This window comes from Chiloscyllium punctatum, chromosome 37, assembly GCF_047496795.1.
Source record: "Chiloscyllium punctatum isolate Juve2018m chromosome 37, sChiPun1.3, whole genome shotgun sequence".
NCBI classification, from domain to species: Eukaryota; Metazoa; Chordata; class Chondrichthyes; order Orectolobiformes; family Hemiscylliidae; genus Chiloscyllium; species Chiloscyllium punctatum.
Window position 1 is genome coordinate 46520135 of NC_092775.1, and position 142168 is coordinate 46662302.

The 142168-nt window shown below is 41.5% G+C and overlaps 1 protein-coding gene across 1 annotated transcript; it reads left to right on the forward strand.

Moving 5' to 3' along the window:
- The first annotated feature begins 24548 nt into the window (after nt 1–24548).
- Nucleotides 24549–119372, forward strand: hck (HCK proto-oncogene, Src family tyrosine kinase). The gene is made up of 13 exons (XM_072556763.1): nt 24549–24767; nt 56760–56883; nt 60631–60670; nt 62175–62274; nt 62737–62835; nt 66698–66801; nt 68708–68857; nt 70675–70827; nt 78232–78414; nt 92821–92897; nt 111816–111969; nt 117196–117327; nt 117905–119372. Exons 2-13 carry the CDS (start codon nt 56764–56766, stop codon nt 118105–118107), a joined length of 1515 nt encoding a protein of 504 aa, XP_072412864.1. The 5' UTR covers nt 24549–24767; nt 56760–56763; the 3' UTR covers nt 118108–119372.
- Nucleotides 119373–142168: the final 22796 nt, after the last annotated feature.

A 142168-nucleotide genomic window follows, 5' to 3' on the forward strand; every position in this document is an offset into this window, starting at 1 on the left:
TTGCAATGATTTTTCTATGCTCCACCATTGGTAATTATGCCTTTAGGAGGAAAATCCTAAGTACTGGAGTTCCTTTCCCTAACCCTCTCCACTTGCCCATTTCTCTACCCCTCCCCCGCCCCCCTTTTAAAGCTCTTTAAAGATTATTTATTTGACCAAGTGCTTGTTATTTGCCTAAATGTACCATCAGTGAATTACCTTTGAGTGTTTCACAGTGTTAAAGACACTATATACGTGTGAGTTGTTATTTTTGTTAAAATCCTAAGAAAGGCCTTCAGATTTCTGAGTCTAGATTAGAATGTGCTGGAAACGCACAGCAGGTCAGGCAGCATCCGAGGAGCAGGTTGCTGTGCTTTTCCAGCACTAGTCTAATCCAGAATCTGGTTTACAGCATCTGCAGTCCTTGTTTTTACCTTTAGATTTCTGAGACCAGTCAATGTTCCGTCTCCAAGCAGACTCATAGATCCACCTGAAAAATCAGTGAGTGTCATGAACACAAACTATAGTCCGCAAGATTCACTCATCACTCTTTAAAGAGTCTGTAACACCGAAAATCCCCGACTACCTGGGTAAGGAATGGTTAGCCAAGTAGGTTAATCACTTTTTGAGAATGCAGTTGGGATATTGACTGAATAGACATGCAAGCATTGGGAGGTTGGCAGTGCATCAGGAACACGTTTGGATGTGAAGCTGGCTTTAACATGCCTCTTTAACAGAAACAGAGCATTAGTATCTAACTCTGAGTCTCCCAGGCAGAGAAGGTGGGTTGGATGACTTGCCTAATCTGTCAATGGAAGGATTTCTCCTTAATGGGAAAGTGCTGGGGTCTGGAGAGTTGAATTGTACTTTGGTCTCTACGGCTTCAGCAACCACAGGCATGGAATGCTGCTCACACCTGGAGGTTTGGCTGTCGGAGCCAAGAACTGGAGTCAGGCGCTGTTTCCCACAGGCTGGAGGAAGAGACCAGCCTCTCAAACCAGGCAAACTTGGATAGAAGTGGCTGAGGCAATCAACAGCTGGTTGTGGGTTTTTTTTATATATCAGGGCTCATTTTAGATCCCTAATTGTGGCTCCAAACAAACTAAAAAAAAATTTTTTTTCGTTTGTTCCCTTATATCATGGGTCTTTAAATAAAATATTTTTAAATAAAATGGCTTATAGGCAATCTTCTGCTGAGCTGTTTGAGCTGAAGGAGAAAGTGAGGACTGCAAATGCTGGAGATCAGAGCTGAAAATGTGTTGCTGGAAAAGCGCAGCAGGTCAGGCAGCATCCAAGGAGCAGGAGAATTGATGTTTCGGGCATGAGCCCTTCTTCAGGAATTGATGACCTGGGGTGTGGAGTGAGAGAGGGACTCACTGAAATCCTTGTAGAGGGAGGAAGAGAGCTTCTTCAAGGAAGGCATCCTTGTAAGAGGATTCGCAGTCGGTTAAAATCTTCTCGGAGAAAGTGAGGACTACAGATGCTGGAGATCAGAGCTGAAAATGTGTTGCTGGAAAAGCACAGCAGGTCAGGATTCCTGAAGAAGGGCTCATGCCCGAAATGTCGATTCTCCTGCTCCTTGGATGCTGCCTGACCTGCTGTGCTTTTCCAGCAACACATTTTCAGTGTGTTTGAGCTGAAGACAAGTTGAAGGTTTAGCTCCAAAAAGATCGTGGTGAACGAAGCCATTGGGCTGGCTATAATAGAAGCCATTGAAGATGCAACATGGCACATGGAGAAGTCAGGTTCATTACAAATCACAATATTTAGTAGTTTTGGAGAAGTTCTTGTGTTTTTATTATTCATTTGTGGGATGTGCTAGGCCAAGCACTTATTGCCCATCTCTAGTTGCCCTTGAGAAGGAGGCAGTGAACTGCAGTCCATTTGCTGTAGGTAGACCCACAAAGGCATTAGGGAGGATGTTCTAAGGTGCTTCTAGAGATAGTGGTTGTGGGTTTGGAAGCTGCTATCTAAGGAAGTTTGGTGAATTTCTGCATTGCGTCTTTTGGATGGTACACACTGCTGCTACTGAGCATTGCAGGTGGAGGGATGGATGGATTGAGTGTGGGTGTGATCCCAATCATATGGTGTCAAGCTTCTTGAGTTTTGTTGGAGCCGCACCATCACAATCCTGATGAATGTCCTGTAGGTGATGGACAGGCTTAGGGGAGTCAGGAGGTGAGTTACTCTCTGCAAGATTCCTAGCCCCTGACCTGCTCTTGTTATCACAGATTTTTTATTGCTAGTCCAGTTTAAGTCCTCTTCAATGATAACTCCCAGGATATTGAAATTGGGGGCTTCAGTGATTGTGATACTATGTCAAGGGATGATGGTTAAATTATCTCTTGTTGGAGACGGTCAGCTCCTGGCACATGTGCAGCAAGAACGTCACTTGACACTTGTCAGCCCAAATCTGGAGATTGTGCGGGTCTTGCTGCATTTGGGTAGGAACTGCTTCAGTATTTGAGGAATTCTGAATGGTGCTGAATACTGTGCAGTCATCAGCAAGCATCCCACTTCTGGCCTTATGATGGCAGGAAGGTCATTGATGAAGAAGCTGAAGATGGTTGAGCTGAGGACACTACCCTGAGGAAATCTTATAGAGATGCCCTAGAGCTGAAAAGGCTAACTTCCAACAATTTCAATTATCTTCCTATGTGGCAGGTGTGACTCCAACCCATGGAGAACTTCCCTCAATTACAGTTTTGCTCTAGCTGTTTGATGCCACATTTAGTCAAGTGTGGTTTTGATGTCACAGTCACTCTCACCACACCTCTGGATTTCAGTGCTTTTGACCACGTTTGAACCAATGCTGTAATGAGGTCAGGAGCTGAGTGGCCCTGGCAGAACCCACATTGGGCATCACTGAGCAGGTTATTGCTCAGCAGGTGCTGCTTGATAGAACTGTTGACAGTTTTCATCACTTTACTGATGATGAAAAGCAGACTGATGGGGTTGTAATTGGCCAGGTTGGATTTGTCCTTTTTTTGTGTACAAGACATACTTGGGGTCTTTACCACATTGGCCCCATTCCTGATGAAGGGCTTATGCCTGATTCTCCTGCTCCTCAGATGCTGCCTGACCTGTTGTGAGTTTCCAGCACCACACTCTCGACTCTGATACTCCAGCATCTGCAGTCCTCATGTTCTCCCAATCTTTACCACATTGTCAGGTGAATGCCAATGTTTTAGCTATATTGAAACAGCGTGACAAGCTCTGGAGCACTATTAGTCTTTAATACGATCCACAAAATGTTATAACAGCCCATAGCATTTGCAGTATCCAGTGCCTCCAACCATTTCTTGATATACGTGGGGTGAATCGAATTGGCTGAGGATTAGTATTTTTGAAGCTATGGACCTCTGAAGGAGATGAGATGGATCATCCACTTGGCACTACTAGCTGAAGACTGTTGCAAATGTTTCAGCCTTATGTTTTGCTCTGATGTGCTGACATGTTCCATGGTTCAGAATGGGAATATTTGAGGATCCTCCTCCTCCAATGAATTTTTAATTTTCTACCACTATTCACTATTAGATGTGGCAGGCCTGCACAGCTTAGATCTGACCTGTCAGTTGTGGAATTAGCTGTGACTATCAGTTGCTGCTTATGCTGTTTGGCATGCGAACAGTCCTGGTTTGTAGTTTCACCAGGTTGACATCTCATTTTTAGATCAGCCTGGTTTTGTGCCTGACATTCCATCTTGTGCTCTTCATTGGGCCACAGATGATCTCCTGACTTGATGGTAATAGTTGAGTGGGTGAAATGCTGATCCATGAGGTTGCAAATTATATTGGAGTATGATTCTGCTGCTGATGATGGTCCACAGCACCTCATGGCTGCCAGCCCTAAGTTACTAGATCTGTTCAATTTTTTTTCCATTTAGCACAGTGATTGTGTCACATAATACCTGTAAGGTATTATCAATGTGAAGACAGGACTTAATCTCCACAAGGACTGTGCAGTGGTCACTCTTATCAATACTATCATGAACAAATGCATCTGCAGCAAACTGATTGGTGAGGATGAGACCAAGTATGTTTATCCCTCTTGTTAGTTCCCTCACCATCACAGACCCAGTCTAGCAGCCATGTCCTTTAGGACTCAACCAGCTCAGTCAGGAGTGCTGCTGCCAAGCCACTGGTTGTTGATCATTGATGTTCCCCACTAGGAGTACATTCTACAACCTTACAACCTTTAGTACTTATTCAAAGCATTGTTCAATGTGGAGGAGTACTGAGCCATCAGCAGGGGCAGGGGCATATATGGTAATAATCAGAAGGTTTCCTTGCCCATGTTTGAACTGATGTTGTGAGACTTCATGGTATCTGGAGTCAATGTTGAGGACTCTGAGTGGAGCTCCTTCCTAACTGTATACCAGTGTGCCACTACCTCTGCTGGCTATGCCCTGGGACAGGATACCTGAAGCATTGTGATGATGTTATCTGGGACATTGTATGCAAAATATGATTCACTGAGTATGGCTATGCCAGGCTGTTGATTGACTAGTCTGTGAGACAGCTCTCCCAATTTTGGCATTAGTCAGTGAGAAGTCAGTAAGCCCTGTTTTACTCTTACATATTTCTACAAGTGCTGCCCCAGGCAGGTTGTGATGATGAAGATAAACTTGGGTTCCCATTCAAATCATAAGATCCAAACTTATTTATTTGACTCCCATTCTGAGTTTGGCTGCAGCATGCACAGTTCATCTATGAAATAATACTACTTGCCTCACTTCCTTTCTTTCATTCTCTTCTTCCTCTTCCAAACATAGATAAACTACCTGGAACTGTCCATTTATTCTGCTTTCTAATTGTAATAACCAAGAGTCCTAAAATAATGAGTCCACTCCCACATAATAAACAATTGAGCTATTGAGACCACGGAAATTATTGTCATGAGAAGAAACTATAGAAGCTGTATTCATTGTAGAGGGTTTAGACAAGCTCTCATGAAAACATTCAGACTTATGAAAGATTTTGTGTTTGTAAGAGAGTGAACATTGCATTACTTTTGTTGGCCAGGAGGTCATTGTGTCAGTGACTGAATGACACAAAATGATTAACAAGGGGAGATTTTAGCAAAATTTCTCTCCACTGAAAATCTTGAGTAGGAAGAATGTCTTCGTAGAAGCAATAGTGGAAGCAACATACATAAATGTTTGGTTGAAGAAAATGAGTATATTTTTGAAAAAGATTGTTTTAGAACAAAGTGCCAAGAGTACAGAAGTGGAACTAAGTAATGAACTCATTAAGAATACCGCTGTTAAACTTTATTTTCAGGAGCCCAGCAATTTCAGGTGGTTCTCATTAAGTTGTCATTTAAATTTATCCTGAACCACTGCCCATTTCATATGTTTGAACAACTTGCACAGCGTGTTCTCCAAGATAAAATCTTGACATTACATTTACAATATATTGGAATATGCTGCAAGTAATCTCATTTTGCATTGGCTGCCTTATGAAATAGATGTTATTACTCTTCAATCATGACACCACCATTTTTTCTTGTTTGCTTCTTGTCTTTTCAAACTTGTTGTCCAATCAACTATAATAAAAACAGAAAATGTTGGAAATTCTGAGCAGGTCAGTCAGCATCTGGAAAGAACGAAACAGAGTTAAATTTAAGTTGCGAACATTTCATCAGCTTTTTACATATTACAATGTTGCCCTAACATCAGAAATCTGTATATCTGTATACAAAAGGCTTACCAGAGCGGACTGTTAAAGTGAAACCTAGGATTAACTCGTTTTAAGAACTATGCTTTAACAGGAAATGGTTTATCATATATGCTGTAACACTCAGGCCTGAAGACATTAGTTTCTCACATTCTAACTAAACGTCTCAAGACAACATGTAACCAAGTTGAAAATTGTACAACTGGGTTTTAGTAACTAAACTTTCAAATAGTATATTGGCAGAAATAAGATAACAAGAAATAATCGAAGGCTCTTCTAAGAAGGTACATGGGATGGATAACCACACAATTCTAATCGACAAGTCTGAGCAAGAAGCAGAAGGTTTATTAAAAATTGTTTGGTTGGTTATTGAAATACATTGAGCAACTAAGTTAAACATTCTGTACACAAGCATAATCTTCAATTTTTACAATCCCTATAAAAACCATCTCCCTCTCCCAAACATTAGTTGGCTTTCTATGTCCCAGAATTTAACTTCATGTAATCACAACTTTCCCTCATAGACTCCCTACCTCTGCAGTCTATTCCAGTCTGATGTCCCTGGACCAACCTGCAACCTTACTAGGTTAGTCTACTTCTTTTCATCCATTAGCACGAGTCCACAATTAATGGCTGCATCTCCACCCTTGCTCTTTCCTCCAGAGCTTTTTTTTCCGCAACAACTCAGCTCTCCCCTGCAAAGCATCCTAAGGGATTGAATTCTTCAAACTAGTTTTGACTCCTCCTGTTATTGCTTTTTTGATTTTCATTTTGCATCTCCCTACAGGAGCTGGATATTTAGGGTTCCACCATGTGATGGGAATAGAGGTGGAGGGTGGAGGTCATGAAAATGCTTTGCCTCGTACCAGTAATCCAACTCACTTTGTCAAGTGGGGTGATTAAAGTTGTTAAGGAGCCTGTTCAGTGCTCATTAAGGTCCAATTTTCATGGAGATCACATGGACTGGACAATCTCTGCGGCGGGTTGCTGAAGACAGATGGTTACAAAGTGAGGAATTAATTATGGCCACCGCAGGGAAATAGCTGCACTCTATATATGGAAGAAAAGTGGAGAGGAGGGCTCAGCTATTGGTCAACCAATGTTAACAGCTTAGTGCAGGTAGCAAGGAGAGTAGCCAGAAAGTGCGAGGACTGTGCAGCAGTCACCTGTTTCTGGCATTGCTGGAGCATGAGAAGGGTTAGAGACAAAAAACTGCAGATGCTGGAATCCAAGGTAGACAAACAGGAGGCTGCAAGAACACAGCAACCAGGCAACACTGGAAGGCTCCACCTCCTGATGCTGCCTGGCTCAACATGAGAAGGGGCACCTCTGGGAACACCTCTGGGACACCTGGACCAACCAACCCAACCGCCCCAAGGCTGAACACTTTAACTCCCCCTCTCAATCCGCCAAGGACATGCAGGTCCTTGGCCTCCTCCATCGCCAGGCCATGGCAACACGATGCCTGGAGGAAGAGTACCTCATCTTCCACCTAGGAACCCTCCAACCACAAGGGATGAATGCAGATTTCTCCAGCTTCCTCATTTCCCCTCCCCCCACCTTATCTCAGTCCTAACCCTCAGACTCAGCACCGCCTTCTTGACCTGCAATCTTCTTCCCGACCTCTCTGCTCCCATCCCCTCTCCGGCCTATCACCCTCACCTTAACCTCCTTCCACCTATCGCATTCCCAAAGCCCGTCCCCCAAGTCTCTCCTTACCTTTTATCTTAGCCTGCTTGGCACACCCTCCTCATTCCTGAAGAAGGGCTTATGCCCGAAACGTCGATTCTCCTGCTCCTTGGATGCTGCCTGACCTGCTGCGCTTTTCCAGCAACACATTTTTCAACATGAGAAGGGGGCAAGACTGCTACTGGTTGGGTTTTATCCCAGTTGATTTACAAGCTGTTAGGCTCTCTGGCCCACACTCCCATCTCCAACGCAACTTTTCCAAGACCCCTTATGCCATCCATGGCTCTGAAGTCACATATCCCCAAGCCAGCTTAATGCCTTGCCTCTATCCCCATGCCTTCTAATACCCCCATGCCATCTTCATGGTCACTCACCCAGTATTCAACATAGGCAGTGTGAGGACTATAAAAAATATAATTTAACTTCTGTTCATACACTCTTGAGAATGAAAAATTTCTCAGTTTAGAGTAGAGAAAGTAGACTAGCTTTTATTTGTTATTTCTACCATATACAACAGATACAGTAGAAATGAGACAGTGTTCACTCCGGGACCGAGGGTACTACATGAACAGCACAAACTACACAATCGTACATGGCATAAAATGTGTAAGAAGTGCAAAATATGCAAGTTACAGTGAAACAGAAGAATGATGAATAATAGACATTTTTCTAGCAGCAATTTGAAGTTGTGCAAAGATGGGATTTCGGATTGGAAAGAGTCCGATCATACAGTGTTAAGGAGCTTGAGAGGTTGGGAGGGGGATGAAACTATTACATAGTCTAGCCATGAGAGACCGAATGCACCGGTACCTTCTGCCAGATGGCAGGAGGGAGAAGAGTTTGAGTGAGGGATGTGTGGGGTCTTCCACAATGCGCTCAGCCTTTCAGATTCAGCGTGTAATGTAAATGCCTGTAATGGAGGGAAGAGACCCCAAAGATGTCCTCACTATCCAATGTAGGGCCTTACAATCTGAGACAGTGCAAATCCCGAATCAGGCAGTGATGCAGCAGGTCAGAGTATTCTCAATGAATCCTCTGTACAATGTGGTGAGGATGCGGGGGTTGGGAGGTGGGCTTTCCTCAGCCTGCATAGGAAGTAGAGACACCGCTGGGTTTTCTTGGCTATCAAGCTGGTGTTGAGGGTCCAGACGAGATTCTCCACAAAGTGTATGCCAAGAAATTTGGTGCTCATCACGATCTCCACAGGGGAGCCATCGATGTCCAGTGGAGAGCAGTCATTCCGTGCCCTCCTGAAGTCAACAGCCATCTCTATTGTCTTGTCCATGTTCAGAGACAGGTTATCGGCTCTGCGCCAGTCCGTTAGTCGCTGCACCTCCTCTCTGCATGCTGGCCCATCGTTCATGCTGATGAGACCCACTACAGTTGTATGATTAGCAAACTTGATCTGATTCAACCTCTGCATTTCTGCACAGTCATGTGTCAGCAGTTTAGACCAGTTTAAACCTTTCAAATCTCAATGAGTGATTACCTTCTTCTAAAACAATCAAACTAATTTCTATTCAAAACCCACATCAAAAAAGCTAAACATCTCATAGCCTCTTTAAATTGTCAGTTAGACTGTGAACACAGAACTTCTCCTCAGATAATTATACCTTTGATACTCAGCTGAGTATTCCTACTGAGCTAATGCTTGCCTTGGGGAAATGTCAACAAAGATCTCTATTGAAACTATTTTATTTTCAAAGCTGCAGCAAATGGCCTGTCAATCAAAGATATCGAACAGTGAGTTTTTTTTAACTCTCAGTGACAGCAGCAACTTTTTGATTTGTATGTTTTTAGGTCTTAAGGAATAGAAGAATTACAGGTATTCCCCACTATTTGAAAGTAGAGCATTCCCAGGAAACCTTTCTTAAGCCGAAAATAGCGTAAAGCGAAGAAGCATTAATTTATATGGGAAAAATTTCGCCGTATCTTGTAACCGTGAAAATCCTCTTCGCGAAAACAGGTACTAATGTAGGTCTTTCATAAAAACGAATAAGTGTAAAATGAACATTCGAAAAGCAGAAGATACCCGTATGTCATTTAGTTGACAAACTTTCCTCTGCCATTCAATAAGATCATGGCTGTTCTGATTGTGGCCTTAATTCCCTTTACTATCTGTTCTTCATAACCTTTGACGCTATTTTCAATCATAAATTAAGGAGCAAGGGATTTTTTCAAACATTTTCCAATCACGACAGTTATACAACTATCATCCACACAGAGACCCAATAACCCTACTGAGTTATGGAATATTCCTTGCTATGTTTTAGACCAAACCGGGATATTTTCTAGGTCCTGCTGCATTTGGACATGGACTGCTTCAGTGTCTGAGGAGTCGAGAATGATATTAATGTATGCAATCAGCAGCAAACATCCTCTTTGCTGGGTATGACTCCAACCGGAGTTTTCCTCAAATTCACATTGAATCTAATTCTGCTAAGGTCTTTTCATGCCACACTTGATCAAATGATCCTTGATTTCACAGACACTTTGTCCTTACCTTCAGAATTCAGTTATTTTATCCATGAACATCAGTGAGCTGGAGTACTGATTCATCAGCCAAGAGGGAGAGTTGATACATGCTAATCGATAGAGTGTTTCCTTGCTCTTAGCCTGTTTGACCTAATGCCATGAGACCTCATAGGTCCCAGATGGTAGTAAGGCAGATTTTGCAGGCTAGACAGGGCTGGGTTTGCCATTGTCAATGCCTACATGAGTGCCAGGTGGTCCGCCTGGTCAAATTCTAGTTTTTGACTCTTCTTAGCAGTTTAATACGACTAAGTGCCTGTCTGGGCCATTTCAGAGGACAGTTAAATGTCAAACATGTTACTGTGCAACAAACAAAAGCAGAAAATGCTGGACAAACTCAGCAGGTCCAGCCTCATCTATGAAGAAAAAAGCAGAGTTAACATTTTGAAACCAATGACCCTTTGTTTGTTACATTACAGTGGGTCTGAAGTCACATGAAGGAAAGGTAAGGACAACAATTCTCCTTCTCTAAAGGGCATTAAAAAATCAGATGGATTTTTCCAATGATCAACAATAGTTACATAGTCATCATTAAATGATGACACTATCATTATACTTTACATTCCAGATTTATTTTTATTGAGTTCAACTTCCACCATACACCATGGAAGGCTTTAAACATTGTCTCCGGACAATCCTTTAAATCCCTTGGCACATAGCCCAGTAAGAATGGCACTATTCTCTCATCTCTCCCTTCACTATACTAAGGCAGTTAACCAATCTTCTAACATCAATTTTCATGTCCTCTGTTAAAATCTGGAACACCTTTCCTGACTTGGGCAGAAACTATCCAAGTTATAAATGCAGGCGGTTGTTATAGAGTCATAAGAGTCATAGAGATGTAGAGCATGGAAACAGACCCTTCAGTCCAAACCGTCCATGCCGATCAGATATTCCAACCCAATCTAGTCCCACTTCCCAGCACCTGGCCCTATATCTCTCCAAACCATTCCTATTCATATACCCATCCAAATGCCTCTTAAATGTTTCAATTTTCCAGCCTCCACCACTTCCTCCGGCAGCTCATTCATTACACACAGCACCCTCTGCATGAAAAAATTGCCCCTTAGGTCCCTTTTATATCTTTCCATTCTCACCCTAAACCTATATCCTCTAGTTCTGGACTCCCCCAACCCAGGAAAAAGACTTTGTCTATTTATCCTATCTATGCCCCTCATAATTTTATAAACCTGTAAAAGGTCACCCCTCAGCCTCCGACACTCCAGATAAAACAGCCCCAGCGTGTTCAGCCTCTCCCTATAGCTCAAATCCTCCAACCCTGGCAACATCCTTGTAAATCTTTTCTGAACCCTTTCAAGTTTCACAACACCTTTCCAATAAGAAGGAGACCAGCATTGCACGCAAAATTCCAAAAGTGGCCTAACCAATGTCCTGTACAGCCACAATATGACCTCCCAATTCCTGTACTCAATACTCTGACCAATAAAAGAAAGCATATCAAATGCCTTCTTCATTATCCTATCTATCTACGACTCCACTTTCAAGGAGCTTGAACCTGCACTCCAAGGTCTCTTTGTTCAGCAACACTCCCTAGGACCTTATCATTAAGTGTATAAGTCCTGCTAAGATTTGCTTTCCCAAACTGCAGCACCTTGCATTTAGCTGAATTAAACTCCAACTGCCACTTCTCAGCCCATTAGCCCATCTGATCATGATCCTGTTGTAATCTGAGGTAACTTTCTTCGCTGTTCACTACACATCCAATTTTGGTTTCATCTGCAAACTTACTAACTCTACCTCTTATGCTCGCATCTAAATCATTTATGAAAATGACAAAACATAGAGGGCACAGCACCGATTCTTGTGGCACTCCACTGATCACAGGCCTCCCAGTTTGAAAAACAACCCTCCACCACCACGACCCTTTGTCTTCTACCTTGGATTCAGTTCTGTATCCAAATGGCTAGTTCTCCCTTTATTCTGTGAGATCTAACCTTGCTAACCAGTCTCCCATGGGGAACCTTGTCAAAACCTTACTGAAGTCCATATAGATCACATCTACCGCTCTGCCCTCATCAATCCTCTTTGTTACTTCCTCAAAAAATTCAATCAAGTTTGTGAGACGTGATTTCCCATGCACAAAGTCATGTTGACTATTCCTGATCAGTCCTTGCCTTTCCAAATACATGTATAACCTGTCCCTCAGGATTCCCTTTAACAACTTGCCCACCACAGACATCAGCCTCACTGGTCTATCGTTCCCTGGCTTGTCCTTACCACCCTTCTTAAACAGTGGCACCACATTAGCCAACCTCCAGTCTTCCAGCACCTCACTTGTGACTATCGTTGATACAAATATCTCAATATCCCAGCAATCATTTCTCTAGCTTCCCACAGAATTCTAGGTAACACCTAATCAGATCCTAGGGATTTATCCACCTTTCTGCATTTCAAGACATCCAGCACATCCTCCTCTGTAACATGGACATTTTGCAAGGTGTCACCATCTATTTCCCTACTTTCTATATCTTCCATATCCTTTTCCACAGTAAAATACTCATTTAATATCTCCCCCATTTTCTGCGGCTCCACACAAAGGCCACCTTGCTGATCTCTGAGGAGCCCTATTCTCTCCTTAGTTACCCTTTTGTCCTTAATGTATTTGTAAAACCCCTTGGATTCTCCTTAACTGTATTTGCCAAAGCTATTTCATGTCCCATTTTTGCCCTCCTGATTTCTGTCTTAAATATATTCCTACTGCCTTTATACACTTCTAAGGATTCACTCAATCTATCCGTCTACACCTTACATATGCTTCCTTCTTTTTCTTAACCAAACTCTCAATTTCTTTAGTCATTCAGCATTCCCTATACCTACTAGCCTTCCCTTTCACCCTGACTGGAATATACTTTCTCTGGATTCTTGTTATCTTATTTCTGAAGGCTTCCCATTTTCCAACCGTCCCTTTACCTGCGAACATCTGCCCCCAATCAGCTTTTGAAAGTTCTTGCCTAATACTGTCAAAATTAGCCTTTCTCCAATTTAGAACCTCAACTTTTAGATCTAGTCTATCCTTTTCCATCGCTATTTTAAATCTAATAGAATTATGCTTTCTGGCCCCTCCCCCACTGACACCTCAGTCACCTGCCCTGCCTTATTTCCCAAGAGTAGGTCAAGTTTTGCACCTTCTCTAGTAGGTACATCTACATATTGAATCAGAAAAATTTCTTGTACACACTTAACAAATTCCTCTCCATCTAAACCCTTAACACCAAGGCAGTCCCAGTCTATGTTCGGAAAGTTAAAGTCCCCTCCCATAACTACCCTATTATTCTTACAGATCACTGAGATCTCCTTACATGTTTGTTTCTCAATTTCCCTCTGACCATTAGGGGATCTATAATACAATCCCAGTAAGGTGATCATCCCTTTCTTATTTCTCAGTTCCACCCAAATAACTTCCCTGGATGTATTTCCAGGAATATCCTTCCTCAGCACAGCTATAATACTATCCCTTATCAAAAGCGCCACTCCCCCACCCCCCCCTTGCCTCCCTTTCTATCCTTCCTGTAGCATTTGTATCCTAGAACATTAAGCTGCCAGTCCTGCCCATCCTTGAGCCATGTTTCTGTAATTGCTATGATATCCCAGTCCCATGTTCCTAACCATGCCCTGAGTTCATCTGCCTTCCCTGTTAGGCCCCTTTCAATGAAATAAATGCAGTTTAATTTATTAGTCCTACCTTGTCCTTAACTGCCCTGTTTCACTCGCTTCTGTTCTCAGCTGTACCAGTCTCAGATTGATCTCTTTCCTCACTATCTCCCTGGGTCCCACCCCTCACCTTACTAGTTTAAATCCTCCTGAGCAGCTCTAGCAAATCTCCCTACCAGTATATTAGTCCCCTTCCAATTTAGGTGAAATCCGTCCTTCTTGTACAGGTCACGTCTACCCCAGAAGAGCTTCCAATGATCCAAACATGTGAACCCTTCTCCCAAACACCAGCTCCTCAGCCATGCATTCATCTGCTCTATCCTCCTATTCCTGCCCTCACTAGCTCGTAGCAGCGGGAGTAATCCAGATATTACTACCCTCGAGGACCTCCTTTTTAAATTCCTGCCTAACTCTCTGTAATCTCCCTTTAGAATCTCAACCTTTTCCCTTCCTATGTTATTGGTTCCAATATGGACAATGACCTCTTGCTGGCCCTTCTCCCCCTTGAGAACATTCTGCACCCTCTCTGAGACATCCTTGATCCTGGCACCAAGGAAGCAACACACCATTCTGATTTCTCGCTGCTGGCCACGGAAACCTCTGTCTGTACCTCGGACTAGAGAGTCCCCTAACACAATTGATCTCTTGGAACCCGATGTACCCCTCACTGCATTATAGCCAGCCTCAATACCAGAAACTTGGCTGTCCATCACCCCCTCCATTTTCCAAAACAGCATATTTGTTTGAAATGGGTATAGCCACATAAAGCTCCTGCACTAGCTGCCTACCTCTTTTATCTTTCCAGGAGTTAACCCATCTATGTGGCTGTATCTGCGACTCCCCCCACCCCCTTCCTATTACTGCCATCCATCACATACTCTTGTTGTTGCAAATTCCTCATTGATTTTAATTGTCACTCCAATCGATCCATTCGATCTGATAAGATTTGCAACCAACAGCATTTATTACAGATATAATCCACAGTAACTCTTAAACTCTCTTTAAACTCCCACATCTGACAAGAAGCGCATATTACTCTACTAAAGGCCATTTTTGCTCCTTCACAATCTACAGACCCAGTAAATAACACCATCTTATTCCTCTACAAAAGACTGCCTCAGGTTAAATTAATAGTTACAGCTTATATTTTAAGTTTAATCAAGAGACATATCTCAAAAAACATACAATCAAGAAAGAACCCACTCTACTTACTATTGCAAATGTTCTGTAGGTCCCACTTAAAAACAATACACTTACCTGATTCTGTGCTGTGAACTGCGCCCAACAGTTCCTCCAAGATCAGTTGTGAATTTCACTGTTTGTTAATTTTCCCAGATGCCCTCAGGTGTCCAGCGATACATGAATTCAAACAGCAAAAGCAGTAACTGTGCAGGTTCACTGCTGTGTCAGTTTTTTTCTCTCTCTCTCCTGCACTGACCTCATCATGTGCTTCCTTTGTCTGTTCTTCCCCCTTTTAAAGCTGTTGTTGTTTTGACGTTTTTTTTCCAAAGTTCCAAAACAATGCAACAGCATATGAAATAATAATTGCTGCTCCTGGAATTCAAGGAAATCACCTCCAGCACCTAAATTACCTCAATAAAGGAGCAGCTGTTACGGCCAGAAATGTTTCCCGTTCTCCATCTTGGATTACTCGGAATCCTCTATACTCCGACTATGTTTACAGTGTCATTAGTGATGGCATGATGGCTCAGTGGTTAGCACTGCTGCCTCACAACGCCAGGGATTTGGGTTTAATTCCAGCTTTGGGCAACTGTGTGAAGATTACACATTCCCCCTGTGTCTGCACAGGTTTCCTGTGGGTGTTCTGGTTTCCTCCCACAGTCCAACGTTGTGCAAGTTAGGTGAATTGGCCATGCTAAATTGCCTATTGTGTTCAGGGATGTATAGGTTAGGTGCATTAGTCATGGGATATGTAGAGTAGTAAGGGAATGGATGTGGGAGGGATATTCTTCAGAGGGTCAGTGTGGACTTGTTGGGCTGAAGGGCCTGTTTTCACACTGAAGAGATTCTATGATGATTAATGCAATACAGCTATAAAAATCTTTGTCCCAATAAACATTTACCTCAGAGAGCTAAAATTATAATAATGTGAAATCAGAATGTAAAAATAATGATTTAAAAAGGTCAAGAATTTTAAGGCAGAATTTGGATTGTGATGTTGACTGTAAAAAGTAACAAGATTAGGTCAGTATGTCCATTAACAACACCAGCAACACAACAGCAAGGCTGTACTTAAACAAAACCAAGAACTGTGAATGTCGGAGACCTTAAACAATCAGTTCTGATGAAGAGTCACCAGACTTAAAACATTCACTCTGCTTTCTTCCCATAGATACTGCCAGACCTGCTGAGTTTCACCAGCAATTTCTTTTTTTGTTTGAGTGACTTATTACAGAAGAATTGTAATGAAATTTGTTTACTTTTAAAAAAATAGAGCTCCAAATTAGGTTATTACATTAATGCAAATTTTGCAGATGTAAACTATACTCAAATAAGACACTTTTACCCTGAGAGTGGTTTTGCATGTCAAAGTACTCTTTTTTTATCTATCTCCAAAAAAAAGGTTTCCCAATCCATTCTAGTGAAATGCTACATTCACAGTTGTGAAACAGGAAACCCAATGGAGGTTAGCGTGGATTACAGTAAGGCCATGAGTATGAACTTCCCTTCATTTACATGTTGCTACAGTGCACTGATGTTCATTGGAACTAGCATTGTAATCACTTTTGCAGATCATTACAGAAGGCAGTGAAATATGTTCTATTCTTAACATGTAAACTTCACCCAATCTTAGTATACATTGGCCCAATAGTAGCATTCTGAGCGAGAAGAGAGTCAAAACCCAGCCAAAACACGAGTTCAAAATATAAATTGATGTTTTAGTGCCATACCAAAGACATGTCATATTCTCAGAGGTGTTCCAAATGAGATAGTAAACTTAATCCCACTTACCTTTCACACATAAAAGAATCCATGGAACTGTTTGAAAAAGTTATAGGAAAGATATAGCAGTATTGGAGCGATTTACATGGAAGAGTGGAGGAATACTGGAGTAAACCTATCTAGGGAGAGTGAACAGGCTGGTTCTGTTTTCTCTTGAAAAGAGAATGCTGACGGGTGACCTCATGGAGAATTTTACAATTATGAAAGGTCTTGTTGTAGTAGGCACTGATAAATATTGAATATAAATAAGTAATATAAATCACTTTTGGGGGAAGAAGCAATCAATAAGTCATCAATATATTCACCAAAACATCAAATAGAAAACCCCGAGGAAACCAACTTTACCTAGAGAGTGAGGAAAATGTGGAACTCATTTCTGGAGGAAATGATTGGAGTGAATACTGAAGCATTTAAGGAGAGGCTACAGAGAAGGATATAGAGGATTTTGCTGCTAGGGTTAAACAAAGAGACAGGGAGGAGGCTTGAGTGAAGGATGAAGAATGGCAGGGACAGGCTGGGCATAATATTATATATTATAATAACAGAGTTTATTCTGACCAACATTTCCTCAATCAACACCTCCATAAACAAATCGATTGATCATTGATTTTGTTGGCATTTGTGGAATCTTGTTATACACAAATTGGCTAGAGACAAAAAAAAATGCAGATGCTGGAATCCAAAGTAGGCAAGCAGGAAGTTGGAAGAACACAGCAAGCCAGGCAGCAGCAGGCGGTGGAGAAGTTGATGTTTCAGGTATAATCCCACTTCGAGACTGGGGGTGGGTGAAAGGGGCACGGCAGATAAAGGGGGTGGCAGAGGCAGAGTGGTAAAGTGTTTGGTTAACCTGTTTGGTTAATAGGAGGAATGAAACTGGTAGGTGGCTGGGAGGACAGCACACCTCCCTGCAAAAGAACCATATCTACACTTTACAATGTTTTGCAGAAATATAAGATGATTTTTCTTCATACATACCTAAGTGCACTGTAATAAATTGAGGAAAAACTGCACATACACTTGTAAGTGTGTACTTTTGATCTTTGGTTTGGAAGCTAATTTATCTAATAAGGTTTTTATTTGTTAAAAGAAATGTTAGTCATTTTGAAAGTATCATTAGTTGGAAATAATTAGCATAATCATGGGATACATGAGGTTGCCATATCTCCTTAACTCTCAATAGGACATTTTAATGAAAACACATACTTTCCGCAATAAAGGTACTGTTTTCTTTTGGCTAGCCAAAAATCTCTAATTAGTCTTAAGTAAGTTATCATTTGGAATTGTGTCAATGTTTAAAGGAGTTATCTTCTCTCATATCCGTTCACCCTCACAGGAATAATTAAAATACCTCTGTTGTGAAAGGGTGTTCTGATCTTAATTCAGAATCTGGGCAATATGAATTGCTGAAAGTAGTAACACTGAAATGTGGCTGAGAATTAAGTACCACAATAACAGTGAGGATTTCCATATGCATAATTTACTTAGTTCATGTGAATCTGGTCAACAATATCTTTTTCTGCTGTATACAGCTGCCAAAAATATTTATATATGTAGTTACATATGAGAGTCTTGATAAAAATGTGATCTCATTAAATATATTCTGTTAAAAGCTCATATCATTTTCCTTAGCTTTGTAAATTGTCTTCCAGCATTGACTGTCTGGAATCTTGCCATCAGGCTGAATATTTCTGGTTCCAGGAAGTTGGCTTGGAGGGAGAAGACAGGAAAATAGGGGTGTCACTTCATTAGGATGTATATTTTATGGCATGGCCGTGCTGGGAACTTCCTTAGGAATGGATTGGGATCAGATTGGCTGCCCAAACCACTGAGCTGAACCATCAATTCATGTTTCTAAGGCTGCAATTAGAGTTGATGTTATATCCACACAAGCCCTTGGTTGGACAGAGGATGCCTAACCCCATCTATGAAAACTGTCAGCTCAAAGGAAGTCACTTTACTTAAGCAAGATAAGGGCCGTTGGGTCCATGTGAGAGCTGGGGGCAGCAAAAGCAATATCTGCAATTTCACTGATCAGTTTTTCCTTCTGTGCCAAGGATTCAAAAGGTTTAGGCCCTATTAAATTTTTATTATCCATGTCTCAATGGGTGTCTCTTGGTTGAACCACAGTTGTGATCTCCAAGCCACCTTGGCACTGTACACCTCTAAGCATAGGCTGCTGAGTCCCCAGAGCTTTGAACCCTCAGGGGAAGGAGAACCAAGAGCCTACTCACCTTCCTTGATAGAATAGTAATTAAGAAAGCTGCCAGCTAGGAGGCAGAGGGTGCAGAATTACAGGGAAAAGTAGGTTAATAGCACTCAGTCATATTGCTCATTCAGAGAACAAGTGCAGACATGATGAGCTGAAGGGCCTCCTTCTTCTAAACTGTAGAAATTTGGGGTGTTCCCATTTGGGCCTGAAGTCATGGGCGGCACGGTGGCACAGTGGTTAGCACTGCTGCCTCACAGCGCCTGAGACCCGGGTTCAATTCCCGCCTCAGGCGACTGACTGTGTGGAGTTTGCACGTTCTCCCCGTGTCTGCGTGGATTTCCTCCGGGTGCTCCGGTTTCCTCCCACAGTCACAAAGATGTGCAGGCCAGGTGAATTGGCTATGCTAAATTGCCCATAGTGTTAGGTAAGGGGTAGATGTAGATGTCGGGGTATGGGTGGGTTACGCTTCGGCGGGGCGGTGTGGACTTGTTGGGCCGAAGGGCCTGTTTCCACACTGTAAGTAATCTAATCTAATCTAATCAGAGTGCCAAAGCCCAGGATAATATCCAGCATATCATCTCCTCAGGATGCTAAAACATGTTTGATTAATACTATGTATAAAAGGAACATCAATCATTTGACACCCACAAAATATTATGCATGTCATCAAGTTCTATCTAGTGTACCTCAGTTTCTGGAGCTCTGCATAAGCTCACAAAAACAATGAAGATCAATGAAGAGAGGAAAGCATAATATATTGAAAAATGCACGGTCAACTAGCAAAACTGTTAATCAATTTGATTCTCTCCTTTCTCAATAAGAAGGAATTGTAGTCTTTTAAACTAGTGAAATAACAATGTCGAGGGAATAGGATAAGCATTTTCAGGGACCAAAGTGACAGACAGATCAAATGCCCTCATAGGTTATAAAATTAAATGATTCTATATAAGAAACAATATGAGCACAAGTATTTTCTTTGTACACAATTATTATTGAAGTTTTTAAAAATGTTTTAATATCCCAATTAGTCTTGACCTGACAAGTATGTAGCAATCAAAACAGCACAAAAATAGTTTTTCTGATCTTCTACACTTAGCTGTTTATGGGAGCTTGCTATGTACAAAGTGACTGTCACATTTCCTAGATGTGTGACTACATTTTGAAAGCATTAGATTGAGTGTAAAGCAGTTTATAAGAACCTTAAGGTTGTGAAAAGTGTTTTATAAAAGAAATTATTTCTTATCTAGTTAACATTTTGAGTGGTTCAAGTTTGGAGAGGACAGACAGGAAAATGGAGTACAGACGTCAACCATATTTTAATGAAAGCAGAATAGGCTTGAGGAACCAAATGGCCTACTCCTGCTGCTAAGATTTATGTTCCTAAGTGTTTCCTTTTTTTTACAATGGCCTGGACTGTTATGCTATCAAGTAATTACCAAGCTTGAAGTACATCTGTAAAACATTAGTTTTTATGGAGAACTGTTCGACCCATGCTAGTTACAGCCAGTGCTTGCTCCAAGGTACACATGTGTGTGGCCATGCAATAAACCCGAGGTTACTGCAAAGACTACTACAAGTTATTTACTTTATACCTTCTGCACCCAAGAAACTTTAACGATACTGCAAACCTAAATGAGATGGGACAACAGGAAAACAACGAGGGTGTGAATATTTTCAATCCTAATTGAACATGTTCATTTTCTGTCACATTCCTTTGTTTCTGATCCCTCTTCTCATTACCACCATTTATCTCTTGTCACCTGTTGTCTCATTTCTCAAAAGCTTTCCAAAATTCTCTATTGCTTCTCATTTTGGTTTTAGGTGACCTGTGAGCTAACTCTAGAATTCTTCTATTAAATAGACTCTCTCCTCCTTTAAGATTTTCCTAACACCCAACCTCTTTGACTCAACATTTAGTTACACCTCCCAATTTTTGTCTAGTTAAGCTGCTTATCAGAAGTATCTTTGGACATTTTTCTACATTAACAGCATTGTATTCAGGCAATTTGTTGTTGGTTTACTTGTTCTTATTGGAGTAGCTGTTGTATTTTGGAACTGTTAGTTAGTTAGTTTGTATGTTAGTTAGGACTCTGCCAGGGAGATAGAAGTCAAAATCCCCATTAGTCATCACATAAGTGTTCATCACAGTGAATCATTGTGTTCTGTAAGTATATTCCAATTTTCAGTATATATGTCTGTGTGTCAAAATAAAGCATTTTGTTCATGACGTATCATGGTAGTGGATCTCTTTCTTCATAATGTATATTTATGAGATTAAAACCAAGAGTAGTAAGAATCAGTCTAGCTTGTAGATGCAGAATATATGTTTGGCCTGTTTGATGAGGGAAAGTGCAAGAAGCAGCCCATTCAATTTGAGCACTCGCAACTTTTAATGATAAACAGCCTTTGACTTTCAGAGACTGATATTTCATCAATAACTTTGATGAATTTCATCAATAAATTTCATCAACACTGGGGTTGCATGCTGGAAACTGTGTTGCTGGAAAAGTGCAGCAGGTCAGGCAGCATCCAAGGAGCAGGAGAATCGATGTTTCGGGCATAAGCCCTTCTTCAGGAATTGCGCTTTTCCAGCAACACATTTTTCAGCTCTGATCCCCAGCATCTGCGGTCCTCACTTTCTCCTTGCATGCTGGAAATCAAGGCCTGCTCTTCCAAGTTGACACAAAAGTCAAAGATTTTAAAAAGTATGCAAACTTCCAAAATGTACCTGACTTAATTAAGTCCCAGATTAATAGAAAGCATGAACCAGGTTTCAGTACTTAACTAGAATGACTATTTATTACAAGTAAATAGACTCTAGCTTAAGATAAACAGTTATAAACATTGCCATAAAACATTGAGAATTAGAACTGCAATTCCCTTAAAATCACACAGACAAACAAATAGAATAAAATACATTGTGGACATAGGTCATACACCAAAAATGACAGTTCAGTAATCTTTGTTCTCAGGTTCTTTCAGTGAGGTGACTTTTACGACTTTTCTCATGGTCAGCTTGTTACTTCAATTATCTTTCTCTGGGTTCTTCCACTTGTTGATGAGAGACACAAGGTAGCTTGTGCACTTCTAAAAAAAAATCAGATTTATTAGTTAAAAGTCACAGTACATAATAACTATTCCAGGAAAAACAAAATGGTTTTCTTCAACTTTATAGTGCATTTTGACCAAACAGAACAGCAAAATTGCTCCTGAGCCTGGGGAAGAAGTGAACACTTTCCATTTGCTGTCTAGAACTTGTTACTAGTTTCAGGCTGTTCAGTTACCTAGGAAACAATTACACAGCTGTTGACAGTCAAAAGATTCTCTGTCATTGATAGCTGGTCACTAGTCCACAGACCAATCATCTTCTGCCCGGAAAAGCTGCATCTGAGCAACCCCTCAGGTCTAAATCACCTGCAACTCAAATTGCAATTACAGTTCATCATGCTTCACCCCACATATGAAAAAAGGAAGTTGAATGGTACTTATAGATATTTCTGTAAATGTTGCAAATATATCTGCAAAGTGAAGGTTTAGCAGACTACAAAGCTTTAGTCATTTAAATTTTAGGTTCAGATATGTGGATATAATTCTTGTTGATGAACCAGTTGCTTGGTCAAGAGTGCAAAATTCTTTGCAAACACGTAAATGTTTTATTCCCTCGATAAATCAAGGTAATAGTCAGGATATTCTGTTAAACAGTCTGAAATTGAATTCTTTTTCTCACCCCTGCAACTGTAGGTGTTGCAACATGGTTGTTAGCTGTACTATTCACTGATAGTATTAAGAATAAAACTGGGAGATTCGCTGATGTGAAGGCTTAAACAAACTTGTCAGAGGAATGGGAACCTGAAGGGTAGCTCAAATCAAAATGAAATAATGCTAGTAACAGAAATAAAAAAAGTGGCAAGTGAAAACTTACTCTTATATAGACTAGTCATGGCCTTGTGAGTAATACAGGGATTCCTGCTAGAGGTCCTGTTTGTTAATTATCTTCCAAATTCTCTAAAATCTGCTTTAGAACCTCATTATTCTTCCTACCAATTATATTGCTATCAATGAGAACCACAGCCTCTGGATGTTCACCCTATCTGAAAGCATGCCATTTAACTGCTCTGTGACACGTTTTGCCCTAGCACCAGGGAAATACACCATTCTGGGGTCATGTTTAATGCCACAAAAATGCTTGTCTGATCCCTTGACTACGGAATCCTCTATCACTGTTGTTCCTCCACTCTTTGTCCTCCTGTACAATATTGGTGGTGCTACAGGGTTGGTGACGATTCGACATGGCAGATTCACTGCCGATGATTAGCCACTGCCAGTTCTACACCAGCGTTTCTCCACTGGGGTCATTTGACCTCTGGAGACTATTCGCCACTGGAAATATATATATGTACTGATTGTTTTCCCTCGCACCTGTTCTTTCATACTTCTCAGTCCCCTTTATTTATACAACGACATACTACATTTGCGGTGGCGAATCATCCTCAGTGGCCAATGGGCAGTGGCTAATCGGCAGCGGTGAATTTGCTGTGGCTAATGGTCCCATCCTGAGTGCTACAAATATGGCTCTGGCTGCACTTGCCCTGAAGAACAATCATTCTCACCAGTTTCAAAAGTGGAAAATTGATTTTCAATCAGGATTAACTCAGGAGACTTCTGGAGAGTCTAACTGAATACAGGGGTCAGTTAGTGAGGTTGGTTGGACAGTTGGTTTGTAATGCAGGGTATGCCAACAGCATGGGTTCAATTTCTGTACAGGCTGGGGTCACCATGAAGGTCCCAACTTCTTGACCTTGCCCCTCACCTGACTTTCAGGTTAAACCACCACATCATCACTCTCTCAAATTACAGAGTTGCCCTATGGTTCTCTGGGACTTTGGTGATTTCACCTGGTTCTCATAGATTGCTTTGCAGTCATCCATTTCCTCTCTGCCTTAATCTGCATAGACTGCAGTGTGATTACTTCTTTAAACAGGTTGTTCTCTGTCTCAAGCACTCACACCAGTGATTCAAGCCGATGTTCAAGTTCTAAACCCCAGAGCTCAAGTTTTTGTAGTCAGTGATGCTTTTTGCAGATGTAGAATGCATATGTCCATAAACCTCCATATACCGCATGATTTACCCTCCACTTGGCTGGCTGACCTGCCATATCATAACTTTAAAAACAATTTCTTCCAATTAGAGGTAGAATAACACCAGTTACTTCTGGGTCAGCTTCTTCCTGCATCAAAGAGCCAATTACTGGAGGTTTTAAATGCCATCTGGAGATGGTGTCCTATCGACTAGTTTCGTGGTGTGTTTACAGCCGTCGGATGTGGGCAGATAGCCAGCAAACACGAACGTGGAGCGTCCTAAATTATCTAACACCTTAAGGTACTGCAGCAGACCCATATAACATTGGAGATAATTCCAACAACGCGAGGTGTAACTGGAAAAATTTTCCCCATTTATGTAAATGAAGTGAAGAAGTCTTAGAATCACTCTCACGAGAGGAGTCTTCTTAAAGATCATTGACCCACCAAATAACAATAGGAAAAAAAATTGATAATTAATTGAACAAGAAACATGTACCCACGGCGCAAAACGACCGTAAGAGTTTATTCAAAGTATCCCTACTGATCGTTTTAATCGCTCTGAGTAGATTTTCGTCACTTGCCTTAATGGGATATATTTCTGTTCCTAAGCATAGAGTTGGCAGTGCAGATTTAAACTGAAGCTCTGCAACTTGACTGTGTCCGAAACACCGCCTCCTGAATGAGTATTGCTTCCCTCAGCACCAATTAGCAACTCTAGGGGTGGGGTCACTAGTCAAGCCGAGTAAACTGCTTCACAAGCTCAACCACATACCAGGAAATAGGTCACGAAATGTAAAAAGTGACCAGGCAACTATTGGAAATCTCCAGCTGAGAGTAACTATGGGATTTTACATTGCTGTCTGGTGATCAAGGCAAAAAAAAAGCATTCAACCATTTTATTTTCTCTGGAAGATTTTTTTGCTGAGAGTTGATAAAGTGATTCCCAAGAATAAAATAATTAAGGTACGTGTTTGGTTTTAATTGAAACTTTTGCTGAAGCTGTGTGGAATTGTTGTGTAAGCTTATTTAGAGAAAGGTGGTCAGTTAAGCACAGGCAGCGTTGCTGAGTGGTCTGAAGGTGCGAATGTAAGTTTTCATTTTGTAATATTCCGATTTGATGTTTGGAACTCCCGGTAAGTGACCGATGTATCAGTCTGTGGGGTACTACCGCACCGAGGGCTATGTCCTCTTTCTATCGGATGGCCCGCCGACCATTTCTTAAGTTAAAGAGGAAAAATGTTTGTGTCGATGGTGTGCTATTTGGGGCGGGGTGGTGGGTGAAGCGAGAGAACGGCGAGAATTGAGGAACTGGCGAGTTTTAAAGGGCGTTATCTCGCCTGACTTCACAGTGTCATAAAGAAAGAGTGGATCATTTCCCTGAAGTAAATAACACACACACGGGGCTTTGTGTCCGGGTTGGGATATTCTGCGGTATTTCTGGAGATCTCTAGGATTCTACCCCTCTCCCGAATTGCGAGACCTCTGACCTACATTTGTTTAATTTGCGCCAATTGTAGGTTTCCTCTTTTAATGCAGTGAGATGACTGTGGGGTCCTTCGTGGACTATGGCCAATGACAATAAGTGTCCTGTCTGATGTGATGCTTGCTGTTATCCGGTCCTCTCCTACTTCCGTACTGCTCGCCACTGGATTTGCTAATAAATCATACTCTCTTAAGAGCAAATACTGAGAATCTGAAAGAGTAACTCTGGTCTGTGGATAGAGAAATGAAGTTAACGTTTCGATTTGCTGTTAAATTGTCGTGTACGAAGAAATGAAGGACATGGGTGCAAACATAGATAAACAACTAGTCTAACATCATTAAAGTAATTCATGAGATAACTTTGGTGCTACCCCCATTCACATCTGTATAGCCTGAAGGAGAGAGAATGATGAACAATTTCAAGAGTCGTTTTTGAACTGGTTGGATGAAGGTGGAGAAGTGTTTTGGGTTTAATTCCAATTTCCACAAATGCATTCAATGGTGTTTTTTTCAAATAAAGAACTGGGAGCTGGAATAGCAGCTAGAGTTCTCTGTGCCTCTGAGTAAACTGGAATGTTCTTTTAAAAGAATTCCACATCAAATCTGCAACAGAAAGGTAGGTAAGTGAAATGTTAAGTTTGAAGTAGAGTTTGGCTGGTAACGGTGTACCCCAGTTAGGCAAGGACAGGATGGCCATCCCATTATTGTGACAAATGAAACCCTCCATTGTTCAAGTAGTATCTCTTTTAAGGGCTTCATGTTGCCATTATTGGTGTCAACATGGGCAGGCAGAGGTTGTGCCAGGTTGCTTCTGGGAAAAGGGAAGCTGGGGTCACATGTTCACAGGTGCTTAGTACCTGATGTGGGGTGAAGGGCGGGGAGCGGTCCCTGCTGAGGGCCATCTTTTGACCTCCCTTGACACCTACTTTGTGGTTCCCTTCCTGCCATCATTGAGCTGTGGCCTGTGGGATCCAGTGCTACTATTAGCACAACATCTACCTGCGGCCTAACAGCAATTTCTACCGTCAGAATGGGGCTGGCAGCTTCTGGTGACCAGCAGCTCTGAGTGTTTGGAAGCTCCAGCATGAGAGTTATTGGACCCAGTGAAAACCCCATTGCTATTAAGGAGATAGCTGTTGTCTTCGCAAGTTTTTGGTCCATTTATATTGAGATACTAGAACTTGCTGCTGATGAAAAATAGAGAATGAGGGCCCTTAGCTTTCAAAACTAGAACCTGCAGCCATGTTCTAAACATTAAACAGGTCATCTTGATCTAACCCATCTGATGAAAACTGGTAGGACGGGGTTCATTGCCTGTTCTATGCGTTGCAGACATTCACTGTTCCCCCATAGCTTCAATGATAATTGGACAGAATGACAAATCAAATGGCTTCCTGTCAGTTTCCCAGTGAGTGACTTGGCCTAAAATTATCTTTCAGGTGCCTGACGTGCAGTCTGATTCTGCACTTGTCACAATCACTGGCATCCTGTAGTACTCTTGAGTTTCTGTCTTTTTAATGCTTTTAATTACTTGCTTCTCATTCACGATCTATCTTTTTGCCACTCCTTTCTCCTTATTCTGTTCATACGCTTTGTTTTAGCTATTACATCACTTCCAATGACCTCTGCACAAGTGTTTGTATTGTCATCGATAATATACACCAGGGTTTCTTTGCACTTTCCTTTTCTTCATTTGTGCACTATCTTTTAGTGACTTCGGTCAGTATTTACGTTATGCAGTGATGCCCTGCTTTACCCCTCTGTTAACCTTGTTTCCAATGTGTCTTGGTTTCTCGTCTCCCAGAGGATCAGATTTCAAATTCAAAGCCAACTTCATCTCAATCTTAGAAAGCTACCTTGTGGACCACTTTGGACTTTTGTCTGCTCCTAACATTTGGGCCTTTCTCCCTCCTGCTTAGTAATCTCGCCATCTACTACCATGTTAAAATAGTCAATCATGCATTAGAATATTGTAGAAATGTGAATTATTGATGCTCTCTATCCAAAAATACATTGCACATTGTGGGAGTATTCAAATTGGTGCTCATCTGAGTCACACAAGGGAACCTTTTTATAGTATATCATCATTGAGAAAATGATGGAATGTCATGTGGAAATTACAGGCACAAGCCTGTTTTTGTCAGTGAGGAATGGATCTATAATATGCCAATGTTCTGCATAACGTCGCATTCCTGATGAAGGGCTTATGCTTGAAATGTCAATTCTCCTGCTCTTGGATGCTGCCTGACTGGTTGGACTTTTCCAACCCACACTTTTTGATTATAATCCACAGCACTTGGATGTTCTGAAGATCAATACATCCAGAAAGTGGCATTTTCTTCAAACCTTTTTTTTTTTGCTAAGTTGGCAGATTATATAAATAGTCATCTGGTGTAGCCTGGAAAGCAAAACTTCTGAATAAGGAACAGAAGCAGATCTACTTTAACTTCAACCAGGAAGATGCTCATGGGACACATGCAGTAGCCAACAATGCCAGCAGTGGATCAATTTCCATACTGCCTGTAATCAGTCTTTTATCTCTGAATTTAAAGAAAACTTGAACTTGCCATGTTTATTGAGCTTGAAATTAGGTCAGTCCATGTGAAGATAACTAAAATTGGCAATGTGAAGGGAAAACATCACAGCATGTTCTGGAACTGATGTTTATGACTGTGGAACATTCCTTGCTATATTTTAGATGTTAAATCAATGAATTTAATATAAAATTTTAAATTTAACAGTTTTTCAGAAAAATCTCAACACTCTATCTTGGCAATATCTTAACCCCCACAGGAACCAGGGGGAATTAGAAACTCCCTATAGAGGCTTGAGCATCTAATCAATACAGTATGAGGGAGTATTTTAAATGAAATCGGAAAGACCTATCTTGGTCCCTCAGGTAGATAGTTTTAAAAACAAAACACGTCCCATGGTATTACGTGAAGGGTTAAGAAGTTCTCTGGCCTTGGCAATATCTGCCCCTAAACAACCACCATTCTAAAACCGATGATCTGATCATTGCTGTCCTTGTGCTCTACCAGTCTGCAAATTAAACACCTTGTTTCCTTCGATGGTATTGACTCTTTAGAAGTGATTCATTATCAGTGACCATTGTATAAATTCAGATTTGTTTTTTTTATTTAAACTGTCAGTATCAGTTAGTTTTGTTCCAATTAAATTCTGTACCCTGCTGCTTTATGATGATGTCATTAATATGTTATCTATCTGAGAACTGACCTTGATACACAATACTTGATTTTTGAGAAGTAAAATGTTGATGTTCTTTATGGTGCAATTTGCAAATTGAAGGGAGGTACCATGGGGAACTCATTACATGCAGCTCATTTAGATTTACCTCAAGCTGGGGAATCGGCTTTCTTTTATTTTAAGATCAGTGGAGAAAGAGAATGCTGTGGATGTGATATTTCAGGACTGGAAATATGTCATAATCAGCAAAAGCCTGGTTCTAAAGTGTATCATTCCTACTCTCTGTGCTGTCTTAAGATTCTTGATGCAACCATCTACAGGACCATTGTTTTTTTATGGTATATCCCCATCATGCAATGTGGCTGTCCATTTTACTGTGGATCTCAAATGTATTGAAAATTCAAGCTTTTTCACATGTAGACTACATATTTCATAATGTGGCACTATTTGTACATTGCCATTACTAAAATACCTTGTTTCCACTTCAAACATCGTTTTTCCCCCATCCAGCTTACCCACTGAAAAATTCTCATCCATTACTTTTGTTATTTCTGGTCTCAACATTTCCCATGCTGCCTTGGCCAACCTCCAACTTTTGTAGCTTGCTCATCCAAACTACTCCCACCAATCAGCACTTGGAGATAAAGCAAAGATGAGTTAAAATCCTGTTTGGTTCATCAAGAGCATCTCCGGATCACTCTGGTCTCTCTCTCTCACTCACACACACGCACACGCACATGATTTGAGCAGTGAGCATTTGAACTGCAGCTGGATTAATACTCGAAAATTAAGTACTGGTGAAGCTAGGTATTTGGTGTATCTATTGTTAATGTAGCAAGTAATTAGGTTATTTAAGTTAATTGATTCACTTGTGCAGATATAAAGAGTGACGGGGGGGAAGCGGAAATGTTCAGGCATGTGTAAACACCGTTTGGATTTCTTTTAGGGGGTGACAGGTGAGCATTCTAGTGTATTTGAAACTGTAAAACTTAGTAGTATGGGCTCTTGTGGTGTGATTGTGTCTTTGCCTCCAGGCAGAAGGTTGGAGTTCAAGTTTTATATGCTGCAGAGGCTTGTAATAATATCTCTGAACAGGTTGATTTCAAAAATATGTCTTAATGACCAACTGGAAGCAAACTGTCCTATGGGATTAGTGGAAAACTGCATTAATATGAGAATCTTTGAAAAACAAAACTGAGATTGAGTAGTTAATAAACCCTACCCACCATAAAAGGTGTCTTAATTTTCTGTTTGACCAACTAGCTTGCATCTAGACTGAGATCTATTCTTTCCATAGAAGTTCTTCTCCATCCTTTCCTTTCTCGAATCATAATGTCTACTGATTCTTGAGATTTTGTTTCCACTGTCTTTCCAGGATGATCATTTCACATGTTGATCACCATATATATGGACTGACCGCAGTTCTGAATTTGTCTTATGCTATTTTGTAGCTGCTTTTTCACGCGTACTGGTACACATTATTCACTTCTACAGTTTACATGCCCTCAAGATCTCCTCATCCTCTTCCCTTCTAGAATGAAGAGCACAGGCATTCTGCAAAACTCATTTTTTCCAACACTACGTGTCACATCCCTGACAGCTATCTTTTTCATTTTCGTGTGTCAAGGAGCAAATATGTTCTGCAGTAAAAATCTGCATTAACAATTCACACTAATAGATTTTGTTAATCACTGGCGAACATGCATTGCTGGAACAAATTGTGGATGTTTGCCTCACTCAATGGTATATTTTGCAAATGCTTAAGTGACCAGGCAAGTTCCTGAAAGAGGCTAATATCTATCCCTTTTTGTACACCGTCTAATCCTTTCATCATATTAGACTTTGTTCAAGTATTTTTAAGTCTATTTTGGAGTTATCGCTGACTTGTTGTTGTTGTTGTCGTCGTCATTGTCTATTAATAGTCTCCATTTTCAGTGCAAGATATGTCAGCCAGGACTCCTGTTACTGAACAGTAATCAGCAATGTTTCAAAGAAAATGGATCTCTTTCACAGCATTTACATAACATTGTAACTGAGCCCAATCGATTAGGCCAAAGGAACTACTGTACTCCCAAATATGCTAAGACCGTAAGATGTAGGTGCAGAAGTAGGCCATTCAATCTGTTGAGTCCACTACTTCATTCAATGAAATCATGGCTAGTTTGACTCCAACTTCACTCTCCTTTTCCCATGATTCTCTTACCAATTGTTTAAAAAAAACGTTGGTCCATCTCCACCTTCAATATACTTACAATCCAGCCTTAATAGGCCTCTCTGGTGAAGAATTTGAGATTCACCACCCTCTGAAAAGAAAAGGAAAATTGTTTTTATCTCAAGTGGGTGAGTCCTTCTGAGATTATGCCCTCTGATTCTAGGCTTCTCCATAAGAGGAGACCATCTTTATCTGTCTACCCTGTCAAGTCCTCTGACTTTTACTTTCAATGAGATCTCGTCTCATTTTTCCAACTCCAGTGAGTACAAGACCATACTACTCAACCATTCCTCCACGAGCAAAGTGCTCCATACCTGGGATCAATATAGTGAACCTTCTTTGAACTGCCTCTGATATCAATATATTTTTTCCTTGGAAAAGGGGGCCAGAATTACATTCCAACTGCAGTCTAAGTAGTGCATTGTATTGTTTTGTTACTTGGGTAGTTAGTGTAGTTGGTTGGATGGCTGATTTATGATGCAGAGTGAAGCAAACCGTTGAAGATTTGATTCCATATAGCTGACCTTAGGTCCTGTCTTTTCAACGTAGCCCCTGACCTCCAGGTATGGTGACCTAAGATAAGATCTGCCCCAACTATGTCAACCTTACCTCTTTATAGCTTTAGTAAGGCATCCCAATTTTTATTTTCTATTCCCTTTGAAATAAAGGCTTACATTCCATTTACCTTCTCTATTATCCTCTGAACTTTGGATGCTAGCATTTTTGTGATTCATGCACAAGATCCCAATTGTCTCTCTAACTTCCTGCAGTTGCTGTCCATTTAAATAATATTCAGTCCTTCAGTTCTTCTTGCCAAAGTGTATATCCTCAACCTTTCCATATTGTATTTCTTTTGCTAAGTTTTTATGCTCTCAATTAGCCTGTCCTCTTAAACCCGGTGACTTCAGAAATCAGACTTTCAGCAGCCTACAGCTGAGAGTGAGAACTTCATCTCAAATGCCAAGGGTAGTCATTTAATTAAAGGTGCCTCCATATTGCCTCTGTTGGAAAATATTCAAGTCACTAGACTTTGGGATTAAGTATAATTACTGAAAAACCTTTTCTGGAGCGCTTACTAATCCTGCGATTGAACTTAAATCATGAATCCTGCTATCATGTAGACTAGTTTCTGACAAGTTTGTACAAAACATGGGCAGTAATTGCCACACTCTACACTACACTTCAGGAGTGATAACATGGTAAGAAAGATATGAGCAATAGTGGCACTACAGCTCATCATGGCTGTTGTGTTGGCAGAAAACCAATTGCATTTCAGCAAACGTTTGCACATACAAGTCTCCACTTACCAAAATGCTTTCAATCTGCTTTAGAGACATGGGGCTGGTATTTACCAGCTCTCTGGAATCTTTATGGGAGGCCTTTTACAATAGTATTCAGGAGGAGCACAGTATCTTTCTGCTGCCACTGAGCATTAGCAACAGCAGGAACCTGAGCAGCACAGCCATGTGCCAAACGGAAGTAGGTGGGCAGTTACACCAATCAAGGGCACTTTCACTGGCCTTCTCTATGACCCCTTACCCTGGTAGCAGTGGCTGCACTATGGGTTTGGGTATGTATTAGAAGGTGTCTTCCTTCCCCCAACTCCTCTCCATCCCCAACAATTAGAGGTATTGTGTCTGGCCTTGAAAGTAATTGGAAAGAAAACCTTTTTTCATTTTGCTTCAGGGGCACCCCAGTATGCAAGTTTCTCTTTCTATCTCAAACTCAACATTAGAGGCATCTAACAGAGGCTAAGGGCAGCTGTAGAAGGCCAATGGCCCTTCCACCTATCCACAGGACTCTATTTCAGCAGGACAACAAGACATCATGTCACTTGATACATTCTAGTCAATTACTTTTTTTTGTACTTATTGTGCTCCCCAATTGGATATGACACAACGCATGTCGTTTATGTACAACAATGTGAAATGTTACAATTCTGCACTACAGATTGAGAAAGAAACTGTTCATTTGCAATGGGAACATAATCTGTTTCACTGCAGTGGAACATTGGGAACAGGAAGGAAATACTGCAACGTTAAAGGACTGGAGTTAGCAGAATTTAAGTGAGGCAATTGAAGGAGCGTTTCAGCAATAGGTTAGAAAATGAACTAGGCAATAGGTCTTATTGTGGTTCTGTTTGCCGAGCTGGGAATTTGTGTTGCAGATGTCTCGTCCCCTGTATAGGTGACATCCTCAGTGCTTGGGAGCCTCCTGTGAAGCGCTTCTGTGATCTTTCCTCTGGCATTTATAGTGGTTTGAATCTGCCGTTTCCGGTTGTCAGTTCCAGCTGTCTGTTGCAGTGGCCGGTATGTTGGGTCCAGGTCGATGTGCTTATTGATTGAATCTGTGGATGAATGCTATGCCTCTAGGAATTCCCTGGCTGTTCTCTGTTTGGCTTATCCTATAAAGTAGTGTTGTCCCAGTCAAATTCATGTTGCTTGTCATCTGCATGTGTGGCTACTAAGGATAGCTGATCATGTCATTTTCGTGGCTAGTTGGTGTTCATGGATGTGGATTGTTAGCTGTCTTCCTGTTTGTCCTATGTAGTGTTTTGTGCAGTCCTTGTATGGGGTTTTGTACACTACATTGGTTTTGCCCATGCTGGGTATCAGGTCCTTCGTTCTGGTGAGTTGTTGTCTGAGAGTGGCTGTGGGTTTGTGTGCTGTTATGAGTCCTAGTGGTCACAATAGTCTGGCTGTCAGTTCGGAAATGCTCTTGATGTACCATACTGCAACCACTAGGATTCAAAATAGCACACAACCCACGTATATCAAAATGTACATTCAACACACGAGCCTGTAACTTGTTACAATCATGCATGCATCACTGGAAGTCATGAAATGTATTCATTTTTAAAACTTTTTGGTGAAATAACTTGTTCCATTTTCCTGGAATCTCTAATGTTCCCAACTCAGTTTGAACAAACAGCAGAACCCTCATGAAATTTGCCTCCCTGTTTTTTGATATTAGTTTCCTTCATGAATATAAATTCTCTACAGACAGATGGTATCTGTTGATGGAGGGTCTGACATTGCACTTCACTGTCAAAGTTGTACAATATGAAGCAAGCATTCTTTTTACTCTTTTGCTAAGCTTAGTGATGAAGTTGTAACTCTTTTTTATTTTCGTCCCTTCTCCCCTAATAGGTGATTCTTGAGAGCACTAATATTTGCTTGTTTATGGACTTTGTGCTTATACTTACATTCTCTTTCAAATAAGAGAGATGGCTCTTTAAATGGTTCGTCACGTCTCAGTACTCTTATCAATTTAAATAATGTCCTCTGGGTAGGAATTGAATGCAACTATTTGGCTCCAAAGTGAACGTCCTGTCTTAGGGTTGAAGTTCTGGATTAGTGGTGCTGGAAGAGCACAGCAGTTCAGGCAGCATCCAAAGAACAGTAAAATTGACATTTCGGGCATATCTCTCCACCCTTCAGGCTCTCTGCCTGTATTCCTGATGAAGGGCTTTTGCCCTAAATATCGATTTTACTGCTCCTCGGATGCTGCCTGAACTGCTGTGCTCTTCCAGCACCACTAATCCAGAATCTGGTTTCCAGCGTCTGCAGTCACTGTTTTTACTTAGGGTTGAGGCTGACCACCCAAACTGTAGACTGAAGTTTAGTGCTTTGATTTGTATGTCTTACCAGTAAAACTGGTAAAAGTTGCAGTTGGCTGTTTCCTTCTTTTAAAAGTAGTCTCTAAATCCCCTTGTGCAGGATCAGCAGTAGTATTTATTGTTCTATACTGACTGGATATATACTCCTAATCTGGTTCAAACTGGAGAATATTCTCGGCTGCACTGTTTTACACTCTTCGAGGCAAATGAAGTTAATGATTCAATTCCCACTGCAAAATACAAATGTATAATACTAAAGTTATTCTGGGGGAGGGGCAAGAAGCAGGAAATACATGGACCAAATTTGCAGTTGAGCTCTCAAGATGAGCAATAATAGCAAATGTTCAGAATCATTCATGCTTGTACTCTCCTATTTTCATTATGTAAAAATTCCTATTTGCTGTATATTATCACCAATGAGGTATTGGTTTGGGTTCAGTAGGAATATTCAACCTTTTTCTCTTTTGATTTTCAAATTCAGTTGATCTTTAAATAGCAAGCTTTCAAATTGCTGAGGTGGGGGGTGATTATAAGTCATACTTTGATTTGTTCTATATCAATTTTTGTATTTATTCACTTGGCTTATTAACACAATGTAGTGGCACCAGTGTGATCCGTTTCATAATGATTTGGGAAATAAAGGCTCCTCAGGAAGATGACAGATGAGGAATTAATCATGTTCATAATCATTGCAATACACAGCATGGAAACAGATCCTTCAGTCCAACTTGTGTAGGCCAACCAGATATCCTCAGTTAATCTAGTCCCATTTACCAGCAGTTAGCCCATATCCCTCTTAAACCCTTCTATTCAGATGCCTTTTAAATGTTGTAATTGTGCCAGTCTCAATCACTTCCTTTGGCAGCTCATTCCATGCACGTATCACACTCTGTATTGCCCCTTAGATCCCTTTTTTTTAAAAACATTTTTCCCCCTCACCTTTACCCCCCCCCCAGGAAAATACCTTGCCTATTGACCCTATCCACATCCCTCAGATTTTATAAACCTCCTAAGGTCACCCCTCAGTCTCTCTGCATACCTGGGAAAACAGGCCCAGCCGATTCAGCCCCCCCAATAGCTCAAACCCTTCAACCCTGGCATCATCCTTGTAAATATTTTCTGACCCCTTTTCAAGTTTCACAATATCCTTCTTATAGCAGGGAGACCAGAGTTGGATATAGTATTCCAATAGTGACCTAACCAATGTCCTGTACAGCTTCCAACTCCGATACTCAGTGCACTGACCAATAAAGGCAAGCATACCAAACACACACTTCGTTATCCTGTCTATCTGCCACTCCACTTTTGAGGAACTATGAACTTGCACTTCAACACCACTCCCCAGGGCCTTATCATTAAGTATAATTCTGCCCTAGTTTGCCTTTCCAAAATGCAGCACCTCACATTTACTTAAGTTAAACTCCATCTGCCACTCTTTGGCCCGTTGCACTGAGGTAACCTCCTTCACTGTCCGCTACTCCTCCAATTTTGGTGTCATCTGCAAATTTACTAACCACACCTCGTACATTCCCATCCAAATCACTTGTATAAATGTTGTGGGGCTTGATGGGTTCATTTTGTCAGTACTTTTTTTTTTAAGTAGCTATTACTTTTCTACAAAGAAAATTGTCACTTTTTTTTTCAATTAAACCAGGTTGTTATTTCCTTTTGAGAATGTAAATTCAATTTAGCTGCTCATGTGAGATTGACAGTTCTTGGTCATTCATCCAAGCCTCTGAATTATTAATATAATTGTCTTAGTAATTTTACTGACAGCTCTAACAACAGAGTTTGTTATTTAAGTAACTAATTAGGGGTAACACACACCATTTATGTACAATTGTATCCTTGATGCCTTACTCACCAATAAGAATGTAGGCACTTGTAATTCAACTGCAATGAAATATTTGCTAATTGCATCTTAAAGTGAAAAGACTTACTCTGCAAATCCATGGCAAAGATTTCTAATATACTTAAGATCAGGCTTTTCCAAGTACATGTCTTGTTGTGACCTCCAGTTGGAGGAATTGGATCAGATTGCAGATTCTGTGCATGGATCCATTTATATATAGGTAATCTTTTGAAGTTTTGAGTGCAGGAAGTGGGAAATGGGTTATAAGATAAGATCAGTGAGCAGCTCAAAGCTGAAGAGCAGATTGGGAAATGGACCAATATTACAAAGCAAGTGTCAGGTGATTCTATCAGTTTGGTCAAAATATTGGACAGAGAACATGCGGGACGTTTAACAGATTGCTTTGTAATGTGCTGATGACAGGCAATTAAGGATGTGTCCTAAGCGTGTGCACAGAAAATGGTCTTTATTTTGGACAGAAAGATCTTGTGTTACACAACAGGAGAGTCTCCTAACATTAACCATGAGGAGACTCCTGTCTAGAAAAAGTTTGCTCCCAGCTCACCTCTAAGGATTTTGTCTCCACCACAGAAAATAAACTATTTTGTAGTTCCTTTTCTAGGTTTGTTGGCATGAGACTTTCTCTCAATTCTGAAAAGCTTTCTTAATTCTAACAATTTCAAGACTTCCAAGCCAGGAGAGCTTGAATTAGAAATCCCAAAGAAGGGATCTTCATCTTAGAGTCTCAGTCCAACTTGTCCATGCCAGCCAGATATCCTAACCTAATCAAGTCCCATTTGCCAGCACTTGGCCCTTATCCCTCTTAAACCCTTCCTATTCATATACCCATCCAGATGCCTTTTAAATGTTGTAATTGTACCAGCCTCCACTCCTTCCTCTGGCAGCTCATTCCACACACTCACCACCCTCTGCCCAAAAACATTGCCAGTTAGGTCCCTTTATATCTTTTTCCCCCCCTCCGCCTAAACCTATGGCCAATAGTTGTGGATTCCCCCACCCAGGGAAAAGACTGTGTCTATTTACACTATCCATGCCCCTCATGATTTTCTCAATCTCTGTGGTCATCCCTCAACTTCTGCTCCAGGGAAAAGAGCCCCCGCTTATTCAACCTCTCCCTATAGCTCCAATCCTCCAACCTTGGCAACATCCTTGTGAATCTTTTCTGAACCCTTTCAAGTTTCACAACATCCTTCCAATAGGAGGGAGACCAGAATTGCACATAGTATTCCAAAAGTGGCCTAACCAATGTCCTGTACAGCTGCAACATGACCTCACCAGTCTTACACTCGATGCTCTGATCAATAAAGGAAAGCGTATACCATAAACCGCCTTTTACTATCCTATCTACATGCGGCTCCACTTTCACCGAACTGTGAGCCTGCACTCCAAGGTCTCTTCTGAGGTGATCATTTTTTCCAGGGAACTTAATTTTGCTACTAAGAGGAAACAAATTCCTGTTCTTTTGAATAAGCAATTGATTCTTCTGAACTGAGGTCAACTAAACTAATGGCTTTGTTCTACTTACATGGCCTTTCATAAACTCAACAGTTTAAACATCTTGCGTATGAATAGTACTACAGGGGCTCTACCAGACATTTGACTGTAATCACTTGCTTTCTTAGTAATCATACATTTTAGATCACTAGCCAAATGACCTTTTTGACCTCTTTGGGAGGAAGGAGGGGAAGAAACTCCTCAGAACTGACCAAAATGTTCTGCCTCCAGTTTAAAACCCAACTTCCAAAAATAATATCTTTCATTGCACATCTCTCCGTTCTATAAAGGTGAGCCTTCGTCCACTTGTCGTCTTCAGGATTCAAATATTAGAGGTAGTGCAAGGGTCTTATTCCATGTTGTACATCTCTCTGACTAAGGCATGTTGTATTCCACCATCCTGTTTTCCTACTTCTCAGAAATATTCAACTAAAATTGTTGAGGTAGGAGTCAGGTAACGTAATCTGTAACATATTGTACCTTGAGTGTGGCAATGTGGATAGGGAAGCCTATGATTGCTGGCTATATGCAAAATGCATCAGGCAACTGAGATCTTGGGTTTCAAAGAGCATGGAGAAAAATTTTCTGTGCAGAGTGTCAGCCTATTTAAAATAAGTCGCTATTGTCAAGAAATATAGATGCTTGCTGTATATCTTGTCAGGAAACCATTTTAGCAATTTGGGTGTGTTCAGATAACTAGTTTCTGTTCCCAATATGTTCTGCATTACATCACATGAGGAAAGGTAATTTTTAGTATGTTTGGTAATCAATATGATTTTGGCTAAAGATTATCTGTTGTCTATTGTAACAAAACAAAGGTCAATCCAGTGAATATGGAAAGTAAAAGTTGTGGGTGAGGAGCTTACCCTGCAGGAAGAGAGAAAGGTATTTGTAAACAGCTGCTTCTTTTATGCAAAAGAACAGAGGCTAATGGTAAATGTATGAGGACTGTGCCTGTGATGTAAGTTAGCTTGGTGCACAAGTCTGAGCCCTTCCTGGTTGGAACCTGTGTGTTTGTTTGTTTGTTATACTTTAAATTTGAATAAACCTGTTAGTTATCAAAACTATCATGCTTTGCTGATGCAGCATAAAGTAAATAAAATGACACTTTGAAATATTTGTGCTGCTAATTATTAACTCTTAAGTTAAAGCATTCTGAAAGTTTGTTTGTAATATGGGTGTGTATCTGTTGATTTTCATATCTGTTCTTGATTAGAAATTTGCATGAAATTTTCCTTCCAGAAAGTGACTTATTTATTTTAAAAAAACACTTCCTTCCCAATTCTTTCTTGGTGAAAAGAGATATGCATGCTATTTTTGGAGAAGGCTTTGTGGCTCAGGTTGTGGTTTACTCGCTGTGCTGGTAGATTTGTTCTCAGACATTTCGTTACCATGCCAGGTAACCTTATCAGTGAGCATCCAGTGAAGCACTAGTGTACTGTCCTGCTTGCTATTTATCTGTCTTGGTCTGTTGTGGTATGTGATATCACTTCTGGTTCTTTTTCTGAGTGGTTGGTAAATGGGGTCCAAATCAATGTGTTTGTTAATGGAGTTCTGGTTTGAATGCTAGGTCTTGAGGAATTCCCATGTGTGTCTTTGTTTAGCCTGTCCCAAGATGGATGTCTCCCTTCATCTATGTGTATGAATAAAAAGTGATAGTTGGTCATGTCTTTTGGTGGCAAGTTGGTGCTCATCTATCCTGGTGGCAAGTTTTCTGTCCAGTGTAATGTTTGTTATAGTCCTTGCAGAGTATTTTGTATATTATGATTGTTCTGATGGTTGTTGGTACAAGGTCCTTTAAATTCATCAGGAACTGTTTCAGTGTGGTGATAGGTTTGTGGGCTGTCGAGGGGCCAGAGTAGTCTGGTTGTCATTTTAGGTGTCTTAGTTTATGGCAGGGTGGCTAGAGTCTCTGGGCATGTTGTCGTCTTGGTTCGGTCTGTTGTGTAGGAATCGGGTACCTGTTTGTTCCTGAATGTGGTTCCTGGGCGCTGCAGTTTGTTGTGGTTCATTTTAAGTAATGTCCTGATGCAGCTCTGTAGGTGTTGGGATGATTGCTCCTGTAGTTGAGTATCTGATCCGTGTCTGTGGCTCTCCTGTAAATGCTGGTCTGGTAGCTCTCCATTGGCTTTGCATTCCAGGAAAGGGGAGTCTGTCATCATTCTCTCCCTCTTTTTGGTAAACTTTATACTGGTTTGTGTTTCTGGATTTCTTCTAACTTGTGTTTCGTGATGACAAAGGTGTCATCCACAGTGGACACAAAGCTTGGGCTGGATCATGGGAAGGGCTGTTCATTCTCACCTCTGCACAACTGCTTCTGCTAAGAGTCCTGGTATTGATGATCCCATAGGTGTCCCATTTGATTTGTTTGTAGGTCTTGTCATTGAAGGTGAAGTGGATTGTGAGGCACAGGTCTATTAGTTTGAGGATGCTGTCCTTGCTGATGGAGTTGGTGCTGTCAGGTGTTTGTGTCCTTGGTTTGTCTAGCAGTGAGGCCAGTGTTTCTTTGGTCAGGGTGATGTTTATTGATGTAAATAGGACTGTCACGTTGAAGGAAACCATGACCTCGTCATCTTGCATCTATAAATTCACCTATCAAGCTCACCAAAGAGGAAGAGAACAACAACAACAGACTTCCCCTTCCTCAACGTCACAGTAGAACACAGCCAATGGAGAACTGAAGACCAGCGTTCACAGGAAAGCCACATACTGATTAGATACTCCACTACAGGAGCAATCATCCCAACACCTGTATCAGGGCACTATTTAAATGAGCTGTAACATACTGCAACACCCAGGAACTAAAAGCTGAGGAAAAACGCCTACACAATGTATTTGGAAAACCATGGGTACCCAATAAGTGTAGTCTGCCAATACCTAAACAATAAGACACAATACATCCAGGGACTCTAGCCACCCTGCCATTCGTTAAAGACATCTCCTGAGCCGTCGACTAGATTACTCTGGCCCCTAGGCATCATGGTAATGCACCAACCTACCACCATACTGAAACATCACCTGATGAATTTAAAGGGCCCGTAACAACAGCCAGCAGAATGATCATTTAATATACAAAATACCCCACTAAGACTGCAACAAACATTACATTGGATAGACAAGCAGGAAACTAGCCACCAGGATATACGAGCACCAACTAGCCACCAAAAGACATGACCAACTATCACTATTATCCATACACGCAGATGAAAAGGGACACCAGTTCAACTGGGACAATACATCCATTCTGGGACAGGCTAAACAAAGACAGGCACAGGAATTCCTAGAGGCCTGTCATTCAAACTGGAACTCCTTCACCAAACGCATTGATTTGGACCCCATTTGCCAACCTCTCAAAGCACCAAAAGTGCTATCACCCACCACAACAGACCAAGACACACACGTAGAAAGTGGGACAGAACACCAGTGCTTCAACGAAAGCTCTCTGTTGATGTTACTTAGTGTAATGAGGAGAACAATTCTATCAGCACAGTGAGCAACCTTGCAATCAGATGTGTGTTTTTGGAATGTACAGACATGAAGAGAAATTATTAATGCAGCAAGAATGTTTGCATGGGTTTTTACAAAACATGTAAACAGGCCAGCACTTGCCTTACTCACCATTCGACTTGCAATATTAAAAATGTTACAAAGCATTTGGCTATTATCACCTCTGTTCTAACCAGAGCATTTGATTGGCTCTTTGTGTCCATGTCTTGCATTTCCTTAAAAGCAAATTACTATGGATGCTGGAATCTGAAACTAAGAGAATGCTGGAAAATCTCAGCAGGTCTGGCAACATCAGTAAGGAGAGAAGAGCTGATGTTTCGAGTCTAACTGACCCTTTGTCAAAGCTGTCTTGAATTTCCTTATCAGCTTTACAGTGGGAACCTGCCTTTAGTATAATGGAAGGATCAACTTGTATCATGCTGCAGTCACAAGAATCAAGACCGTTTGAGACCACACCTAGAATATTGTATAGATTTGGGATCAGCATTATTACAGTTGAATCACTTTTTCTTATGTCCAGTTCCCTTTCATTACGTAAACCTAGTGTTTTTTTTTCCCCTGGAGAATTGGGAATCAGGCTGGAGTTGGTCCTTCCACCTCCAAAGCGGGTTTGAGTAGAAAATGGCAGGCAGGTGTGCCAGGTTAGGAGGCCTGTCTCTAGTTGCTGGGAAATAAGCCCAGTTTCTATTTTATGAATGTTGGAACTGCTAGTCCTCATCTCCTGACCCACACCCCCTCAAATTGTTCTTTGTCCAAATTAGCCCAGAGTCCATGGTGAAATAAACTAGAGTCCTATGTTGATATAAGACTTGGAAATGCTTGTGAAATTTGTCAAAAATGATCTGTTCATTACGACTTGAATGGATAATTACTCTTAATGGCTCAAACCTTTCAAAATGAAGAAACAGCCATTTATAATCAACTTTAAAGAAACATGACCATTTTAATTAGTCAATAGGATATAAAACTAATCCATTTCCAATGACGTGTAAATTTTTCTGCTGAGTTAAGCCCAGTAGAGGGGTTTGGAACTAATTCAGTCATTCATAATGACATTTCCACACAGTCAGAAAAACCCTCCGGTGCTTAAGACCACAAAGCTTTTGAAGTTGACTGATTTAGGTGATCAGCCATTGTGTGGTGCTGGAAAAGCACAGTTGGTCAGACAGCATCTGATTCATGAATTTTATGACTCCATGATCTATGAAGGCTGAAGTTGTGTTGTATTGAATTGATTAATTTTTTAAAAAATAAGTGGTGAGGAAAGGACTGGCATGAAGAGAGTTGTGACCAGAACCGGATTTTGGTCGTAACCATATTGGAGGAGCTGCTCAATGGGCTTATATGGCTTATAGCTCCTTTCTTATGCTCTTTTATAGGAGATCTTAAACTGAAATTGAAATTATAATTTCAATATTTGTTGCGCCATGTAATTGTTTCTTAGTATGTTGATATGCTGTGATTTGAATACAAGACTCTAGATATCTATTATAATTCCCACATATCAAAAAATTTGTTTTCGCTTGTGCTATTCTGTTTAGTCCAAACAGAAATTTGACTCCCTCCAAGAGGAGAGGGCCAATTGCCAACAATTTGTCATCTTGCCGGTTCCTAACCCAAGCACCAAACACCCCATCCATCGTCAACAAAACTACACATTTCTAACCTTCCTAGATCTCCTCCATAGCTCTATCAATCTCCCCGGGTTGGCTTTTCTCTGCATGTTCAACACTATCCGTCCTCTCCACTCCACTCCACCAATATTTTGGTGTCTGCCTTTCATCGAGTTAGAAATTCCTCTCTTTTTATTTTTGCCAGTCTCCTGGACCTTCTCCCTGACTTTTTTTCTGTTTTCTCCCAACTTCTACTGAATCTTCTATTGTGCCCCCTGGACTGGTGAAATGTCTAGAGAAATGTTACCTGTGACAGAGTTGTGCAAATTATAGATGTTTCCAGCATTAGAATGTTTTTATCTCCCTCCTCCCTCTTGTCCCACCCATTTTCCAAGCCAGTGATACTAATAGATTTTTCAGAGGCTTCTTGGAAGTAAAGACACATGAAAGGTTATTAAATAAAGGAGATACTCTGTTGGTGTCAAAGAATCTAACAATAATAATTAACAGCTTCCCTTCGCACTCAATTCAACTCTGCCCTGCGCCATCTTGGTCTACCATGTCCCCTCCCTCTCGTTCATGCAGTCAAAGCTACTTGTACTGAACCTGCTGCTACCTTAGTCCCTCCTTCTCTAGAAATTCCAAATTTCTATTAATTTGTCAAATTCGGGTGTTTGGAAATGAGAGGGGAATGGGAAGGGGCTGCTTATTTAAACTTTGCTTTTTTAAAAAAAACTGTTGCCCTCAGTGTTGCTAGCAGAAAGTCACCATGCACAACCCAGCCCTCCCGTCAATTTAAAAAAAAACATCAATTATCCTTTTAGACTTGCAAGATCTGAACAGAATTATTTCTGCCTCTTTTTGCCTTCAGATCAGGCAAAGAGTTTTCTCTTGCTTCCAATTTTTTTTTTTGGTCTATCCCATACTGTTGTTCCAACTCTTGAATCACAGGTTCTGTCCCCAAATCAACAGTTCTGTCTTGGGAGGAACAGCAGGAGTGAGAGAAGGAAATGTGACTGGAGGGGCTAGCACAGCAGTATGGGAAGACATAATCCATAGGAGGAATGGTTACCCAATGATTCTACTATGCCAGTTGCTCCTTGATTTGAATTCTGCACATTTTTTGGGAAGTGGGCAAATGACACCTGCAACTGCAGTTCAGACCTGGATCATGCAGTTGGTATAAGATACGGTAATACTATGGGGGGGGGGTGACCTTTTTACCGAAATGTTCATCCCATCTTCACTTTTTTTTTGCAGCTACTTGTGATATTTCAAAGGCTGTTTTCTTTTCTTTTCCCCTGCTGCCCTATCTATTTTGAATCTGTTTGGTCCCCTATTGCTGTGACCCAGAAGTAGAGGTACTGACTCCCCATTCACTCAAACTTTGTATAATAAAGTGGATGCAAATTGTTTATCCCCACCTTCATGTGGTCAAATACTTTTATTGGAATTAGGGATGGGTATGGAATCAAATAGTATATCAAACTCTGAGATCTTTTGTTCAATTCTTTAGTAAAGGCCATATGGGACACATTTAAAGGGAAAAGGAAAGTTAGTAAGATAAATGTGTAACTGGAAATTGGCATACTCTGTTCAAACTAGCATTATCCCCAAATTGATTTTTTTTATTACAGTAGGTAATTATTCCTTCCTGTTGCTAAAAAGAAATAGGTTCCATAGGATAAATGTATAACCTGGCAAAAAAAAGCAGTAAACAATTTTATAGTGAACCAAACCTGACAAAATAGTATCAAAAATAAACTATATAACAGTAAAAATTGTTTGTCCTAATATATCATCAAGATAGCACTGAAGTTGGAACAATAGAAAGAGCAAAGGAATTAGAGGTATACATAGTGAAAGTTCTGAGTATTCAAATATTCCTTCCAACTGTCCACATGCAAAGGCATGAACAACATGCTCACCTGATGAAAGAATAAGCCAGATAGAGTTGAAGACATCAGAGTAAATAGGATGGATATCATAAGCTACCCCATTCCAACTTTATCCAAAATCATCAAATCCCCAGCAATATTCGTATTTCAGTGCTGGAGAAAGCATGGCAGGACATATATTGACAAATTGTTATCATTTGAGACCAGATATCAGGTAGGTGCCTGTAGAATGAAAAAGTTACATGTGCTCACGTTTAAAAAGGATACTGAATCTTAGGTGTACGTTTGTACATATTAGCTACTTACTATTCCATTTCTGATAGTTCCAGCAAGTGGAAATCAGAACTCCAGCACTAAATTTTAAGTTTATATCCAGTGGGATTCCCACAACGTTTGGATGGCCTCAGCAATAAAGTGGTATAAATGTACTGTTATGGAAGAGTATTCATTTTGAGGATTTATACTGAACGTTATCCTACTATTTTTGCAAGAAATAGTGTGAATATTCAAACAAATAATGCATTGACTGATATATGCAATTCAATGTATTTGTGAATCCTACCTGTCGAACTCATTTGATGAAGTGGGAAATTTATAATGACATCATGCATCTTAATTTCTAAATGTTGACGTTTGGGCATTAGTTAAACACAAAGGTATTGGGAACAAAATAAATCTTTAGAACTGAATTTTTTTTAAAATTGCTTACCTCTCAAGAAACATTTTCAGTTATGTATGTCCAGGAAAATACTGAATAAGTTTAAATTAATGATTTGGATTCAACAGATCAAAGCAAATTGGTCATATTTGCTGAAGTTGCCAAACAAGGAAAAGCGATGATGAGCAAGGGTAACTTGGAAATTAGTCAACTTATTTCCGAAAGTATAATGATCAGCAAAACAACAACAAATGAAATGTAATGTGGTGAACTGTAAAGTGTCACATGTAACAAGGTTAAGTCGTTAATTGTAATGCACAGTTATTTCTGCAAACAGAGTATAAGGGTAAAGTTGAACTGGGTAGTTTTATTGGACCAGACATTTTATATCCAACCAGTGCAGGACATCAGTTGAAGACTATGGAATATTGAATTAGTGTATGAACAGTAGAACCATGAGCAAGCTGGGTATTATTCTGTTGAGACCATTCCTAGAGGACACAGGTCAGCATTGATTTAAGATGTGAGGGACATGTTGGTTTGAGCTAGAGAGAGAGATTGAATAGACTGGGGCTATACTTTTCCTTGGAGTGTCAGAGGCTGAGGGGTGACGACCTAGAGATTTCAAAAATCATCAGGGGCATGGCCAGGGTAAATAGGCAAGGTCTTTTCCTTTTGGATGGGGAGTCCAGAACTAGAGGGCAAAGGTTTAGGGTGAGGGGAAAGATTTGAAAGGGACCTGAGGGGCAACATTTCATACAGAGGGTCGTATGTATATGGAATGGGCTGCCAGAGGAAGTTGTGGAGGCTGGTTCAATTACATCCATCCAGATGTCTTTTAAATGTGGAAATAGGAAGAGCATAAAGGGATATGGGCCAAATGCTGGCAAATGGGACTAAATTTATATCGGATATCTGGTTGGAATGCACAAATTGGACCACAGGATCTGTTTTGTGCTGTATATGTAATAAGGAATTGCAAAGTTGCTTACTGGGCAGGAGATCTCGAGAAAGAATTGAGGGGGGGGAAGAAATCATACTTGAATAAACATTATCAAAACTATCCTGAGCGAGTTGGTTTCCTGTGTGGATGAGAACATCCTAATCTTTGAATTTATACTGTAAGATCCTTTTGCATCTGATCATTGACCGATGAGGCTTCGATATGCCCCTGCTGCAAGCCGATAGCCCTGAGAAGATTATTATCAGGTGAATAATGGCACTGAATTGCAGGGGATGAGTTTTAAAGTTTGTAGACCATACAAAATTTTGAAGTATTTGTAAATAGTGAGGAGTATAGTGTCAAATTTCAAAAAGACATTGACACGTTGGTGGAATGGGCAGATTGAACTTCAAATGCCACCAATGTAAAAACACAAGGTGCATTCTGGTAGAAAACCTGGAGAGGCAGTATGAAATAATGTATCCAACCCTAAAGGATGGAGGGAGCAGAGAGACCTTGGGTATTCATGTGCACAACTCAGTAAAGGTGTAGGACAGATGGAGAGAAAAATCGATAATGCATCCAGTATTCCTAGGTTTTAGATTAAAAGAGCAAGGAAGTTATGCTAATATGTATAAGACACTAGATGTCAGCTGAAGTATTATATACAGTTCCAGAAACCACAATTTTGGGAAAGCTTATGAACACATTGTAGAAAACTAAGAGGTTTGCAAGAATAGTTTCAACAATGAGAAACTTCAGTTGTTGAGGACAGATTTGAAGAAGTTGGGATTTAGTGGAGAAGACTAAGATTTGGTAGAATTTTTCAAAATCACGAGGGGTATGGACATTAGAATAAGGCAGAACTGTTACTGCTTGTTAAAGGATTAAGAATGAACAGGCAAACGTTTTAGCGATTTGCAAAAGAAGTTAATGGTTTAAAACAATTGAGTGGTTTGGTTCTGAAAGTATAATTGAGACAAATTCAATTAAAACATTAGATTATTTCTATTTCTATTAAATGTACTGGGTTATTTGGACAGAACAGGGGAATGGTATTAAGTCACAATCCTCATTCAGAGAACTGGTGCAGATACATAGGCTTCCTTCTATGCTGCCAGAACTGAGGTTCTATGATTCTTCAACCTTAACCAGGTGATTAGAAAATGGGTAAAATGTTGTCAATATGCAAATACAAATGTAATTATGTTTTGGAGCAGTAGGATTTTGTTAAATACTTTTTTTTAAACAGTTTTGGAACTTTCTAATTTGATTTTATCAGCAGCAGAAGCAAAGACCAGTGCTAAGTGAGTTTTGTGTAATGATTTTGTGGGGGTTTTCTTATTAAAATGGGAAGCAGATTACAAAACACTCTTTTAATATTTTGGTTTTTTTCAATGCATTTAAAACCAAAGCTTTGGTTTTCAATACAGTAAATCTGAACTAGGCTTGATCCAGTGGTGGATTCAAGCTGAGTAACAACCTTTTGAGCAAAATTATTTCTGCCAATTTCAGGACCAAATGTACCCTAGAAGAACCTGCTGTTCTTATCTGGTTAACGTCTTGGGTAAGACTTGAGTAGAGCAGATGATGGACACACTGACTCACTAAACAATTTCATCATCCAGTTTGACCATGAGAAGATATCACCTAATGTCTTGCTATGCAATTAGTTTCATAAGTTTATTTGGGGGAAAGCAGTGGTCTTAGTATCTACAACAGATTGTAGAAAGGTGAGGACTGCAGATGCTGGAAATTAGAGCTATGTATGGTGCTGGAAAAGCACAGCAGGTCAGGCAGCATCTGAGGAACAGGAGAATTGGTGTTTTAGGCATAAGCCCTTCAGGAGTCCTGATGAAGGGCTTGTGCGCGAAAGATCGATTCTATTGCTCCTCAGATGCTGCCTGACCTGTGCTTTTCTAGTACCACACTCCTAAACAACAGCTTTCCCAATATGCATAGCTTTCTGTTACTGAGTTTGTTCTATTTCCAAATAAGTGAATAAATGTTAAATACGATGTCATAATATATACCATTTACAAATTGGAAGTAATGGGAAAATCTTTTACAGAGAGCAGTAAATGTGACACTGCCTCAGTAATTTTGCTTTGGGATCTTAATGTCTCCAATTTTGGGCAGCTATATGAATCACCTGATTTATTTGTGCCTTTTTTCTACAACAATGACAAAATTTGGGGTTGATTATTAACCAAAGCATAATTGCTTGAAATTTTAAGGATAATCGCACTAGCCAGCATCACTTTTACTTTGATATTTAATCTAAAAATAAAATTAGGAAATGTTGATAATTTACAGAAAGTCCATCAGCAATTATAAAAAGAATAGATGAGAATTAGAATGGCGACAACTTGTCAGAACAGGGTTGACATCATCCTCCAAAATTCATGAGGCTAGATTTAGAATGCTAAATAAAGGATTTTGAATTGGGCATGATTCAGCAAAATGTTAAAGCATATATGTCTAGAATAGAATTTCTGGTATAATTCTGAGGACTGGTGTAATTCCAGAATTGTATAATGAAGGGGAATGTTTGCCTGAATTTGTGTTGTCATCAGATCAGATCTTTTGGAAAAAGAGAATGTTAACTAGATATTTAATGGAAGTCTACATGTTTGACAGAACTATCTCAACAATAGTGCCAAATCAATGGAACAAATCCTTGTAATTGTATGTTAACTAGTTAACAACAGCTCTCATTAGTTGAGAAGATTGTTTCTATAATTGGGTAGTCAGATTTTGATACTTTTCCTGCTAGCACATTCAAAGTATCATCTATTTAATAATTAACACTTCTTTGCTAGACTGAGAGTCACAAGATTTTTTTGTAGGAAGAATTCTCAGTGTCCTGGGCTTTTTTTATTTATGCTGTAGACATTAGTAGCCATGTTGTGTGCTATGGTTGCAACTGATGGAATGATGGACAAGTCTGGTCTGAATAAAACCTAGCTTGATCATTAAGTTTTCTAGTTGGTTTCTCTATTGGTCACTGAAACGTTCATATGAGGCAACAGATGTTGAATAACAGAACATTGTTTATTAAACCAAAGAAGAGAAAAGATAGACAGACATTTATAGAACTGTCTTAATGATTAAAACGGTTTCAACCTACTTCCCAGCACTATCTATAGTGTTCAAACCCAGAATAATGTCACTGCCGCTTTAAAAACCTTTACACAACCGATGCTTTGCAGTTTCTTTCTTTTGGAATGCTGAGAACATTTTTATGGCTCCTTTTCTGATCTGGTAGCAAACTTTTCTCCATTCTAATGGTCGAAGTTTTCTTGGTTGAACAACTTGAAGACAACCTGCACAAGCAATCCCAGCTTGGAAACTCTGCAAACTAGAAACCACTTCTGAAGTGACTGGTTCCTCTGAACGAAGACCTTGAACATTTTTTCTATTTGTAAATAAAAATGAAACTAAGGACCTTGATGCATTTACTTTGTCTATCATTTAAACTCAACCTTTTGGTAACCATATGGGGTTCTTCCCGCCTCCTGAACTGCAATCACCTGTTTTCTTGGAACTGATTGTTTATTAAACCAAAGAAGAGAAAAGATAGACAGACATTTGGTAGGAAGAGGGGTGGGGAGGTCATTCAAGAGCTCAAGGAGTTAGGCTGGAAGCTAAAAGCTAGGACAGACAGAGTCGTCATCTCTGGGTTGTTGCCGGTGCCACGTGACAGAGAGGCAAAGAATAGGGAGAGAGTGCAGTTGAACACGTGGCTGCAAGGATGGTGTAGGAGGGAGGGCTTCAGATATTTGGACAATTGGACTGCATTCTGGGGAAGGTGGGACCTGTATAAACAGGACGGGTTGCACCTGAACCAGAAGGGCACCGATATCCTGGGGGGTAGGTTTGCTAGCACTCTTCGGGGGGGGTTTAAACTAATTTGGCAGGGGGATGGGATCCGGACTTGTAGTCCAGCAAGTAAGCTAGCTGTGTGTCAGGATGTCCAAGACTGTAGGGAGGCTGTGGAGAAGGTAGCACTGACAGGGACTACTTGCGGACACAGAGATGGGCTCAAGTGTGTATACTTCAACGCAAGGAGTATCAGAAATAAGGTGGGTGAACTTAAGGCGTGGATCGGTACCTGGGACTACGATGTTGTGGCCATCACGGAAACATGGATAGATGAGGGACAGGAATGGCTGTTGGAGGTTCCTGGTTACAGATCTTTCAGTAAGATTAGGGAGGGTGGTAAAAAAGGAGGGGGGGTGGCATTGCTAATTAGAAATGGTATAACGGCTGCAGAAAGGAAGTTTGAGGGGGATCTGCCTCTGGAGGTAGTATGGGCTGAAGTCAGAAATAGGAAAGGTGCAGTCACCTTGTTGGGTGTTTATTATAGGCCCCCCAATAGCAGCAGAGATGTGGAGAAACAGATTGGGAAACAGATTTTGGAAAGGTGCAGAAGCCACAGGGTCGTAGTCATGGGCGACTTCAACTTCCCAAATATTGATTGGAAGCTCTTTAGATCAAGTAGATTGGATGGGGCGGTGTTTGTGCAGTGTGTCCAGGAAGCTTTTCTAACGCAGTATGTAGATTGTCCAACCAGAGGGGAGGCCATATTGGATTTGGTACTCGGTAATGAACCGGGACAAGTGGTGGGCTTGTTAGTGGGTGAACATTTTGGTGATGGCGACCACAATTCTGTGACTTTCACCTTGGTTATGGAGAGAGATAGGTGCGCACAACAAGGAAGTTTTTACAATTGGGGGAAGGGAAATTACGATGCTGTAAGACAGGATTTGAGGAGCATACGTTGGGAGCATAGGCTGTCAGGGAAGGATGTGGTGGAAATGTGGAACTTTTTCAAGGAGCAGATACGACGTGTCCTTGATATGTATGTACCGATCAGGCAGGAAAGAAATGGTCGTGTGAGGGAGCCTTGGTTGACGAGGGAGGTTGAATGTCTAGTAAAGAGGAAGAAGGAGGCTTACATAAGGTTGAGGAAACAAGGTTCAGACAGAGCAGTGGAGGGATACAGGGTAGCCAGAAGGGACCTGAAGAAAGGGATTAGGAGAGCTAAGAGAGGGCATGAAAAATCCCTGGCGGATAGGATCAAGGATAACCCCAAGGCATTCTATGCGTATGTGAGAAACCTGAGAATGACGAGAACGAGGGTAGGTCCGATCAAGGACCGTGGTGGGAGACTGTGTATTGAGTCGGAAGAGATAGGAGAGGTCTTGAACAAGTACTTCTCTTCAGTATTTACGAACGAGAGGGACCGTATTGTTGAAGAGGAGAGTGTGAAACGGACTGATAAGCTAGAAGAGATACCTGTTAGTAAGGAAGATGTGTTGGACATTTTGAACAACTTGAGGATAGACAAGTCCCCCGGGCCTGATGGGATATATCCTAGGATTATGTGGGAAGCAAGAGAGGAAATTGCAGTACCGTTGGCAATGATCTTCTCGTCTTCACTGGCAACGGGTGGTACCAGGGGACTGGAGAGTAGCGAATGTTGTGCCCCTGTTCAAAAAAGGGAATAGGGATAACCCCGGGAATTACAGGCCAGTTAGTCTTACTTCTGTGGTAGGCAAAGTAATGGAAAGGGTACTGAGGGATAGGATTTATGAGTATCTGGAAAGACACTGCTTGATTAGGGACAGCCGGCATGGATTTGTGAAGGGTAGGTCTTGCCTTACAAGTCTTATTGAATTCTTCGAGGAGGTGACCAAGCATGTGGATGAGGGTAGAGCAGTGGATGTAGTGTACATGGATTTTAGTAAGGCATTTGATAAGGTTCCCCATGGTAGGCTTATGCGGAAAGTCAGGAGGCATGGGATAGAGGGAAATTTGGCCAATTGGATAGAAAACTGGCTAACCGGTCGAAGTCAGAGAGTGGTGGTAGATGGTAAATATTCAGCATGGAGTCCAGTTACAAGTGGAGTTCCGCAGGGATCAGTTCTGGGTCCTCTGCTGTTTGTAATTTTTATTAATGACTTAGATGAGGGAGTCGAAGGGTGGGTCAGTAAATTTGCAGATGATACAAAGATAGGTGGAGTTGTGGATGGTGAGGAGGGCTGTTGTCGGCTGCAGAGGGACTTGGATATGATGCAGAGCTGGGCTGAGGAGTGGCAGATGGAGTTCAACCCTGCCAAGTGTGAGGTTGTCCATTTTGGAAGAACAAATAAGAATGCGGAATACAGGGTTAATGGTAGGGTTCTTGGTCAGGTGGAGGAACAGAGGGATCTTGGGATCTATGTACATAGATCTTTGAAGGTTGCCACTCAGGTGGATAGAGTTTGTAAGAAGGCCTATGGAGTATTATCGTTCATTAGCAGAGGGATTGAATTCAAGAGTCGTGAGGTGATGTTGCAGCTGTACAGGACTTTGGTTAGGCCACATTTGGAGTACTGTGTGCAGTTCTGGTCGCCTCACTTTAGGAAAGATGTGGAAGCTTTGGAGAGGGTGCAGAGAAGATTTACCAGGATGTTGCCTGGAATGGAGAGTAGGTCGTACGAGGATAGGTTGAGAGTTCTCGGCCTTTTCTCGTTGGAACGGCGAAGGATGAGGGGTGACTTGATAGAGGTTTATAAGATGATCAGAGGAATAGATAGAGTAGACAGTCAGAAACTTTTTCCCCGGGTACAACAGAGTGTTACAAGGGGACATAAATTTAAGGTGAAGGGTGGAAGGTATAGGGGAGATGTCAGGGGTGGGTTCTTTACCCAGAGAGTGGTGGGGGCATGGAATGCGCTGCCTGTGGGAGTGGTAGAGTCAGATTCATTGGCGACCTTTAAGCGGCATTTGGATAGGTACATGGATGGGTGCTTAATCTAGGATAGAAGTTCGGCACAACATCGTGGGCCGAAGGGCCTGTTCTGTGCTGTATTGTTCTATGTTCTATGTTCTATGATGCCCATGAGTCATTGCCTAAATTCTGATCATCTTTTCCAAAAACAAATTTTTAGAACTGACCCATGGTCATCTACTTCTAGTTTGAAATAAAGATCCTAAAATATCATTATGCACCTTTCATAACATTGTATCATATCCTACATGTCATGCTCTAGTGGGCAAAGTGTTAGCTTCTACACTGGCCTTCCATGAAAAGGAATGGGTGCAGGCAGTCTCCCCTTTTGTAACATCTGGTTGACCCATGCTCACAAGATGGAAAAGACAAACTTTGCAGTCCTCCTCCCTGCTGCTAAAGCCACCAATAACTGAACTGTGCTGGTGCTATGGCCTACTATTAGTTATAAATTTTCATGTAGAATAAAGTCCTTTTGAGCCCAAATTTTTTTTTTTTTGTTTGACAAGGAGCCTTTCAATGTTTTTAATTTAATTATAAATATTCTGACTTGTTGATCTAAAAATTTGCATTTTTTTTAAACTGGAAATTGGTATGGTTCCCTTTTTGTATTTTTTTCCTGTCTGCTCCTAAATAATTGTTTTCTGAACCTTTTTCTCTTTATGGTACTGACTCAGTATTCCAGCTTTTTCAGTGAGTTCCAGTAGGTCATTTGTGTCTATCCCAATTGACCACTTTCACATGTGCCACAATAGAATGCCAGTCATTACTGGAACACCATGGCCAAGCTCAATCCTTTTTCGCCACCCTATATCCATGCAGATGCTTTGACCAAGAGATGATTGAATAATAATCCAAAGTAGAATCCTGCTTTTTCCACTATCCCTAGGCCAGACAGTTTCTAGCTGCCTGGTTATTACCTTGGATTAAGAACAATGCAACACAGGAACAGGCCATTTGATTTGTCAAGACTGGGCTAATACATCTTTCTAAATTAAAACCCTTTTGCCTCCACATGGTCTATATCCTTCTATTCCTTGTCTGTGTCCTCTACCCATACCTAGACGTATCTGTAAAGATGCCTCTAAAATATTGCTATTGTGACCCCCACTGCCAGTGCATTCCAGGCACTTACGACTTTATAAAAATAAAAAGAAAAGTACTTTTGCATATCGTCTTTTAGGCTTCCAATAAAATATCTATGTCCCATAGTAATTGATGTTTCTACCCTGGGGGAAATGACTCTGACTATCCATTCAATCCATGCCTCTGATAATTTTGCAAATTTCTGTAAATTCATCTCTCATCTTTTGTCACTCAGGTGAAAACAAACCAAGTTTCTACAATCTCTCCTCAGAGTTAACACCCGGCAAACCAGGCAATGTCCTGGTAAACCATCTCTGTAACCTCTCCAAGGCCACCAAATCTTTCTTGTAGAGTGGTGACTAGAACTCTACACTATATTCCAAATGTAGCCTAATTATAGTTCTGTACAGCTGCAACATGGCTTTCTAATTTTATACTCTGTTGTCTTGACCACCTTTTATCTACTTGTGTTGCTGCTTCCAGGCAACTGTGAACTTGTGTGCCTAGATCCCTCTATGTTGATGCTATTAAGTGTTCTGCCATTTACTGTACACTTCACTACTGTACTGTATTAGTCTTCCAAAATGCATCACCTTGTATTTGTCCAGATCAAACTCCATTTGCCACTTCACCCAAGTCTCCACCTGTCTGTATCCTGCTGTATCTTCTGGCAAACCTCCTCACTATCCACATCTTAATCCCAATCCAACAGGGTATCCCAACACCAATTCCTATGGAACATCACTGGTCACAGATCTCCAGGAAGAAAAACCTTCTTCCACTTCTGCTGTCTTTTATGTCTAAGCCAGTTCTGTATCCATCTTACCAGCTCTGGGAATCCATGTGATTTAACCTTTTTGTATTAGCCTGCCAAGAAGGACCTTGTCAAAACCCTTGCTAAAGTCCATATAGACAACATCTACCACCCTGCCCTCCATCAATGATCTTTGTCACTTACTCAAAATTCAATCAAGTTTGCGAGACACTGCTTTCCCGCCACAAAGCCATGATGCCTATTGCTAATAGGTCTCTAGGTTTTTCAAATGTGAGTAAATTCTCTCCCCCAAAGAACTTTTGCCAATAATTTCCCTACCACTGATATAAGGTTCACCAGCCTGTAATTTTCAGATTATCCCTGTTGCCCTTTAAAGGCGCACTATTGCTAGTCTCTAGTCCTCTAGGACCCCTGTAACCAAAAAGGATACAAAGATTTTGTACAAGGCCCCAACAATTCCCTCACCTGCCTCGCACTCAGTATTCCGGGGGAGATGAGGGTTTGTCTACCTTAATGCTTTTAAACACCTAATACCATTTCCTTTTTTATATTGTCATGTCCCAGAATATCAATGTACCCCTCCTGAGATTCTCCAAAATTTTATCAGGGGTGAATACTGATGCCAAGTATTTCAGGATCTCACTTACTTCCTCCCAGTTCCATGCATAAATTGTCTCCTTACTCCTGGAGTGGACCTACCCATTCCCTAACTACTCTCTTGCTCTGTTTATATATGTATAAAATGCCTTCGGATTTTCCTAAAGTCTGTTCCCAAAGGCATTTCATTGACTTTTTTTTTAAGCCCTCCTTATTCCTTGTTTGAGTTCTTTCTTGAGCTATCTTTGTATTCTTCGAGGGTTCTGTCTGTCTTCAGTTTCTGAAACCTTACCAATGCTTTTTTAAAATCTCATTGACTAAGAAAAATTTATCTGCTTATTTAGCATTGAGCAGGAACTGAGACTCAACACACCTCTTCCCTATTCTCAATTATTTAACATTGTACCTTTTTTTTTGTAGTGTTTTCACATCAAATAAATCAAATACATTGATTTTGGCCATGAGATCCATGATTGTTTTGTAACAGAGGATCGGGATGTGGGAACTAAATATGTTATTTAAGTCTTACATTATTACTGAGTTACAGTAAATTGGGTAGTTTCACATCAAGCTAATTACCTTCCTAATTTACTGCTTGGAAATGTTTTAGTTCTGTGCCTGTTTGTAAAATTTTCTTACCAGGTCCTGGATCAATTTTTCCAAGCAACTGGATTATGTGGGATTATTTTGGTTATAAACGGACAAATTTAGTTTTCCTTTTCAACCACATCTGTGGTGAAAACCTTGTAAAGGCCCAGATATTTTCAATTTCCTCAACTGCAAAAAAGTACATAATGTTGAAACTAGCACTTCAAAGCTTTGTGACAAATTGGCAAAATGTGCCTGTTTCAAGTGTTAAACATCTGATTTCATACAATATCCAGCTGGCCTGGTCAATCTCTGTTTCTGCTGCTGATCTCATTAGAAGATGGAAATCTGAAATTCCTGGTACACCTGTGTTTTTTTTTCTACCTAATTGCCTTCTCGTGTAAATGGATTTACACCATTTGCTAAAATAGCGAGAACTCCTATTGGAATAGGCTGACATTCCAGTGTTAGGTTGAGGGCTAATTGTTTGCACGGATCTAAGCATTCCAGATGTTTCGGTGCATATTTGAAGGTTTTGAATTTGTAGTGTTGCAATTTGCACATTCGGTCATTGAACCTAGGCTACTCATGGCAATCAAATCATTGTTCTCCATTTTCTTTTCAGAAACATGGGTTGTGCAAAATCAAAGGATTCTTCCAGCCAGGAGGAGAAGAGTTTGAATGATCCAGTACGTAAATCTAACACTGCTCTTTACGTGAAAGATCCCACATCGAACTCTCATGCGACAGTAAGTGAAATAAAGTTGAAGATAATTTTTCTAGCAAGATTATCCTGTGCAGAATCATTTCCAAGAATTTTGTTTTACTGGTTAACAAGTGGCAATACTACAGAAGTAGTCTCTACTATTAATATCTATACTGAATGAAGTATGTTCTAACACCAGTACAAACAGATTGATAGCAGAAACACTGGTTAAGGCATTTTAAAAACTAACTTCCTCATAGAACAAATAATGAGACCAATTATGTTACTATAATGGAATGCATTAGATATGTCACTACAAATATTATCTGTAGCAGTCTGATACGGGAGGAAACAACATACACTCATGTCCGCATTCCAAAAGTCAGGGAATTTTCTGATAATTGTCAATAGGTTACCATAAAGTTAGTGCTTGCAGTCAGCCATGTTCAGGGATTACTGAAACCAGTCCATCTCAACAACACAACAATAAACCATGGAGTTCAGAAGGTTCCAGTTTTAATTTTCAGCTAGATTGCGAATCTCCAGCATAATGCTAGTTTCTGTTCTTTGGACTAAGGAGGAAAAAGTACAATGCCTCTTGACTAATTATTGATAAGTGACTCTTGATGGAAAATAATGAGAGCCAATCAAATAAGATCAGAGTGTGACACCCTCCTCAAACATAAGTACACATTCTTTTAATATAGAAAATATCCAAAGTAATTTCATGAACCCACAAAAAATGGATGCAAAATCCAATAAGGAAATGTTAACACAGGTGACCAAAAGCTTTGTAAGAAGGGTTTTATTTAAGAGGAGAAATGAGACCTCTGGTTTACTGAAGGAATTCTCAGGAAACCAACTGGTTGAAGCATGGCAGCTGGAGGAGCAGCAGGAAGGACATATACAATGGCTAAAGTTAGAGGAACTGAAAGGGTTTTTCTGATTGCAAGATAGCAAGTGAAAAAGCTAAAGAGAGATTTGAGTACAAAGGTACATTTTGAGGTGTTAATAGCTGATACAGGTCCATGAGTGATCTGTGACTGAAATCCTCATCCTTACCTTTTTGATACCTCTAGATTTGACTGTTGCAAAATGCTTGAGACTGTGGGAGGACAGTCAATAGTTTGCAAGCTTGGTCATTCAAATCTTATTTTCTGAACTTACAAATTTAGATAATTTGTAATTGACCTGTTCAGGGATGTTATCTCTCACACTCCTAAAGCAGGTGGGACTTGAACCCAGGTCTCCTGGCTCACAGATAGGGAAGCTAACACTGCTATATTGGCTTCTCATTAAGAAATATTGTAAATTTAATTCCCCCGATTGCTGCACTCATCTAATTCTAATGCTTTGTGTATTTGTGAATTTAATCCTACCTGCATGGGTGACAATACCATCAGTCTCCCTGGTCTCCTACAAACTATAAAATTTCTTGCCTAAACCTCCACCTCTTCTTTTTCCTTTCTCTCTTCCTTTCTGTCTGGCTGTCTGGTCTTGTGACTGTGTATTTTTGTAGCTCTTTATGTAATTTGATGCAATGACATTCCTCATAAGATGCTTTAGAATGTTGAATAAATGCAAATTTCCAATGTCAAATTTGAATACTTGGTATTGGTTACAAAATTCATATTTTACTTTAAACAAGACCTAACAAAGATGCGTTTTGCTTATCTCCCCTAATGGCTATTTAAATGCTGAATTGAAAAGGTGTAAAGCAGACCCCCCCCCCCCCCCCCCCAAAAGAAAACCCTGCCTGCATGTCATGGTTCCCTAATGTTCCATAATTTACAGTATTTAATTGGTAATCCCTTCCTGTCTGCAATTAACCATTTCTTCAGTATATATTTTTGTTTTTGTTTTTGCTATTGCTAATGCTTTTTACATGACTGTTCAGGCAATTTAAAGAAGATTAGATTGCCTGAAAAACACTACATAAGTCATTCTGTAACCTCTCATCCCCAGATAATAGAAATAAAGTTTAAGCAGTCCTGTTCCCTCTGTTTGTCTGGAGACAGATAGTGTTGACGTTGGTTGCCTCAGGACCAACCCTATGGTATTACAATAAAAAAAGTACTCTCCATAATTACTGCTGCTCCCTAGTATGAAATCCCTAACTCCCTGAACTCCACAGTCCTGATTTCTCTATCTCTTCTGCCAGCACCACCGTTCTGCAGCTCCCAACTCATTTCCTGGAGCACTATCTGAAGCAGCCGTCTCCTACAAAGCCATAATAATGTAAGAAATAGGAAAAGAAGTAGGCCATTCAGCCCTTTGAGCCTACTCACCACCTTTTAATGAGATCATGGCTGCTCTGTGGGCTAGTTCCATTTGTGTTTGGTCTGTATCTCTTTAGTTTTTTTTTGTTAAACAAAGATATATCTCAGATTTAAAACTACCAACTGATCTAGCATTAATTGCCATTTGTGGAACAGCAGTCCAAATCTCCCCCTCACCCTGTGTGTAAGTGTTTCCTGATATCTCTCCTGAACAGTCTGGCCGTAATTTTTAGAGTAAGTCCCCAATTCTAGAATCTCCAAGTGGGAGTAGTTTATTTTTTATCTATCCTGTCTTTTCCTGTTAATGTCATAACTTCAATCAGCTCATTCCTTTAATTTTCTAAATTCTTGAGAAAACAGGCCTAATTTAATCTTTTCTCATACCTGACTTCAAGGGTTACACTATCATTCTTGTAAACCTATGTGCACTTCCTCCAAGGCCAATGTATCTTTCCTACAGTATGATGTCCAAATTGGCTCTTAGTACTCAAAGTGAGGTAGGAGTAAGTCATTTGGCTCTGAGAGACTGTTCCATCATTAAATAAGGACATGGCTGATCTCATTGTGGCCTTAACTCCAACTTGCCTGCTTGGGGTTCCATAACTCTTGACAGGTTTTGATTTGACTAGGCTGGTCCACCTTGAGTGTATATATTCAATGATTTAATCTCTAAGCCTTAATTGAGGATGGGAATATCAAAGAGTCACAACCTGTCAAGCAAATGAAACCACGGTGTATCCATTTAAATGAGATGTCCCTTGTGTCCCCTGGTTCCAGATTCCCTAGTGAGACGAAACAAACACTCAACACTGACCTTGTCAATCCTGGTGTTTCTTGGACCTTGCTTTTTGTTCATGGGGGAGTAAAGATACCCTGAGAGAAGGTGTGAGCTCAAAGCACGTATGACTGTATTTAACCATCATATTCTTATTTTTCATTATTCTGCTTTATTTTGTCATTTAGCTCCTTGATGCTCTCTTGATTCATAATTTGTACTTCTGTTTGGACCCGATCTTTTACTTTTTGTTTTATTACCTATCTATGGATCCTTCTCCTGCCTCCCACTTTACTAGTTTTCAGTTATTTTACAATTCTATTCACCTTTTTATTGATATTTTAATTCCAGCCCTGTCTAAGTATTCCAACAGTTGAGCTTTTCACTGGCACAGAACAGTACCAGTGTTCCATGAACTCAAACTCCTCCTTACCACACCGCTCTTTAAGTTATGTATTCACTGTCTTGAGCTGATTTAGGTCTTTGCCAGTTATTGCATGGTTTTGGAAGTAATCTGAAGATTATCAGCCTTGATGTTTCACTTTTACTTTTGCTTTTTTATCTCCGAAATAAATCCAAAGTCTGACTCCAGTAAAAGACCACAAGCTGAAGATGTATATTCTTTTGCTTTAATTATATTCCTCCACAATTTTTAAGATAACTATTTCCTTGAATATTAATTTTATCTATGTATATGCTCATTAGAACATTCATATATTGATCCTTTTTTATTTAGAACACAAATAGCTTCCCATCTGCACAGTTTTCTTCGGGAGGTACGTATGAAAGCCTAATTTTGTGCTCCTATTCTGTGAAATATTTGATTCAGCTGTTGATGTTTTACTTTGTTACTGGAAGCTTTTAATTTTCAATAATGGAATAGTGCACCAAGTGTTCGCCATGTCAGATCCTTTAGTATTCGTATTTGACCTGTTCTGTTCAAAAATGTACCAATACGGGAAATACGTTGTTGACCATAGGTTAACACTGAACTGGCAAGAACAGTATCTTAATGATTAAAAGGCTCATTTGATACTTGTAGACTGCAGTACATGCCTTTTATTAGCCAGAGGGATTATACTGAATGCAATATGGCCTTTGCCATGTGCAGATATACCAATGACATCCCCTGGCCATGGTGGAACAGGCCGTGGGAAGCATTGGCACAGGCACTAAAGACTTGCGAGGGTATTGTCCTTGTTGGTGCCACTGCTAAGGGGTCAAGCAGGCATGGTGGAGACTGGAGACCAAGAAGGCTGTAAGTGTGCAGCTCTCAGCAACCGCCACTGCCTCACGAGCTGATCCTACCTCTGATTCCCAGCACAATTATTCACACTTCTAATAGTGCCATTTCCTTCCTTTTATTTCTGTGACATTGCATCATGACAGACTGCACATGCTTGTTTTATGCAGGCTGGGTAGTGGCATTCATAATAAACTCAGCTGCTTTTTTTTTTGTGGCAAGTTTTTTTGTTAGTGGCTAGAATGTAATATTATTGGAGAGTATCATGAAATGTAGTATTGTTAAATTATTTTCTGAATGTGTTTCAAGATTGAAATGTTCAAGGTGGCAAAGGTTATTTTGAGATTTTGTTCGAGAAGTTGACCTAAAATTGAGAATTTATTTTTAAAAATCTGCAGTTTTAAAATACCCTTCCCTGCTTCACTCCTACATCCCTCAGTTTGTTTGGGGGGGGGGGGGGGGTGGGAGGGGAGGAGAGGAATACAAGTTTGTTGCATGGCCTCTGAGCTGTTCTCTAATTGTGTGCTAGGCAGTATTTAAAGTCTCAATGATTAGTCCATGTTTTACTGTATTCCTTTTGGAAGGTTACCAAATATCATCAGGTTGACTGTAGGTCTGAAAAAAAGTTAAAAATCAGTGAACTCTGGGCTGGAGCAAATTTAAATCTCCTTGAGGAACAAACTTCATTTACCACTTCAAACTTCTGTGTTTGTGAAGTGGGCTATCCGAATTTGAGGTAGAATTTGATTCATCTGGAATTTTGATTTTGTCTTTGAATAGCCTTCATAATCCTTTTGTGACAGTGGATTTCTTAACCTTGCAAGTACCAGAAACCCATCCCATCCCCACACCTATTCCATCCTGTCATTTGAAAGAATATTGATGACGTTGTGATTCCATATGCCAGAAGAGAAGGATCCCCATAATTTCAGAGACTCTCTCAATGCCACAAGAAAAGGAGACTAGTATTGGATAATGTGAAACTTGATCTCTTATCTGTAAGAGTTGTTCCAATTAATTGAACTGTTCTATCACAGGAAGTGACGACCTGGTGGTGGTTGCGCTATATGATTATGAAGGCATACATGAAGGAGACTTGAGTTTTAAGAAGGGAGAAAAAGTGAAGGTGCTCTCAGAGTAAGTAGGAGTTCACTGTTATATTTTAACAACATTTTGAGCATATGGGAAGGAGGCTGTGAGCAATTACAGGAACAATCTAAGTAACAGATACTACAGTATAACACTCCATGAACTTAATAAAATAGTTAATATATTGAAATGGAATTTGGGGAACCAGACATTTCAACTAATCTTTGAATGTTTAATTATACAGAAGTAAAGGACAATTTGTGGTGTCCATCCAAAATTTACAGAATTTGTCTCTTTAGTTCAAGAACATATTTGACATTGATCAATGGTGCAGCTATCCTCGCAGACTTGATGTTGAGAGATATGATAACAAATTTTAGCCATTTGGGATACAATGTGAATACTATATCAATCGTTTTATATAATTTTTGCCATTCTTGTACGTTGTCTATAAATCTCTCTCTGCAGTTGCATCAAGCAAAGGTAATGGAATTTTTTTTAATGTTTCAGGCAAGGCGAATGGTGGCAGGGAAGGTCTTTGACAACTAATCAAGAAGGTTATATACCCAGTAACTATTTTGCCAAAGATAACTCATTGGAAATGGAGGAGTGAGTATCTGTAGAATGTTCACATTTGCAGCCAAATGTAAATACAAATAGTTTTTAAGGGCTCTCTGTTGACCCTTTTTCTTCCAATTCACAAATGGTGTTTTTGGATTGAAAGGGAGAAACACGTTTGATTTGTATGTGCTTCATCAATATCACCTGGAGTTCATGTATGATGTGTAGGTAGGGAATAGTGGCATTGTGCATGGCTGAGGAGCTGGTGTATGGGAGCAGGATTCCCATTTTTGCATCATTGGAATCTCTTCTGGGGTAGAAGTGACCTGTACAAGAATGGATTTGCACCTGAATTGGAAGAGGACTAATATACTGACAGGGAGATTTGCTAGAGCTGTTCAGGAGGATTTAAACAAAGTGTGTGGTACGGTTGGGGTGACCCCAGGGAGATAGTGAGGAAAGAGATCAATCTGAGACTGGTACAGTTGAGAAAAGAAGTGAGTCAGGGCAGACAGGGACAAAGCAGCGAACAAGGTAAAACTGATAAATTAAACTGCATTTATTTCAATGCAAGAGGCCTAAAAGGGAAGGCAGATGAATTCAAGACTTGGTTGGGAACATGGGACTGGGATATCATAGCAATTACAGAAACATGGCTCAAGGATGGATAGGACGGGTAGCTTAATGTTCCAGGATACAAATGCTTCAGGAAGGACCGAAGAGGAGGGAGAGTGGCCTTTTTGATAAGGAATAACATTAGAGCTGTACTTGGGGAGGATATTCCTGGAAATACATCCAGGGAAGAAGTTTGGGTGGATATGAGAAATAAGAAAGGGATGATCACCTTATTGGGATTGTATGATAGACCCTCCCCCCCCCCCCCCCCAAAATAGTCAGGAAAATTGAGAAAGAAATTTGTAAGATTATTTCAGTTATCAGTAAGAGTAATAGGGGGATTTTAACTTTCCAAACGTTGACTGGGACTGCCATAGTGTTACAGGTTCAGATCGAGAGGAAGTTAAGTGTGTACAGGGAAGTTTTCTTATTCAGTATGTGGATGTACCTACTGGAGAAGGCGCAAAACATGGCCTAATCTTGGGAAATAAGGCAAGGCAGGTGACAAGTGTCAGTGGGCAAGCACTTTGGGGCCAGTGACCATAATTCTATTAGTTTTAAAATAGTGATGAAGGATAGACAGGACCTGAAGAGCTGAAGTTCTAAATTGGAGGAAGCTAATTTTGATAGTATTAGGCAAGAACTTTCAAAAGCTGAATGGGGACAGATGTTTGCAAGTAAAGGGACGGCTGGAAAATGGGAAGCCTTCAGAAATGAAATAATGGGAGTCCAGAGACAGTATATTCCTGTTACGGTGAAAGGAAAGGCCTGGTGGGGAATGCTGGATGACTAAATAAATTGAGGGTTTGGTTAAGAAAAAGGAAAGAAATCCTCTGTCCTGTATAGACAGGATAGATCAAGTGAATCCTTAAAGTATAAAGGCAGTAGGAGTATAATTAAGAGGGAAATCGGGAGGGCAAAAAGTGGACATGGGATAGCTTTGACAAATAGAGTTAAGAAGAATCCAAAGGGTTTTTACAAATACGTTAAGGACAAAAGGGTAACGAGGGAGAGAACAGGGCCCCTCAAACATCAGCAAGGTGGCCTTTGTGTGGAGCCGCAGGAGATTGGGGAGATACTAAATGAGTATTTTGCATCAGTGTTTACTGTGGAGAAGGGCATGGAAGATCTAGAGTGCAGGGAAATAGATGGTGACATATTTTAAAATGTCCATATTACAGAGGAGGTAGTGCTGGATGTCTTGAAATACATTAAAGTGGATAAATCCCCAGCATCTGATCAGTTGTACTCTGGGAAGCTAGGGAAGTGATTACTGGGCCCCTTGCTGAGATATTTGTATCATTGATAGTTAGAGGTGAGGTGCCAGAAGACTGGAGGTTGGCCAACATGGCGCCACTGTTTTAAGAAAGGTGGTAAGGACACACCAGGGGACAATAGACCGGTGAGCTTCCCGTCGGTGGTGGGCATGCTGTTGGAATGAATCCTGAGGGGCAGGATATACATGTATTTGAAAAGGCGGCGACAGATTAGGGATAGTCAGCATTATGTTCTGCATGGGAAATCGTGTCTCCCAAACTTGATTGAGTTTTTTTTTTGAAGTAGTAACAAAGAGGATTGGTGAGGCCAGAGCAGTGGACATGTCCTCTGGGTTCTCCATGGAACACTGGTTAGCAAGGTTAGATCTCGTGAAATACAGGAACAACTAGCCATTTGGATACAGAACTGGCTTAAAGGTAGAAGACCACCCTCGTGGTGGAGGGTTATTTTTCAGACTAGAGACCTGTGACCAGTGGAGCGCCACAACGATCAGTGCTGGGTCCACTTCTTTTCTTCATTTTATATAAATGATTTGGATGTGAGCATGAGCGATACAGTTAGTAAGTTTGCAGATGACACCAAAATTGGATGTGTAGTGAATAGTGAAGAAAACCTACCTCCCAGATTACAATGGGATCTGGGCCAATGGGCCAATGGGCTGAAGTGGCAGTTGGAGTTTAATTCAAATAAATGCGAAGTGCTGCATTTTGGGAAAGCAAATCTTAGCAGGACTTATACACTTAATGGTAAGGTCCTAGGGAGTGTTTTTGAACAAAGAGACCTTGGACTGCAGGTTCATAGCTCCTTGAAAGTGGAGTCAGTTAGATAGGATAGTGAAAAAGGCATTTGGTATGCTTTCCTTTATTGGTCAGAGTATTGAGTACAGGAGTTGGGAAGTAATGTTGCAGCTGTACAGGACATTGGTTAGGCCACTTTTGGAATATTACATGCAATTCTAGCTTCCTTCCTATTGAAAGGATGTTGTGAAACTTGAAAGGGTTCAGAAAAGATTTACAAGGATGTTGCCAGCGTTGGAGGATCTGAGCTTTTAGGGAGAGGTTGAATTGGCTGGGGCTGTTTTCCCTGGAGCGCCAGAGGTTGAGGGGTGACCTTATACATGTTTATAAACATCAAGAGGGGAATGGAGAGGGTAAATGGACAAAGTCTTCCCTGGGGTGGGGGGAGTCCAGAACTAGAGGGCATAGGTTTAAGGTGAGGGGAAAGCTGTAAAAGAGACTTAAGGGGCAACTTTTTCACACAGAGGGTGGTATGTGTATGGAAGGAGCTGCCTGGGGAAGTGGTGGAGGCTAGTACAATTGCAACATTTGAAAGGCATCTCAATGGGTGTATGAATCGGAAGGGTGTGGAGGGAGATGAGTCTGGTGCTGGAAAGTGGGACTAGATTTTATGTTGGGATGTCTGGTTGGCATGGATGAGTTGGATGGAAGGGTCTGTTTCTGTGCAGTACCACTCTGACTGTGTTCACAATGGAACTGTTAACAGTACTGAATAGACCTTTCATCAGTGCTGCCTATGCTCATTTTTAAAATAAAAATACTGCCCTTTTTCTTTTTACAAAATGATTTTATGCAAAGCCCACATTGCTATTTGAAGATTTTAAATGTGATCTTTTACTGAAGAATCCTTGTAACTCTAGCACAATGAAACAACAGAATTCAGACCAAATGAGTGCACTTGCCTGTAAGTCAGAAGTCCACTCCACGACTGACACACTTTAGACACTTTCGAATAGCACTGATCACCTCCTGTATAAGGAGTACCACCATTCAGATGAGATTTTGAATGATATTCAGTTGAACTTCTATCAGTTCAACTGAATATCAAAACACTCTTTCCTTGTTTTGATACCAAGAAGTTAGTTGATTTTGATTGTGGATATTACTATTCAATTAATTACATTTAAGTACTCTCTGATATACTGAGAAGTTCAAGAAAGTGAAATAATAATCAAAGATTTTGTTTTCTTTACTAACTCAATGCTGTGTATTCTTCAAAGATGGTTCTTCAAAGGTGTCAGTAGAAAGGATGCAGAGAGACAGCTTTTGGCATCCGGAAATAAAGTTGGCTCGTTTATGATACGAGACAGTGAAACAACCAAAGGTGAGAATTTTGAAATGTGGTTTAGAATAACAACATACTAGGGGAACTTTACTATGTTAATGTACTGTATAATTTTTGTTACGTCTTGGTTAGAAGAAATCTTCTTCCTAATTTTCTTTTGCTATACAAGAAATCGGGCAGTACCGTGGCTCAGTGGTTAGCATTGCTGCCTCTCAGCGCCAAGGACCCGGGTTTGATTCCAGCCTCTGGTGACTGTGTGGAGTTTGCACGTTCTCCCTGGTTTCATCCCATGACCCAGGTTTACCCTGGTCCTCTGGTTTCATCCCACAATCCAAAGATGTTCTGGTCAGGTGAATTGGCCATGCTAAGTTGCCCAGTGTTCAGGGATATGTAGGCTAGGTGCATTTAGTCAGGGGTAAATATAGGGTAGGGGAATGGGTCCGGGTGGGTTACTCTTCAGAAGGTCAGTGTGGACTTGTTGGGCTGATGGGCCTGTAACTACACTGTAGGAATTCTAATTCTAAAACTTTGAATGTAAGATGTTGATGCAAAACATTTCATCAGTATGCACTATCTATTCTGTCTCTGTCCTTGATGTGGTATGCATATGCTCACAGAACAGAAATATATTGAGGAATTACGGAGGGAAGATTGTGGGGCACAGGTTATTCTATCCCCCAGACAGAAAGTTGACTGACACTCTAAACAAGGTTGTCTAATAACTATAATGTGCTGTGGGTGAGCTAAATTAGTGGATAATACCAGGAGTATTGTGTGCAGTTTGGACCACCATATCTGAAGAAGGATGTTCTGGCTATGGAAGAAGTGCAATGAATGGTTTACCACACTGATTCCCAGGATGTATAAAAAGAGACAGGATCTGTTGGGACTATATTCAGTGGCATTCAGAAAAGTGAGGAGGGGGATCTTGTGTAAACCTGAAAAATTAAAACAGCACTGCGCAGGGTAAACACACAGGAAGGATATTTCCTACCCTTGGAGAGTCCAGAGCCAGAGTTCTCAATGTAAGCATTTAGGAATGGTGAGGGGTAATCTCTTCACACAGTGAATGGTGGATCTGTAGAATTCTCTTCCACAGAATGGGGTTGAGGTCAAGACACTTAAATATGTTGAAGAAGGACTGAGATATATTCCTTAGGGCTAAAGAGATCAAAGGGCATGGGGAAAAAAGTAGAAACGGAACTGCATGATGAGCCATGATCATATTGAAAGGTCGAATAGACTCCAAGGGCCAAATGGCCTTACCCTGCTTCTGTTTTCTACATTTCTGTTTCGATCATGGGAGGTTTTTCCCCTCAGTGGCAGGAAGTCCTAACTTCTCAAGTTACCAGAAAACTTGGTTGACAGCTCCAAAAGCCCTGGCAGTGTCAGAGCTCTGGAGATGGTATGGCTAGGACAACAACCAACCCAGATCTAGTAAGACTGGCCACCTTGGAGGGATTGGTCTTAAATACCTCAAAAGGGAGGAAAGAAGGAATTGCTTCCTTCTGGGGTAGGGCACGCTCTGAATCAGTACCTCCTGTTTGCCCCACTTTTAAAAATACATTGAAAGTAAAAGGCTGCCTGCCTGTCCACACCAACTATTATTTATAGCATAAGCAGGGAAATATCAGGGTAAAGTGCACTCTGATGATCCTTGATTCTTTTATTTATCAGTGAGTAGAAAGAAGATTGGACTGTCCTTTTCAGCACTCGCTCTCTATGGTTGAGCTCAGGAGTGGGTAGGAAGATGGTTGACTGGGCACCCTCATTATTTTACATGTTGAAAACACACCTCGTGGGAATATGTAATATCCAGCTCTGTTAATATCCATCTCTGTTTTTCAAATGTCATTGGATGAAGTAACTGTTAAAATTAAGAACAATGATTGTCACAATGGTATGCATTTGTAGTTTTGAAATCTTCCTTTGCTTGTAATTTTAGGTAGCTATTCTCTCTCTGTTCGAGATTTTGACCCTTCGTTGGGTGACACTGTGAAGCATTACAAAATACGTACTCTGGACAATGGTGGCTTTTACATATCACCTCGGATAACATTCACCACTTTAAACAACCTGGTCAGCCATTATAAAAGTGAGTATTGTCACATTTGTGAAACAGTCCTCTACTCTCTAAGGCTTAGTGTTGCAGAGTCCTTGTGTACCAGTTATTTATCTGAAATTCCTTTATTGATCATCTCTTTGGTGCAAATGTGACCCAAATTAAACAAATAAAGAGATATACAGCATGGAAACTGACTCTTTGGTCGGCAGGAATGAGTTTGGCCAAGGATTTAATTTTTCTGCCCAAATGGTGTATGGAGGAATGCCAGATTAGACTGCATTTCCATGATTTATGAACTACAAATGGGAATCAAGTTGAAGGTAAAGCCGAGCAAGATCTGGGCCTGATCTATTGTTTTCAACAATATAGAATAAAGCTTTTCCCCCATTTTGAGAATTCTGTTTCTGGACAATGTATTTTTCATTAAGTTCCAGGGTAAGCTGAATTACTAGTTCTGCTCCTAATAATCTGTAAACAAACCAATTCTAGATCGTACAGTTTCTTTGTGCTTGGATCACGTATTCCACACAGGCATATGGTGTTTAGTCTTGGGTAATCTCCTGTGAAAACCCATTACTGTGCCACTACTAAAATGTCTGAGGGGTCAAAGTTGATGCAGGTGACCACTAGCACCTAACGGTGTTGTCAATACCTGCCTAAATTTCTCCATCACAATCAGTGGATCCAGAGTATCTGCCATCTGTGTATAAAATGAATGCTCAGGTCAGCTATTGCAGGTCAGAACCATTCATTTCATGAATGAAGACCAAAGTATATCTTGTTACCTTTATAGCCTGAAAAGCTGGCATATTGTAATGGTAGATTAATGTGTTGTGCATTATGTAGTGGCATGTTCATATTCCTATGAAACACTTATTGTAAGATATACAGAGTATATATATATATAAAAGTAATGTTAAGAGCATGCTACATTAATAATAAAAATCTGGCACTTTACAAGCAGCATAATAGATCATATCATCATTTTGTGGGAGGTTAAATCTGTGTAAACATGTGACGCATATTCTGATGAAAGAAGAAAGAAATGTGTTATACCAAGCTGCCTGGTATAAAACCGTGGACTATGTGAAAGACTTTTCAGTGTGGTAATGTAAACACCCAAGAGAAATAAAACCTGCAGATTCAGGTCTGTCCTTGTCCAAATTTAGATCCTTTTTATTAGAAGGGATGTGGTGACCTATTGATAATGTTCAGTAATCTAAAGCCTCAGGCTGACAGTGGGGTGTTGTGGGTTCAATTCCCACTATGGCAGATGGTGAAACGTGAAGTTTCTTTTTAAAAAGCTGGAATGGTGACTATGTAACCACTGTTGATTGTTTCAAAGAAAAAAATGCCATTTGGTCCACGAATCCTTTTTTTAGGGAAGGAACTCTGTTCTCCTTGCCTGATTTGTCCTGCCTGTGACAGTCAATCCACAGCAATGTGATTGACTCTTAACTGACCTGTCAGCAATTGGGAATCGGCAATAAATGTTGGCCTAGCTAGTGACACCCCCATCCCACGAGTGAATATAAAATTTACACAAGCGTATGAATTGCAAGCAGGGGTCACTTGACCCCTTCAAGCTGCTTAAGGTCAGCTGACCTACATCAATCTACCTACCCCAATAACCTTTGGTCCTTGCTTGTCAAGACACTATCTACTTCTGCCTTCAAAAAAAAACCCAAGCTTCTGCATTCACCAAGCAGTTTCAAAGAATTGTAACCATCTTAAGACAGAGGTGATGACACTTTTTCTCAATGGATGGCCCCTTATCTTAGCTCAAGTTTTATGACATAATCTCTTATTAAAATGTGTTCACTTAATTTTTTAAATTATTTCAACAGAGCAAGGGGATGGATTGTGTCAGAAACTTACAAAACCTTGCATCAGTGAAAAGCCTCAGAAACCATGGGAAAAAGATGCCTGGGAAATTCCAAGAGATTCCCTCAGATTGGATAAAAAGCTTGGAGCTGGGCAATTTGGAGAAGTATGGTTGGGTAAGTAAAACCTATAATCTTACATTTTTGAGCTTCTGACTTACTCCTATTAAAGGAAGTACAAAGCAAAAAACTCAGCTGAAGGCAACCACAATTGTTCCTGTCGTGACGGAGATGCTTGTAAAAGGCTGAAGCACAAGACAGCTGCCATTTTACAACAGCGTGAGTGCTTGATCACCACAAACACGATGTGCACTTGCTGAATCACTGTCAATCACTGCCCACTTGATGGAATGAGAATAGAAGTGTGGGTTGTCCTGGAATTAAAGTCAAGATCTGAAATTTGGAGTTGGATTTCCCTGATGTTCAGTATTTCAAGAGTAGTCATATATGTGGTTCTGCTCCAGGCTCAGAACTACACCTGTGGCTTCTATTGCTCAAGAACCTGAACTGTCGAGTTCTTGTCATTACATTACTGCTGTGGAGCAGCACCAGGCATACCTAACAATCAGGTGTCAATCTGGTAAAGCTACCAAAGCTAGATTACTTTGCATCAGTTTTCACGATTGAAGACAGCAGCATAATGGAACTTTGAGAGCCAGGCAGTGGGGGTGAGTGTAATTGTCATCACTAAGGGAAAGGTGCTGGAGAAGCTGAGATGTTGGAATGTGGAACAATTCACCTGGATTGGATGGACTACACCCCAGGTTGCCAAAGTAGATTGTGGAGGCACCGGTGGTGATCTTTCCAGAGGACAGGAATAGAACACCCAATTTTCAGAAGGGAGGGAGGCAGAAGCTGTGAAATTATATCTGGTTAGCCTGACCTCTGTCATTGGTAAAATTTTCAAGTCCATTAGTAAGCATGAGATTGCTGAGTACTTAGTGCATGGTAAAATAGGGCTGAGTCAGCATAGTTTCCTCAAGAGGAGGTCATGCTTGACACATCTGTTAGAATTCTTGGAGGGAGTAACAAGCAAGTTATCGAAGAGCCAGTGGACATGATCTCTTTGGATTTCCAGAAGGTCTTTGTACAAGAGACTTCTAAACAAAGTAGGTGTTAAGGACAAGGTACTGGCATGGAACGAGGATTGGCTGACTAGCAGAAGGCAGAATGTAGGGATAAAGGGGTCTTTTTCAGGATGGCATCTGGTGGAGTTCAGTTTATTGGGACCAGAAATATTCGCATTATATGTTAGCTATCTGGACAAAGGTACTTGAGGGCACTGTTGCTAAGTTTGCACATGGCACAAAGATGGATGGAGGGGGCAGGTTGTGTTGAAGAGGTGAGGAGGCTGCAGAAGGATGTGGACGGGCTAGGAGGGAGGCCTTGTCAACATTCCAGCAATAGTACTGAAGACTTGTGCTTCAGACCCTGTTGCATCCTTTGCCAAGCTGTTCCAGTACCATTACAAAAATGGCATCTACCTGACAATGTGGAAAATTGTTCAAGTATGTCCTGTACACAAATCAGGACCAATCCAATTCCACCAGTTACTGTCCCATCTCTCTGCCTACAGCATGTGGACTACAGTCAAGACTGCTCAATATCACCTTCTCAACTGCAACTCGAAACAGGCACTAGGTTTCTCCTAGCAACACCCACATCCTGCAAGAGAATGTTTTAAAACAAAAAGTAGGTGTCCACCTATTTTGAACGTGCTTCCCTGACCCCCTGTCATCCAGCTAGACCACCTCCACTCCCCATTCTGCTGTCCTAAACCCCCACACCCCGCTACACATTAACAGAATAAAGACAGAGACCCCTTGTCCTCACCTACCACCCCACCAGTCTCCGCATCCAACGTATCATCCTTAAGCACTTCTGCCCACTCCAATTAGACCTCACCATCAAGAACGCCTTTCCCTCCCCACTCTTCTGCCTTCTGCAAGGACTGGTCCCTTTACCAGTCCTTGGTTTGTGGCACTCTCCCCACTGAAGGGTGGCACAGTGGATAGCACTGCTGCCTCAGTGCCAGAGACCTGGGTTCAATTCCTGCCTCAGGCAAACTGTCTGTGTCTGTGTGGAGTTTGCACCTTCTCCCTGTGTTTTGCGTGGGTTTCCTCCCAAAGTCCAAACATGTGCAGGTTAGGTGAATTGGCCATGCTAAATTGCCTGTAGTGTTAGGTGAAGGGGTAAATGTGGGGGAATGGGTCTGGGTGGATTGCTGTTCAGAGGGTCGGTGTGGACTTGTTGGGCCGAAGGGCCTGTTTCCACATTAAGTAATCTAATATGAACCCCCGATACCTTCCCCTGCAACTGTAAAAGATGCAAAACCTGCTAGTACATTACCCCCAACCCCACCTCCATCCAGGCCCCCAAACAATCCTCCTAGATGAGACAGCAGTTCACCTGCCTCTCCTCCAACCTAGTTTACTGTATCTGGGTGCTCCCTATGTGGTCCTCTCTACATCTAGTAAAACCAAACTTGGCATGTTTTGCTGAGCATCTCAGCCAGACCTACAGGAGTCAGCCTGACCTCCCAGTCACTGCCCATTTTAATTCCCCCTCCCACTCCCTTTTCCAACATGACCGTCCCCGGCCTCCTCTATTGCCACAGTGAGTCAGACCGCAAACTGAAGGAACAACCCCATATCTTTCGCCTGGGCAGCCTTCAGCCTGGAGGACTCAACATTTGAGTTCTCCAATTTCAAATAACCTCTCTCTCCCATCCCCTGACTCCCTAACCAGCCCCTCCCTCCCATTCCTCTGACCCGTCCCATCCCGTCCCGTCCAACTACCAACCGGAGTCATTCTTCCCATCGACTAACCAGGTCATACCCTCTACCTGTGATCACCTGTCCACACCTCACCACTCTCTTTTTCTGCCCTGCCCCACTTAATCTGCAGTTCCACTTACACCCACCCACAGTCCTGAAGAAGGGTTACACTCAAACATAGACTTCTCCACTTCCTGATGCTACCTGGCTTACTATGTTCTTCTAGCCTCCTGCTTTCTAGCTCTCCGCCCATTGGCCCATCTGATCAAGATCCGTTGTAATCTGAGATAACATTCTTTGCTGTCCACTACACCTCCAGTTTACTAACTATACCTCCTATGTTCACATCCAAAACATTCATATAAATGATGAAAAGTAGTGGACCCAGTTTTCTACCTTCTTTCTACCTCTGAAATATTGACCATCTCTTTTTGAATTCTTTAGAATATCACTTGCAAGGCCAGCATTAGTTGCCCAACCCCAATTACCTTTGAACTGAGTTGACCATTTGGCCATTTCCGAGGACAGTCCAGGGTTAGCCATGTTATTGAGAGTCTAGATCACGTGTAAGTTTCGCTAGGTATGGATGCAGACTTACTCCCCTGGATGCCTTTTGTACCGGATGAATTTTAACAATCTGAGTAATTTCATGGTCACTCTTTGAGAGCTTTTAAATTCCAATTTTTTTGACAGTTAATTCACTTCAAAGGCCATTAATTGCCATGTTGGGACTGGACCCCAAGTTGCTAGGCATTATTTAGACCTCCCGACTACAAGCTCAGTAACATTTATCATGAAACCACCATGTTCCCCTGTGTATTAATAATACTGCATGGGAGATACCCCCACCAAGTGAGGCATTAAGTCTCTGGTATTGTCCAAGTTGGCTCTGCTTGGGATAGCATACGGTAGTAATGTTCTTTCCCTTTTTAAATCGGGAGTCAGTTGTACGGCACAGAAATAGACCCTTCGGTCCAACTCGTCCATGCTGGCCAGATATCCTAATGTAATCGAGTCACATTTACCAGTACTTGGTCCATATCCCTCTTAAATCCTTCCTATTCATGTACCCATCCAGATGCCTTTTTTAAATGTTGTAATTGTATCAGCCTTCACCACTTCCTCTGGCAGCCCATTCCACACACTCCTCACCCTCTGCATGAAAGGTTGTCCCTTGGGTCTCTTTAGTATCGTTTCCCCCCCCACCCCTCACCCTAAACCTATGCCCTCTAGTTCTGGACTCCCCCAGCCCAGGGGAAAGACCTTGTCTATTTATTCTATCCACACCCCACATGATTTCATAAACCTCTATAAGGTCACTCCTCAGCCTCCAAAGCTCCAGGGAAAACTGCCCCAGCCTGTTCAGCCTCTCCCTATATCTCAAATCCTCCAGTCGTGGCAACATCCTTGTAAATCTTTTTTGAACTCTTTCAAGTTTCACAACATCCTTTCAATAGGAAGACGACTAGAATTGCATGTAATATTCCAAAGTGGCCTAATCAATGTCCTGTACAACCACAACATGATCTCTCCACTCCTAAACTGGATGCTCTGACCAATAAAGGCAAACATACCAAACACCACCTTCACTATTCTATTCACCTGAAACTCTACTTTCAAAGAACTATGAACCTTTACTCCAAGGTCTCTTTGTTCAGCAACACTCCCTAGGACCTTGCCATCAAGTGTATAATTCCTGCTCTGATTTGCTTTACCAAAATACAGCACCTCACATTTATCTAAATTAAACTCCATCTGCCACTCCTCATCTGGTCACGATGTCATTGTAATCTGAGGTAATCTTCACTGTCCATACACCTCTAGTTTTGGTGTCATCTGTAAGCTTACTAACTATACCTCTTTGTTCACAACCAAATCATTTTTATAAATGATGAAAAATGGTGGATGCAGCAGTTATCCTTGTGACACTCCACTGGTTACAGGCCTCCAGTCTGAAAGATACCATGCAAGAATTGTTTTTTTTTTTAAAAAACTACATCGAAGAAACTAGCAGGAAACGTACCACCAAGCTACACTAACACCAACTGGCCACCAAAAGACACGACGAACAATCACTAGTTTCTGTATATATACAGACAAAGGTGGACACCACTTTGACTGGGACAACACACACCTCCGAGGACAGGTAAAACAAAGACATGCATGTGAATTCTTAGAGGCATGGCATTCAAACCAGAACTCCATCAATACACACACCGATTTAGATCCTATCTACCTTCCCTTGAAAAAAGAACTGGAGATGACATCATCCACCTTAAGAAACCAAAACCTACAAATAGGGAGGTGGGAACATACCACCAGCACTTTACTGGAGGCTTCCACTGATGATGATATTACCTAGTCATGGCGATGAAAGATCTGAAAACAGTCCTTTTAAGCTCAACGAGTTTATTTACCATCAACCTGAGTTACAAATCTTCTCAAATCGCTAACAGATGCAGCATGTAAAGTGACTTCTTTTTGTGCTGTAAGCTTTCTATGATTTTATTCTCAAAGACTTAACAACACTCTTGGAATGAATGTCAACTTTGATTTTTCAGAGTTTATGGTTGTGACTCAGACTAGAGATCATCAGCCTCTGCTGATGCCAGTAACTATATTGTAAACAAGGGTTTTAAAGTAACAGACATGATCCATTATTTGGAAATGGCTTCCAATGCTGCTGCTATCAGACTTTGTTTGACTGAATACAAAGCAGATCGTTGAGGTGACGTTCTCCAAAACTTCAGACTGTTCTTGAGTTAAGCTGGAGGAGAGTGTTACTGTATCAAGGTGTTCTTTCAGTTTTTTTTGTTTTAAAAGCTAGAGGGCATAGGTTTAAGGTGAGAGGGAAAGATTTAAAAGGCATCTAAGGGGCAGCTTTTTAAAGAAGAGGGTGGTATGCGTTTGGAATGAGCTGCCAGTGGAAGTGGTGGAAACTGATAAAATTTTAACATTTTTAAGAGGAGTCTGGATGGGTTTATGAATAGGAAGGGTTTAAGAGGGATATGAACCAAATGCTGGCAAATGGGACTAGATTTTATATAGGATATCTGGTTGGAATTGATGAGTTGGACTGAAGTGTCTGTTTCCATGCTGTACAACTGACTATTTTCATTTTAGCTTTCCAGCATCATGTGGGCAACTTTTTTTTTAAATACAGGAGCGATGACTATACTGTCATTGTTTTGTTTGCACTAATTCCCTTCTTAGGGTAAAGATTTGCCTGAATAAAAGACTGGAAAATACCAAAATGTCTTCCACATATTTGAAAGACATTGTTTAAATCTAAAGGAAGTACAAATGAAAATTATTAAAAATGTATAAGCTGATTATGACCATAATGCCTTTTGGAGAGCAGTGAAGAATGGTTGATTCCAGACTGATCCTTTTGTCCCCCTATGAAGTTTTGTTGTTTTGAGTTAATAACAACTCTGCTTGTGGAAAAAGAATCTTACGTTTTGCCGCTGAATGGAGTCCTGACTTTGATTCCCATCACAGATGACCAAATTGAAGTGCAATTAAAACTGGGATTAAAAACTAGTCTAATGGCAACTGGATAACAGATGTCAATCGTTGGAAAGTGCATCTAATTTATTAATGCCCTTTTGAGAGAGCAATCTACTGATTTTTTTTTTTAAAAGCTGGTCTGTCCTACATCTGATGCCAGGCTCTCAGATGTATGGTTGACTCTTAACAGTCCCTTTTGAAATGACTTGGCAAACCACTTAGTTTGTTGCACAACCCTCCTTGCCCTCAATGCCAACCTTGCCAATGATGCCAACGTCACTCAAGAATACAGGAAGAAAAGTATGTTCGTAAGTTAATTATCATCTCAACTCATCATTAATGGAGAAGGTGTTGAAGCTCAGTGACTAATGTCACTGCTTCAGAGTGAAAGGTCCTATGCCCTAGTCTAGGATTTATTGGCTGTGGAAGAAATGTTCATGTCCAATTTCAACATGTTGGTGACCAGCCTGTTAATTCTATGAAGATACACCTGGTCACATTCCTGGTCAGCCATGTGATGGAAAGAAACTGGGCTCTATACTATCATCACTATTCTTAGTGCTAATCCATAGCATGTGTGAATGTGTATGTTGCCACAGCAGCTTTGATCTGTTGGGAGACAGTTGTCTCAGTTGCCTAGACTACCAGTGTCAATCAATTTGGTGCTAACAGGATTGGATTTGATCCCTATTCCAGCTGGGATAGATTCCAGACCTTCCTACCTTCCTTCCTTCCTTCCTTCCTTGCCCTACACATGGTTGATCTGTCTTCAGGCAGAGCATTTTTAAAAATAAATCTTTCCAACATTTCACTGCTATCCTTCCAAAGAGGAAAAAAGTGCATGCAAAGATATTAATCAGGCATTCTAAGTCAGCTGGAAGATTGGAGGTTTCCTCCAGGGGAAACTGCAGAGCAGCACTAATGGTAACTTGACTGTTCTCTAATAACTTCTGGAAAAGAGCCAAGAATTTTTTTAAAAAGCCAAAGAAAAGCGGTCGTTACCTTTGCTAGGAGGAAGTGTATTTGTTTATTAAGTGCAAAGACCCAGTGAAGTAAGAAAATATCCTGTAACTCAAACATGCACACTAGCAATCTGCAATTGCCGAATTTAAGATAAACTTTGAAGTCAGTTGGGCACTGTTTCTGTGAAGAAAATGTAATAAGTAATCCTGACGCTCTCTTTGAAAGTTGAAATTCAGACTTTGCTGATGGGACAAATATTTAATTTTTTCAGCTACATACAACAACCATACTAAAGTCGCTGTGAAAACGATGAAGCCGGGCAGCATGTCTGTGGATGCCTTCCTCATGGAAGCTAACCTCATGAAGTCTCTTCAGCATGATAAGCTGGTACGGCTTAATGCTGTGGTAACAAAGGAAGAACCAATATACATCATTACAGAATTCATGGCCAAAGGTAATATGCTGCTACTATTTATACAGCTCTTTCTTGTTTTCAGTTGTTTTGAAAATCTTTGGGTTCGGTGATGACATTCCTGAGGGAGGTTTGCAGGACTTTGTACAATTGTATTTGCTCCAATTACTTCACAATACTTACCAGGCTTTATTCTGCATGTGTGCTTATTTTTGAAGATTTAATCCAATATGTTCACCCTTGCAGCTCTCATCTACTTCTACCAGGTTTAATTACTTGACTATTCTGAAATATTACAATTTCTGGGTAACCAACTGATGTTTATCAGGCAACTGGAGATTTTCAGTTCAAAGCAAGTCACTTTCCATTGTGGTTTTATCAATGTGCAAACATAGTATGGGCATTGTTAATCTTCATATGCACTGTCAAACAAGAGTTGCCTACTGCTAAATATTCTCCTGTCTTTTCAATTTCGTTCATAATTCAAACAGATTGGCTACTTGACATCACTGGTTTGAATTTCTTTTCGTAATCTTGAATGATCTCATGAAAGAAAAATTAGACATTCAGGCCTCCCACTGCCTGTTCACCGCAGACTCCTTTTTCTGGACGCACAAAGGCTGCTGGCTAGCAGTTCAATTATTGGTGACTTCAGGGACCATCAAAGAGATTATCTGTTTCCACCTCTGCAACATTGACCAAACTATCTGTCTCGAGGTGTACACAATACAACCTCGATTACCCAAACATCAATTATCCAACGTTAGGATTATCTGAAAAAGATCTCAAGATCCTGTGAAAATGGCATTAGGCAACTTAGTATTCAGTTATCAATTAAACGGCATAATGGCGTGCATTGTTGGATAACTGAGAAATGTCCGATAACCACTACTCAAATTACCACTTGTTAATGATTGGACCGGTTATCCGTTAAACAGCATTAAGGTGTGCATTGCCGGACAGCCGAGAAATGTTCAGATAACCGACACTCATAAATTACAGCTTGTTTACGATCAGATCAATTATCCGAACAAAATATTCCCTGCCCGTCTTGCTCAGATAATAGAGGTTCTACTGTATCTGCATTACCTCAAAACTTAGCTATTCTGTTTTCTGTGCTCTACCCTTGAGGTAGTACAAAACACTGCACATGTTTTAATGTACTAAGTCCCATTCTCGCATCACCCTGCTTGCTGACCTCCATTTGGATTGTTTTCAAAGTTCTCATCCTTGTTTTCAAATTGTTGCATGGCATCACCCTTTCCTGCCTTTAATCTACTATAACTGCTACAACCCATTGAAATATCTCTGTTCTTCCAATCGTGGTCTCTTGCATATCCTTGATTTTTAATTACACCACCATGGACAGCCATAACCCCAGTTGCCATATCATTAAACTTCCCCCATCTCCTCTTCCTCTTTCCTTTTGTAATGTTCCATGGATTAGCTCTTTAATCTAGTCTTTGGCCATCAGATTGAAAATCTCCTTGCATGCCTCCATTTCAAAATTTGTTTGATAACACTCCTGTAAAGGGCAACGTTTGCATACCAGCTGTGGTTTGTGGTTGTAACACCCTTTCTGGAAGATGGCCACCAATCCCAATATGCTTTGAATAAAGATTTTATCCCTTTTTAGAATTTATGGAAATTATTTATATAGTTTGTAAATCAGAAAATAAGTAATGAATAATACTCAGGTGTTTGAGAACAAAAGTTTTGTTAGCCATTTCATTACCAGTTATGCCTGAGAATCGTGTTACTAAATTTAGCCTCAATAAATCAGGACTCAATGTTTTTCCACAGAGTATTCATAATTTTGAATTGTGTACTTTGCGAATACCATTGCTTTGGCACAATGTGTTTTAAATCTTCAGTCATGCTTATGAGAGAGCAATTCGATAGAATCTTTTATTTCATACATTCAATCAGCCATGACTTGTGGAAGTGTTTAATCTTAAAAAGTGGTCCCTATGCTCCCAGAGGGTTGCTCTGTTGTTAGAGAGATGACTGGTGGTGAGTTTATTGTGCAGGTCATCATGCCTCTGGTGACGGGCGAGAGGCAAAGTCATGAAGGTGTGACAACCTCGGACAATGCGGGAATTGACCTTCCACTGTTGGTATCACCCTAAATTGCAAACCAGCTGTCTAGTGCACAGAGCTAACCAGCCTCTGGTGTCAATAGAACAGTAATAGTGTGCTCTGGTACAATGTTGCTTTATTTAGAGTCACTCCATTGAGAAGTGTCAGAAGCTGTTTGCCTTATTTGATGTTAACTGTCATGGTGTTTATTGCAAGTAACAAGTGCGTGTCAACAAAGCATTCATGTTAACACACTCCGGCTGATACCATCTGAGTTTTTGATGTGTGGCTGTTTTGCAATAAAATTCAGCAACTGCATATTCTCACATACTGTATATTGTAACTTGAAATTTAATGGAGTAGGCTACAGAATGAAGGGATTTGGGAGTTTGTCCATGAATCACAAAGCTAACTTCCTAGTTCATTGGGTAATAGGGAAGGCACATGGAATGTTGGCCTTTATTTCAAAGGGAATGGAAGGGAGGATTTTTTAAAACTAAGAGGTGCTAGTCATACCTCAGCTGTAACACTGTATGGTTTTTGAGCCTGATATCTAAGGAAAGATATTGGATTGGAAGGAGCAGTCTAGAAGAGGTGCACTAAGCCAACACTGGATGTGGAGGGAATGTCTAATGGGGAGAAGTTGAATAAGTTGAGCCTATACTCATTGGAGTATAAAAGCATGAAGTGTTTTTTATTTTACTATTCACTTGTAGGAAATGGGTGTCGCTGGCTGGCCAGCGCTCATTGTCCATCCCTAGTTGCCCTTGAAAAAGTGATGGTGAACTGCTGCGGTTCTCATGCTGTAGGTTGACCCACAATGTCTCGAGGGAAGGAATTCCTGTATTTTGACCTAGTGGCAGTGAAAGAATGGCAATATATTTCCAAGTCAGGAAGATGAGTGGCTTTGAGGGGATCTTTAATCAGCTGGTGGTACTCCCACATATCAGTTGCCCTCTTCCTTCTTGATTGAAGTGGCCATGGGTTTGGAAAGTGGTGTCTAAAGATGAATTTCTGCTGAACATTTGAGTCAATAGTAGTAGCAGTGTGTACTGAGCCTCAGTGGTAGAGGGAGTGAATGCTTGTGAATGTAATGCCACAATATTGATATTGTTTTGTTCTGGATGGTGTCAAGTTTCCTCAGTTTTGTTGGAGCTGCACTCCTCTAGGGAAGTAGAGAGTATTCCATCTTATTCCTGACTTGTGCTTTGTAGCTGGTGGACAGAATTTGGGGAGTCAGGAGGAGAATTACTCACCATAATATTGTTAGCCTCTGAAGTGTGCATACAAGACACTCTGAGGACTTGACTAGCTCAATGCAGAATGATTTGGAGATGCCAGTGTTGGACTGGGGTGTACAAAGTTTAAAAATCTCAACACCAGGTTATAGTCCAACAGGTTTAATTGGAAGCACAGTAGCTTTCGGAGCGACGCTTCTTCACCTGATGGAGCATTGCTCCGAAAGCTAGTGTGCTTCCAATTAAACCTGTTGGACTATAACCTGGTGTTGTAATTTTTTAACTCTATGCAGAATGGTTGTTTTCCCTTATGGGAAAATCCAGGACTAGAGGGCATAGTTTCAAAACCAAGGATCGCATATTTAAGACACAGATGAGGAGGAATTCTTCTGAGGATAGTGAGTCTGTAGAATTCTTTACCACAAAAGTCTATTGAGGATGTGTAATTAAATACACTCGAGGCTATGAGAAACTTTTATTCCCTTTACTGATTCCAAAAAAAAAGTGCTACAGGGAAAAGGTAGGAAATTGGAGTAGAGGATTATCAGATCAGAATAGACTCGATGGCCTACTTCTCCTATTTCTTCTTGTCTTATTCTATCCAGCTGTCTTTTTTTTTTCTGAGACCATAAAGAGCAGAAATTTCCCTCTGGTGTTTCTTGAGATATTTTATCAAAGAACCTCCTGTTTTTCTCAAAACTTTATAACAACAAGAAATAAGCCAGTTGCACATTTAGTAAGTCAGGCCTTTAAATTGCCATAGCCATAGAATTTCCAAAGTTGGCTGGAGAAAAAAGTAAATCCAGCCATTTCTTCGAGGAAACTGTTCACTTGATGCTATTTGTAATACACTGTTTTCAAGCTGTTTTTTTCCCATGTGTAAAAAAGTGACCAGCAACCGCCTGGATTTATATAGCGTCTTTAACATGGAAAAATAGTGAACTTGGTAAAATGTGGCATTTTACTAAAGGTGATATTAAGAACCTGATCAAAGAGGTGAATTTGATGACATGTCCTCAAATCTAAGGGAGAATTTGAGGAATATTTAGCACTTTTAACCTAGGTGTAGGCCATGCAGCCTCTGTATCTAGTTCCACTAATAGTTATTTCGTGGGTGATCTCTTCTTTCAATTTATCTATCCGTCTCAATTCTGTAACCTTTTAAATACTCTTCCCTAACACAAATTTGTCACCTTTGGTTAGATTTTAATTTTTTTTTAATTTGTTTAACAGCAACCTTATGGGGAGAGTCAACAATGCCCAGGGTTGGGAAGGAGATGGAATGTTTGTGTGGAAGGACACCCATTCAACCCATTGTCTGTACGGCTCTCTGGTCGTTTTAACCTAGTGCCACACTCCTGATGTTTCCCGTGCACGTTGACTGATTATTTTAAATAGGTTTAATTGAGGCATTTGTTTCTATTTTGATCACACTTCCAGGGTGTGCATTCCAGACCCTGAATACTCGATGTGTGGAAAAGGGTTTTTCTGACTTTGCGTTTTGATTGATTAGATTCCCTATGGTGTGGAAACCGGCCCTTCGGCCCAACCAGTCCGCACTGACCCTCCGAAGAGTAACCCACCCAAACCCATTTCCCTCTGAAAAATGCACCTAATATTATGGGCAATTTAGCATGGCCACTTCACCTAACCTGCATGTCTTTGTACTGTGGGAGGAAACCAGAGCACCCGAAGGAAACCCACACGGACACTGAGAGAACGTGCAAACTCCACACAGACAGTTGTCCGAGGCTGGAATCAAACCCAGACCCCTGGTGCTGTGAGGCTGCAGTGCAAATCACTGAGCCACCGTGCTGCCAAAATTGTTCTTTTGTAAAACAATTTAGAACTATGACCTCTGGTTCTCAAACCATTAACCAGTTGGAAGTTTGTCCCTGTCCACTCATGATTTTAAAATCTTCTAAAAGCTCTTTTTGTTTTGCTTGGAGAGGGGAAGACTCTCTCATTGTCTCCAGTCTTTCCTCATAAATGAAGTGTCTCACCCTGGAACCATTCCCAAACCTCTTCTGCACTTGCTTCAGTCTGTTTTGCATCCTTCCTATACTGTGGCACTTAGAACTGTACACAATACTCCTCCAATTAAGGTCTAAACAGTGTCTTGTGTAAGTTAATCACAACGTCCCTGTACTTGCAATCTATGTCTTTATTTATGAAGCCTAGAATACGATGTTTCATTAACAGCCCTCTTGTAGTTCTGTGCCTTAAATGAATTGAATAAATTTCCACCCAGGTGTCTATGCTCTTGCCTACCCTTTAGAATAGTAACCTTCTTTCTTTTACAGACTTTCAATGTCCTTCTTATCAGTGGGGAAGAGGGTGGTAAGCATCATCTTAGTTGTGGCGGACAGGCTGACCAATATCAGACATGCAGGCTTTGAGGTTGGGGAAGGGACTGATTAAAGACTGGTCCAGAGCCAGTCCAAAACTCTGCATGTCAGTGACTTGAAGACAGACCTTGGGGGGCCATGTCTTCAGTGTATATACTGCAATATGGGCCGAAGGCCTACTGACTCTGCTTGACAACAAATCCAAGCTGGAGTTGACATGAAAGGTCCACATTCCAAAAGAAACAGTCTTAAATGGAGTCAACAATGCATCCTTTTGCTCAACTGTTGACCAGAAGATCTGGGCCATTTAGACAAATGAGTTACTGGGGTATTCTGTCAGGGTTGCTAAATAAAACAGAAAACATGCTGTTGTACCAATCCCATTTCTCTTTTTCACTTCCTTTCTTTCCTGTTTAAATGTCACTGTAATACCTTCCTTTTATGTTTATTTTTAGAAAGCACCATCCAGTTTTGACTATAAAGAGAATAGACTTTATTTAGGCCATCCAGGACATCCTAACGTTAAGTAGGGCAGCTAACTATTAAGGTCTAATGAACTTGTGTGAGCATCTTAAAATATTTCAAATGCCAACAAAAATATAAAAATTGCTAGTAACCTATTTCCCCTAATCTTATTTGCCTGCTTTCCAACAGCCACTTTCTAAAAATTAAACTTTGACCACAGTGTCAAAGTCCTCTCTCTTTATGTTTGTGTATACACTGATATGTATTTGTTTTAGCTTTCAAAGCAACACACACAGCAAAGATGCTGGGAGCAATAACCTGTTGACTGAAATAAATTTGCATACAGTTCCCTTTTCTGTTGCTGTTTGTGCCTTTAGTAATCATTTTATTTAATGAATCATTAAAGATAGAAGTCACTTAAATGTATAGTCACTTGCCAGACATTGAATATTTTTAACTGCTTTTTTAAAACTATTTACTCGCAACCAACCTAAGGTCTCTTTACGTCTAGAATTCAATTCGCATTAGCTTTCAGTTAATGATGTTGTGTACTTTTAGTCTATTTTGCTCGAAAGTTGCAACACCTTTGTTTGACATAAAACAAAGTTAGTGGGCGGCACGGTGGCACAGTGGTTAGCACTGCTGCCTCACAGCGCCAGACACCCAGGTTCAATTCCTGCCTTAGGCGACTGTGTGGAGTTTGCACATTCTCCCAGTGTCTGCGTGGGTTGCCTCTGGGTGCTCCGGTTTCCTCCCACAGTCCAAAGATGTGCAGGTGAATTGGCCGTGCTAAATTGCCCGTAGTGTTAGGTAAGGGGTAGATGTAGGGGTATGGGTGGGTTGCGCTTCGGCGGGGCGGTGTGGACTTGTTGGGCCGAAGGGCCTGTTTCCACACTGTAAGTAATCTAATCTAATCTAATAATTTTCTGCACTGAATGAACGCTGGTATTGTAGTGATGCTGGATCAACTATGGTATGGCTGGTTTTGGAGAACAAGTCTTCAGCACTACAACTATTGTCTGGACTTTGCTGGATATGGCACCTTGAGCCATTTCTTGGTATGTTATGAAGTGAACGGAGTTTGTTGAGAATTGACAATTTTGACATTGGTGTCCTTGTTCGGAGGTTAACTTGGATCATGCACCCATCATTGTAACATCCAATGTCTGTTGCTATCAGGTGGTTAAGAAGCCGTATGTTATACTTGCCTTTTTATTAGTTAACCTCATTGCTCTTAAAACTCAATGCCTTATGTTGGAACTGTATATAAAAAAAAATTGGTTAGGCTACAGTTAGCATATTGTGCAATTCTGTAAACCACATTATAGGAGGGATATCGTAGCACGGGAGAGGGGGCGGAGGTGATTGATTGATTTGATTGGGATGGTGCCCGGGCTGAGGCGTTTAAGAGGAGAGATTGGGATGTTTTCCTTAAGAGCAGAAGAGATTGAGAGGGATAGACAGGAAACGTCTGTCTCTGTCTGTCTCTGTCTGTCTCTGTCTGTCTCTGTCTGTCTCTGTCTGTCTCTGTCTGTCTCTGTCTGTCTCTGTCTGTCTCTGTCTGTCTCTGTCTGTCTCTGTCTGTCTCTGTCTGTCTCTGTCTGTCTCTGTCTGTCTCTCAAATTATGTTGCTAGGGTTGGAAGACTTGAGCTATTGGAGCTGCTGAATAGGCTGGGGTGTTTTCCCAGAGGGTCGGAGATTGAGGGGCGAACTTACAGAAGTTTATAAAATTATGAAGGGCAGCGATAGGGTGAATAGGGTAGGCGAGCCCAAAATTAGGGCGTATAGGTTTAAGGTGAGAGGGGAAAGATTTTCACAGGGACCCAAGGGGCAACGCTTCGTGTAGAAGGTGGTATGTATATGGAATGAGCTGCCAAAAGAGGCTGGTACAAATATTTTAAAAGGCATTTGGATGGGTATATAAATAGGAAGGGTTTAGAGGGATATCTGCCAAATGCTTGCAGATGGGACTAGGTGAATGTAGAATATCTGTTTGGTGTGGATGAGTTGGACCAAAGTATTTGTTTATGTCTGTACATCTCTTTGACTCTATAATGGTGGGATTAGTGACCAGGGGCATAGATTTTTAAGGTAAGGGACAGAAAGTAGAAAGGGGAAGTGAAGAGAAAATCTTACCCTGAGCGTAATGGGAATCTGGAACTTGCTACCTGTAAGGGTGGTAGAGGCAGAAAACCTCAAACATGTATGAAGCATTTAGATGAGCCCTTTCAATGTCAAGACATTAAAGACTATGGGCTAAGTGCTGGTTAGTGAGATTAGAATAGTTGGTGGTTGTTTTTGACCAATACAGATGTGATGGGCAGATGCACCTTTTTCTGTGGTGTACATTTCTGATTCTGTGACTGAGTAGTGCCAAACTTAAAAAGAAAATAAAATCCTTACCCTTTATTTGGCTGTTTAGCTAGGGTCATATATACCTAAAAGGCTGGTCTTGCTTGGCATCCATTTTATGCCTGAGAAGATTTCCAGAATGGGAAGGAGATTTTAAATCCTTGAAGGTAACTAATTTAAGTAGGAAAGAGTTAAAATTATCTTATTTTAGTCTACAAAACAATATTATGTGAAAAGTTTCTGGTGGTCTTGTGCTTTACTGGGTATGAAAGCTGTTCAGTGGGTGGATAAAATTGTATCAACCTGATGTTCTTCCAAATAGCTATGTAATAAAAGTGCTAGTGATTTTACTTAGTGGCTAGCTGAACCATTCGATGAGGGAAATGGACTTGGCTCTGTTTTCAATGGAGTCAAATACCTTGTCTGGTTTTATAGTTTATGAACAATCATGAACAATGATCATTTTTGGTCATTTACCACAGGGTAAAAGCTTCTATCGAGCTATCCCAACTAAATCTTTAGAGTGGCAGAAAATGCGACAAAGATAAAGCTGATTCCCAGCTGTTGGAAAGAAACTTCTAAAAATTGAATATAGTAGTCATGGAGAAATCCATGGGGATCATCTCAAAATAACTTGGGAAATGGGCAAGTTTGTGCTGCAGTCCATTTTTAAGTCAGGCTCAATTTTACTGTCCCTAAATCCTCACTCTGTCTGACTATAATTATGACAATGTGATCTGCTCAACCATCAAACTATTCAACTTGGGTACTTATGTCTGTTAAACTGGTAGTCACTTGTTTTTAAAACTGGGTTGAAATTTTTAATAATGAGAAGAAAATGATGCATTTGGTCCAAACCCTTCCATGTTTTAAATTCAAAAGATAAATCTACTGTACTGGGACATTCATTCCTGCCCCATCCCACCAGTTCATTCCTTCAGTTACACATTGATTTGAGTTATATTCTTTGTATATATCAGGATAATTATTGTAAATGAACAAGCACTTAATTATTTGCAACCTTGAACAATGTGGAGGAAGATGAAAGTTCCTGTGGTCAGTCAAGAGCATACATTATGCGCTAGATTTCAGCTTCACTGTTTTCTGCAGTCAGTTTAAACCACAACAGCTGAAACTGCAAGAGGAAATAAAGATTTTGTTTTAAATGCATAGAAACATTTTCAAAAGAAATGTTTTTTTTCTATTTTATCATTTGTTGCAAAAGAAAGTTTCATTGTTTATTCATTTGAGAATCAGTTAGTATTCAATTTAAAGCATGAAATTGGTGATCATTTTAATGTTTTAAGATCTGTTCAGGAGTATTGATTGACAAACGGGTGATTTTTTTTATTTTTGAAGGAAGTTTGAAACACTTTTGATAGTACAGTTAACTACATGAAGCATGTCTAAAAATTGTACTTCAATCTCCAGCTGTCTAAATTGACCATTGATGTTGCATAATTTAGCTGGTTTGTAATCTAAACAGTTAGATAAGACTGTTAGGAGTTTCCATTCATAATTTTAGCTTGTTGCAAATAATTAAATAAACTACATATAAAAGCTTCAAAACTAATGTTGTTATTACTTCATTCTGAATTAGCCAACAATTATTTGTAACTAAGCATAAATTGTTAGCAAGCAATAAAGTTATGGGGGGGGGGGGGAATATAGTTTAAGCAACTCTGGCTTAATTGGAGGTTTAAAGTTTGAAATTGCCTCCCACTTGAGCTCATTTGTCCCATTTACCTTTATTCAGAGCAATATGTCATTAATAGAAGTTGTAATTAAATTGGACTGAAATGTTAGGGTAGAAATGTTTAACTAATTAGATTTAATTTGTTACCTATTTTAAAATAGGTTAGCATTTCCAATTAGAATAGTTAACAGAACATTTGCACACAATGAAGTATTTGTATTGTGAAAACCCATTTATAACACTTTTAGAAAATTCTAAAGCAGTGTATTTAATATTGATCAGTAGTAAATTAGCAATTGCAACTTTTCATTTTTCCTTCCTTAACTTGCCTTCTACTTCTCAGAAGCTTCAAGTGCTCGTCACTAAATACCCATGCTCACTGATTACAGATTAAACCATGCCAGTCAGGTGCCAATATCCTGTATCAAATCCTCCCCTCTACTCACTAAACCCTATCCCTGTAACATCAAGTCCTATAACCCTCCAATATCTGCTGCAATTTTGTTCTTGGGTCTCTAATTTTATTAACCATTTCGCCATTAATGACTACACTTTCAATTACTGGCACCCTAACCTCTGGAATGCCCTTTCTAAATGTTACTGGTGAGCTACCCCTCATTGGTGTTATAGTAGGGGATTTTAACTTTCCACACATTGACTGGAATTGCCATAATGTTAAGGGTTTAGATGGAGAGGAATTTAACAGTGTACAAGAAAATCTTCTGATTCAGTATGTGGATGTACCTACTAGAGAAGGTGCAAATCTTGACCTACTCTTGGGAAATAAGGCAGGGCAGGTGACTGAGGTGTCAGTGGGGGAGCACTTTGGGGTCAGCGACCATAATTCCAATTAGATTTAAAATAGTGATGGAAAAGGATAGACCAGATTGAAAAGTTGAAGTTCTAAATTGGAGAAAGGCCAATTTTGACCGTATTAGGCAAGAACTTTCAAAAGCTGATTGGAGGCAGATGTTTGCAGGTAAAGGGACGGCTAGAAAATGGGAAGCCTTCAGAAATGAGAATCCAGAGAGTATATTCCTGTTTGGATGAAAGGAAAGGCTGGTAGGTGTAGGGAATGATGGATGACTAAAGAAATTGAGGGTTGGTTAAGAAAAAAAAGAAGCATATGTCAGGTATAGACAGGATAGACCAAGTGAATCCTTAAGAGTATAAAGGCAGTAGGAGTTTCTTAAGAAAGAAATCAGGAGGACAAAAAGGGGACATGAGGTAGCTTTGGCAAATAGAATTAAGGAGAATTCAAAGGGGTTTTACAAATACGTTAAGGACAAAAGGGTAACTAAGGAGAGAATAGGGCCCCTCAAAGATCAGGAAGGCAGCTTTTGTGTGGAACCGCAGAAAATGGGGGAGATACTAAACGAGTATTTTGCATCAGTATTTACTGTTGGAAAGGATATGGAAGATATAGACTGTAGGGAAATAGATGGGGCCATCTTGCAAAATGTCCATATTACAGAGGAGGAAGTGCTGGATGTCTTGAAATGCATAAAAGTGGATAAATCCCCAGAACCTGATCAGGTGTACCCTGGAACTCTGTGGGAAGCTAGAGAAGTGATTGCTGGGCCCCTTGCTGAGATATTTGTATCATCAATAGTCACCGGTGAGGTGCCGGAAGACTGGAAGTGGGCTAATGTGCCACTGTTTAAGAAGGGTGGTAAGGACATGCCAGGGAACTGTAGACCAGTGAGCCTGACATCAGTGGTGGGCAAGTTGTTGGAGGGAATCCTGAGGGACAGGATGTACATGTATTTGGAAAGGCAAGGACTGATTAGGGACAGTCAACATGGCTTTGTGTGTGGGAAATAATGTCTCAAACTTGATTGAGATTTTTGAAGTAGTAACAAAGAGAATTGATGAGGGCAGAGCAGTAGATGTGATCTATATGGACTTCAATAGGGTGTTCAACAAAGTTCCCCATGGGACAGCAAGGTTAGATCTCAGAGTCCAGGAAGAACTAGCCATTTGGATACAGAACTGGCTCGAAGGTAGAAGACCATCCTCTGGTGGTGGAGGGTTGTTTTTCAGACTGGAGGTCTGTGACCAGTGGAGTGCCATAAGGATCAGTGCTGGGTACTCTACTTTTTATCATTTACGTAAATGATTTGGATGTGAGCATAAGAGGTACAGTTAGTAAGTTTGCAGATGACACCAAAATTGGACAAGTCGTGGACAGCAAAGAGGGTTACCTCAGATTACAACAGGACCTTGATGAGATGGGTGAATGGGCTGAGAAGTGATAGATGGGGTTTAATTCAGATAAATGCGAGGTGCTGCATTTGGGAAAGCAAATTTTAGCAGGACTTATACGCTTAATGGCAAGGTCCTAGGTTGTGTTGCTGAACAAAGACCTTGGAAAGCAGGTTCATAGCTCCTTGAAAGTAGAGTCGCAGGTAGATAGGATAGTGAAGAAGGCGTTTGGTATGCTTTCCTTTTATTGGTCAGAGTATTTTGTACAGGAGTTGGGAGGTCATGTTGTGGTTGTACAGGCCATTGGTTAGGCCACTGTTGGAATATTGCATGCAATTCTGTCTCCTTCCTATCGGAAAGATGTTGTGAAATTTGAAAGGGTTCAGAAAAGATTTCCAAGGATGTTGCCAGGGTTGGAGGATCAGAGCTATAAGAAGAGGCTGAACAGGCTGAGGCTGTTTTCCCTGGAGCGTCTGAGGCTGAGGGGTGACCTTATAGAGGTTTACAAAAGGATAGGATAAATAGACAAAGTCTTTTCCCTGGGGTGGGGGAGTCCAGAACGAGAGGGCATAGGTTTTAGGGTGAGAGGGGAAAGATATAAAAGGGACCTAAGGGGCAACTCTTTCACAGTGGGTGGTAAGTATATGAAATGAGCTGCCAGAGGAAGTGGTGGAGGCTTGTACAATTGCAACATTTAAAAGGTATTTGGATGGGTATATGAATAGGAAGGTTTTGAGGGATATGGGCCGGGTGCTGCTAGCAGGTGGGTCTAGATTGGGTTAGGATTTCTGATCTGCATGTCCAGGTTGGACCAAAGGGTCTGTTTCCATGCTGTACCTCTGACTCCATGAGTCAATATTGCTTTAGACATTCCTCTGCTTTTAAGCCATTTGTCCCAATGTGTACAGCGAGGCTTGGTGTTGACTTTGCTTTGATTATGATCTTGTAAAATTATTTTGCATTTTATTATGAAGGTGCTACATTTGTTTTTCTTTGTGGAGACTCCCCTTTATTTCCTAATCGGAGTCAATTTTAGAGTGGTACTGGAAAAGCACAGCAGGTCAGGCAGCATCCGAGGAGCCGGAAAATTGATGTCTCAGGCAAAAGTCCTTCATCAGGAATGAAGGCTTTTGCCCGAAACACCAATTTTCCTGATCTTCGGTTGCTGCCTGACTTGCTGTGCTTTTCCAGTACCACTCTCTAATCTTGACTCTGACCTCCAGCATCTGCAGCCCTTATGTTTGCCTTTCCTATCCTTGGTGAAGAGGAAACAAAGTGTAACACTTCCGTGTGTCAGAGCCTCCCCCATACTTTCTCCATCCTGAATTTTTACCGTATGTTACTAAAAGTTTAGTTTGACAGATACTTAATTTCATTCCTGGTATAATAGCTGTACTTGCTTGAATGTTAGATTCTGAGGGGGTCTGTCTCCTCCATCTCCCCAACACTTAATTATACACATTTTTTTCCTCTGGTACTTGGCAAAAGCCTTGAATTAAACCTGGACACTGACCTTACTCAAGTGCTTTAAGAGAACTTTATTTTAAATTATTGACAGCCGAAAGATTTTTTAAATCTGAAAGTATATCTGTTAGCTCTTCCTCCTTTTTCTAGTTGGCCCTGTCCTGAGTTCCTTGCAGAGGCCAAGGGCTCATTCATGGTAACCAACTAGAAAACTAAGATCATTACAATTACAAAAGGATTTCTCCCTACTACCTTGCATTAAAACAAAGTCCATGTTCAAGGTTAAACCAGATTTTCCCCTGGCAGGAAAATCTTGCTTAGTAATTGATCTGATCCTTCACTATAGGAAAGCATTTCACTTGGGAGGGAAGGTGGAGAGTAATGTAGGTATTGGTTTTTTTTTCCTCTGGTTGTCAGTGATTAAAGTTAACATCATAGCCTATTCCATAAACTTCAATCTAAAGTTAATAGAGAATCCTTTTGATAACCCTTGTGTAAATGGAAAAGCAATAGAATATTTTGTACACTTGTTTGTATTATGTCAGTCTTTTAAAACTTGCAGTAGTGCTTGGTCATTAAATCTATCTTTGTCTCTTACAGGGAGTTTATTAGATTTCTTGAAGAGTGATGAAGGGAACAGATTGCAGTTGCCCAAGCTGATTGATTTTTCAGCCCAAGTAAGTTATCGTAATTACTTTCTAGATCTGTGCAGAAGAAATATCAGGTGGAACATAATTAAAACACTTTGAAATGATAGTGTTTTTTAAATGAGTAAGTTACAAATATCCTATAGTGCTATGGGATATTTGAAAAGTTGGAAAATGCAATAATTATCTCCAATAGTTCAGTAGCAAGCTACATTGTGTGCTTGCTCTTGGGTCCTTTTTGATTTCATAGAGTCATAGAGACGTACAGCATGAAAACAGACCCTTCGGTCCAACCTGTCCATGCCGACCAGATATCCCAACCCAATCTAGTCCCACCTGCCAGCACCCGGCCCATATCCCTCCATACCCTTCCTATTCATATACCCATCCAAATGCCTCTTAAATGTTGCAATTGTACCAGCCTCCAACTTCCTCTGGCAGCTCATTCCATATACTTACCACCGTCTTGTGTGAAAAAGTTGCCCCTTAGGTCTCTATTTATATGCCGTCTAGTTCTGGACTCCCCGACCCAGGGAAAAGACTTTGTCTATTTATCCTATCCATGCCCCTCATGATTTTATAAACCTCTATAAGGTCACCCCCTCAACCTCTGACTCCCTCTTGCTGAGATATTTGTATTATCAATAGTCACAAGTGAGGTGCAGGAAGACTGGAGGTTGGCAAACATGGTGCCACTGTTTAAGAAGGGTAGTAAGGACAAGCCAGGGAACTATAGACCAGTGAGACTGACTTCGGTGGTGGGCAAGTTGTCAGAGGGAATCCTGAGGGACAGGACGTACATTTATTTGGAAAGGCAAGGACTGATTAGGGATAGTCAACATGGCTGTGTGTGAGAGAAATCATGTCTCACAAACTTGATTGAATTTTTTGAAGTAGTAACAAAGAGGATTGAGGGTAGAGCAGTAGATGTGATCTATATGGATTTCAGTAAGACTTTTGACAAGGTTCCCCATGGGAGACTGGTTAGCAAGGTTAGATCTCTCGGAATACAGGGAGAACTAGCCATTTGGATACAGAATTGGCTCAAAGGTAAAAGATAGTGGTGGTGGTGGAGGGCAGTTTTTCAGACTGGAGGTTTGTGACCAGTGGAGTGCCACAAGAATTGGTGCTGGGTCCTCTACTTGTCATTTACATGAATGATTTGGAGCATAAGAGGTACAGTTAGTAAGTTTGCAGAAATTGGAGGTGTAGTGGACAGCGAAGAAGGTTACCTCTGATTACAACAGGATCTTGATGAGATGGGCCAGTAGGCTGTGAAGTGGCAGATGAAGTTTAATTCAGGTAAATGGGAGGTGCTGCATTTTTGGAAAGCCAATCTTAGCAGGACTTGTACACTTAATGGTAAGGTCCTAGGGAGTGTTGTTGAACAAAGAGACCTTGGAGTGCAGGTTCATAGCCCCTTGAAAGTGGAGTCGCAGGTAGACAGGATAGTGAAGAAGGCGTTTGGTACGTTTTCTTTTATTGATCAGAGTATTGAGTACAGGAGTTGGGAGGTCATTGGTTAGGCCCCTGTTGGAATATTATGTGCAATTCTGGTCTCCTTAATATTCACTTAAAACATCTTAAAGTATTGTTTGAACTGAGGCCTGAAAATTGATGGCAATCCTTCAACAACTAGCTGACTCTCAACCGTTCTCTCTCCTGAATCTGCAGTTCGATCTGCTGTCGCTGTAGATACTTGACCTCTATCACTGCATTTTGAGTGTCATTCTCTGTTTATTCCAAAAGGAAAAAAAAATGCCTTGTTTACTGTTCAAATTAGTAAGGGTTTTGCACATTAGCATTCATAGTTTAAGGATGCAGTACATGAAAATATGTTAAACATAAACAGTACTTGGATCACACCGATTTGCTTTGAGCAATTACAGTTCAAAGGTTGGCCTTTAAGAATCCAGATAATCTGATTAAATTGTTTCTAACTGAACATTTCTCTTTCTGTCTCAGTAACAATCCACACATTTCAGTATTGCATAGTAATCTGCAATTCTTGAAGTGCAGTACCAGTGTCCCTGTCTTTGAGCCAGGACTGAAGTATGAAGTAACACCTCTGAACAGATTGATTGTTTAAAAATTATACTTTTTAAACACAATAATACTTACAATTAAATCTGAGTTTCTTAATGGAGAGATTAATTAAACAACTGCCCTTAATGACTTCAGTTAATGAGTTGGTTTATTTATTACTGTTTACATCAGGCTACCAAGGGAGGTTTAAATCTCTTTGACATTGTATAGTAATTTTGCTCTTAATTGCTCTTCTGCCATATAAATGTTTTTAAGGAAAGATCTTTAATTTATGTATTGGCCTCTGATTTTCAACTTCGAATCATAGAGATGTACAGCATGGAAACAGATCCTTTAGTCCAACTCCTCCACGCTGACCAGATATCCCAAATTAATCTAGTCCCATTTGGCCCATATCCCTTTAAACCCTTCCTATTCAGATACCCATCCAGATGCCTTTTAAATGTTGCGGCAGCCTCCTCTACCACTTCTGGCAGCTCGTTCCATACACCACCCACCCTCTGTGAAAAGTTTGCCCCTTGGTCCCTTTTTTAAATCTTTCCCCTCTCACCTTTAAACCTATGCCCTCCAGTTTTAGATTCCCCTACCTTGGGGAAAAGACTTTGGCTGTCCACCTATCCATGCTCCTCCATGATTTTATAAATTTCTAATAAGGTCATCCTCCACTTCCAATGCTCCAGGGAAAATAGCCCCAGTCTATTCTGCCCCTCCTTTATAGCTCAAACCCTCCAAACCTGATGACAGCCTTGTACATCTTTTCTGTGCCCTCTCAAGTTTCACAACATCTTTCCTATATTTGGAAGACCAGATGTTCAGTACAGGACCCAAAACTTTACAGAAAATTGTGAATTTATATATCTTAGCTTTCTTTTTGAATTAATGACTAGAAGTTGCCATGTAAATTGTCACTAATGGATATGTTGCTCCATTTCCTGAGTTAAACTGCACTACTGCCTACTTTTTATGGTGACAGAGGGGCTCATGCAGGTAACTCCCTAATGTCTATGGAGCAGCTTGACCTATGTTGTCCTGGCACACAGCTGAACTATCTGATTCATTATGCATGAGTTCTTAATCATGGAAATGTACTAGTCCACAAATTCATATACATCCAATAAGTTAATACAAAAAATCATTAAAAGTATTACTGCTCCATGTAAGATTCTAGGGTATGGCATAACAAGGTAGATAATAGAAGGATGTTGCCCCACACTCTGTCTAGAGTTAGTCAACACACTTCAAAATAAATGGTCTCCTATTTAAGTCTGAGATAAAGTTAAGATTTTGTTTTTCACGGGGTCTTGCATCTTTGCAGTTAGTTCTCTTAAAGTTTTAGTGTAGGCTGGGCCGTTGAAAATATTGAAAGCCAGATTTGACTTTGATCCACAAAGTTGAGGCAGGAAAAAAACCCCAGTGGGTGAATGATCAACTGCTGTTCCTATTCCTTTAAAAACTAATCACTGGAGGATCAATAGCAACTGGGAAATTTCATGGGGCTTGAGCCAGTACTAATTACATGCTAAGTCCAAACATTGTCGGTGTTCTTAGTCCTTCACACTCCTGATTTGGTTGTTGCTTTGTTAGGTGCTTGGAAATATTCAGTGTTCCTTTTTTATGATGGGTGCCAAGGGTTGTATAATGTGGGAAAGAAAGGTAGTCTCTGTGATGGTGGAGTTATCATTGATCATTGCAAAAACCCATCTGGTTCACTTATGTTCTTTAGGAAGGAAATCTGCCATCTCACCTGGTCTAGATATGACACCAGAGCCACAGCAGTGGGGTAACTCTTAACTGCCATTTCAAATGGTCAAGTGAGCTATTCATTTGTCATAACTATGGGCAGTTAGATATGGAAATATTACCAATTCAATGGTAATTCAATGGTAATTCAAAGACTGTGGACATGGCCATGTCCCTTTTCCCAATATTCAACAATAAAAACTTATCCTTTTTTTTTTCAGCATTGCATCTAATTATACAAGCAATACCCTTGTAGATTTCCTTAAAACCTGACTTGTGGATGCCTTCCTCTTTATTCTTTGCAGTTCTCCTACAGCTGGAGCATGGTTACTAGAAAATAGCTGGCTTTCCCTGACGAAGATGCAGTTGGCTTTGATTTATTGTAGTCTGGAGAGCAGCAGTCTGGTCTGATCTGGCTGGCTGAAACACACTGGCAAGGCCACTGGAGGAATGGTATTAGTGGGAACACACATGCTGGTTGCAGTAGCAGCATCTGTGGTAACTAGCAGATAAGTTGTCTGTTGCTTAGTCTACTGGTGCTGTCATGGAGTTGCTGTCACCACATTCACAATGAAGGGGTTGGGCACGAAGATCTGCATAATGACATCTGCAAGTTTGTCCAGGTTCCTAGACATGGACAAGAGATCATCTGGCAAGCTGCCATTGTCCCAACCATGTGTTTGCTAATTTATCAGCATTCTCCTATATGTCATCTGATTCAAGGTTTCACCTAAGTGATCCAAAATGGAACCTGTCCTCCAGCTTACCCTCTGGAGAGTTAACGCACCAATGACCCTCTCCCTTAGATTTGACTGTAGCCAACATTTGCATGGTCACCATGTGCTATTCCTGCTTCGGGACCCACTCTTGTATGTTTGGAGCAATTTCTTTCTCTTTAACAAGATGTGGGCATCAGTGGCTAGACTAGCATTTATTTCCTTCACTAACTGAACAAGCGTAGGCAGTGATGAGCTGCTATCTTGAATCACAAGACTCTTGTTTTGATGCATCCACAGTGCTGAAAGGGAATTGGAGTTCTGATCCCATGATAAGGAAGGGGAGGTGATTAAAGTTCCAAGTCAGTATGGTGTGTAACTTGGAGAGGAATTTACAGCTACTGAAATTTCCTTGGATCTGCTGCTTGTGTCCTTGGAAGTAGTTGTAGCTGTGGTTCTGTCAAAGGAGGCCTGATGAGTTGTTGGCACTGTACCTTGTGGATATTACTCACCTGCTGCCAACATGTGTCACTAGTGGAGGGAGTGACTATGGTACCAGAGAAGTGATTGCTTTGTCCAGGATGGGGTCAAGCTGCTTAAGAGTTAATGCAGTGTGACTCATGCAGACAGGCAGACTATTCCAGCACACTCCTGACTTTTGCATCGTTGCTTGGGAACAGGCTTTGGGGAGTCGAGAGATGAGCCACTCACTGTAGAATTTCCAGTCTCTGACCTGCTCTTGTAGCAATAGTATTTACATGTCTGGTTAGTGTTTGGTCTATAGTAATTACTAAGATGTGACCATGGATGCTCAGGGATTGTAATGCCAAGAGGTGTTGGTTAGCTTGTCTCTAGTTGAAGATGGTCATTGACTGACTGGCACTTTAAGAAGTGAATGGTACTTATCATTTATCAGCTCAAATACGTGATGTCCAGGTTTTGCTACAAATGGGCTTAGGTTGCTTCAATGGTGTAGACTAGTGCTGAACATGATGTAATGATCAGCAAACACTCCTTTGTTTGCCCTTGTGAAGGGAATGTTATTCACAAAGCAGCTGGAAATTTTGTCCTCTGAGGAACTCCTGCACAGATGTCCTGGGATTGAAAGGATTGACCTCCAACACAACCATCTTTGTACTAGGTATGACACCAATCAGAAGAATTTTCCCCCCGATTCCCATCGACTCCAGTTTTACTGGGGCTTTTTGCTGTCACATTGTCAAATTCTGCTTCAACGTCAAGGGCAGTCACTCTACCAGTGTCTGAATTGGTGGTTAGGATTCAAAGATCAAGTGTTGGTTTAAGCATATGAGAGCTTTTCACCATGTACCAGTATTTGTTGGGGAAGTTGATGAAATTGACCTCTGAGGGTGTGGGGGGGAAATTGTGCAAATAAGTGTTTTTCTGCAAATAAAATTGTGTGACTGATTGGCATCTTTGAAGTTCTAAAGTTCTGTCTTCTGTGGTCCATTTTATCAGTGTCTCTGTTTGCACAAGGCTGATGTGTCAAGTACTTAAAACTTGTTAAACAGTCTTTGGATACTCAGGAATGGAGGTCTTTTTAAACAAATTCACTTTCTTAGCATTTTCATGTAGCATTGTTATTATAGGGTTAATTAGTTCTGTACATTATACTGGATTCATGGGCATTGCAGGACCATGAGTTGATGTGAAGGGTATGCGGTACCATTGGTCAGGCATTGAATTGTCATGACGGTGGTCAGAGGGCATGTGTTAGCATGGCAGGGGATGGATGAAAGCTTTTGAATATGCTGGGAAGGTTTTAAATGGGCTCCAGAGTAGTTCCAACTCTGAAAATCTGGCCCTATATCTGTTCCCAGCTAATTAAACTACAGATGAATAACGGTGAGCTAATGGCACAGACATCTGATATGTTTGAAAGAACCTGAAAGTACAAGGTCACTTTTTTAAATATTAAATGCAGTCAAATGTAGTAGGCTCTTGGAGCCCCATGCCTTCATAAGAAGGGAGTTTGTCTGATAACACGTTAATAAAACAGTCCAGCAACAGCTATTTAGCTTGCTGGAGGGTGTGACAACTAATAGGGCTATTTTTAACCTAACAGTTTGCTGTATTCTTGTATGAAATTGTTAAATTAGAGACAACCAAAGAATTCATCTCATTCCATAGACAAAATTAGAGAAAATTTGCTTTTGGTTTTGCTCTCCCCTGAGGTTTCCTGATGAAAGTTAAACATTTTTCAAGTTTCTTGGCCAAAACCAATTCAGTACTGTACTGCTTAGTCCTTTGTCAGTACTGAGACTGCATCACTCGGATAACGTCAGTTCTGTATATCATTTTGCTGCCATTCACTGCTTTTGAATGTTAAGCTTGCTCAGGTTGCTTGTGACCAGGCTAGCGTATTTGCACCAGCCAGGTCATATCTCTCTTTCAGATGAGAAAGTGATCTGGTAGTGTACACAACACGGTGAATATCTTGGCAATGTCTTGCAAGTTAAAACTCCCAACAATGTGAAGTTATCACTGTTGTGCTGAATGCTAAAGTCTTACCCTTAATTCTGGACTCCTAGCCAGCAGGACCATCCTCCCAGCATTTATCCTGTCTTGTCCTAGTAAAAATCTTTGTAGGTTTCTATGAGATCACTCCTCCTTGACTCAGTTGTGCCATCCCAGGATTCAATCTACCAAACGCTTATGACACTCCCTTCATAACTAAAACATCCTTCCTCCAAATGAGATCAAAACTGCATACAACAAAGTATGATCTCACCAAAGCCCTGTACGATTGCAGCAAATATCCCTGCTCCTGTACTCTAATCCTCTTACAATTAAAGCCAACATATCAATTGCTGCTGTTACCATCTTCTGCACCTGCATGCTTACTTTCAGTGACTAGTGTCAGACACCCAGGTCTCCTTTTCCAATTGTATGTTTGCACTGAATCATTCGAGAAATAATCTAATATATCACAGATGTATAATTGTGCCTCCCAGTGACTTTCCAAGTCAGCCATATAGTAGCAAATTTTGTTTATTTTTAATAGATTTTCTGCACTGTTAGAATACAGTGAGGAGGGCGAATCCAACTCTCCTTTTTCTAACTTGTTTGGTGCAATAAATGTCTAAAATTGTTTTCTCGCATATGTGTCTCAAAAAAGAAATTACCCAATTTTACTGTCAGGGAGTCAATCACAAGGTTTTTTGAGGGAAAGAGCAATTTTATCTGCAATCCCAAAGGAAAATAATAAAGATGTGATGTCAATCTCGCACAGTTAAAGGGATAGTGCCTAGTAAAAAAAGGCTGAAATGAACATAAGATTTAAGACTCCATAAGGTCGTCTTGAAAGCAAAATTGCATAATTGATGTCTTGTAACCTCAGCAGTAGCAAATATTTCCGTTTCTTTCCAGTTCTCGATCAATTATATTGATGGGTGCTTTTCCTTCTTGGGAGGGCTCTATTCAGTTCTGCAGTCTCAAAGTCATCCCTCGTCCTCGCCACTCCCTGAAATCTTTATTGGTGTATGTCCATGTCTGAGCTTGATCACTAGTGAGGTTTTTCATCATCCTATTTAAAACTTTTATTTTACAAGTATAATCAAAATAAGAAAAGTGGGTGGAATAGTTTAAATTTTGGCTAAATGTGTTTTAGTTTAGTTCACGTTGACTTCCTGAAGCTTAGTTAAGTGATGTGGCCATTCAGGTCAATATTTTTTCCTTTTTTTCTGTTAATCTATTCTGGTCCATGAAAAATCAAAGGGGCTAACATCAAACAATGGAATTTGAAAATCAGTCGTCCATATTTTATTAATATCATGATGATATTTAAATACCCTGGAGGTGCCAGCATTAGATTGTAATAGCTGCTGTTCTTTTCACTGTTATCAGCTGAGGAAAAATGCAAGTAATTACAGTAGCATTTAGCTTCAGTCAACAGAACCACTTTCTATAGTTATTTTTATAGATGAGCTATTTTTAACAAAACTGTCTAAAAGGGAAGTACAGATATGCTTAGCTGTATCTGTGGGAGGATGTTGAATTGCAAAAAGACAATTTTGAGGGCAATGTAAGCATTGTAATTTTTTAATAGAAACATTAAGAAATTTTTGCTCCAGTGTTTGGTTGCCATTTTGGTCTGAAGCAGCTTTTGAACAGCAATATGAATCTCCGCTTGGAGGTGGTGCTAAGCTCAATGGCAATGAATTGCAGGAATTATTGATGCATCTTAATTTTCCTTTATCGCGCTTCATAGCATTGGAGTGCAGTATTGAAGCTTGGCTTTAATTTTCATCAGTTTGTTTTTAAGAAAAGAAAATGTATGTATAAAAACAGACTTGGGTCTCCCAAATTTCTTCTATGCTGAGTTGGTTGCTCTCAATAGAATAAGTTTTTAATCACTAGAGAAAAGAGTGTGGGGAAATCAGCCAGAGCCTCCTACTCCTGATCACTCTTCACAGATCCCTGGTAGAATTTGCACATGAATAGATCCAAGGAGCAATTAAAGTTAGGCTTGGCTATGAATAACCTTCCTCCTGAAGATGATTGGACCAAGGACATCGCTGCAGGGGTTCCTCTGGTAATGTCCTTCAACTGAGATTATTTGACCTCCAACACCCACAAATTCCTTTTGTGTTTGGAATGTTTCTAATCAATGGACAATGTTTTTAATCTCTTTAGTTCCCATTAATTCTAGTTTTGCAAGGCCATCTTGATGTCATCTGTGAATTGCCCCTGTAAAAGGTTGTCACACTCTCCTCATCTCTGGAATTGAGCTCTTTTGTCCAATTTGGAACCAGGCTGTATTGAAATCAGCAACCCTGGTGCAAACAGAATGTCAGTGGGAAGATTATTCCTTTTGAACATGTTACTTCATAGCACTGTTGACTGTCTTCCATCAGTTTTACTGATATTTGAATAATTGAATTAGTCCTGCTTTTTGTTGGCTGGGTATACAGAGTCTATTTTTCCATACTGTTGGTTGATGCTATTGTGTCAATCTATCGGGAAAAACTGGGCTTAGAACACAGCTTGTCCTGGAGAACAGGTGGTCAGAACTATTGGAATGTTGTCAGAGCTCATAGTCTTTGCAATGTTCAGTGCTTTCAACTGTTTCTTCATATCGCATGGAATGAATCAAATTGACTGGAGACCTTTGCCATGCTGAGAACCTCTGGACAAGACCACGATGACCTTCCATTCAGCACTTGTGGATGAAGATGGGTGTGAATGCTTTAGTAAAGTAATTTGAACCGATATGCTGCATATGTTTCATTTTGAGGAAGGAGTGTTGGCAGAACTGTTGCCTTCTGTTAGTAGTTTAGTTGACCACCACCATTCATGATTGAATGTGGCAGGGCCACAGAGCTTAGACCTGCAGGATTTGATTAGCCTGACCTATTGCATGCTCTTTTTGGCATGCATATATTGTAGTTCAAATTGAGAGATTTACAACACGGAAACAGACATTTTGGTCCAACCTGTCCATGCCGACCAGAGATCCCAATCCAATCTAGTCCCACCTGCCAGTACCTGCCCCATATACCTCCAAACCCTTCCTATTTATATACCCATCCAATGTCTCTTAAATGTTGCAATTGTACCAGCCTCCACCACTTCCTCTGGCAGCTCATTCCATACATGTACCAACCCCTGTGTGGAAAAAGTTGCCCCTTAGATGTCTTTTAGATCTTTCCCCTCTCACCCTAAACCTATGCCCTCTAGTTCTGGACTCCCCTGCCCCAGGGAAAAGACTACTTCTATTTGCCCAATCCATGACCCTCATAATTTTGTAAACCTCTACAAGGTCACCCCTCCGCCTCCTGACACTCCAGGGAAAATAGCCCCAGCCTGTTCAGCCTCCCCCATTGCTCTAATCCTCCAACCCTGGCAAAATCCTTGTAAATCTTTTCTGAACCCTTTCAAGTTTCACAACATCTTTCCGATAGGGAGGAGACCAGAATTGCATGCAATAGTCTAACAGTGGCCTCACCAATGCTCTGTACAGCTGCAACATGACCTCCCAACTTCTATACTCAATACTCTGACCAATAAAGGAAAGCATACCAAACACCGCCTTCACTATCCTAGCTACCTGTGACACTGCTTTCAAGGAGCTATGAACCTGCACTCCAAGGTCATTGTTCAGCAACACTCCCTAGGACCTTACCATTAAGTGTATACATCCTGCTAAGATTTGCTTTCCCAAAATGCAGCACCTCTCATTTATCTGAATTAAACTCCATCTGCCACTTCTCTGCCCATTGTCACATCTCATCAAGATCCTGTTGTAATCTGAGGTAACCCTCTTCACTGTCCACTACACCTCCAATTTTGGTATCATCTGCAAACTTACTAACTGTATCTCTTATGCTCCAAATCATTCAAGTAAATGACAAAAAGTAGAGGACCCAGCACAGATCCTTGTGGCACTCCACTGGTCACAGGCCTCCAGTCCGAAAAACAACCCTCTACCACCACCACCTTCTGTCTTTTACCTTTGAGCCAGTTCTGTATCCAAATGGCTAGTTCTCCCTGTATTCCGAGAGATCTAACCTTGCTAACCAGTCTCCTATGGGGAACCTTGTCAAAAGTCTTACTGAAATCCATATAGATCATATCGACTGCTCTGCCCTCATCAATCCTCTTTGTTACTACTTCAAAAAATTCAATCAAGTTTGTGAGACATGATTTCTCTCACACACAGCCATGTTGACTATCCCTAATCAGTCCTTCCCTTTCCAAATAAATGTAGGTCCTGTCCCTTAGGATTCCCTCTGACAACTTGCCCACCACTGAAGTCAGTCAGGCTCACTGGTCTATAGTTCCCCGGCTTGTCCTTACCACCTGTCTTAAACAGTGGCACCACGTTAGCCAACCTCCAGTCTTTCGGCACCTCACCTGTGACTATCAATGATACAAATATCTCAGCAAGAGGCCCAGCAATCACTTCTCTAGCTTCCCACAAAGTTCTAGGATACACTGATCAGGTCCTGGGGATTTATCCACCTTTACCCATTTCAAGACATCCAGCACTTCCTCCTCTGTAATCTGGACATTTTGCAAGGTGTCACCATCTATTTCCCTACAGTCTATATCTTCCATATCCTTTTCCACAGTAAATACAGATGCAAAATAGTTGTTTAGTATCTTCCCCCATTTTCTGTGGCTCCACACAAAGGCTGCCTTGCTGATCTTTGAGGGGCCCTATTTTTCTCCCTAGTTACGCTTTTGTCCTTTAATATATTTGTAAAAACCCTTTGAATTCTCCTTCACTCTGTTTGCCAAAGCTATCTCATGTCCCCTTTTTGCCCTCCTGATTTCCCTCTTGAATATACTCCTACTGCCTTTTATATTCTTAAGGATTCATTCGATCTCTCCTGTCTATACCTTTACATATGCATCCTTCTTTTTCTTAACCAAACCCTCAATTTCTTTAGTCATCCAACATTCCCCAAATCTACCAGCCTTCCCTTTCACCCTGACAGGAATATACTTTCTCTGGATTCTCGTTATCTCATTTCTGAAGGCTTCCCATTTTCCAGCCGTCCCTTTACCTGCGAACGTCTGCCTCCAATCAGCTTTTGAAAGTTCTTGCCTAATACGGTCAAAATTTGCCTTTCTCCAATTCAGAACTTCAACTTTTAGATCTAGCCTTACCTTTTCCATCACTATTTTAAATCTAATAGGATTATGGTTGCTGGCCCTAAAGTGCTCTCCCACTGACGCCTCAGTCACCTGCCCTGCCTTATTTCCCAAGAGTAGGTCAAGTTTTGCACCTTCTGTAGTAGGTACATCCAAATACTGAATCAGAAAATTTTTCTTGTACACACTTAACAAATTCCTCTCCATCTAACCCCTTAACACTCTGGCAGTCCCAGTCTGTGTTCGGAAAGTTAAAATCCCCTACTATAACTACACTATTATTCTTACAGATAGCTGAGATGTCCTTACAAGTTTGTTTCTCAATTTCCCTCTGACTATTAGGAGGTCTATAATACAATTCCAAAAAGGTGATCATCCCTTCCTTATTTTTCAGTTTCACCCAAATAACTTCCCTGGATGTGTTTCCAGGAATGTCCCCTCAGCACAGCTGTAATGTTATCCCTTATCAAAAGTGCCACTCTCCTTTCTTGCCTCCCTTTCTATCCTTCCTGTAGCATTAGTTTCCTGGAACATTAAGCTGCCAGTCCTGCCCATCCTTGAGCCATGTTTCTGTAATTGCTATGATATCCCAGTCCCATGTTGCTAACCATGCCTGAGTTCATCTGCCTTCCCTGTTAAGCCCCTTGCATTGAAATAAATGCAGTTTAATTTATAAGTCCTACCTTGTCCTCACTCTCCACTCACTCTCCACTCACTCTCCACTCACTCTCCACTCACTCTCCACTCACTCTCCACTCACTCTCCACTCACTCTCCACTCACTCTCCACTCACTCTCCACTCACTCTCCACTCACTCTCCACTCACTCTCCACTCACTCTCCACTCACTCTCCACTCACTCTCCACTCACTCTCCACTCACTCTCCACTCACTCTCCACTCACTCTCCACTCACTCTCCACTCACTCTCCACTCACTCTCCACTCACTCTCCACTCACTCTCCACTCACTCTCCACTCACTCTCCACTCACTCTCCACTCACTCTCCACTCACTCTCCACTCACTCTCCACTCACTCTCCACTCACTCTCCACTCACTCTCCACTCACTCTCCACTCACTCTCCACTCACTCTCCACTCACTCTCCACTCACTCTCCACTCACTCTCCACTCACTCTCCACTCACTCTCCACTCACTCTCCACTCACTCTCCACTCACTCTCCGACCTCTTTCCTCATTATCTCCCTTGGTCCCAACACCCCCCCCACCCCACTAATTTAAATCCTCCCTGCCAGTATATTAATCCCCTTCCAATTTAGGTGCAATCCATCCTTCTTTACAGGTCAATTCTACCCCAAAAGCAATTCCAAAAATGTGAATCCTCCTTCCATACACCAGCTCCTCAGCCATGCATTCATCTGCTGTATCCTCCTATTCCTGCTCTCACTAGCTCGTAGCATCGGGAATAATCCAGATATAACTATTCTTGAGGACCTCCTTTTTTAAATTCCTGCCTGACTCTCTGTAATCTCCCTTCAGAGTCTCCACCTTTTCCCTTCCGATGTCATTGGTTCCAATGTGGACAAGGACCTCTTGCTGGCCCCTCTCCCTGTGAGAACATTCTGCACCCTCTCTGAGACATCCTTGATCCTGGCACCAGGGAAGCAACACAACATTCTGATTTTTCGTTGCTGGCTACCGAAACACCTGTCTATACCTCAGACGAGAGAATCCCCTAACACAATTGATCTCTTGGAACCCAACGTACCCCCTCATTGCATTAGAGTCAGTCTCAATACCAGAAACTTGGCTGTTGTACTGTGTACTGTGTTAAAATGAGGACTGCAGATGGTGGAGATCAGAGCTGAAAATGTGTTGCTGGAAAAGCGCAGCAGGTCAGGCAGCATCCAAGGAGCAGGAGAATCAATGATTTCAGGCATGAGCCCTTCCTGAAGACCAGCTCATGCCTGAAATGTCGATTCGCCTGCTCCTTGGATGCTGCCTGACCTGCGCTTTTCCAGCAACACATTTTAAGCTCTGTTGTGCAATGTTCCCCTAAGATTCCATTTCTCCTCCTTCTCTTTCCCCCCCCCCCCCCCCCCCCCCACCACTACATTTTCCAAAACAGCATTCTTGTTTGAAATAGGTATAGCCACAAAAGACTCCTGCACTAGCTGCCTACCTCTCTTACCTTTCCTGGAATTAACCTATCTCTGTGACTGTATCTGAGACGTTCCCCCTTCCTATAACTGCCATCCATCACATACTGTTGTTGTAAATTCCTCATTGCTTCTAACTGTCTCTCCAACTGATCCATTCGATCTGATAAGATTTGCAGCCAACAGCATTTATGGCCGATATAATCTACTGTAATCCTTAACTCTCTTTAAACTCCCATCTGACAAGAAGCACATTTCACTCTACTACTAAAGGCCTTTTTTTTTTTTTTGCTGCTTCACAATCTACAGACCCAGAAAATAACACTGTCTTATTCCTCTACAAACACTGCCCCAGGTTAAATTAATAGTTATGGCTTATGTTTTAAGTTTAATCAAGAGACATATCTCCAAAAACACATAATCAAGAAAGAACCCACTCTACTCACTACTATAGACTTTCAGTAGGTCACACTTAAAACAACAATAGTTATCTACTTCTGTGCTGTGAACTTCACCCAACAGTTCCTCCAAGATCAGTTGTGAGTTTCACTGTTAATTTCCCCAGATGCATTCTGATGTCCAGTGATCCATGCATTCAAACAGCAAAGGCAGTGTAAGTTTTTCTTTCTCTCCCCTGCACTGACCTCACCATGTGCTTCCTTTGTCTGTTCTTCTCCCTTTTAAAACTGTTGTTGTTTTAACTTTTTATTTCCAAAGTTCCAAAACAATGCAACAGCATATGAAACAGTAATTGCTGCTCCTGGAAATCCCCTCCAGCACCTAAAATACCTCCACAAAGGAGCAGCTGTTACAGCCAGAATATTTTTGGTAGTCAAGAGACTTCATTGCCCCATGTTTGACCTGACGACATGGAATCTAGCTGCCAGTGACATCCCTCCAAACTAGGCATCATGCTACTAACAGATCTCGTGGGTTTGTTCTACCAGAGGGGCAGGGCATATCCCAGGATGGTGTTGATGCTGTCTGGGTCATTTGCCTGCTTTTTCATTTACTCCTGTTGAGTTTTTACTGGAGTTAGACTGGCAGCCATTTACTGTGGCTATCAGTGGGAACATGCATTAGAAGAGGAACATGTGCAAAACTGTTGTGTTAGTGATAACTCTGTCACACAACCACATCTCTGACCGTTTTTAAAATATTTGAAAATATCTCAAAAAAATATTTCATGAGTTATTTTAGTGTTCTGAACATGAAAAGCTTTAAATTTTAGTGCCTTGTAGAACAAGTAAATTCCTGGTAGCCTGTTTCAAATAGAATGTGAATAAGGTACAGGCAAAAAGAGGTTCATTTTTGGATTTGTTGAATATGTTTGTCAGTGGTTAGCACTGCTGCCTCGCAGCACCAGGAACCTGGGTTTGATTCCACCCTCTGGCGACTATATGAAGTTTGTGCATTCTTCTCTGCATCTGTGTGGATTTGCTCTGGGTGCTCTGGTTCCCTTACACAGTCCAAAGATGTGCCAGTTAGGTGGATTGCATGTGCTAAATTGCCCAAAGTATCCGTGAATGTGTAGGCTAAGTGGATTAGCCATAAGAAATGCAAGGTTACAGGGATAAATAGGAGGATGGGTCTGAGTGGGATGCTCTTTGGAGGACTGGTGTTTAGCTCGATAGGCGAATGGCCTGTTTCCACATTGTATAGATTCAATGATTGTAAGGCTATATGCAGAAGTTTCAAATGTGTAACATGTATTGCTAAAACAAAGTGAGATAGAGTGGAGCTCCACCAACTGGACGAATGTTGAATAGACACTTGTGACCACCAAATCCCTTGTATCATGCACTGAGATGACCATCTGGACTGTTTGCAAGGTACTGCTAGTTCATGAAATCACTTTGGGGAATACTAGGTGGACTTTAGAAATGTTCTTCCTTACTATGAGGCCTCCTGCACTGGGAGCACATGTTGGCAATCTCTGAGAAGGATTCGGTGCTCCAGCAGAGTTTTTATTTTCCAACTGGGAGAGAATAATCAGCAGCAAACACCAGCAGAGAGAGAGAGATGCTGTCAACCAATTAGTTAATGTCAAACCAGGCCTGCAACATTCTTTCAGCTTTTGGTTTTAGTGGTTCCTGATCATGTGACATAACTTGCATTGTCACTGTTACTCCACTTTAAGTAATATTAATCAAAGAAAATAATGAAATTCTTTATTTAAAGGTGAAATATTGGTAAGGATTCCTTTAGTTTGAATGAAAACTTTGTACATTTTACGGACCCGAAACCATTGGGGCTTTCCTAATTTGAGAGGACGAAAGGGAATCTAAGATTTCTTCTTGAGATCAAGCAGAACAATGTGCATGATGGGCAACTGGTAGTGGTTTGTGGAATGCTGTTTAATTGTTTTAATTATAAGCAAACTGCATCCAAAGCTGGACTGTGCTTCATTGCAACATGTCACAGTTGCCACAAAAGGTTAATGAGACTTGTATATTGTATGCATCTGCATAAAGGAGATGAGCTATTTTCAGACTGAGGGGAGGAGAAGCAGAGGCACAGTGAAGGAAAGAGGGGACAAAGCAAAGACCATGGAAGGAAGCACAGGAAACTGAAAAGATAGAAAACCGCATTGACATGAGAACAGTAGTAGGCCATTCAGCCCCTAGAGTCATGGCTTACCTATGGCCTAACTTCATATATCTTTGTCCCTTATCCCTTAATTGCTTTGATTAACAAAAATTACCTATCGCCAATTTAAAATTAGCAACTGATCCAGCATCCACTGCCATTTATGGAAGGGAGTTCCAAACATCTACCACCCTTTGTGTAGATGTACTACTTAGCATCACTCCTGAATGGTCTGGCCCCCTTATCTGGCATCCCCAACCAGCGAAAAACAGTTGTTTTTATCTACCTTGTCTGTTCCTGTTAATATGTTGAATACTTAAATCAGAAAAACCCATAACACTCAATGCTAAAGAGACCTAATGTGTAGAAGTTCTCCTATCTATAAATAGCAATAGAGAGAAGGAAAATGAGATCTATGTAAAGATAGAAAGGAGAGAAAGAAATTAATTTAGGTATAAGGAAAAAATTGATGAAGAAGAAAAGTGGGAAAAACAACCTGTTTGTCCTTTTTTTATATATACAATAAAACACCAAAAGATTTCGCACTGAACCACATGAGGTGATTAAATGTCTGGTCTGAATAGACAGACATTCTTTATTTTAAATACAGAAGTACCAAGGCAGAGGGGTCTCCGGAGATAATTCCAGAGCATTGTGTCTGAGCAAGCATGAGTGATGCATGAATGGTGCAACAAGTTAGAAAGCAACAAGAGGTTTTGAGGTCCAATTTCCATGGATGCAAAACAAGAGGTTGATGGGAGAGCATTGGAACAGTCAGGACTAGAGGTAACAAAGGTGTAGACTTGAATGATACATAGAAATCTCAAGGAATATAAAACAGAGCTAAGCTTAGCATAAATGTGACAAGAAAGATCAGCACAGACACGCTGAGGGAAAACTCAAGGAATCTGTGTAGCTGGCAAAGGTTTGTACCAGGAAAATCGAAAGGTTTTGTATGCAGACAGCTCCTTTTGCTGAGGTGACGATAGCTATAGATTGGCTGCTCACTAAACAGAAGCAGGCAGTTTCTAAATAAAGACCCAACTAAGGGCAATTTTTCTGGGCCACTAACATTTTGCCAGCAGCATAACCCCCTCCAACAAATGGAGGGCATCAACATCTTGCAGGTAGCCTCCCTGTGGTAGTCTGGTAGGTGAGGAGCAGGGTCCATGGGAATTGAAGGTAGGGAAGGCATACTGGTTATACAGAGGGGTCCGTCTGCTTAGCTTTTGAAATTTTAATTTAAAACTAGGCAGTAAAGTTGTAGGCTGCCTCAGCAGCACCTATAACCCTCACTTGCATTGGACAAATGGCCAACTGAGAGGTTACCTCTGAGCAAGGAGCTCCGGTGATCTCAATGCCAGCAGCTGCAAGCTCAAGACCGCATGTTATCACAACCTTGGTGTTCAGAAGCATGTTGGGACGACTAGAGATGTCAAGGTGAATGCCGAACGCAGTCATACATTCTGTATCTGTATTGTTGGGAATGGTCTTCCTTAATATAAGGAGGTCATCATACCCCAAAAAAAGACTTAATCGGCATTATTTAAGTTGTCACAGCATTACTAGTTGTGCTCATTCATGGGATTAGAAGAACTTTACTCCTCACTCGCTTAAAGGGAGCCCAATAATAGTCACCTACCATTACTCTTAAATCTCTCAATACCAACTTTGGAAGTAAACACACACACCTTTGTATGCATGTCTTAGCTGATCAATGTAAATTTGTTGAGATGTTTGTTTTTATTTGTAATGATGGGAGTGTTCTATCAGGGGAAAGGTGGAGCCAAAAAGAAAGGCTTGAAGTATACTTTTGAAACCAGCTACATGAGTTAAGGGCAAAGATTTTGTTTTTACTGGTAGCAAATAATGAATGGTCTCTCTCTGCCTCTTCTGCCCAGCAAGATGTCAAAGCTAACCATGTATTGGTGGTGTTGAAAAACTTTGTATAATTTTACTTCCTCACTTTTAAATAGTGAACTTTGAATGTTTAGAGCATTTTCTACAAATCTAGCAATGCACTCTGTAGTCTGTAATTTAAATTTTTATTCTGAAAAATAATAAATCTGTCTACTCAGATTGTGAAATTAATAATCTTGCACTTTATATGATTTTAAGATTGCAGAAGGAATGGCTTACATTGAATCCAAGAACTACATACACCGAGATTTGAGGGCTGCTAACATCCTGGTGTCTCATGCATTGGTTTGCAAGATAGCTGACTTTGGCCTAGCCAGGATAATTGAAGATAATGAATATACAGCCAGAGAAGGTATGTTAAAATATTTAAAATAGGAAATAATTTTTCCTCCTGCCATTTAATGAAACTGCTGGCAACTGCAACAAGCTCCCAGAGGAACTGGGAAGCTATTAATTCTGGTCACGCTGGGCATGTTGTGTTGTGAACGTGTATTTGAAATTCCACATTTCTATTTATTGATACAGTAAATCCTCCGTATCGGCAAAATCATAAAATCACCTATCCATGCCAAAAAAATAAGTAACAACAAGATTAAACAATCATGGGCAACACTCGTGTCCGCAATTTGTAACCTATTTTTAACCACCTTTTTTAAATGAGCAGTGCACTTGCAGATTTCATCATTCGCAGGTGTTCTCAGGGACAGAACCATCACAGATACAGAGAAAGGCCTACTGTAATGCATTTTGTTTTGCTTATTTTGACTAATTAAGCATGTTCTAAAATGGAGTAGCAAGGATTTTCCATTTTTCTGTCCTGAGCCTGCTGCAGTGTTCCACAAAGCTCAACAGACACTGGTGGAAAAACCCTTCATTTTCTACCTAGAAAATCTACAGTCCCACTCTCCACCTGCTCACCCCTGACAGCTGGATATCCCTATATCCCATGTCTCCTTATTTTCTGAATGAGCCAATCATGGGGAACCTTATCAAACACCTTGCTAAAATCAAGTACACTATATCCACTGCTCTACCTTCATCATCAATGTGTTTTGAAACATCCTCAAAGAATTCAATAAGATTTGAGGCATGACATGCCCCTCACAAAACCGTGCTGTGACTATCCCTTTCTTGAACAAGGGAATAACATTTTCCACCCTCCAATCATCTGACACTACTCCAGTGGACAGTGAGGATGCAAAGATTATCGCCAAAGGCGCAGCAATATCTTCCCTTGCTTCCTGTAGTAACTTTTGAGTATATCCCGTCTGGATCAGTGGATCTCCCTATCTTTTTTGATTTTTCAAAATTTTCAGCACATTTTCCTTCTTAACATCAACCTGTTCAAGCATATCAGTTTCACGCTATCTTCAGAAATATCAAGCTCCCTCTCAGTAGTGAATACTGAAACAAAGTATTCATTAAGGACCTCCCCTACCACCTCAGACTCCAGCCTCCAGTTCCCTCCACTATCCCTGATCAGCCCTACCCTCAGACTGACCATCCTCTTGTTCCTCGCAAGTGTAGAATGCTTTAGGGTTTTCCTTAATCCTACCCACTAAAGCTTTTCATGTCTCCTCCTCCTAGTTCTCCTAAGTCCATTCTTAAGTTCCTTCCTGGCTACCTTGTAACCCTCCTAGAACCCTGTCTGATCCTTGCTGCCTCCACCTCAAATAAGCTTCCTTCTTCCTCTTGAATTAGATGTTACACATCTGTTGTCACCCAAGCTTACTTCACCCTACCATCCCTTCCTTGCCTAAATGGCACTAGCCTGTCCAGTACCATCAGCAAGTGCTCCCTAAACAACCTCCACATTTCTTCTGTGCATTTCCCCAAGGACATCCTGTTCCCAATTATAGGTGTCCCAGTTCCTCCATATTTCCCCTCTCTTCTCTTCTCTTGACCCCCCCCAATTAAATACATTCCCACACTGTCCACTCCTATCCCCCTCCATGAGCATAGTAATGGTCAAGGAGCTATGATCACTATCACCGAAATGCTCTCCCACAGAGAGATCTGACACCTGGCATTGTTTGTTGCCAAGCACCAAATCCAATCTACATATTGCATCAGTAACCCTTCCTTCCTGGACACCTGACAAAAATTGCTCCATACAAATTATTTGAACTAAGGAAGTTCCAATCGATATTAAGGAAGTTAAAGTCAACCACGACAACAACCCTGTTACTTCTACACTTTTCCAAAATCTGCCTCCCAATCTGCTCCTCTGTGTCTCTGTTGCTATGGGGGAGTCTGTAGAAAACTCCCAATAAAGTGACTGCTCCTTTCCCGTTTCTGACTTTGCCCATATTGACTCTGTAGACAAACCCTCCTTGATTATCTCCCTTTCTGCAGTTGTTAAACTCTCCCTAATTAGCACTGCCACTCCTCTTCTCCACCCCCTCTCCCCCCCCCCCCCCCCCCCCCCCCACCAACCATCTCTTTTACCTATCACCCTCCTCCCATTCCTTTTGAAACATTGAAACCCTGGAACATCCAACAACCATTCATTTCCCTGTGATATCCAAGTCTCTAATGGCTACAACAACATAGTCCCAAGTATTGATTCATGCTCTGAGTTCATCACCCTTATTCCTGATACTACTTGCATTATAATAGACACTTCAATCCATCACACTAATTGCACCTTTGCCCTATCAAGTGCCTATCCCTCCTCACTCTCTCTGTGCACTGTATTTAGCTGTTCACCACCTACTCTATCATCTGATCTATATTTGTAGTTCCCACACCTCCTGCCAATCTAGTTTAAACCCTCCTGAAGAGCTCTAGCAAACCTGCTGCCCCTCCAGTTTAGGTGCAACCTGTCCTTCTCAGACAGGTCCCACCTTCCCCAGAAGGTATCCCAAAGATCCACATAGCTGAACCCCTCCCTCCTACACCATCCCTGCAGCCACATATTCATCTACACCTGCTCTCTATTCCTAGCCTCACTAACACTTTGCACTGGTAGCAATCCCACGATTACTACTCTGCTTGTTCTGTCTTCTAGCTTCAACTTAACTCTCTCTATATTCTCTTCTGGTCCTCATCCTTTTCCTACCTGTGTCATTGGTACCGATTTGTACCACAACTTCTGGTAGCTCTCCCTCCCCCTTAAGAATCCTATAGACCCGGTCCAAGACATTCCTGACCCTGGCACCTGGGAGGCAACATACCATCCGGGAATCTCATTGATCAGAGAATCACCTGTCAGTTCCTCTCATGACTGAATCCCTTATCATTATTGCTGTTGTATTTTCTCTCTCCTCCAGCTCCCTAACGTGGTTTGTGAGGAGCTGATGTTGGGTGCACGTCTTGCAGGTGGAGTCTGCAGGGCACCAGTGATGACCCTTACCCCTCACATCCTGCAAGAGGAGCATGCAACTGCTCTAGCCTCCATCCCCTCTGCTTGAAATTGCTAAGAGATATTGAATAAATGAAAAGAAAAACTTTACTTACCTATCCTCTATGCACAATCTTTTTGTTTTGGTTAGAGGAGGATTACTGGGAGTCACTACACGTGTAGTCTTTCGGGTTTAGCCACAACCTGAATATAGCAGTTCACATGCAGCAATCCCCATGTCTCTGTCCACTCTTGTTGACCTTTTGCTCCACCTGTTCATGAGGTAAGTCTTTAAGAGGGAAACTTTCCTCCCCAGCTGCCCCCTGGGCCATGCTCTCACCACTTCCACTGATGCAAATACAGTTGGCTCTATTCTTTCCCACAGTTTGGGTAAACACACAGTACTATTAGTAAGGGGCTTCCAGGATTTTAACCCAGTGGCCATAATAACAATGAAATATTCCCAAATCAGGAAGATGTCTGGCTTGGTAGGGAACTTGCTGATGCTGGTGTTCCTATGCATCTGTTGCGTCACTCTTCTAAGTAGAGTTTGTGTTTGGAAGGTGTTGAAGTTTGTATACACAATATATTTATAAATCTTTTTACTGTTAGCTTTGTATTAACTTGAATTGTTTTTCTATACTTTTTGCATTGCTTGTTACATTCTTTGCATCTCTTTGGTTATTTTTGCTCTCTTATACACAGGAAAAATGGAAATTCAGTAGGCTAAGAACTTTTGTTTTAGTATGTCTCTTACCTCTCATGTACCACACGATCACAAGTGGAGCTTTTTGGCCATTTCAGGTTGCATTGCAACTTAATCATTGTTAGCATACTGCCAGAGGAAGTAGTGGATGCAGGTACAATTACAATATTTAAGATATTCTGACAAGTACGTGAATAGGAAAGGTTTGGAGAGATGTGGGCCAAACACCGGCAAGTAAGACTAGTTCAGTTTGGAAACGTGGTCAGCATAGATTAGTTGGACCGAAGGGTCTGTTTCCATGCTGTATGACCCTGACTTTATTAGAAATCTGCAGACAATTCTCTTGAGAGTTTTGTTGTTTCTTACTGATCCTTAGTCATATTCAAAGTATTTCCTTCATGTTTCAATTCTTACTTAAAATCTCCTCTCTCTTCACCCAAGTATTTGTCCATTTTAATATAGTCAACAGTAATTCCCAGCTGCTAGTTTGGAAATGTACTAGATACCTACATTATTTTTAAAAAATTTCCCTAAGATCTGTTTGTCTTGCCACATGTATTGAAAGTAGATGACAAACTATTTATAGTAGCACATGGCATACACAGTGGTATTTAATGCTATTATAATAGCTTCCACAGTTGGCTTTTTTAAAACTTTTTTTTTGCCATACGACTGAGATTAGCTTCAAGCTTCTTGTTTTGAACTGTTTTCTGTTTAATGTATAGTTATCTTTAATCTACCTATGTTTACTTTTTCCTAATGTGTCTTTGTTCAACATTCCTATTATGTTCATTTAATTTTGTACACTGGTTTACAGAACTGAAATCTAACTCCTGACTCTAACTTTGTAAATGCCCACTGCTTTAGATCTAGATGAGGCTGTTGCTGTCTAAACATTTTGAAGTGTATAGAATGCCTTGTTCAATGCCTACGACATCCTCTGGGTTATATCCTATATATTTATGCTACTAATGAGCTATGAATGAAGTGATTTAATATTAAACAGCATAAATCTGTAATAGCTTTTGTATAAAAGCATAACATTTCTAAACATATTTCTGTTTTACCATTAAACATTTGCAATTATAATCCCAAGACATATTTGCAGAGCTCATTGTTTCTTTAACCTTGGCATCATCCACTCATTTTAGAAACCCAGCAAGGACAAAAATAGTAAGCAATGGGAATGCAGACATCTTTCCCACCTTTTTGTTTCGAAACCAAAATTTAATCAGGCATTTAGTACTGAAATTATAAAGCAGAATAATGTATTAAAATTTTGTTTTGAAAATACCATAATACTTCCCACTAATTTATAGGCTTCATTTCCACTGTGAAATTATGTTTTAGCTATCTCGCAAAAAGTGTGTATTTTTATTTTTGTATTTATTAATTAAAATATTATATAAAGTAGTAAGACTTCCGGTCTGATGGGTCTTGCTCAAGCTAATACAGATTGGTGAACCTATACCCTCAATGGATTTCATGGTTCTGAAGTTTAATTTGGCTTTTATAATCTCTATTTTCAGGTGCCAAATTTCCGATTAAATGGACGGCGCCAGAAGCTATCAATTTTGGATCATTTACAATCAAATCTGATGTGTGGTCCTTTGGAATTCTGCTCATGGAAACCATCACATATGGTCGGACCCCTTACCCAGGTCTGTAAAGAACAGTCAAGTTTTTCCAGCACAACTGCAGTTCAGTTATATAAACGTTTCTTCCCCTTTGCACTTGCATTACTTATTGAAGATGGCACTTAATGCAACAATAGAGTTGGCTCACTTCATGCTGATGCTGCAGTTATTGTACAAATGCAGTCTGAAGCTGAATTCAGAATGTCAACTGAAGCAGTGGCACGAGGAATATACTGCAGGAGGACATCATGATTCACTTCATTTCAGTGAATTTGTGCACTAAGCCATAATTTGCATTATGTTCAGCATTTGTTCTTACAAAAATAGTAAAATGTTGATGAAACTTGGAGGGTAAATGTATTGTTGTACATCTAATAGTTAACTTACACTCTACCTGTTAGTCAGACATCCAGTCATATATTCTAATCACTTAATTATTAATGTTTATTTAGTGCATTTTTTTCAGTCCTTTCAAATACTTTTGCAAATTTGAATTTAAGAATGTTAAATTGATGGTGGTGGGCGGATATGGCAATAATGAGCATACCAGTACATCTCTTTCAAAAAAAGGAAGCTTACAATTGCATTTCTGATTTTTAAGGAATGTCAAACCCAGATGTGATACGTTCATTAGAACATGGATATCGGATGCCCCGTCCAGATGTGTGTCCAACAGAGCTCTATGACATCATGATGAAATGCTGGAAGAACAAAGCAGAAGAGCGTCCAACATTTGAATACTTACAAAGTGTGCTAGAAGACTTTTTTACAGCAACGGAGAGCCAGTACCAGCAGCAGCCATAACAAAGTGCCAAATATATAGGGACGATTTGCAGGAGGAGAAGAGTAATTAAGGCAACAATTTTAAATCTAACTGTTTAAGACCTGCACTTGCAGTTTTTTTGCACCTTGTCCAATAAAAATAATTTTCAACATTCTTGATCGTAAATAACTGTTTTTCATGCTATGTATTTTCAGTAAGTCTTTAAAAATGTGAGCAATTCTTCTGCACAAGATATTAAATGTTCATCAGTCCTTAAATGACTGAATAATGTTTTTTTTCTGGAACAATGTTTAAAGTAATATTGGTAATGTATTTTCATTGACCTCACAGTTTATCTTTTTTTAATTGTGCACTGTTTTTATACTGAAAGTAGCACTCAGTAGAGCCTTGTCATTACAACCTTTTTTTTTCCCCTTTTTTTTTACAGCAATGTTATGTTTACATGCTACACAAATCGAAGTTGATTTGAATTGTTTCAATCCCGGACGGGCTGTTATGACACAGGTTTCCCAAAGCACAAATAGTTCATATAAAGGGAGCAGTTTTAGGAAATATGTTAATATATTTGTACCGTGTCTCAAAATAACTTGATACATTGATCCTAGCACTTGCAAAGAGGGGAAGCAACAAAGTTCTTCAATAGTATTTTCAAAGACTAAATGCTATTAAGGTGACCATTATCAATTAAACGGAGTATCCTATTTCATATTAACTAATAGAATCCTTGGCTAGTCTTGCTTTGAACTGAGTGAGCAATGTGTGGAGTTGTACCCTCTGATCTTTCATTCCTTTTTAAAGGGCTCATTTGTTGTTGAAAGTCAAAGTTGACTTAGTCAGAGTTAGCAAAAATGTAAACAAACTCACATGACCACTTCTTTGTGAATTCTCCACTGTTGATTTTCCAGGGTAATTGGGAAAAAAGCAGATTCATGAGGAATGATAAACTGTTGAGGCAAAATCTTAAAACTAATTCAAATCTCTGAAATCAAAGCTAAACCCATTATTTTCATTGATCTCTTTTATTCTTGGAATATTTTGTTTAAAGTTTTTTAATCAAGTGTGAAAATAATTTATAATGTGTGTGCTGGATTAGTAAGTTTCATTGGCCAAAGTCTATAAGTCTTCAATAATGAACTGGAGTTTGAAGATTTATAAAGGATGCATCATTTCTCTCTGGATTGAAATGGTTTCAGAATTAAAGTACTGTGTGACTTCTGAAATGTTGTCATTCATAGTGTATATTTGTATTAATGCTTGAGGTGTGAAATAAAGTGCCTTAATCTTACTAGTTCTGAAATTTGTCAGACTACATCTGTGAAATTGACGGTGATTCAACAAGTTGACTTATCAAACATACTGATTTAACATTTGTCTTTATAAATTATACAGCAATTTTCTGAGTAAATTTTAATCTGCAAGTTTTCTAACAATTGTTAATGGCAGACAGAATAACCAATGTGTATCTTTCCATTGTCCTCCTGTCTTTGCACATAAGCAATGCTTTCGCAACCAAGCACTCCCATCAGATCAAATGCTGAACAACTTGGGAATTCAGAACTGGATATGCATAATTTCCTAAAACATGCTCCCAATCTAGGAGTAGCAGATCATAGAATCACCTTTCCAGTGCATCAAGGAAGTCTGAACTTCCCTGCCCTGTTCTTGGCATTATACACTTATTTGCAGATAGTTTTAATAGGCATTAAAAGAAAACATCTGTAAGAATGTGTTGAGTCTTCACTTTGAGTCTATTCAATTCATTTTAGATATCTAACTTTATTTAAATGTCTCTAAGGCTGAAACTAATTAGTTCCCCTTCTTTTAAAGATGTCAAATATTGAATGAGAAATGTCCTCATTTCAGACAAAATGTGTGGTATACATTGATCAAAGTCACTTATCTACATTTACAGATTATTGGCTGCTTCAATCCATAGGATCAACAGACTGCATGAATTGAAGGATGCTGCTACCATTCCTCCCTTCTACATTAGGTCTAAGGGCATACTTGATCTAAACTCTTAGAGGAACAACTGTTAGTGTGTCTTAACAAAATGGTTCTATCTTTTGCAAGATGTAGAGAAGTTGCATTAGTTTGTTAGATACTGTTACTAAGACTGAGGAGACCTGTGGATATTGGTCTACTAGATGCTATCTCTTGGCTAGAAGCCAGAATGTGACCACAGACTGAGTGAAGCATTTTCTCAGTTCCATTACAATACTCAGCAGATCTACTTTGGTATAATGTGTACAGTTTCTGTAACATTCCAACACTTGAACTATCTGAAACTAACTTGAGATTCTGAAGAGGTTGTGACAATTTTCTACATTGTAAATCAAAGAAGGAATAATTTTTTAATGAGAATTTTGAAATAGCTGTTCAGAGAAATGCATAGCTCTTTTCAACTCCTACGCTTCGAGTTGCAGAAGGAAATGGTAAATCTCCAATGATTATAACAGCTGCATTTCAGAGCTGCAGCCTTGAATCTTGTGCATGTTGTGCTTTGTAATCTGTGATTTGGTTTTGCTCAACCATCCCTAAAATTAGTGGAGCCACATGTCATTTTCAATTAAGTGCTACAATAAAGCTTTTCATCCCCAATAAATGGAACACTCCATATAATACCCGCCCATGCCACCACTTCCCTCCAAAAAAAATAGTCCAATCTCAGTAGAGGAGATGTACCACCACTATGTAAAGCATTCAGCTTCAGTACCAATTTCTGATCTGTAATTAGTTACATTATCTTAGTCTGAGTGATAATCGGGACACTGCAATTGACCATTAGATTGAAGGGGGGGACAATCATAGCATTTCTGTTCCTGATTACTGTCAATGATACCCTACTCCCTGTTGGAAATTTTAAGGGCATCAAATGGAGGATAGATTAAGACAAATATTTGGTGACACCGTGAGTAAATATTCTACTTCTGCCTCTATTTAGAGAAACACTTAAACAATAAACAAGGATAGTCAGAGTCCTTGGAACCTACTGCAGCAGGAATTGGAAGCTTTGAGACTGAGAGGGAGCAAAAGTTAAAATTGGTATCAACTTCAGGAAAATAATGCTTCCTGAATTTAAACTTTCAGTTGATGCCCATTATGTTATGATACAAGTTTTTGAATTCATTTGATTTTTTTTTAAAATACATGGGACCTTTCATGGATTAAAATCCTTTTAGAAAAGGATAAACATTAAATTAATATGGCCTCAGTATTCACCTGAAACCAATGATTCAGATCTTTTACATCTTTCTAAAAGTTTCACTTTTTGGTTTGAAAGTCACCTGCAGGTTATCTGATATTACCCATAAAGAACAGTCTAGCCAGACACACATACACAAATACTATTTCAAGCAACTGCTTCTGAACAAAGGCAAAAGAAACTTTTGTGACAACAGCACTGGTAAGTTTGTTTCTATTCAGAAAAATCAAAACATATCTTCAAATTCTGTCATTGTTGAGGATACATCAATTAAACAAACATGGTTTGAACCTAACACCTCAAACACAATCAGGTCTTTGTAAGCTGTGTATTTTGATTCTCCTTTTTTGCATTAGACACTCTCTCTCTCTTTTTCCAAGCTTTATACTTGCGTTTGTATGTATTTAATGCATTTTATTTTCTCCGTTTAAAACCTTGTGATTGACTCCCTAAGTCTGATTAGTACTAAATTTTTATTGAAATGTGATACAGCTGCATGATGAAATAACTTTTTTTTAAAAAACCCATACGAGGTTTTTTAAAAGGAACAATTTCACTCCTACACCTGTTGGTAACAGGAAGACCATTTTAATTCCTCTTTGTCAATGGATTATTTTATTATTTGAAACTTTTGTAATGATAGCATATCCTATTCAAGTTAGGTTTTTTTGTGTGTAAATTATAAAAACCTATTCTTGAGCATTACTGCTGTCAGATATTCTCAAACAAATGACTTTTCATTGCCTAATTTTAATTGAATTTCTTAGAGCAATTTAAATTAATATTATTGTCCTTTTAAATATTTGTTTTGTGTATATCATCTTCTTTCTCGTCATTGCACCATGACTAAAATGTTTCTTTTGTGTCTCTCCCTTCAGGTAAACTAAGGGAGGTCATGGCATCTTGGTGATACCACTTGGCTCTCAATCCAGAGGCCTGGCATAATGCTGTGGAGATATTGGTTCCAATCTCACCATGGCAGATAATAGAATTTACATTCAACTAATATCTTTGGCAAGTATTACTAGTCTTGCTAATGGTGGCCATAAAGCTATCATCAATTGTTGTAAAAGCCTTTCTGATCCAATAATGCCCACTAAGGAAGAATATGCCATAATCCTTGAATTGGCCCAATATGATGCCAGGCCCACGGTATCATAACAACCTTTAGTGTAGAAGCAGTCCATTCAGCCCATCATGTCTACACCAGTTCTTCAAAGAGCATCCCACAGAAACCCACCTCCCTACCCTGTTCCTGTAACCCTGCATTTCCCATGGCTAATCCACTGAGCCTGGACACTATGGACAATTTAACATAGCTAATCCACCTAATCTGCACATCTTTGGACTGTGGGAGAAAACCAGACCACCCAAAGGAAACCCACACAGACATGGGAAGAAGGTGCAAACTCCACACCATCACCCAAGGGTGGAATTGAGCCAAGGTCCCTGGTGCTATGAGGCACTAGTGCTAACCTCTGAGCCACCATGCTGTCCAAGTACTGTTTTGCTTTTAGTTAGTCCTTCTTAGGGGCAGCGTGTTTTAATTTTGTTGATTTAGTTGTTTTAAAATAGTAGATTGGTAACAGTGACAGACCTTAACAACAAGCTACCCAGATGCTAATATTTGATAGCGATCAATAATAGGAGCTGTTGCTGAACTACCTGTAGGTGACAGTTTTGGAAAGAATTCATTCAATCCAGAAGAAAAATAAAATTCTGAAGATATGAATTAAAGAATTATTGCCTTATGGAGTCACAGGCAGCCAGCATGTTGTAATTCTGCATCACATTTTGTCTCATGGGGTGTGTGTGTGTGTGTAGGTAGGGAGCAGTAGCAGGAAGGAAAATAATTACTGTAAGTTTTCCATTTTAATAGTGATCTATTGCTTATTTAATAAATATCAGTAATTGGATGGAATTTTCCCAGTTTCAGTTAAAATGGTTTCTCTAGTAAGAATTAAGACACCTAGTTAACCATGGTTTAGAGTGACCTTTCAGTCACAAGGTTCTGCTCTTCACTTCATTAGTTATGGAATTGGGCTCTTTGATTCCCTTCTCATGGAATTGCATCCTGGATTGGTGTAAGTACTCCCTATTGTCTGGTCATCAGTGTCAATGTCACTGGCACCATATTTAAAGCCCAGCCTCCATGCAACTTCAGATGCAGCAAGCCAGGAACTTACCCACCCCCTATAGTGCTGCACTGTTATCTAAAGAACATGGTTCAGAAAAGTCTTAGCTCCCCACTCATCAGACAGGGACCTGAAGTTGCTAAGGCTGGCTCTGCTCTCGATTTCTCCTGCAGACTGACATAGGGGGCCATGTCACCAGACTGTGCCAGCCTGGTCACTGACCCAGGTCAGTGCTGTGGCCTGAGTCAAACAATGCAGAGCAATGCAGGAAGAAAAGCTACCATCATCTTTCTGCAATTTCACATTCTCAGGGCCACCACACAATACCTCTGCCATTACACATGTATCGCACAAAGACCCATGGACTACAGCTCTCTCTATTGCAGGCTTCGTGTCAACTTAATGGCTGTCACCCACATATTCGTCCCAAACCACTGACTCTTCTTGCCCTCCGCACTTACCTCATCACCTGTCTTGCTCATGTATCACGTTCATTATGTTTCCATTCAATCTCATTCACAATCCTGCCCTTTGTCCTATTGCTGGAAATATTGTCATCTAGCCCAACCACCCACGTCCAAAGAACTTAAACTGACCTACATGCAGTCCCTAGGTTGGGTGGTCTTGGCTTGCAAGACTGGCTGTGGTCAATCCCCTAGACTGGAATCAGGTAAACCTGAGAATGATGGCACCTCTGAGTGACTGCAGTCCCCATTGACCCCAATAAAGATTGACCCACTTTGTTGTTTGCTGAAAGTGTTTGCCATGTAAACCTCTGCTGTAGGCCTGTCATTGAAACAGTGCCATGTTATACTGTGACATACCCATCTCCTTGGCTATTCAGCTCTCACTACGATGGCAAGCTGTCTGCCTCTCACTTGGCACTCGTAGGAGCTAACAGCCTGTAACTTGATGCTAAAGAACCTTAGCATTGAGAGCTAATAAAAGCCACATGGGCTTGAATATCCATGTAAGTGCAATATGCATGAGCACTAACAAAGCAAGCGAAGAGTGAAAAGATGTATCTGGTGCAGATGCATGCGATGTGTGTGTGACACTGCGCACCAAAACAAAGGTGTTCTAGGGCTCCAAAGTGAAGTGTTAGACTACTGAAGTGGTGTGAGAGTTGATCTGAGAATATCCATCATGATGTGGTGAGGCTGGTGGTATGTTGCATCTAGTTTCTTGGGGAAGGAGAATAAAGTTGCCACATAAATAAAGTGATTTGGCTCTTAATAAGATGAAGTTACATAGTGATAAGGTGGTCGTCTCAATAGCAAAATTATGAAGTTACCATTTAAACATTAAGGAGAAAATCATGAACTTTTTCTCGATATCATGATTCTGATTTTTCATCGTCATCATAGTTTCCCTGCTTTTATGCCTTGCTTATGCCACATCTAGGATAAAATTATGCGAACAGAAATTACTTACAAAGGAATCTCCATGGTTGAAAGATCCACAGCTACAAATGTAAATATCTGTAATTATGCTGAGTTCAAATATTTTCTATTCAATTTATTAGAAACATGCAGGAAAAAATAAATTAAAAGACTTTAATTGTGTCTGTTTGTAGGATTTCACTGTCCTCTGAAGACAGAATGTTTAAAGTATATTGACCCAAACCTAACATTGGTCATACTTTATGATAAACATTTGCTTAGAATGCAAAATTTACCCTGATAGTATCCACTTTTCAAACATTTATTGTGCCTTTTTTGGACCAAAGCAACAAGCACTAAAGCATGCACACTTCAATGAATCACACTGGATGGCATCTAGCTAAAGCTATGAACACACACAGCTAAAGTCGACTGAAAATAAGAATGAAAATAAGAATAAAAACATCATGATGTCAATCAGTGTTAGACAATGATTTGACAGTCAGACTGTCATTCTAGTGTCTCATACAACAGCCTAAACACCCTCTTTTAAACTTAGACAGCTGAACACATGAAGAACACCAGGGAAACTTTATTAGTGCTATTTAATGGAATCAACAAGTACTTGCAAATTAATTGCTGGTTGATTTTGTCTAGTTGTGCAAAAATTATTCAAATGTTGATGCTTTCATAATTAGTCAAATGCTGCAAAGGGTTATGTGCAGATACTGAATAGCCATTTGCTGACTGATATCTGCGCAAACAAGTGGCTAATAGGTCTTCCACTGGAATACAGTGAGACTTGGAGTGAATTAGCAGAAATCACAAAAAGCAGGATCAGCTACTAGAAATGGAAGGATCAGGAAAGGTGGAAGGTGTGGTAATTGTAATGAGTTCCCTGATTGGGGGCTGTTAATCTGGTCCAATCAGGAAAGCCCTGGCTGACAGATATAAACAGGAAATTCAGAGCTCCTCAATTTAGGGGACTGACTCTGTGCTAGCTGGTACTACAGTTAATTTCTGCTTCCCTTTTTTTTCTGGAAGGGGAAACCTGATTTCTGAACTGACTGAGTTATTTAGCCAGTTTGTTAACTGGTATTCCTTTTAGTGAGGAGTGATTTCTAAACTCCTGATGCTCACAATGTGTTTCAGGTGAAACTCAGTTCTCATTAGGGGATTGTTGTTTCCCTGGCTGGTTACAGCCTGTGTGTTACTCTTTTCTCTTTTTCTTTTTTTTTGAGAAAATAACAATGTTCATTTTGTGGTAGGGCTTAGCCCTTGGACTCTAGTTTTCTTTGTTTTTTGTGTAAGTGTCTTCACTGTTTTTGGTGGTTGGACTGAGCCCTTGTGGAAGAAATACATTTCACTAGAGAAGCTGTTCCTGTGGGGAGGCCTAGCCCTGGGACTGGGCCTCTGAAGATTGAACACCTGTGTGTGTGTGCTGGGAGGTGAGCAATTGCTGTATCCTGGAGTTTGGTTGAAGACCTTGCCTTCAGGAATGGACCAAACCCCTGTGAGTTAACCGCACCTGTACAATGTACTATGTTCCTGTGAGTGGGCCTGGTTTTCCAAGGCTGGGCCAGGACTCCACAGAGACTGAACACCTGTGCTGTGGGGTGTGTATTTGCTGCCTTTGGGAGTCGACTCTGCCCTTGGTTGTGGATCCTTTTTTTCTAGCGGTGGACTCCATTTTGGACAATGCACCTTGTGAAATGGAGTGGACTCCATTCCTGGGAATGGACTTTATATTTGGAGACTCTATATTTGGACTGTGGACCAGAAAGGACTCTGTTTTTATGTAATTAACTGTTTTGTGTTGTTTGGGTCTATCAGCTGCACTGTCTTGCGTGTCTCTGGGTCTGGCAGGTCTTACTGTGAGCTGGGAGGCTCATGGGTTGTCCTGAAAGCTGTCACCCTGAGATCCGGAGGGTGGGTAGGCCATCCTGTGAACCTGAAGGTTGGTAGGCTGTCCCGAAGGCCTGAGGGTGGGTAGGCCACTCTGATGCCAGTCACCCTGAGAGCCAGATGGTGGGTAGGCCGTTCTGAGCGCTGTCGTCCCGAGAAGGGGTAGTCGGGACGGGCTGTCCTAGAGGTGGTCGAAAGGTGTGTCAGACCAGCCGAGAGCCAGAAGGCGCGTAGGGGCAGACTGAGATCCGGAAGGCTTGTGGGCTACCCTGCACGCTGTCGTCCCAGGGAAGGGGACGGGCTGTCCTAGAGGTGGCCGGAAGGTGTGCCAGGATAGCCCACTGGCCGGACGGCGCATCGGGGTGGGTGAGAGCCCAATGGTACGTAGGGGCAGACCGAGAGTCAGAAGGCGGGTAGCCGTCCTCAGCGCTGTCACCCCGGGCAGGTACCGGGGCGGGCTGCCCCAGAGGTGGTCGAAAGGTGCTGAGGGTGGTTAGTGAAGCCGGAAGCTGGGTAGGCCGTCCTGACCGCTGTCACCCTGGGCGGGTACCGGGGCGGGCTGCCCTAGAGGTGGTCGAAAGGTGTGTCAGGGCAGACCGAGAACTGGAAGGGGCATGGGGTGGACCGAGAGCCGGAAGGTACATAGGGCGGGCTGTCTTAGAGTGGCCAGAAGGTGGGAGGGACGGGGACTTGCTGGGTCTGTATTGTACACTGTTTATGTAACTGGGTTGGCTTTTATGTACAAATGTCATTGTCGCTGACCTTTATATGTGGAACTGGGATTTGGGGTTTGTCCTCCTCTCCCTATAAACTGTTTGAATGGTAGGGTTTGGTGCCTAGCTTTGCTGCTCCTCTCCCTTGTAAAATTGCTGTTGTAAACAGCTGTAAATGTTAACTGTTTTTTGTAAACTCTGTTTTGTAATTTGGTTAATAAAATATTGTATAAAAAAAAATATATAAACAGGAAATTCAGAGCTCCTCAATTTAGGGGACTGACTCTGTGCTAGCTGGTACTACAGTTAATTTCTGCTTCCCTTTTTTTTCTGGAAGGGGAAACCTGATTTCTGAACTGGCTGAATCATTTAGCCAGTTTGTTAACTGGCATTCCTTTTAGTGAGGACTGATTTTTTTTAAACTCCTGATGCTCACAATGTGTTTCAGGTGAAACTCAGTTCTCATTAGGGGATTGTTGTTTCCCTGGCTGGTTACAGCCTGTGTGTTACTCGTTTCTCTTTTCTTTTTTTGAGAAAAGAACAATGTTCATTTTGTGGTAGGGCTTAGCCCTTGGACTCTAGTTTTCTTTGTTTTTTGTGTAAGTGTCTTCACTGTTTTTGGACTGAGCCCTTGTGGAAGAAATACATTTCACTAGAGAAGCTGTTCCTGTGGGGAGGCCTAGCCCTGGGACTGGGCCTCTGAAGATTGAACACCTGTGTGTGCGTGCTGGGAGGTGAGCAATTGCTGTATCCTGGAGTTTGGTTGAAGACCTTGCCTTCAGGAATGGACCAAACCCCTGTGAGTTAACCGCACCTGTACAATGTACTATGTTCCTGTGAGTGGGCCTGGTTTTCCAAGGCTGGGCCAGGACTCCACAGAGACTGAACACCTGTGCTGTGGGGTGTGTATTTGCTGCCTTCGGGAGTCGACTCTGCCCTTGGTTGTGGATCCTTTTTTTCTAGCGGTGGACTCTGCAGTTTGGAGTGGACTCCATTTTGGACAATGCACCTTGTGAAATGGAGTGGACTCCATTCCTGGGAATGGACTTTATATTTGAAGACTCTATATTTGGACTGTGGACCAGAAAGGACTCTGTTTTTATGTAATTAACTGTTTTGTGTTGTTTGGGTCTATCAGCTGCACTGTCTTGTGTGTCTCTGGGTCTGGCAGGTCTTACTGTGAGCTGGGAGGCTCATGGGTTGTCCTGAAAGCTGTCACCCTGAGATCCGGAGGGTGGGTAGGCCATCCTGTGAACCTGAAGGTTGGTAGGCTGTCCCGAAGGCCTGAGGGTGGGTAGGCCACTCTGATGCCAGTCACCCTGAGAGCCAGATGGTGGGTAGGCCGTTCTGAGCGCTGTCGTCCCGAGAAGGGGTAGTCGGGACGGGCTGTCCTAGAGGTGGTCGAAAGGTGTGTCAGACCAGCCGAGAGCCAGAAGGCGCGTAGGGGCAGACTGAGATCCGGAAGGCTTGTGGGCTACCCTGCACGCTGTCGTCCCAGGGAAGGGGACGGGCTGTCCTAGAGGTGGCCGGAAGGTGTGCCAGGATAGCCCACTGGCCGGACGGCGCATCGGGGTGGGTGAGAGCCCAATGGTACGTAGGGGCAGACAGAGAGCCAGAAGGCAGGTAGCCGTCCTCAGCGCTGTCACCCCGGGCAGGTACCGGGGCGGGCTGCCCCAGAGGTGGTCGAAAGGTGCTGAGGGTGGTTAGTGAAGCCGGAAGGTGGGTAGGCCGTCCTGACCGCTGTCACCCCGGGCGGGTACCGGGGAGGGCTGCCCCAGAGGTGGTCGAAAGGTGTGTCAGGGCAGACCGAGAACTGGAAGGGGCATGGGGTGGTCCGAGAGCCGGAAGGTACATAGGGCGGGCTGTCTTAGAGTGGCCGGAAGGTGGGAGGGACGGGGACTTGCTGGGTCTGTATTGTACACTGTTTATGTAACTGGGTTGGCTTTTATGTACAAATGTCATTGTCGCTGACCTTTATATGTGGAACTGGGATTTGGGGTTTGTCCTCCTCTCCCTATAAACTGTTTGAATGGTAGGGTTTGGTGCCTAGCTTTGCTGCTCCTCTCCCTTGTAAAATTGCTGTTGTAAACAGCTGTAAATGTAACTGTTTTTTGTAAACTGTGTTTTGTAATTTGGTTAATAAAATAAAAAAAAAAAAAAAAAATATAAACAGGAAATTCAGAGCTCCTCAATTTAGGGGACTGACTCTGTGCTAGCTGGTACTACAGTTAATTTCTGCTTCCCTTTTTTTTCTGGAAGGGGAAACCTGATTTCTGAACTGACTGAGTTATTTAGCCAGTTTGTTAACTGGTATTCCTTTTAGTGAGGAGTGATTTCTAAACTCCTGATGCTCACAATGTGTTTCAGGTGAAACTCAGTTCTCATTAGGGGATTGTTGTTTCCCTGGCTGGTTACAGCCTGTGTGTTACTCTTTTCTCTTTTTCTTTTTTTTTGAGAAAATAACAATGTTCATTTTGTGGTAGGGCTTAGCCCTTGGACTCTAGTTTTCTTTGTTTTTTGTGTAAGTGTCTTCACTGTTTTTGGTGGTTGGACTGAGCCCTTGTGGAAGAAATACATTTCACTAGAGAAGCTGTTCCTGTGGGGAGGCCTAGCCCTGGGACTGGGCCTCTGAAGATTGAACACCTGTGTGTGTGTGCTGGGAGGTGAGCAATTGCTGTATCCTGGAGTTTGGTTGAAGACCTTGCCTTCAGGAATGGACCAAACCCCTGTGAGTTAACCGCACCTGTACAATGTACTATGTTCCTGTGAGTGGGCCTGGTTTTCCAAGGCTGGGCCAGGACTCCACAGAGACTGAACACCTGTGCTGTGGGGTGTGTATTTGCTGCCTTTGGGAGTCGACTCTGCCCTTGGTTGTGGATCCTTTTTTTCTAGCGGTGGACTCCATTTTGGACAATGCACCTTGTGAAATGGAGTGGACTCCATTCCTGGGAATGGACTTTATATTTGGAGACTCTATATTTGGACTGTGGACCAGAAAGGACTCTGTTTTTATGTAATTAACTGTTTTGTGTTGTTTGGGTCTATCAGCTGCACTGTCTTGCGTGTCTCTGGGTCTGGCAGGTCTTACTGTGAGCTGGGAGGCTCATGGGTTGTCCTGAAAGCTGTCACCCTGAGATCCGGAGGGTGGGTAGGCCATCCTGTGAACCTGAAGGTTGGTAGGCTGTCCCGAAGGCCTGAGGGTGGGTAGGCCACTCTGATGCCAGTCACCCTGAGAGCCAGATGGTGGGTAGGCCGTTCTGAGCGCTGTCGTCCCGAGAAGGGGTAGTCGGGACGGGCTGTCCTAGAGGTGGTCGAAAGGTGTGTCAGACCAGCCGAGAGCCAGAAGGCGCGTAGGGGCAGACTGAGATCCGGAAGGCTTGTGGGCTACCCTGCACGCTGTCGTCCCAGGGAAGGGGACGGGCTGTCCTAGAGGTGGCCGGAAGGTGTGCCAGGATAGCCCACTGGCCGGACGGCGCATCGGGGTGGGTGAGAGCCCAATGGTACGTAGGGGCAGACCGAGAGTCAGAAGGCGGGTAGCCGTCCTCAGCGCTGTCACCCCGGGCAGGTACCGGGGCGGGCTGCCCCAGAGGTGGTCGAAAGGTGCTGAGGGTGGTTAGTGAAGCCGGAAGCTGGGTAGGCCGTCCTGACCGCTGTCACCCTGGGCGGGTACCGGGGCGGGCTGCCCTAGAGGTGGTCGAAAGGTGTGTCAGGGCAGACCGAGAACTGGAAGGGGCATGGGGTGGACCGAGAGCCGGAAGGTACATAGGGCGGGCTGTCTTAGAGTGGCCAGAAGGTGGGAGGGACGGGGACTTGCTGGGTCTGTATTGTACACTGTTTATGTAACTGGGTTGGCTTTTATGTACAAATGTCATTGTCGCTGACCTTTATATGTGGAACTGGGATTTGGGGTTTGTCCTCCTCTCCCTATAAACTGTTTGAATGGTAGGGTTTGGTGCCTAGCTTTGCTGCTCCTCTCCCTTGTAAAATTGCTGTTGTAAACAGCTGTAAATGTTAACTGTTTTTTGTAAACTCTGTTTTGTAATTTGGTTAATAAAATATTGTATAAAAAAAAATATATAAACAGGAAATTCAGAGCTCCTCAATTTAGGGGACTGACTCTGTGCTAGCTGGTACTACAGTTAATTTCTGCTTCCCTTTTTTTTCTGGAAGGGGAAACCTGATTTCTGAACTGGCTGAATCATTTAGCCAGTTTGTTAACTGGCATTCCTTTTAGTGAGGACTGATTTTTTTTAAACTCCTGATGCTCACAATGTGTTTCAGGTGAAACTCAGTTCTCATTAGGGGATTGTTGTTTCCCTGGCTGGTTACAGCCTGTGTGTTACTCGTTTCTCTTTTCTTTTTTTGAGAAAAGAACAATGTTCATTTTGTGGTAGGGCTTAGCCCTTGGACTCTAGTTTTCTTTGTTTTTTGTGTAAGTGTCTTCACTGTTTTTGGACTGAGCCCTTGTGGAAGAAATACATTTCACTAGAGAAGCTGTTCCTGTGGGGAGGCCTAGCCCTGGGACTGGGCCTCTGAAGATTGAACACCTGTGTGTGCGTGCTGGGAGGTGAGCAATTGCTGTATCCTGGAGTTTGGTTGAAGACCTTGCCTTCAGGAATGGACCAAACCCCTGTGAGTTAACCGCACCTGTACAATGTACTATGTTCCTGTGAGTGGGCCTGGTTTTCCAAGGCTGGGCCAGGACTCCACAGAGACTGAACACCTGTGCTGTGGGGTGTGTATTTGCTGCCTTCGGGAGTCGACTCTGCCCTTGGTTGTGGATCCTTTTTTTCTAGCGGTGGACTCTGCAGTTTGGAGTGGACTCCATTTTGGACAATGCACCTTGTGAAATGGAGTGGACTCCATTCCTGGGAATGGACTTTATATTTGAAGACTCTATATTTGGACTGTGGACCAGAAAGGACTCTGTTTTTATGTAATTAACTGTTTTGTGTTGTTTGGGTCTATCAGCTGCACTGTCTTGTGTGTCTCTGGGTCTGGCAGGTCTTACTGTGAGCTGGGAGGCTCATGGGTTGTCCTGAAAGCTGTCACCCTGAGATCCGGAGGGTGGGTAGGCCATCCTGTGAACCTGAAGGTTGGTAGGCTGTCCCGAAGGCCTGAGGGTGGGTAGGCCACTCTGATGCCAGTCACCCTGAGAGCCAGATGGTGGGTAGGCCGTTCTGAGCGCTGTCGTCCCGAGAAGGGGTAGTCGGGACGGGCTGTCCTAGAGGTGGTCGAAAGGTGTGTCAGACCAGCCGAGAGCCAGAAGGCGCGTAGGGGCAGACTGAGATCCGGAAGGCTTGTGGGCTACCCTGCACGCTGTCGTCCCAGGGAAGGGGACGGGCTGTCCTAGAGGTGGCCGGAAGGTGTGCCAGGATAGCCCACTGGCCGGACGGCGCATCGGGGTGGGTGAGAGCCCAATGGTACGTAGGGGCAGACAGAGAGCCAGAAGGCAGGTAGCCGTCCTCAGCGCTGTCACCCCGGGCAGGTACCGGGGCGGGCTGCCCCAGAGGTGGTCGAAAGGTGCTGAGGGTGGTTAGTGAAGCCGGAAGGTGGGTAGGCCGTCCTGACCGCTGTCACCCCGGGCGGGTACCGGGGAGGGCTGCCCCAGAGGTGGTCGAAAGGTGTGTCAGGGCAGACCGAGAACTGGAAGGGGCATGGGGTGGTCCGAGAGCCGGAAGGTACATAGGGCGGGCTGTCTTAGAGTGGCCGGAAGGTGGGAGGGACGGGGACTTGCTGGGTCTGTATTGTACACTGTTTATGTAACTGGGTTGGCTTTTATGTACAAATGTCATTGTCGCTGACCTTTATATGTGGAACTGGGATTTGGGGTTTGTCCTCCTCTCCCTATAAACTGTTTGAATGGTAGGGTTTGGTGCCTAGCTTTGCTGCTCCTCTCCCTTGTAAAATTGCTGTTGTAAACAGCTGTAAATGTAACTGTTTTTTGTAAACTGTGTTTTGTAATTTGGTTAATAAAATAAAAAAAAAAAAAAAAATATAAACAGGAAATTCAGAGCTCCTCAATTTAGGGGACTGACTCTGTGCTAGCTGGTACTACAGTTAATTTCTGCTTCCCTTTTTTTTCTGGAAGGGGAAACCTGATTTCTGAACTGACTGAGTTATTTAGCCAGTTTGTTAACTGGTATTCCTTTTAGTGAGGAGTGATTTCTAAACTCCTGATGCTCACAATGTGTTTCAGGTGAAACTCAGTTCTCATTAGGGGATTGTTGTTTCCCTGGCTGGTTACAGCCTGTGTGTTACTCTTTTCTCTTTTTCTTTTTTTTTGAGAAAATAACAATGTTCATTTTGTGGTAGGGCTTAGCCCTTGGACTCTAGTTTTCTTTGTTTTTTGTGTAAGTGTCTTCACTGTTTTTGGTGGTTGGACTGAGCCCTTGTGGAAGAAATACATTTCACTAGAGAAGCTGTTCCTGTGGGGAGGCCTAGCCCTGGGACTGGGCCTCTGAAGATTGAACACCTGTGTGTGTGTGCTGGGAGGTGAGCAATTGCTGTATCCTGGAGTTTGGTTGAAGACCTTGCCTTCAGGAATGGACCAAACCCCTGTGAGTTAACCGCACCTGTACAATGTACTATGTTCCTGTGAGTGGGCCTGGTTTTCCAAGGCTGGGCCAGGACTCCACAGAGACTGAACACCTGTGCTGTGGGGTGTGTATTTGCTGCCTTTGGGAGTCGACTCTGCCCTTGGTTGTGGATCCTTTTTTTCTAGCGGTGGACTCCATTTTGGACAATGCACCTTGTGAAATGGAGTGGACTCCATTCCTGGGAATGGACTTTATATTTGGAGACTCTATATTTGGACTGTGGACCAGAAAGGACTCTGTTTTTATGTAATTAACTGTTTTGTGTTGTTTGGGTCTATCAGCTGCACTGTCTTGCGTGTCTCTGGGTCTGGCAGGTCTTACTGTGAGCTGGGAGGCTCATGGGTTGTCCTGAAAGCTGTCACCCTGAGATCCGGAGGGTGGGTAGGCCATCCTGTGAACCTGAAGGTTGGTAGGCTGTCCCGAAGGCCTGAGGGTGGGTAGGCCACTCTGATGCCAGTCACCCTGAGAGCCAGATGGTGGGTAGGCCGTTCTGAGCGCTGTCGTCCCGAGAAGGGGTAGTCGGGACGGGCTGTCCTAGAGGTGGTCGAAAGGTGTGTCAGACCAGCCGAGAGCCAGAAGGCGCGTAGGGGCAGACTGAGATCCGGAAGGCTTGTGGGCTACCCTGCACGCTGTCGTCCCAGGGAAGGGGACGGGCTGTCCTAGAGGTGGCCGGAAGGTGTGCCAGGATAGCCCACTGGCCGGACGGCGCATCGGGGTGGGTGAGAGCCCAATGGTACGTAGGGGCAGACCGAGAGTCAGAAGGCGGGTAGCCGTCCTCAGCGCTGTCACCCCGGGCAGGTACCGGGGCGGGCTGCCCCAGAGGTGGTCGAAAGGTGCTGAGGGTGGTTAGTGAAGCCGGAAGCTGGGTAGGCCGTCCTGACCGCTGTCACCCTGGGCGGGTACCGGGGCGGGCTGCCCTAGAGGTGGTCGAAAGGTGTGTCAGGGCAGACCGAGAACTGGAAGGGGCATGGGGTGGACCGAGAGCCGGAAGGTACATAGGGCGGGCTGTCTTAGAGTGGCCAGAAGGTGGGAGGGACGGGGACTTGCTGGGTCTGTATTGTACACTGTTTATGTAACTGGGTTGGCTTTTATGTACAAATGTCATTGTCGCTGACCTTTATATGTGGAACTGGGATTTGGGGTTTGTCCTCCTCTCCCTATAAACTGTTTGAATGGTAGGGTTTGGTGCCTAGCTTTGCTGCTCCTCTCCCTTGTAAAATTGCTGTTGTAAACAGCTGTAAATGTTAACTGTTTTTTGTAAACTCTGTTTTGTAATTTGGTTAATAAAATATTGTATAAAAAAAAATATATAAACAGGAAATTCAGAGCTCCTCAATTTAGGGGACTGACTCTGTGCTAGCTGGTACTACAGTTAATTTCTGCTTCCCTTTTTTTTCTGGAAGGGGAAACCTGATTTCTGAACTGACTGAGTTATTTAGCCAGTTTGTTAACTGGTATTACTTTTAGTGAGGACTGATTGTTAAACTCCTGATGCACATAATGTGTTTCAGGTGTAACTCAGTTCTCATTAGGGGATTGTTGTTTCACTGGCTGGTTACAGCCTGTGTGTTACTCTTTTCTCTCCTTTTTTTACTTTTGAGGAAAATACAATGTTAATTTTGTGGTAGGACTTAGCCCTTGGACACTAGTTTTCTTTGTTTTTTGTATGTGTCTTCACTTTTTATTGGTGTTCGGACTGAGCCCTTGTGGAAGATATACGTTTTACCAGAGGAGCTGTTCCTGTGGGGAGGCCTAGCCCTGGGACTGGGCCTCTGAAGATTGAACACCTGTGTGTGTGCTGGGAGGTGAGCACTTGCTGTATCCTGGAGTTTGGGAGAAGACCTTTCCTTCAGGAGTGGACCAAACCCCTGTGAGTTAACTGCACCTGTACAATGTACAGTGTTCCTGTGAGTGGGCCTGGTTTTCCAAGGCTGGGCCAGGACTCCATGGAGACTGAACACCTGTGTGCTGTGGGGTGTGCATTTGCTGCCTTTAGGAGTGAACTCTGCAGTTTGGAATAGACTCCATTTGGACAATGCACCTTAACAACTGGAATGGACTCTATATTTGGAATGTGGACCAGAAAGGACTCTGTTTTTTGGTAATTAACTGTATTGTGATGTTTGTTGGGTCTATCACTTGCACTGTCTTGTGTGTCCCTGGGTCTGGCAGGCCTACTGTAAGCTGGGAGGCTCATGGGTCATCCTGAATGTTGTCACCCTGAAAGCCGGAGGGTGGGTAGGCCACCCTGATGCCAGTCACCCCGAGATCCAGATGGTGGGTAGGCCGTTCTGAGCGCTGTCGTCCCAAGAAGGGGTAATCAGGACGGGCTGCCCTAGAGATGGTCGAAAGGTGTCAGAGCAGCCGAGACCCAGAAGGTGCGTAGGGGCAGGCTGAGATCCGGAAGGCTTGTGGGCTACCCTGCACGCTGTTGTCCCAGAGAAGGGGACAGGCTATCCTAGAGATGGCCAGAAGGTGTGCCAGAATAGCCCAATGGCTGGACGGTGCATCTGGTGGGTGAAAGCCCAATGGTACGTAGGGGCAGACCGAGAGCCAGAAGGCGGGTAGTCATCCCTCAGCGCTGTCACCCTGGGCAGGCACCGGGGCGGGCTGCCCCAGAGCTGGCCAAAAGGTGCTGAGGGTAGTTAATGAAGCCAGAAGGTGGGGAGGCCGTCCTGACTACTGTCACTCTGGACGGCTCTGTGGGATTTGAGGTTTGTCCTAATCTCCCTATGAACTGGTTGAACGGTAGGGTTTGGGGCCTAGCTTTGTTGCTCCTCTCCCTTGTAAAATTTGCTGTTGTATACAGCTGTAACTGTTAACTGTTTTTTGTAAACTGTTTTGTAATTTGTTTAATAAAATATTATAAACAGGAGTGTTTCTGGACAGAATTTCACATTGGCCCCTAGGGCCTGTACCCCACAACCTGAGCTGCCTCTAGAATTTTAATTTTGTCCTTTTTTTTTAAGGACGTAAAAATGCGGGCCCTGTATCAACTGCTGCTGCACACCATCCACGTCTTCTCCCTCATCCACCATCCGGACATGCCTTGGCGTGCCCATTTGCCACTGGGCGGTGGGAATCCCCAGTGGAGGGCTCTCTATGTGGGAGTCCTTTCCCCCTTTCTCTTGGGGATCTGGGGTGGAGGGTGCTGCACGCAGCGGTCCCCTGCAACCGCAGATTGTGGTGGTTCACGGACTCCCAGCCCAACTGCTTGATCTGTGGCGTCCGTGGACCACGTATCTATTGGGTGTGGGTGTTTGCACTCCCTTTTTGATTTTCTTAAAAACCACCTCCTCTGCTTTTGGTTGCATTTCAATCCCACGCTCCTGATCTTTGGGCACCTGGTATGCAGGAGGAAGGGCAGGTCTGAAGACCTCCTCGTGGGTCTGCTCCTGGGCCTGGCCAAACTGGCCATAAACAAACCGGTCCAGGCAGCGGGCTGTGAAGTGGGTTGTTGAGGCCAACTACCTGCCCCTCTTCTGCGTTTACGTTAGAGCCTGGGTGTCCTTGGAGAAGGAGCATGTGCTCTCAACCAACACCCTGGAGTTGTTCAGGGAGAAGTGGGCACTGCAGGGAGTGGAGTGCATTATTTCCCCCTCCAACTCTATTTTGACTTAATTCCTGCCCTCCCCTTCACTGTTTGATCACACAGCATTGCCCTTTGATGTGAAGGGCACTGCTTGTCACTGGCTACTTGGGTGTTTCCTTTCTTCCTGGTAGTGGAAATTTGAGATCTGTACACCTTGTGTCTCTCACTGTCTCTCATACCTGTATACATACGCGCACACACACACAACGTGGGTGCTGGGGAAAAAATAAGCACTACCGCAATTATGCATTAGTGTGGGGGTAGAGAAAGAAAGGAAAAAATAAACAGGAGCATCAGAAGTTTGGCTCACTCTGAAAGGGGGGGGAAAAAGAACCAGGAGCATCAGACAGTCCAACACTCTGAGAGCTGGTTTGGAGGGAGCTGGACCAGTGTGGGAAGGACTCTCCTCTTGATTGCTTCAGGAGAAGGGGGAACTGATTCTGGGACTGGCTGGCCCACAGCCAGTGAGGGGAAAAAAAAACAGGAGTGTTTCAATCATTATTTTATTGTAATGCAACAAAAAAATAAAGAGGAGTGTTACACACAAATGGCACTTGAAGAAAAAGAAATGTCAAAGATTTTGTTAACTCTGAGAGGTGCCTCTGCGGGAGCTGCATCTGTGTCAAAGACTCGATGATGGGATACCGGCCTCTCTGGAGTTATTTCAGTGGTGACGAGAAAAACATACAGCTGAAGAAATTCATTTGCAACAGTCATCTTTGAGTTGGGGTAAACATTTCTGCCATTATGCCATTATTTCAGAAGCTTGACTCATTTGATCCTGCCTTCGAAGACTGGGCTGAGTATGTGGAAAGAATGTGTCACTTTTTCCAGGCAAGTGACACTGGAGATGATGAAAAGCAAAGGGTATTTCTTCTAACATGTTGTGGACCTATAGCTTTCTAAGTTATGATGAGCCTAACCTTCTCTGAGGCAACAAATACTAAAACCTTTCAAGAGTTGATGGATTTAGTTAAGGAATATTACAGACTCAAGTCTCCTCTAATTCTGAGACACTATCAGTTTTACTCAGCAATTAGAGAACCAGGGGAATCGGGCTGGGGATTTTTTGATAAGGTGATAGGCAGGGGCATGTGACTTTAGTTTAATCCTCAATGAGATGCTGAGAGACCATGTGGGATTAATGATGTAACCATGCAAAAGTGCCTATCAGCTGAAGCCTAACTGGACTTCGAGGTATTACAACCAACTTTATCATTGGAAAATGTGGCAAGTGGAGCATGTGAGTTGCAGGATATTCAGATGGAAGTGGACATCCCCCATCAGTCTGACTGAGCCACGGAAACACCAGTTGAATGAAGTCAATTGCATAGCCTCACTCCAGACATGTCCTGAAAAGAAGAACTCAAGGTCAACCCACAAAAAAACCCCAAAACAAAGTCAAGCTTCAGCCAATAGTTATAATATTCTTCAGGATCTGGGCCAGCAAGCCATTATATTTGTTGCTGATATGTAGACTCGAGACAGTAAAATAGTCTCACTAAACCTAAATTGAGAAAGAGAACTCAGGTCCGTATCTAGGAAAGTGCACACCTGGGAAAATCCACCTACATGTGGTTTTGAACAGTTGAATTGCTTAGCAACATCCAGTCAGAGCCAATAAAAATAAACATCTAGTTGAATGGTCACCTGGTTCTAATGGAGATTGATACCTCTGTGTTGCAATTGCATTCTTGCATTCCCAGAAGTATGCTACAGTTAACACCTATGAGGGTTTGAACCAATATATGAGACTGCTGTTTGTCAGACTGTGCAATTTTTCAGTGGATGATGGAAAACATTTTACAAGGTTTAACCCAGATTGCCATTTATCTAATTGATGTGGTAACAACAGGGAACATCAATAAGGAGTACTTCAAAAAACTTGGACATAATGCTTAGATGTTTCTTCCAGGTGGGCGTATGCCTTAGAAGGGAAAAATGTTTCCAGGCACCCGAGTGACCTAGTTGGGCTACAGAGTCAACAAGACTGGGTTACAGCAATTGGAAGATAAAGTGAGGGTGACTCCCACATCTGTACCAGAACTTAGGTCTTTCCTTGGACTAGCAAATTGTTACAGAAAGTTCATACATAACCTGGCCTCCATCCTGGCACCTTTTGCTTCAAGGGAAAAGGGGATAGCCTTGGAAATGGTCATATAGCCAAGCCGTAGCTGTTAGGGAAGTGACGAAACAGCTATCTTCTGCAAGGTGTTGCACATTAAGATCCTAAGCAAGACCTGGTATTGACATGTGATGCCTCCCCGTAAGACATCGGGGTTATATTAGCTCAAGCATAGTCCAATAATAAGAAATTCCCAAGAGCGTATACATCTAGGACTTTGGTTAATGCATAGCAAAAATATACGCAGGTAGAGATGAAAGGTTTGTTGATTGTATTTGGTGTCAGGAAGTTCCATCAATACCTTTACAGACAGAAATTAGTAATAATAATGGACCACAAACTCCTGGTAGGTCTGATAAAAAGGTCAAGGCAACACTGCCCATAGCTTCAGGCCGGTGGTGGGCTCTATTCCTAAGTGTGTATAATTACAAGTTGGAACACCATCAGGGAGGCCAAATAGCAAATGCGGATGCATTGAGCAATCTACTGCTGGCAGAGACACCTCGGGTGGTACCACCACTGGGAGAGACCAAAATGGTTTTAAATTTATGGACACTTCCAGTCACAGCTAACAATAACAGACTTTGCACGCAGAAAGATCCGGTCCTGGCAAAACTGAAACAGCTGCTTGTGATGTGGGGAGCCAAATTGTATCTGAAGACTGACAGGAAGTGTGTAGCCAAATGTGTTAGTTATCACTATCATGTTAGAATAGGAATTTCCTTCCATGACATTCAGTGGAATACTGATCACTTACTCTGTCTCTGTTTCTTTCATATTATTTGAAAATGTAGAAAGTAGTCAAGAGAATGTTTCATGCAAGATTTTGTGGGATTACACAGGCTGATACGACTGGCACCTTGTGGTATCTACCACTTCCTCCAGTATGTACTTCACAGCAAAGTTTGTTTGAGTCAGTTGACTGACACTAATATTCTATTGTCCAGAGTCTTTCTCAGAGTGCACTACAGTAGAGTTTTTACAAAAAACACAGTTATCTTAGTTCTCAAGATGATTATTTGTGTAATATTATAGACTTCAGAGCTTTAATAATTTTGTGGATTGAAAGATAAACTGTTATACTCAAAAAATTAGCAATAACTCTGTCTGGAATAAACTATTAAAGACAGGGACAAACCAATTCAGGAATTGGAAGTACTTAGCTGAGTCATAGAGTCATAGAGCTGTACAGCATGGAAACAGACCCTTCGGTCCAACTCATCCATGCCGACCAGATATGCCAACCCAATCTAGTCCCACCTGCCATAACCAGGCACATATTCTTCTAAACCCTTCCTATTCATATACTGATCTAGATGCCTTTTAAATGTTGGAATTGGACTAGCCTCCACCATTTCCTCTGACAGCTCATTCCATACACGTACCACCGTCTGCGTGAAGAAGTTGCCCCTTGGGTCTCTTTTATATCTTTCCCCTCTCACCCTAATCCTATGCCCTCTAGTTCTGGACTCCCCCCAAACCCAGATAAAAGACTTTGTCTATTTATCCTATCCATGCCCCTCATGATTTTATAAACTTCTATAAGGTCACCCCTCAGCCTTCAATTCTCAAGGGAAAACAGCCCTATTCAACCTGTCCTTATAGCTCAAATACTCCAACCCTTTGGAAACCTTTTCTGAACCCTTTCAAGTTTCACAACATCTTTCCGATAGGAAGGACACTAGAATTGCACGCAATATTCCAACAGTGGCCTAACCAATGTCCTGTACAGCCTTAACATGACCTCCCAATTCCTGTACTCAATACTCTGACCAATAAAAGAAAACATACCAAACGCCTTCTTCACTATCCTATCTACCTGCGACTCTACTTTCAAGGAGCTATGAACCTGCACTCCAAGGTCTCTTTGTTCGGCAACACTCCCTAGGACCTTAACATTAAGTGTATAAGTCCTGCTAAGATTTGCTTTCCAAAAATGCAGCACCTCACATTTATCTAAATTAAACTCCATCTGCCACTTCTCAGTCCATTGGCCCATCTGGTCAAGATCCTGTTGTAATCTGAGGTAACCTTCTTCACTGTCCACTACACCTCCAATTTTGGTGTCATCTGCATCTTACTAACTGTACCTCTTATGCTCACATCCAAATCATTTATATAAATGATGAAAAGTAGTGGATCCAGCACTGATCCTTGTGGCACTCTACTGGTCACAGGTCTCCTGTCTGAAAAGCAACCCTCCACCAATACCCTCTGTCTTCTACCTTTGAGCCAGTTCTGTATCCAAACAGCTAGTTCTCCCTCTATTCCATGAGATCTAACCTTGCTAACCAGTCTCCCTTGGGGAACCTTGTCGAACACCTTACTGAAGTCCATATAGATCACATCTACCACTCTGCCCTCATCAATCCTCTTTGTTACTTCTTCGAAAAACTCAATCAAGTTTGTGAGACATGATTTCCCA

Coding starts and splice junctions, on each gene's coding strand:
- hck (XM_072556763.1), top strand. CDS start 56,764: ATGGGTTGTGCAAAATCAAAGGATTCTTCCAGCCAGGAGGAGAAGAGT. Junction 68,858..70,674: donor CCTGGTCAGCCATTATAAAA/GTGAGTATTGTC, acceptor TTATTTCAACAG/AGCAAGGGGATGGATTGTGT. Junction 117,328..117,904: donor TGGTCGGACCCCTTACCCAG/GTCTGTAAAGAA, acceptor CTGATTTTTAAG/GAATGTCAAACCCAGATGTG.